At 38.1% G+C, this 117430-nt stretch overlaps 1 long non-coding RNA gene across 2 annotated transcripts; it reads right to left on the minus strand.

The window, feature by feature from the left end:
* Nucleotides 1–63364: 63364 nt before the first annotated feature.
* Nucleotides 63365–115935, minus strand: LOC136291249 (uncharacterized). 2 transcript variants are annotated; one of them, XR_010721465.1, is made up of 3 exons: nt 115824–115935; nt 64844–64915; nt 63365–64734 (listed from the first exon to the last, which is right to left on the minus strand). It is a non-coding gene; the product is annotated as an uncharacterized lncRNA (long non-coding RNA). The 2 variants fall into 2 exon arrangements; XR_010721464.1 differs by lacking the exons at nt 63365–64734; nt 64844–64915 and adding exons at nt 95265–95752; nt 96388–96503.
* Nucleotides 115936–117430: the final 1495 nt, after the last annotated feature.

The raw sequence follows: 117430 nt of genomic DNA on the forward strand, positions 1-117430 counted from the left end.
GGTTCAAATCTCAATTGCTTGATTTTCCAGTTCCCAAATCCAGAAGCTTCTCAACACTACCTGCAGAATAGATGTCCCTGCTGTGGTGCTGTGCAGCTCTCCAGTATGACTCTTCACACAGAGTAATGATTTACTGCTGCTACTGTCAGCAAAAGCAATACTAGTTGCAAACTGATAGTAACTGCATTAACACAAAATAACAAAGGTTGTAAATCCAGCCCTGAAGGTTTGGATTCAAACCCTACATAGCATTCTATGTGTCAAAATGGTTTACTGAAATAGTATGTACTTAATTATTTGAAATGTGCTTTATTTGATTGCTACATGATACACAAATTTGCAGAGTCCACTTCTGGCATTTGAGTTTCCTGACTTGGTTGTATATGTTTTTTCTGCCTACACATATAGATCCTATACTGTCTGTGAACTAAAAAAAACTACCTTGGGCTCAATCTGGATATGAGGTATATATTAATGTAAACCATTTTCATTTGGAAAAGTAGGTATTACAGGAATGTTACTTATTACCTCCTGCATGAACACAATAGATGTGCTTTCTCTTTCCTTTGCATATTACTCATTTGATTCCATTAGCCTCTTGTCAATACCCATATTCACAGCAGCTGCTTCTGTTCACTGAGCAGAAAGAAAAAGTATTTTTCTTTGAAGATGATGTGAACACTGCTCAATGAATCATTCAGCAAGTACTACTGCAGCTCAGTCATCCTACAGGCCATATTAGACTCAGGACCCTTGAATCTATAGCCAAAATAAGCCTTAGTATAGAATGTCTTCTGTAGTTAAGATAAGCAGTAGCTTGCAAAGTATTAAGGGAAAATCCTATACTCTGATCTGAGGTATATTATAATAGGATCTACTTAATATTCAATAGAGTGCTTTCAACACACTTTCATTTTAAATACAATTAATGTATTGCAATCTCACATTTATCTCTCTGGAGAGACTAAGAATATTTTCTCCATTGTACTGCAAATGGAAAAGAATCCTTCGGTGTCCTGACACATTCCTTTGGAGACTTTCAGTGCTTTAAATCAAAGCACCAAAACAAGAGTTTATTGTAGCAACCCAGAGGGAAGCATCATCTCCAATATCCTGATTCTCTGCAGCTGCTCATTCAGCATGGATGCAAGCTGGTTAATAACACTAACAAATGGGGACTTCCTTTGGAGGAAAGACTGTCTATATGTCTACACTGCATATTCTTTGCATGTAAGAGGTATTCAAAAAAATTTCGGAAAATTTATATCCAGATGCATACCTACTCATATATTCTCAAATTTCATTTGTTGACTTTTTCATTATGGGGAAAAAAAGATATGCAAGGTGAAAAAGGCCATCAAGTTGAAGAGTAAAGGGTTCAGAAAAGGTGATAACAGAAGTCTTAATTCAGTTCTGCTGTACATAGGGGTTATGGTATTGTTATCAATTATATGCACAGAATTTTTCAATTGGGCTCCTGTCTTATTTGCACTCAGGACAGAGCTCAGGGAGTGAGTTGTTATAACCACTTGGTTACTTTTACCCTTAATTTGCCTCTTGGCCTTATTACTTACACAACAATGTCTCCTATGCTGACTATAGAGTTGCTAATTTTCCCTGTTTTTTTCTATAGCATTCTCCCCCCATACCACCTCAGCTAGTCCAGTCAATTTTGTTACTGTCCCCATTTTTCAGACAAAGCAACCAAGGTATAGCAGAAGTGAAAAGTGAAGAATTTATATCCTAAAATGATAATACGATTTTATTTATCTGCTTATACAGCCTTTTTAAAAAACTTTGTATTTTGAAGCAAAACTCCACTAGACATCAGCTGTGGTTGTGAGAACCCAGCACTTTTATAGCACGGTAGAAAGGTTTGTAGAAAGTAAGATCTATAATAAGTGTCAACTTATAAAAATTTAAGAAACTTCCCCAAATTATTTTGTGGCAGATGCAGGAAAAGACTACAAGGGATAAGAATGGCATTAATTTGCTTTTTCCATGACATCATTCTCCTAATAAACCCTTCATTCTTTCACCACACACCTCATTTTGCAACAGTGAATGATACCATTTTTTATTCTATGTATTTAATGAGACTAGAGCCTTTTGGAGGAAAGAAGCATGTAATAAAATAGTTCATTATGGTGTTTATGCACATGAATACCGATTTAAGATTGCAGAGAATACCAACTGCAGTATTTCTAAACTTTTGGCTTTCTAAGTTTTACAACATTACCATTGGTTTAATGTATGAAATCACAGTAAAAGCGCCTAGGCTATTAATATAAATTTCTTTATGCAGAACAATACTTAGTAGTGAGAGCTCCAGATATAGTTTAGTACAAGCTTCTGCTACTTGAATTAATGATGCCACAGAGGTAGCAGGCCATTATTTCTCAGGAGACCAAGTGTGTTTAGAAGACAGACCTTTAAAGTAGATTTCATAACCCTTTACTAGTATTAGAGGATGCTAAAATTAAGAACTCTCCAGCATTTTTCAAATATCTCAGGTTTCAGGAGGAATATGCTCTAATTCATTGCTTCCTTCTGTACTTCTTAATCTTTCTTTCATACTTGGCATGATGCATGATATGTGCAAGGGGAAATTGCAGGAGAAGTTCTGATCAATCAGTGTAATCCTGTGACTGCACAGGATTGGGGCAGACTGAATTCATGCTAATTGCAGCTTGAGTAGTGCATCTTTCACAAAATTAAAAATATTAGATCTTCCTACAGAAAACAGAGTCACAGATTCTCTCAGCAGTACTACCTGTACTTAATCTACAAAAATTAAGAAATCCAGTGTAGGAAAACGAAGGCATGTTTTGATGTACCCAGACTTAGTTACTTTGGGATTTCATCAGATATCACGTTTGGTACCTTGCTTTTCATTCAAGTGATTTAATTCCGTTTCTGAAGTAGCACTACGTCTTAGATCTTGGAAGAAAACCTAGACAGCAATAACAAAGCACCTCACAGAATTCCTTTGAGAGAGAGAGAACAGGAGAAAGAAAACAAAAGGGAGTAAAGCTTGTCCATACTTCTGATAAAACATATCAGAATTAATTCAAAATTTCTGCAGTTTATTCACTGCTGTTCAGGATAGATTTATCAAGAGTATAGACATTCTTAACTCGTGAAAAAAAAAATTACTTTCCAGGTACATATCTATGCTGAATGAAGAATATGGACGGTGCCATATTTTAAGTCTGGTACTCAGAAAAACATATTAGATTATCACAACTTAACTGAAATCAGAACAAACAGGATATATGATGGACTGTTAGAACATAATTCAAATGCTTCTGTTCAGAAAAGCATAGAACTTGACACAATGAGAAGCATGCGTTTTCTAAAAACACCATACATCTCACACAGAAAACAATCTACCTCTACTTCCACATACATAAAACATCCATCTTAACAGCTGGAGAATGCTGCCAGGCAGTGATGTGGGCCATAAGGAGCTTAGCAGTTGCATTCCTTTCCTGCCTCTCCCCTGCAAATACTCTTGGACCCAGATAAGCAAAGGAAAACAGGCAGATTGTAAGACAAGCCATGGGGCAGTAAGTTATTTCTGATGTAGAAGTATGTCTTTAACAAATGGAAACTAGTGGTATGATACTTGATACAACTTTATTTTCCTTTCTAAGTTATGGAAGCATCCTAAGTAGGATTACAAAAAAAATCACAAGAATGTGATACTAGCCCTCATTCCAACTAACAGCAATGGGGAAATGACCCATTCTACTCAAAGGCACTGAGACACTCTGCCACGCATTACTATGTTCCCTGAAACCTGCAGTCTGCAGATATGTGTATTTTAGCTGGGGACACAATCCCAAACTCTGCAGGAGCACTGTCTCTTGCAGGGACAAAATATAGCCCACCAGGCCTCCTACTAAGGCAAAAGCTTCCCCCTTACTTAAAGTCATCTGGCTGCTCTGTGCAGGGGCCGTTACTGCTCCATACCAGTTTGCTTCCAGCACCTGCAGGAACTGGCTGAAGCAGGAAGGCGTGCCCTGCTGGGAGTGCCTGATCAGTACAAGCTGCTCCTGCCCCAGTGGCAGCGGCTCCCACAGCTCCTGTAGGTACTTTCAGAGCCACTGCCTGCCAGGGGACAGGGGTAGAATGAAGCTTTTCAGGATAGAAGAACATGGCCTGGTGTAAAGTCTCCCATGCCCCATTTCAGACACTACTTACAGCCAAGTTCAGCTGGCCCTGAATCTCACTCTCCCTCCAGATGGTGATTATTGCCCACACATTGGTCTCGAGCCATAAGGCAGCACGATCAAGGAAGGCCTGTAGCGAGATGTTCACAGTTGAAAAGAAGCAGAGCCAATCATTGCAGAAGGAGCAGACAGCTGAGAGAACAGCATGAAGCTGTGCTCCATGGTCTGAGCAGTGCTGCTTGTACAATTAAGCAGCTTCCAAAAAATCTGACCTCTGTTCAACCGACTGCAGAAAGCAGACAAAAAGTATCCTCCCCTGGAATAACTGCTCTGTTCTGCTACAACAATGCAGAAATTGGCTCTACCTTAGGGGTTGTTCCACCACTGAAACCTGTTCACCTTTACAAAGCACAGCAGAAGACTTCACAGTAGTTTTTACTCAAAATCTAACCCAACTGGAAACGTGCTTATTAATAGAATGACCCTCCATGGATAGCTATAATGCGTAAAAAGAACTGATCATGGTCAGACGCTGGACTGGCATGGACAAAGCTAAGGAGTAAGTGAAGCATTGTCACTGTTGCTAATATCCGTATGACAAGAAAGACAGGCAGAGATGCAGGTTTAAACACAGAGGTTTGTAAGTACTCCGATCACAGCCCAGAGGACTTCATCCATCTCCCACAAACACAATTTCCACTTCAACGCCTACCAGTTCCATTGTTCAGATGGAATACCATTGACATCATGATACCCTTCAAGACGCTTCTTATGAATCCATTTAATTTTTAACTAAGTGCAGGGCCAAAAACTTGAATTCAACCTATAACTAAATAGATGGGGCATTAAGAAATAAACTAATCCAGATTGGGGTTTTTTTTAAAGTTTGCATGATAGAAAAAGTGCACAGCATTTTGTGCTTAGTATATCTTCAGCCAAGCGCTGATCTCAAGTACTATGGATAACTTGCAGTGCCTGCTGCTTGCTCTGGATATAAAAACAAGTTATATTTTGTCCATCATTGCCATTTTACTCTACATTGCATCAAAACTGTAGCTTGTGGCATCGCAAAGAACCAGGAGAGAAGAGACAGATGATGGTGGCTGTGAAGGCTGACAGCAGGTGACAACTGAGAGAAAAGAACAGTGCTATGCTACATTACCAAGACATTAAATGCCATAAGAGATGAAGGTCCACCCAAATTAAAAACCAACCAAACAAACAAACAAAAACACAAACAAACCAAACCCCAAAACCCCCAAAGCATGAAAACCTAATGAAGGAGGAAAAAAAAAAACCCAAACAAAAACAAACAAACAAAAAAAGTGTGACAAATCAAAAAGACACTAAGAATGCCCCACCCCAAAAAATTCTAGCAAAACAGAAGTGGGTTAATTTCATATTTGAATTCCTAAATCAGAAGTAATTTTGTGTACTGATGAAGTGAGTACATTTATACTGTATGCACTCCATGCCTTTGATTATCAGGACATTTTTAACTACACACAGAATTTTAGACTATCATTTGCCTCTGTTTAAGCAATTAGGACTGGATTCCCATTTGTGGTCACAGTTTGTTCAGACCCAACTGTTACACAGGGGAAAAAAATTAAACTTCCTAGTATCTACATTTCCTATACTATACTACTTATGCCCTTTCCTCAGAGAAGAAGACAGAGCTGCTGATAAGCCCTGCCTTCCAGTGTCAGGTATATCTGAAGTTGTCTAGTGTTCTGTTTAAGGACTCCATCAGCTAACAGCCCCACACCACCTGCCATCAATCACCAGAAAACAGTTTACAAACAGGGATGGCTTAGACATTTTAAAAGTGACTAGAATATTTTCCAACCTTTAATATATTTTATGCCACAATTTATTCTAAGATTCTTGCTGTATTTTGTATCTAAAAAAGGACAAGCATCTCAAATAAAAAGTTCACTTACTCTAGGAAGCCCCTGGTGGGGCCATAAACTGAGTACTGACCACTGAATACACACCTCCTTATCCAATGCATTATGTTCAGTACGTGATACAGTATGATTCAACAGAAGCTTTTTTCACTGCAAGATGCAGTATCTGTTTCTATGGATTCAGATTCCAGTGTGTACAGACTTCATTTCAAAACACAGTTTGTGCTTTTCTGAATAAACAGGTTTGAATTAGGTCCGCAACTCAGCCTTTATAAATTTAACTGTAGCACATAATAGGATTATTTACTGCTTTTATAAAGTGACAAGTGTCTGCTACACAATATTTGGGGAATTATACAGTTTGAATGCCTTTGGTTAAAAGCCTGCCTCCAGCCTCCATATTTTTATAAGATCAAAGCTAATATTTCTCTGTTTATCCCCCATTCAGAAAGATGATGTCAAATCTCAGCCAGAGTGGTTTTTTGCATTCAGACTTTAACAGCCACTGATTATTGCCTATCACAGATAAAACTGCTGGAAGCTGTTTGGAAAAATCCTCATGTAGCTTTCATTTCCTGTATCTTCTTCAATATGCTATGATGGATGCAAAGGTAACTCCCAACCCAGAAGAGAGCTCAGGCCAAGGCTGCCCCGCAGCCTCCAATTATTCTGGCTGTGATGGAGACCCCCTCAAAAATTCATACACCAAAATTTTGCACTTGTTTCTGCAAGAATTCTCTGCAAGTACAAATCAAAGGTGTAAAGCAGGTTAAGTCTGATCCTACATTTGCCTCTAAGTTACTACCCTTTGCCCCTCATAGATTCTAGAAACACAGTACTCCTGTTGGCGGGACTAAGAAAGGATGGGGAGGAGGGCAGGTGATGGAAAGAAATACCTTTTTATCTCCATACTCCATGCAGAAGAGGCTTATCTTTTTTCCCTGTATAAGGAGAGGCGGTAGAGTTCCATGTCAGGTAAATTTTAGGCAAACAAATCTCCCATAAAGGGCAAAATGATTCCTTAGCCTGCTGAGACCAGATTCTCACAATCATGGGCAAGAGTGCTATAGATATCTTATTCACAACATCTGTTCCAGACATTACCATAAATCATATATTTCACACACACAAAAACACCCTCACAGAAATTTAATGCGCAAAAGGAACAGAGAAGAAGAGACTAAGGTCCATGAAATGGCACTGGATTATTTAGATAACACTTTCAGTAAATCTGAAAAGGCTCATGACTTGTATTTTTGCACCGCAAAAACCAAACCATACATCTAAAAAACCCAAACAACAACAAAAAAATCCACAAAAATCAAACAACAAACAGCTGCATCATTTTCAGAGCAAATTTCTTGCCAGGCCTAAATAAGGCAATGACAGTCTAAACAAAAACACACCAATCAGGTAATAATTCGGTGTAACAAGGAGCAGGCATATACCCTGATTTCAGCTCCTCTCTAGCCAAAATAATTCTAATTGACTCAGGGGACAACAGAAGACAAACAAGCCTCAGGACAGGCACCCGCTGCAACAGCCCTGTGCCTCACTGGGAAAGGGGCAGGAGAAATCCCTCCTGACCCACAGAAGAACATCAAGAACTCCTGGTCCCCTGATGCACAGGGATAATAAAACATAAATCCTCAAAATTATTGCAGTTATTCAGATTCCTTTCAAGAAAGATTACCCTTCGATCCAGGAAGAGAACTTGTCTTTTCCAAGTGAAAACAAACAAAGTCAGATAAGCTGGGACCCACAACAAATTTCTTGTGTCAGAAATGTTCTCTTCTAGTTATATGATTTATTACCATCAGATGATCAAGACTCATTTAAAATATTTGCCTTCACAGTACTGGGTGGAAGTGTTGGTTTGCTGGAGGGTAGGAAGACTCTGGAAATAGATCTGGAACGACTGGATCCATGCACCAAGGCCAACCGCATGAGGTTCAACAAGGTAAAGTGCCAGATCCTGCCCTTGGGTCACAACAACCCCAAGCGCTCTGGCGTGGCCAACAGGACCAGGGCAATGATTGTCTCTCTGTACTTGGCACTGGTGAGGCTGCACCTCAAACCCTGTGTCCAGTTCTGGACCCCTCACTGCAAGAAAGACATTGAGGGGCTGGAGCCTGTACAGAGGAGGGCAATGGAGCTGGTGAAGGGTCTGGAGCACTATTCTTTTGAGGAGCAGCTGAGGGATCTGGGGGTGTTTAGCCTTGAGAAAAGGCTCAGGAGTGACCTTATTGCTTTCTACAGCCACCTGAAAGGAGGCTGTAGCCAGGTCAAGGTCGGCCTCCTCTCCCAGGTAACCAGCAACAGGATGAGAGGAAGCAGCCTCAAGCTGCATCAGGAAGAATGTTGGACATTAGGAAGAATTCCTTCACTGAAAGAGTGGTCAGGCTTTGAAACAGGCTGCCCAAGGAAGTGGTGGAATCACCATGCCTGCAAGTGTTATAAAAGGTGCGTGGATGTGGCACTTAGGACAAAGTTTGTTGGTGCCAGGTTAATGGTTGGAGTAATGATCTTAGAGGTCTTTTCCAAACTTAAGGATTCTATTATTCAGAAGGCCACGTCTCAAGTGTCTCCAAGTTTTGCTTTTTCAATAGTTTGCAGGATTTTGTCCAGAATCATTAAAATATTTTTTATCATGTACTAGCAAATATTTTATCAAATGTCTTGGAACTTGAAACATGTCTCAACTCCATTTGCAAAGGTGCAGGGAAATAACAAAATGGACTACTAAAAGTTAGACAAATTAATTTCTTTTCTAGGCTTTGGTGGTAAAATAACCCTGAGATTACCAAGTCTTCCGATGAAACTGTCATTACAGCTCCCTACGCACATAAAATATTCTCTGTAAAAAACCCCCAAGTTTCTAAAAATTGGTTACGTACTTGCAGACAGAACAAAAAGTAAAAATGTCATTTCATATAGTCATTTTAGCACAGAATATGGTGTATTGATTTTTAATGTCTTGAAATATGCAAAGTAAATGGATTTTTTCCTAACTATACATCACAGACATGCAAGATATATAACAGCTGTACAAATCAATTAAATGTCAGCTAAGATCTGATCTGTGTGCAGTAAAGTTTGTGACAAATATTAAAATAATGGTACTCCTGCCTTTATATGTTGCATTAGGCAGATATGTAGAATATCTGTTTTGGTATAATTTAATGTACAGTATCAAAATGTGAAAAATTAGCTACAATAATGCTGCTGCTGAAAACATGAGCCTTTACTTTCCCTGCCTGCTTGATCCCACCACCTCCTTATCACTGGCAACAGTTTGTTTATTTAGGCATGCCAGCATCTAGATTCAAAAACCGAACTGACAAAAAAAAGACCAGTTCAGAAGGGGGAAAAGATAAAATAAATCCAACCCAAATCAATAACAAATCCATTAGGTTTTGATGAAATGAGCTCCCTGACCCTAGGTACTATCACTAGGACAGGTAGGAGAGCAAAAGATCACCACCCCACAGCACCCATGTGAACTTGGAATACCTTAAACAGATCAAAGAAGTCATGCTTACTCTGGTGTTTGGAATGAAAATGTTTATTGGCATAAGCTGGACAATTTACAACACCGTTACAGAATTCAACTCCCCCACCAATTTGTCCAGCCAATAATATGTAACGTGTTTGATGAAACTTTTACAAGGAAGAAGAAAAAGTTATATTAATAGCAGGGTCTTGCATTAAGTTCCTTTTTTCACTAGTATCAGGTTCAGCGTCTTAAGAAAAAACACTACATTCATCGCTCGGGGTAGTAGAGGATGCAATTAGTCTTATTTTTGGATTATTATAGTAAAGTATTTAAGAAAACAGAAAAGATACTCTATGAAATCATGCCCATTAATCCAATCTCTTGTAAGATGTTCTATATGTTTTGCACTTGCATATCTCACTCTTGCTAAAAGCATGGTAGCTGAGAATACATACTAGTCAGCATTAAACAGCTAGGTACTTTTAAATGTTAACTGTATGTGGTAGCGTAAAATTACAAATGGTCAAAGAACCTGTGTTTTGGCCAGAAGGAAGAAAAATTATACAAATGTTAATAAGAGATTTTTTAAGGTCATACTTGTAAAGTGATCCCAGTGCAAAGAAAACGCAGTTAATATTCTCACCTAATGCCCCATTCCCTCATCTCCCTGCTACTTCAGTTGTGTAGACCTTGGCCAATTTTTGAACCTAACTATTTGTGAAGCTTTTTGTGGGCTCTTTTCTCTCCTCATATTGCTTTTTAAAGGAAACAAAAGATACTTAAATTAACCTCTGTTGCAATTGCATCTGAGTCACTCAAATTACACCGGGGATTGATTTGCCCGTGTCTAACCATGCTCTGAACAGAGATCACTGGTCTGCTCAGATAAACTTTTGCAGAGTTGCTTTGTGTTTGAGTTTTTTAGGTGAAACAGCACGTGCATTTAGGTGTCAAGGTCCGCAGGCAGCTGGAACCATCTAAATGTAAGGTAGATCTAATTGGTTTAGGAATAGGACACTCATAGTCTTCAAATGCAGAACTCCCTCGGCTACAGAAATCAGAGCTCATTCACCAAGGGAAACACAAGACCTTTCCTTTAAAAAAGCTCTTCTGCAGTGACATTATATCATGGGTTGGCATCAACTTCCCTGAGGTAAACAATCAGAAATATTTCAGAACCTCAAATAACTAAGCAAACAGGAAGCAAGCAATGATCCAAGTATGCCAACTGTGAAAATACAAGAGACAGATGGAGATCAGAGCTTTTCAGGTGGAGATCTGTCTACAGAAACATTAGGAAGACCTGGAGTTCATAAACACGGAACCAGAACCCAGAAAGGAAGGATAAAGTAATAAAAAGTGGATATAATGCACACAAGATTTAGTTCTGTTTGTTTGAAACACAGATTTTAACTTGTAAATTGTATTGACGTGCAAGAAACAGCACTCTCTATTAAAAAACCCACCAAGGTGAATTATGTTAGTATTGCTGGCATTTAGCACAGTGAAGAAATGAGCAGTGATTCCCACAAGTGCTGGAACATAGAAGAATTCCAAGCCTTAGGGTTGATGTGTTAAGTCTTTTCAATGCTTAGTGACAGTAATATACGTAAGTTGCATAGTCATATCCATTAGGATACAAATACAAATGAGGATAGAAATTAATTAACTGATCTGAAAATGTTTTTTCGAGGTAGCAAACAAGCACAGTTGGATCCAGGAACCAAAGCCTGAAATTGCACACAGAAAGATGAAAGGTGATGTCCAAGAAGAACATATCATACAAGAAAGTTAAAAGAGGAGAAAAAAAAAAAAAAAAAAAAAGGAAAAATCCCCTGCCTAGACAGTGTGGTGGTAAATTACATGTCTCACCATGCTTCCCATAGTCCCATATTCATAAAGTTTCTTTTGCAATCTCACTACAACCCCTTTCAATATATGTCCTTTCAAAATTAATTTCTTTAAAAAGACTTACGCATGAACTGTTCTTGTTAAACTGTTTAACACTCCAATTAAAACAGTATGAATAAAAGAACATTTTGTAACTCAAGGTGACTGAAATCCCAAATGACTGCGTGATCTTAACTTCTAGTTCTTGCCTTTTTTAAATTTTTTTTTAATAGTTCTTCTTTCTTTTCTGCAATCCCTTCTTGTTCTCATCTTAATTTAAAACCCAGTCTGTCAACCATCTGTATGATATCAATTGTCAGTAGGGTACTACTTGGTACAAATCAGTGTCAGATGAAACCCTTAAAGAAAAAAGTGTCTGTTTTGAAAAGAGCTCTACATGCACACAGCCAGGTAAGTGAAAAGCATACAGTGCTAAAAAGAGGCACCTAGGAGTATTTTTTGGACATTATCTGATTATCAGCTTTAAATCAAGAAATTCTTCCTTTCTGACTGTATGTTGTAACAAATCTTAATCAGCACTCCCAATCCCTTAATCCAGTGGACTGCATCACTTGCAGAATAACTTTAATAGAAAGGACATATAATTCAATCATAAGATAAATAAATTAGGACCTTTCACAATAGTGTGTGTGTGTGTGTGTGTGAAATAAATCCAGTGAGGATGTGTTGGGGCCAAAACTATTCTCTCATTCTCGAAAAGAAAAACATAATAAATGTTTACCTGAATTAATAAATTATCTACTCAGTCCCTCAGGTCCTTCCAGAGAATCTCCTGATAGAAGACACTGTAAAGACTGAAGGGAATTTCATACAGAAGCAGTACATCACCAGAATGACCTTTCTAGAATATTAATAAGATTAAACAAAAAAGCCACCAATAAAATAAATCCAGATCCATATATACACTGTTACAATTACAAAACAGTTTCATGCTTATAGCAGGAATTCATCACAATTTTCTTTCTCTAATAAATTAATAATTGGAAGGCAGAAATGGCATTTAACTTATTTCCACATTTCAGCATGGCATGCTACCTATACCTGAGACTGGCACCTCTATTTTCCTCCTCTTAGCTGTAAAAACTGTTTCTTCTTCCCTTTTCTGACCAATATTGCCATCCCATGACCACCCCCTTACTGTCCACAAATGCCTTCTTTCACCTGACTTTAGAACTCCACGTGTCCTTTGTGCTCTCTAATCCCCGATTCCCATGCAGCATCTCCACCTACAGGAAGTGCAGCCTCTTCTTGTTCATTGGGTTAATCTTCTCTCTTCCTGCCCTTTTCACTACTAGACTCCCACCCCATGATAGGAACTTCTAGTTAGGCCATAACTCCTGGTCAGCTGTCACAAGTCAGAGACCAGTTAAGCAGCTTAACCCTCTAGAAAACAACCCAGAGCTGTGTCAGATGGCAGGGCTTGGTCTGCTGTAAAAAATACTGGTAATGTCTAGGAAGGCTTCACTTCGAATCACTAGGCTTGCCAGGCCCTAAGCTCCTCCCTGAAAGACAATGATTCATCTTCAACCTTTGGAGGTGCGGAGGAAGAAATCTCAGCAGCTACAGTCCCAATGCTCCATTTGCAAGGCTAATTTTGGAAACAAAATGAAAAGGAGGGAAATTCATGTGATTTTACAAAAACTAGATTAATTCTCAGTTTAACAGTTTGCAAAATGGCCTTCCTGGACTCCAAAGCCTGGCTCTGCACCAAACCATAGTGTAATGAATACCAGAGGCTTAAAGTAAAAAAAAGTAAAACAAAGGCAAAAGGACTTAAGCTCTGTGTAAAAATATTAACAGGTTTTAAAATTAGCATGTACACGAACACTATGAAAATCTAAAATGAGAATAAGAAATTACTTCCTAACCTTTGCTCTGTCTGGGTCTTTTGTTCCTACTTTTCTGAAAGGTGGAGTCCATGCTATTGGTGACATTTTTCTGTGGGAAGGAAGAGAGAGATTATTATCATCACGAAGAAATGCAATTGCCATGCCAGAACAGGTATAGCAGAATATTAATCATGCTAAAAGATACAGCTCCCTGCATCTAGACAGACCATTACTGAAAACAGTGACTTAATCTTAAAATGGCAAGAAAACATTTCAAATGCATGGGTTTGATACTGATAAGTTAAACTGTCTTGCTACCAAAAAGTGTGAGCAACACAAGTGAAACATGCCTGCATATGGAATTCGTCCTGCCAGTGGCTTACCTGAGCCACGGGTCTCCTCCCCTGCGACTGTATACCTTCCACATACTATGGAAACAAGTCAGGTTTTGCATCAGTCATACAATTTGACTTAGTTGAAACTAGGAGTTCATATAAACAGTAAGTACCTTAAGGTGACATATTTAATATCAGAAAGCTGGATTTTTGTCATCTCACTGTTTCCTTTACTGTTCCTCCATTAACAGAGAAGTCAGTTGTCATTTAAGGCTCCTTAAAAGAACATGAATGAATACTGAAATGTTATTGCCTTCTGCCTGTTCCTAGAATTAACAGCAAAACATAGCAGCCACCGATTGCCCAGTAGATCAGCAAGATTTGCTGAAGGGTCAGAAAGGTAACAGGAATTTCAGTCAAAGGCTAGACAAACTATCTCCTTCAAACTATCAAATGTCCTTCACAAGTAAACACATTACTGCACTTAGAATTTTCCTTCTGGGAAGACAAGCAGAAAGATAACAAACCACATATGTCAGATATTATGCACATCACTTGGCATCCTCTGGAAAGCATTCAGAGAAACTATGGTGATGAGTAAGGTATAAATGCCTACATAAACTTTTTAAAAAATTGTGAAGAAAGTAGTAGCAAAACCTTGCTTCAAGGGAGCTTTCTTGTGGTTTATTTCCAGAAAGGTTTATTCCAGAACAGAAACAAAAAAGGATAAAACCAAATTAGGTTTAAATGAAAATAGCATTTTCTATGAAGGAAAGATGGTTTTTTCTGATTCTCCTGGACCTAGTCACGTCCCTCTTTAATAAAGAGCAATTTCTGATAGAATTGCCTGTATTAATCCCTAAGCTGCTGAAGGAGATGCTTTACTCTCGACTCTTTGCAGAGCTGTATAGGAATGATGAGACAATGATTGTTTGCAGAAAATGAAGTCCATATACAGCAAGGAACTGTTTGGAACCAAGAAAGCTTTCCACAACATGAATATATGCATGGGTATGACAGCTTGAGACAGTAACATCAACCTAAACTAATCTAGCATGTGAAAAAAGCCCCAGCTTTGTTTGGGTTTCTTTAAAAGCATCTTTAGACTTCCCTAGAGAAGGGCTCTGCCTACAAGAGATGACCATGCATGATATGCAACTACTGGAATTCATGGAAAGCAGTTAAGTAAATTCATATGCTATTTAATATAGATATAAATGAGGAAAAAACAGAGAGAAAACACCATAATGTTCGTAAAGTCACACTAGTATGAAAGGTTCCACTCCCAATAAAACATCAAATCTATCAGAAATAAATTACTTTATTGGTGACTCTAAATCGAGTGCAAGTGAAATTGTTACACTGACCTCAAAAGTCCTTAAATTATATCCTAGTGAAGGTACAGTAAGTTATTTTGCCTCTGCAGTTAACTGTGAGGGTAAATTTCACATAAGTTTTGAAGACAGCTTTTCAAATCATAAGTAGATCGAGGAATAACTATCAATACATCTACCTTAACTCAAAAGAAGTCCCAAAACACCAGGACATTCAGTAGAAGTTTGATTACATCTGTTTTGTAGGGATTTGAAGATAAACTGTAATTAAGAGATAGTAGGGTTTCCAGAAGATCCTAGTAGATGAGGCTTTGAAATTTTAACCAGGAGGGAATTAACAGATGAAACAAAATAAAAATTATACTAGCAAACAAATAATCAGCCATCAAGCAAGATTCTCCCTGCAGATTGTCTCGTTAAAACAGGTCAAACAACCAACAACAGTAACAAAAAACCCGACCCCCCCAAACCAAAAAACCAAACCCCAAACAAACAAACAAAAAACAACAAGTAGAAGTCTGCAACGGTTCCAGAGATGAAACAGTTCCAGAGATGAATTCAGAGATGATTTTCCTCAGCTGAAATGTTTTATACAGAATTATGTATACACCCAATGGAATGTACTGGGAACTGTCTCTGAGGAAACATATCATTCAAAGCCTCTCAAACTGAAAAACACAAACAGGAGTACCGAGGCAGAGGACATCCCAGAATCTGTACAGGAAAATTAAAGGTCCCATGAAAGATTCACAGACACTGGCCCAGCCAGCTTCTCCCACACCAGAGACAGCAAGGTCAGAATGGAGCGAGGCATTATCCAAAGTAAAGAGTGGCAGCTGCTCCTCAGAAACAACTGGATCCTGCTCAAGCAGGTTATCAAAAAAGAAACTCAGAGACCTGCATCAGTTCATGATTGGACCTGAGGTCAGGGACAACAGTGCAAGGTATTATATCAGTGCAAGGTATTATACTTCATCCATTACACCTCGCTCCTGCATCAGGGGTTAGCCTCAAGCTAGTATAACAGTAAACTGATCCTGCTTACTTTTAGACAAGTAATAGCTGTATCTGGCCATGCCAAAAGGACATACAGTTTTCCAAAACTAGGGAACATGACCTAGCAGAATGGTAAAAACTGTTCCTTGATTATGACTATGAAACAGTAAGTCAAAGTGGCTCTCATAAACAGCTCTGTGCTATAAAAAGAAATTGGGGTGCTAATGTGAGTCAAATAGAGGCATAATTTTCATTTCTTGTCTTTTTAGTCATCTCTCCCAACTTTAAAATTGTGTGGAGCTTCCTAAATAAACATTATTATTTTCTCTCATCTACCATCGGAAATGCAAAGCAAAGGACACCAACTGATCATAATCATCTTATTGGCAAGGTGAACCCATAATCAGGATTCTGGTCTAAGTAGAATCTAGTGTCTTAGAAAGCTCTTCCCAGAAATCCCTGCGAACATAGTAGTAAATCTAAACACTGCAGAGAAAAAGGTACTCACTAAAGATCTTTGAGGAAACACTGGCAGGAAGTCTGATAATGACAGCTGTCATCTTTGCGGATGAGAGCCAAGGAAGTGCCCCAGGTGTCTGAAAAGCTGTCTGGACCACTGGGCTCAAGGGCTGTTGGCCAACAGTTCAAAGTCCTTCCGGTAATAGAAGTGCCATTCCTCATAAGTCACTTCTGGGGCTGCCATTGCTTCCCATCTGCAGAAACAACCTGATCAACAGCACAAAAGGACCTGCCCTGAGGAGCTCTCAGGTGACACCGACTTGGAGGGAACTGGTGGCTGCTGGAAGGCCCCAGCCCTGCAGAGGGACTCCTGGCACCGGTCCCTCCCTGTCACTGGGAAGGCCCTGCCGGCTGCAGGGGTCACCTGCCGGGAAGCCCAGGCCGCTCAGGGCACAGCTGGGGCTGCAGGCCAGGGGCAGCCCTGCAGGGACGGGGCTGGGGCCCGGCAGGAGACAGGGAGAACAGACAGGAGTGGATCCTTGCTGTGCTGGAGGCCAGCCACATCCTGAGCACGAGTGTGGCTGCCAGGCCCAGACAGGGATGGTGGCCCTGGGCTCAGTAGCTTGTGAGGCTTCATCTGGAGCTCTGTGTGTCCACATCTGGGACCTCCTGGAACAAGATCAATCTTGACAGCCTGGAGAAAATCCAGAGCAGGGCCCAAGGGTGGTGCAGCATAGGGAAAGTGCAGGCAAGGGAAATGGAATTTTTCCCTTCAAATACCTGCCAGGAGCCACAGAGAAGACAGACTCTTCTCGGAGGTGCAGAGAGGAAAAGGACAGGAGCCAACAAGTTGGAGCAAGGGTAGAGCAGTCTGGGAATTGGGGAAAAAAGTGTTTCCCAAAGAGGGTGGATAAGCCCCGAGTCAGAATGTTGCAACCGAGGCTGCAGAAAATCCATCTCTGGAGCCCCTCAAGACTTCATGGGAGAAGGGCCTGTGCCATTTTGAGGTAGCCCTGCTTTGAGCAGGGGGCTGCGCAGAGACTTTCAGAGGTTCCTACCGATCTGCATTGGCTTGGTTGGTTTGCCTGTAAAGAGGGTGAGCACATGTGGGGGCGGGGTTGACAGGGAACATTTTTTCTCTGAATGAGAGGTGCCGGCCTGTGACAGATGCAGGTACAGGCATGTACTGGTTTGAAAGCAAAACAAGTGAGAGGCTCCAAGTCAGAAATATAATTTAATCGGAAGAAAAGAAAAAAAAAAAGGTAAAATAAAATAAATGCAATAGTACTAAAGACCACTGACAGAGTCGGAATGCAACCTGAGCAGAGTGATGGAAGCAGTCCAGATGAGGTGGTCTTCCTGAAGCAGTGATCCTGTAGAAAGGTCTGGTAGCTCTCGTCATCTGGGAATCCAGTAGGTAAGTGCTGCTTGTACTGTCCCAAATCCCAGATTATATCCAGGTGAGAATGCTTGGCTCCTCCCCCTGGGCGGAGCATCTCACAATGGGATGATGAGTCATGCAGGGGGTCCTTGATGGCCCATTAAACAGAGATAGCTCCCGGAGGGGGTTATCTGTGAGTCATGGGCAAGGCATTTGATGGGCCATTAGCAGAAGATAGCCCTGAGGGAGGGGGTCCGGGAAGAGCACTGCCCCACCTGGATTCAACAGTTCATGAACATGGTGATAGGATACTTTGTGCACATCCTACACTACAACCCAGGACAAGGCATAAACAAATGGATCCACGTGACAGAGGAGGTCTGTAAGCTCTGCCAGCAGTGCAAATATCTGCTATGTCCAAGAATCTGGACACCTCTCTTTATCTCTTGATGTTTTCTAAGGGAACTTCCTTCCCATTTCCAAGACGCTTCTCCTCCCAAGGCCATTTGCATAAGAGACTAATTATAATCAGGGTTGTTCAAGCAGCAAAGATGTGGGTAAGGGAAAACCTGTTTGATCATCAAAATTGCTCACTTTGGAGATGAGGAATTTAGATGATTATACATACAGATGGGTATGCATACACACAGGTGTTATTTTATTTTGCTTTTTAACATTTACTGTTATCATAAGGTGTTTCCACACATCCTTTTCAGGCTTCTGTGTTTAGCATAATTATTCGCAGAGTGGTCCTATGACTAGACACTTTCGGAGGCCCCTCGCAATGCAAGATTTTCCCCAGTTCCATCTGATGTTAATCTTGCGGATGCTTATAAACGCAAGAGAAAAAACCTCTTCAGTTGTAACTGGGCAGTGACATAATTGCCAGGGACAAGATCCTAAACCTGTTGATAGCAGAGATAAGGTCTCAGATAGAATGAAGAAAAGGAAACCTTATCACAGTATCAATCTTCCAGGACCTTCCAGCAGAAATTTTAGAGTAGTAAAGATGAATGGGCAAGTCCTTAGCTTTTGCTTCTTGCTGATAACCAAAATAGGATCCAATAGACAGTTTTTTTCAAATCCCAGAAATCACAAGAACACATGAAATACTAAAACATTTACACTGGCAAGACCAGAAGATTAAACAAGCCCCAGTTACTTCAACAGTATAACATTTTACAAGAACATACAGAGTTTTTCCCTGTATAGCCTCAATTGACAAGGGCTGACTTTGGAAAATTTCCCTGAATCCTTCTAATCCCGCATATAATTCTCATCCCTTTGAGAAAATGAACATGGATACAATTAGACTGTTCAAGAACAATTTAGCAGAATATCAGACTCGGTACAATAATAAATAGCTTTTCCCATTTCACCAAGGCCCTATCCTTACATCTCATAAATACCAAGATAACAGCTGACAGAATCAATTTTTCCAGTTTGCAGTATCCAAGAAGAAAGCCAGACAATGACGGGGCAAGTTTCACAACAAAACCCAGGCATGAACTTTATCGTTTACATGGATCAAGTTGCTGAAAGCTATAGTTTACCATTTCAAACAAATGACCTGGTCCAATGATTAAGCCAGACTTGACAGCAGATGCTGAAAAAACCCATCATCCATCTCACAGAACCTTAGACCAGCAGTTGCTTGGGGATTGCAACAGTGGGGATTGCTACCAAAATCCACATGCTTCTCCCTGGTCACATTTCTCTGCAACCACCAAGACAGGCATCTTAAACACAGTAAATTCCAGTTATTACGAGCTGTCCTCGACACTGCACCATGTCTGAGATTTAATATAAAAGACATGGTGAGGCTGGCCCAAGAGAGCCTGCTAGGAGCCAGCCTGATTAGTAGAAACAATACAACACAGAGGCCTAATTGAGGCTTGAAGCACTGCTGTTCTTTCATTCAGCAAAACTGTTTTCAAATGTAATAGCTGAATAACTGGGTTAAGTGCATTGCCTTTGTTATGAACCTGACAAGAGGAACCAGCTGGAAACTGAGATGGAGCTGAAGCTCTTTATCATCACAAGTGAAAAAATCTGGATACCATAGGAGACAAACTGTCACAACAACAGAGGGACTAAGAAGATCAGATAGTAAAAATGTTTGCAGGTGTCTTTTGGCTACAATCCAGAAGATTCAATCTGATTCAGCATGGAAACTAAAGTAAATCCACAAACTTACCTGCAACTCTATGCAGTGGGTACATTAGAAACTAAGGATTATCACTGAAAAAGAGGGGAAAAGCAATATTAGTAAGAAGATACAAATGGAAAATATTAAAGCTCCCTCATACTGAAGTGGAATGGATCAACCCTGAATGTACATACATACTGGGGCACAAGAGGCTGGAGAGCAGCATTGCAGAAAAGGAGCTGGAGGTCCTGGCTGACAGCAAACTGATTATGAGTCACTGAGTCCTGGCAGCCAGGAGGGCCAACCCTGTCCTGGGGACATCAGGCACAGCTAGGGAAGGGAGGGGATTGTCCTGCTCTGCTCTGCACTGGGGTGGCCTCACTTTGAGTGTTGGGGGCAGTTCTGGGTGCCACAACAAAAAAGCCCCATTAAGTTGTTAGAGAGTGTCCAGAGGAGGGCAACAAGGGTGGTGAAGAGCTGTGTGAGAAGACTGAGGTCACTTGGTGTGTTCAGGCTGGAGCGCAGACCTCATTCCAGTTACAACTTCCTCGCATGAGGAAGAGGAGGGGCAGGCACTGATCTCTTCTTTGTAGTGACCAGTAATAGGATCCAAGGGAATGGCCTGAAGCTGTGTCAGGGGCAGTTTAGGTTTGATATTAGGACAATGTTTTTCACCCACATGGTGGCTGGGCACTGGAACAGGCTCCCCAGGGAAGTGGTCACAGCACCAAAGCTGACAGAGTTCAAGAAGTTTTTGGACAACACTCTCAGGCACATGGTGTGACTAGGGGTGGTCCTGTGCAGAGCCAGGAGCTGGATTCCATGATCCTGATGGTTCCCTTCCAAACTCAGGATATTCTGTGATTTGGAGATTCTGCATATATGCACACCAGGTGACAGTTCAGTTCCTTTTCTATGACATATGTTGAAAAGGGCTGAGGGAAAGTTTAATACATAAGTAAATCAGTTTCTATCATGTGTATTGACAGACTGGTTGAAGTGATTCCAGGACTCCAGAAATTTTAAGGATTTTATCATTCTCAAGGCCTAAGCAAGTTAAATAGGAAACCATCTGAGCTTCAACCACTTTTAAGAGGATTAATACACCTTTATCCTCAGAGTCTGTATGTTGCTCTATACTAAGACAACGTCAAAATTTACAGTTAATTCATGTTCAGTTTTGAGTTCCGTGATATGAACATACACACCTCCAATACCAACAAACCATAATAAACATGTTAAGTTTAGGACTCCTCTCAGGTGGAAAAAAAAAGTCATATCTGAGAACAACATAAAGCAGAATTAATGGCAAAATAGCACTTTTGCTATTTTGAACAAAGCTGCTGTCTTTAATAAATCTTATAACTTTACAGAGAGTTACACTGATTTATGATTTTTTCAAATAGTGCCTGGAAATGAAGACAGATATTTTATTAATTTTTCCTACAGGAAACTGTGTGTGGTCTGTATTGCAGTTACAATTTTAAGTCAGCACTGCAAAACAGACTACTACATGTCCATATGAATCAGCAATGAAGCCAATCATCGATGCAAGAGCTAAAATTTGAGAAACAGCATCAAAACTGAAGAGAGACTCCAACATTCTCAGTGGATGCTGTCAAAATACACAATAGTTGCCCAGCTGTGTTCTTTCTCTACAGGTTGAGTACATAAAGACAATGCAAAAATTATATACAAAGGCCTTTCTTAAGTTGATCAGCTCATTCCATGAGAAGAAAGATCAGTAGAAAACAGCACAAGCTAATACGCACAGGAATAAGTTCAGGTGCCCAGAATTCAGACAAGGAAAATAAGTCATGCCCACAAAAGGACAAAAAGTGATTTGTACTTTGAAAAAAGCCCCAACAACACAGAAGCACAGAAGATTTTTTTTTTTAAATCCTTTGCAGAAGTCCCTGCAACTGGAATATTCTAACACTTGTGCTGAAACATATGAAAACAGAGACTCTTAAAAAAAAAATCACGCTGAAAAAGAACATGCAATCAGAACTAGAGACTTAAGTTTGAAGGTATTTTCCAAGCACTTTACAAACCAGCACACTCTCCCTTCATGTCACTAATCTACAGCCTCTTTGCTGTGATAATCAGCAACTGAAGACTCCATAACTCTATCAGTCTAAGAGGCCAAGCAGGCACAGTTAAGGTGAACACCACCATATTGCCTGGTGCAACACCTACAGTACACAAACTCTTCTCCATCAGATCTTTCACAAGTTCTCTCTGAGTTTACATTACTGAAACATGATTGACACAGCAAGTGTGTGCTTTGGTATAATTTAATTTCAGGTTTCTCTGTTCAACACAACTATGGCAGAGGGGCATTTTGTGGAAAGGTGAACAGAGAAAAGTCCATTTGTATCAAATGTTTATGAAGTTTATCTCCTTAGTTCAGGTGTCTCTATGAAACACCAACTCATTGAAGCATAAAATACCAAATACCTCCCCTTTAAAACTCATTTCTTGAATTAACACCATTCCATTACACGAGAGCATGATCTGCTACTCTTGGAGTTACCAGTCTTACATATCTTACTGTGCCTCACTCATTAAAATCAGGCAGATGGTTGGGGTTTTTTTCAGAGTTCATGCCATCCACTTGTGCACCTCAATTTTTTGCCATAAGCAGAAGAAATAAGAATACTGAACTATGCAGAACTGTTTGTAAATTGAAGATACACCTATTTACCAACTACCTTTGTTACATTTGCCAGGCATCTAGCAATGTTACAGGAGAATACATTGCAGACTAAGCTAATACATTGCAGACTAAGTGCATTGGAAAAGAACAACAAAGAAAAATCCACAAGTGACATCTATCATCTAGGTATGATTTCTCTCTGTGTAAAGCTAACAGAATCATAAGCTACTACTGACACAGAGCCAGCTGAAAATGAACAGCAGTAAGAGACATAATGCAGATAAATGTCCCTTTTTTGCGCTTAAAAAAGTTCCATAGGCTCTTTCTCCTAAATCTTTCATTAATTACACTGTCTAGTAGAATCCAGCATTTTTTGCAGAGGCTAAATTTTTCCTGTCGCACATTGAGCCAGATTTCCCCTTCTCCAGACCCATCAGCTTAAAGAGAAAGTGGCTATTCTGTGAACGACTATGGAATCTACATTCAGAAACATGCTCTGGGCAGTAAACAAAATTACCATGGGCTACAAGTTTTACCTATACTTAAACACACAGGAATTAGTTCAAACTTCTCAGCACTCAAATTCACAATTTTATGCAGCAGTACACTGATTACAGTTACTGTTACTATCTCCCTCTAGAGCTACATTTGTTGCTATTTTAAGGTCTAGTTGTATGATTACATCTTCTGACCCAATAAAACCATCGTCACCCAGTTCTTTCAGGTATACACACTACAGAAAGGTACAGTAAGTACAGCTAGGCATCCTTTGTATAATTATTGAGGATTTTTGGCATGGTAGTTTAGATAGAGTTTCTAAGAGAGCCACAATACCATTAGGAGGAAATATTCTCCCACCATCAAATTTGTTTTTAAATGAAGACAAGTGCAATACCATGGACACATGCATGTTCATATGCAGAGCCTTGCTCAATTGTAGGAAAAAAGTGATGACAACTTTTGCAAGCAGAGGTGGCTAATTGTGATTTGACCTGGGGATACTAAACACACAGTTATAAACAGACTTTGCTGAGGTGAATGTCACTATTGCAGTGGCACAGAACTGACTTTGTGCTCACTGGAGCAGCGGTTCTTCAGGGAAGGGAACAGTGAATTCTGGGGAGCCAATTTGTTAAACATTGCTGAAGGAACACGGCAGAGATGTGGGTGTTCAGTGCTCTGATTTAACAGTCATTTGAAATGAGTATGAATAGAGAGCAGTACAAATCAGCAGGCTGTGCCTCAACTGAGGAATTAATCAGTGTGTCGTGATTTCTGGGAAGTAGCACTTAATTCAGTGGACAGAGAACTGCCCCAAAACAAAAGGACATAAGAGGAAGGGAAGGGAGTACCTCTGCGGACTAATGCCTGTCTTGCCGGTCACGGAGGAAAATTAATGTTATTTTTATTCCTTTAAAAGTATTTCAAGCAATTATGTCCCATTTACTTTGGTGCCAAACAGTGCTTGCTAGAGTCAGGTCTGCTCTACTGCAAACAGCAGCACTCTTCAGCCTTCAAGTTTCAAGGTCACGCAGTATTAAACTTGCAAACGCATTGGCACAAAGAAGGTAATAGATGTTGTCAACAATACTGACATATCTTCCTGAAATAATCCATGTTTTAATTTTCATATTCATTAGAAAATTCAAATGATTTTTAAATATGTCATGACACAAAACAGAGGCTATAAACCTACACGTTTCTCAGTTAGGGAAAAGTTATTCTTTTCTGTGAGCTACTTAGAAATCTGATAACAACTAAAATAAGTACTGTCATTTGACAGAAAAAGGAATCCAAGACAGACAAATGAAAAAAATCTTCTACCTTAAATAGACAGAAGATATGCTTGAACTGCACAGTGTTCTGGGACCTGCACACTATGCACACACCCCTCTGTCTTAGAGGGTCCAGAGCACGAAGTCCAGTATGGTGCATCAGAACATCAGCCAGTTCAACATAGTCTTTTTCAAGTAGTCATGGTTTAAACACATATGTGCGTAGATTTTTTAATGTAAATGTTTTAATATGCATTCAATACTTCCTTCTTCTGTACTTTCCATGACCCTTTTGGTACAAGTAAATCTAACTAAACTCATCTTCATTTTTTTGACATTGTGCGTTCAGAGACTGTATGAACTCAAATCAATGATTAACAATTGTTGTTGAAGTGAAACAAATAAATTTCAATAATTATAACTCACAGAATTCATTTTTTCCTGTCTCTTTTCAGTGCAGTTGATAAAGTTTTGCTTCTGTTTTCATTTTAAAATAAAATGTTTTGATTATATACATTTGGGGTTTTACCCTTTATAAAGTGAATTGTAGCTATCTAGAAATCACTGCATCTTGAACTTGGAAAAACGCAAACCCAAATTCAGTATCCCATTGCTCTTCAGAACCATTAAAATTTATTTCAGTTTTGATTTGGATGTTCAATATATTAAATTAGCACTTTGTTCCACAGGAATAGAGGTCACTGGACAGAGGGAAACTTCTTTGGCTTACACAACTTGTTGGATACCTGAAGCATTTCAAAAGATTTCCTTGCCCAGTAGGTCGAGAATAAAATGTTACTTCTTATAAATATGTACATTTAACCTTAAAGTATCATGGATGAGAAGTGTATGCAACAGTAAAAGAAGGAAAAACAGTTTCCCACTTTTAATCTGGACAAGACAAAATCCCGCTTGGTCTCCAGAAAGTGAAGTTATCAGATTTTTACTTACAGTGCGCTCTCAGGGACTTCTGTATCCCAGAACTCACTACTAGGCTGTAGTTTGGGGAAAGGATTCCTCCAGAAAATCCAAAAGGATGGAGTGAAAAAGGCAGAAAAATTGTAACCAAATAGAAAACACTGAATATTACAAGAAGCATTACAAATACATACAACTGGGTTTGTGTTTTTATTAGATTATGGCTGCCACGTTGTCTGCTTCACTCAGTTCCTTTTTTATCCTCTCTCACTGCAGTTTTGGCTCTTTTCCTATCTACTCCCCAAACTAAGGCTAAATGCCAGTGATATTTGATAGCTGAATTGCAGTTCCTAAGGGCAGTCTGGATACAAATTCAGATCCAAAGTTCAACCCAAAATAATGAAAATTTTCCAGAAATCTCACAGAAATAACTGGTTATTTCAGTGTCTTTCCTTTCTAACACCACTCTTTTAATTTTTTTTTTTTTTGTAGATTCATTCATGTTTACCGCTACTCCACTATTAACATCATCTTCTATTGAAGTCCCACACAACCTGGGTTCCTCACAGAAAAGCATCAGTCAGTATTTTCCATACAACATGTGTGTGGTAAGCAAAATGAACATTACTCTGAGATTTTAGGGACATACAGAAAGGTCATAAAGATAAGGATATTCATAAACATTATACATAGGAGAAAAACAAGCCAAGATTTCTCACCATTTAGTTATAAAGTTGAAACCTACACTCATATTCTAAAACCTGGAGTGTTTACAGTCCTTGAGAATCTGACTACAAACACTGTTCTTCCAAATCTGATAGACAAAGGATAGTACAAAGGGCTGAGAAAGGGAAACAGAATCATTCCTAAGAAAGATCTACCCCTGGCAGGAAAAAACGTTAGGAGTTTTCCTGCAGTAGCTTCAGGCATTTTTGCTATGTGCACGTTTTCTTTGTTTCATCTGTTCTAGGAGGATGATGCACCATACGAGCAATGCCAATGTTTTGTTTGCCCAATACTGGGTCAAACAGATGTGCCTGCATGGAATTTTTATTGAAAATCTCATGTAACTAAAATGTTTGCATGGCAGCACAAAGATACAAGGCTGAGTATAGAGACACACTACAGTTTATTCTGCCTTACAAACCAACCACAACAAGCGGATGAAGGAAGGATTGTCATATAAGAATGTTATTCTCTGTTAATAAAGTAACTGTCCAAAGCTACATTTCAAAATTATTAAACAAATAGTTTAGTAAGTATTACAGTCTTACAAACTCAGAAAATTACCTAGTTTATCCTAATAGACAAGCTTACTTTTTAACTATTAAAAAATAATAGAAAAAAATAAGACAGCAATTGGATCAAATAAATTGATCATTCAGTAGTTAGTAAAGGACTGAAGAACAGTTTGTGTAAATTGCCATTTTGAGCCTGGGCAAGACAATTCAACTATTTGGGTTCAGATGTTGATTGCCCTTCAAATAAATCCTTAAGGAATTTTCCCCATCTTTAAATTTTCAGGTCCCATTTCTCAACTATTTCACCTCTCTCATTACTACTTTTTCTATATAAAAGTATTAAAGCCCATAATAACAGAACAAACCTTGGCAGACTCATTCTTTATCACTGCATTTTAGGTGATATCATCATTTGATGGCTGTTTTCTATTAATACCTTTAACTCACGCACACAGCATCTCCCCTGATTTCAACTCACTCAAATTACTGAACTTTAAAATCAGGACTGCGATCTGGGACAGTCTGGTTTTAACAGAAAAACCATCACTTCTTCTTGAATAAAGACATTGCATAACATAAAGAGTTAGATTGCTCTTGATATCTGTTGGAAACAGAATCCAGTACAGAGTCCATGACTGAGTTCTGCACGGAACTAATTTCTAAAAATGGGTAAGTTCCAGCCTAAAAATGGTATAAACATGATGGCTAGCCATAACATTCTTGCTAAACTTTCCTTAAGGAAAAATATAAGATTTACGAACAAGCGTGGACACAGAAAAACCTAAATGAAACTTCCAAATTGAACTGTGCACTGATTTTCATTTTGATGAGGACTGAAAATATCAACCTTACCTCTCACTAAGATGTCAGTCACTATTTTGTTAACAACATAGATGCTCTGCAGAGCCCAGATTACAGTAAATGATATTAAACCAAGCTCCCATTTTTTTTCAGTGGGTTACTGGTTTAAGCAGAGAGACCGAGAACTGCAAAATGTGGCAAGAAGAGGATTCCTATTTGTGAATATTCCTGTAAAAGTTTTGATAGCATTCAAAAAGCATGAAAAAAAAATCTCATGCTTTATGTCTGAGTCAGCTCATGTTATTAGGTTAGTAGTTTTGTATGGGAATCCTGAATGGTCCCTTTGTGCACGTTGGGATTGCTTCTTTCATGTTGTACATAGGGTGCCTTTGAGGAATGCCTCATTCACTTGAAAACACAGTTCTAGAAACAATGTTTTGTCTACTTCTCTGCCCTTGTCATGTTGCTTTAGAAGTAGAGGAGGAGAGCTGATTCAGATAGGGATAGCTTCCTAATACATTCACTTTTGATTAAAGACAATATTATTCCATTTTATGCGGTAGGCAAAAAATTCTGCTCTATTAACAGTCTATGGCACCCTAATGAAATCTGGCAGAACACAGAAGGAAAACTGGGTCCCTCCTGAGTTCTCTGAAGGAGCTGGAGTCAAACAGAGGGAAACCACGGGTAAGATGTTAAGTGGAAGCACTCAGACACAAACCTGACCACAACGACAAATGAAAAGCTTATTCTATGGGGTAAAAGTTTTCTGTTGTAAATAATAATATGACACTTTCAGTAGAGGCTTATTAAACATTTTTTCTGCAACATTTGTGAGTCATATTCCTTTCTCTATTACTATAAACATAGTGTCACCAGTTAGTTTTGCCTAAGTAGCCCCCACTGGCTTGTTTAAACTGGAGCATTCCTTTTTGAAGACTCATTTCTTTTTTAGTTACTTTGCATGCAGTGCAAAACAGTGCATGCTCTACTAAAACAGAGCTGCACAGGAGGAGGCCAACTGCATAATAATTCTTGAAGAGACTGACAATAGCTGGAATTAAATTATGCATTCATTTTTCTTATGTGTTTCAATCTGATTTGTCTTAATAGCATGTTTGCAACACGTTAATTATCAGGACTTGACACTGTACGGTTGGCATTTAGTAGAAGAGTGATTTGACTAGGAAAGTGAAATCCAAATAACTTATATGCACACAAATGCTTGGTAAAAAAATAGATTTGCAATTAAGCAATCTTTACCTCATTACCTACTAACTCAGCATTTCTAAAAATGACCATCATAAACCACCATGTCTCAGATATCCTTTCATTTGTCTAGTGGTCCTACAAAATCATTAGAGACTGCACAAAAATCTACCCATTACATAAAAGCCAAATGAATAGTTTAACACAAAAAATCCACAGAGAAACCTCCAAGCTGACCTTAGACCTGTTACGGTGTGGTGTGAGAGTCCTGTCATTGGCCTGTCAGTGGGAGAGTGACCCCACACCAAAAGGAGCACCAGCATTCCTCTGAAGTCAGTGAAGCTGTATCTCTCATAGCAGCTCTGAATTTGGCTCACTTAGGTACAGAATACACCAAGGAGGGGACAGGAGGAAATCTCAAGTGCTGAAAGTAACATATTCATGCATTCCTCGAGTAATCAGAAATTAGACTAAAATGTTATTTAAAAAAAGAAGTGAGAAAGAACTTGCTGACATCAATTTGTCTTTGAAATATCTTTAAGTAGTATAAAAGGCTTCCCATGATACTTCTGTGAATTGTCTCTCTCACCCAGATCCCAGGTGTCAACTAGCCTCAGTTTCAAATATATTCCAAATGAAACACTTTGCACATCCTCCCTGAATGTGTTCTTTTTGGGGGTGGGTGTGCTGGACAGTTTGGCAAAAAGCATTTGCTGTAATTAGACAAACACTTCAGGAGAAACAGCTGAACAGATTTTCACTGAACTGCTGTACCTAGTTAGATTTGTGCTTCTACTAATAACAACCTCTACCAGTTTCAACCCTAAAGATCTGAGATGCAAAAGACAGCATGAATAATTCAGTGAGCATGGGGTCCTGAGCCCACCTTTCCTTTCATAATGAGGGAAGTAATGCACCTCAGGTATAAAGTTTTACTCTAACAGGGCTTAATCTTTCTTTCTCTTTCAGTGCTCTGTTACTAAGTGCTGTGTAGGTGTGAAAAGCTGTATTACCATGTAATTTTGTTGGGATCAGACTTCCAATTACCTGCTTTGCTTCATGTTCATTTACACAGAATGATCAAAATCTGTTTTATTTTCTAACAATAGCAAATTTTGCTATAATTACTTTAAAATGGAAATTTAAGGAATAGTGCCCTGGTTAATTCACACATGGCACCTATGCACACAAGAATAAAATACCATATTATTTATTACCTTTCTCATAATGAAGTTTGTAATAAACAACTGAAAAACTAATTTGTTTTTTGACAATGGCAAACCTTTGAATAGAGAAAATCACAGAGTCGAACACAGAGTGCAGTCCTGTGTGGTAAGTGGTCTCCATAGCAACCAATAGATTTTATGCTAAGTCTGGCCTTTAAAAACATTTCACGTTTACCACCGAGAAAAAGATGGCCTTGATTTAAAAATGATACAACAAGTATCTTGAATGTGCATGCTTTCTTTTCTCTCTCGCAAATAAAATTAGCAGACGTCCCTTTAACACCGAATCCTCTGAGAGCTGCGTGTCATCATTGACGTATGTGTGGGCCTCCTTTAGGCTTGGAAATTTTTTTTCCTTGCATATCATTGCAAGACTTGAAGCCCTTTCCCCCCCATTTACCCCTCCTTGTTTTTCTCTATCCAGAACAAAAATAGAACATCAAGTTCTTATCTCAGTCAGTGATCATGGTGACAGTGAAAATATTATTGCATGCTTATCTATAGCAGTTTCAATCTTACAAGCTTATAATAACTTGCAATAATGGAAGAAGTAGTAACTATAGCTGCAATGCCTGCTACAGCCTAATTTACTTTCACTCCACATTCAAGTGACTGAGGCCCCTAAAAGGAAATGTATTTTTAATAAAGAAAGATTCCAACTTAAGGATGTGTGTATGTAATTATTGACAATGATATGCTATAAAGAGTTGTATGATTATAATCATTAGCACTTAATGAGAATTTTGTTTGCAACACAATTTTGAGTAACAGGACATGAGGGTAGACGTAGAGAATTATAACTAAATTTATCATTATCTTTTCAATTCTTATAACCTGACAATATAGGGTAAATTACTTTAACATTTAATCCAAAGCAGAACTTGCATGCTCAGGTTATTCCTCTTGGCATGGGTGTGGGATGCCTGCTTTTCATTGATTAGGAATGCAGTCTTGAGAGCTTTGGATGAGTAGGAGGGGAAGATACAGAGATTATTTGTTGCTATTCCCGTAAAGGTAATTTCAACATGCATTCAGTCATCATCGTGACAGTAATAGCACTTCATACATAGCCTTTCACATCATGGAATGTTTGGTCTCTGTGTTCCATTCCATCACAAATGCAGTAAAAGCATCACTCCTACCACACTGACTGCTTTCTCCACAATTTCCTTTGTGCAGAGTACACTTTCTTTTCATTCTAACTTTAGAAAGGTCCTGTGTTGAGCCTCAGTGAAGAAGGCATCAAAGAGTCAAGTCCTGTTTGCCATGAAATAAGACAATATAACATAATTTATTACCCATTTTTTTTTTCTTTCCACTATGTGTTATTAGACTTAGGTTTCTCTAAAGATGATCATCAATGCAACAACAAAATATTAGAGCCTCCATGGTGAAGGAAACAGGCAACAAAACAGAAGCTAAAAGCTTCTGTATGAAGAAGCATGATTCCCAGTACATCTCTAGAGAAGACGACAGAGGTTCGCCCCCTGTAGAAAATAAATATGCTACAAATCTAGTGAAGATACAGACAGCACAGCCACAAGGCCAGAGAATTCTCAGGTACCAGAGTAGGGAAAGGCAGGGTAAAAACTGCCTGTCATTCCTTTTATTTCTTGCATCAGGATACACTAAGCACATTGAGGGGAATAATTAATCACAATAACAATGTGTGACAGTATGCCAATGAAATCTTGCTTACAGTGAATGCTGTAGCATTGGTGTATCCTCACCACTGCCGCCACCCGCTCCTCCCATGCTCTTTTCTTCTACACAGATGGAGAAACACCGTGCCAGAGTTATGATTAGCATAGGGTTGGAGTTATCAGAAACAACTGAGCAGTTCCTAACAGACCACTTTTCTTAGAACATAAATCAGAAAGACATGTACTGCAACTTCATTGCAAAAGGGTGAAAAATGCAAGCAGAATGTTCCAAGGGAGGGTCCTACCTGTCAAATGCTTCCCTTGGCTCCTGATGTGCAGACAGACCTCCACAGAGCTAGTAAGAACCTGAGGTCTGCATTCCAGACCAAGCAGCACTCCAATTTCCCTGGGAGTTGAGCTTTTGAAGTATGCCTCCATGCCCTGCTTTGAAGGGAAAAAGTGAGTATTAATACTATGGGATGCAGCAGTATCTCCAACAACCTTACAGGGATACCACTGCAAAAAAGACGTCTTATGCAAAACATAGGATAAAGATGATGGTATTGTATTAGTATGCCTCCTACCCAGAATCTCCTTCCTTCACATACTCCCAGAATCTAATTAATTTCAATTCTTACTCTCCTATCATCATATGTACTTTTAGCAACTCTGTTTTGATTATACAGACCTTTCACTTTGCCTAGTTCTCTAAGAGAAAAAGTTTCACATAGCCAATTCTAAAATGGAAGAGAATTGATGTGTTCTGAATTAAATATCTGCTCTTGTTTTGTATTATTTAGAGAGACATACATACCTAGAGAAGTGTTCCCCTAACGTAGGAGTTTCTAATATTGACTCATAGATATTCTAGTGAATAAGCCTGAAGGTCTGTGTTTGGGGAAAATGAAAAAGGTAAAACACCTAAAACTCTCATAAGGCAGATTCAACAGCCTTTTTTTCTTGTTTCTGACTGGAGATACAGCAATGAGGTCTTTTTTCAAGCATGGCAGCATACTGATCATATTTGAAAGTGGCAACTTGTCATTAAATACCTGTCAAATATTCCAGCTTCCACAGTTAATTACAATATAATATTCACTGCCTTGAGAGAAAAATATGCCAACATAAATTTGAAATGGGGCATGAGAGGGAGCAAGACAGTAGGCACAGCCACTAACCATCAAAGCCTATACACTATGTAGTCAGACTAAAGGTCCACCAGCTGCTGTCCCGGATAAAAGTAGTCACTGAGAACTATTTTGATAGATATTACAAAAACTTGTAAATGGACCCAACTTAGAAGATCTATTTTATTATGCCACTGCCTCTTCCACACAGAGAATATGTGGTTTTTCTAATAAAAACAGTTGATTGTTTTACATAATGAAATATCCTAGACCGTATTAACTTTTACATATTAACTGTTTTAATGTAGATGTGTCAGGAACCTGAAAATAAAGCTTAGTGATAGCTCTAGGATTAAGCTCTTCTCACTTAGTTAGCATTGCTAACTTTGATTATAAATTGCTTTTAAAGAGCAAAGTTTATACTGTAAGTCCTCCCAATGCCTCCTACTAACTGACATCAACAAGGCATCTGGGACAAGTGTATGCAAGTAATTCATCTTAATAATCTGTCAGCAAAGCTGTCCTAATAGGATGTGTCTTTCATTTTGATTAAAATGACCCTCTGAAATGTGGTCCTCATAGAAAGTTGACAAGCAGAGGCAAATTCTGAACAGTCTGGCACTTCTAATTTTATCTCTGGAAAATGAAAGTGCTGTTAAATACTCTTACATAACTACTCCCTCTGTTTGGCTGTCTTTGCTTAGCTTCCACATGAAGAACTTGTCTATACCCCTTTGATGATCAATAATAAATAGTCCTCTTTGGTTCCTGTGACATTCTTTTATTTTTTATTTTCTACCTCCATGGCATGATTTCTAGTATTGCTTGGGAGTGCCAGTAATTCAAGACAGTAGTTAAATGAACTACATGTTTTCTTAAACACACAGCCATGCTTTGAAAACACTTCTCATACCATCTGGAAGGCTTTAATCTTGAGATTTTTTTAGTGTATGAGCTGATGGGGTACATCATGTTGTCCCAATACGCATACACATTAAACTCTCTAACATTAGATTTTTATTGTGCTGCCATGCCATGGTGTTTCCTTAGGAATCTCATTTGTCCTATATCCTAGGACCAATCATTGTGAACTGGTAACAATTTCAGATCTAACAATTACTGTAAGGATGTAAGACCACAGATTCCATATTGAAGTTGTCAACACAGAGTTTTTCATGAGCTTTTTCATTAGACCATAGTATGTTTCATTTTATGATTTCTGCCACACATAAAATGCAATTTCAGTGTCACTATTCTAGGTCAAATTGCATGTACGTTAGAAAACATGGATAGTACCTTTAAAAGCTAGTTTTAGGTATCAGGTAGAACAAAAGTTGCGTCAAGAATAGAGCCCTGACTTGGAAAGGCAGTCGGGGAAAGAAAATGTTGCTGGTAGATTGTCAGTAGGAAGACAATCGCTGAGTAAATAGTAACACCAGCTGAAAACTCCATTAAAAAATGCACCCATTTTTTGCTTTTCAGCTACCTCTCACAAATTGTTAGGAAACACAGGTTCTACCACTTCAGCTAGCTCAAATGGAGAGAAAAAAAAAAAAAAAAGAACAAGATACAAGAGTATTTTTGAGAGGTTTATGCAAATTTCTTCCTCCACAGTTTTGGAAGGGCTAGTTGGTAATTTCATTCATGCTCTACTTAAAATAATGGGAGAGTTTGGGCTTGTTCCAAGACAACATGACATAATGTATAACATATGTTTCGTCTTGAACATACACATGCTGTATTCCCTTTTTACTTTTCTAATCCCATACCTATATCCTGTCAGCATCAGCCTTAAAAATAAAAATGGTGAGATAAAACATTATTGCACAAATTCTGATTTACTGTCTTTGTACATGAAGACTAATGATTAATAAGGCTTTGAATAATAATTCAATACCAGGAACGTGGAAATATGGGACAGAAAAAGAGAAGAAATATGAAAGTTCAGGTAGCAGTTTTACTACTGTTTACCTTCCTAGATAGATCAGCTAAAGAAAGCTTGAAACATTTTTTCTCCCCCTTTCTGTGCTAAAACTTGAGTTGTTCTCTCTAATGTGCAAGACAATTCCTTTACCATCATTTCATCTTTGGGTCACCTGGAGATAAAGAGTACATATGTATCAAACACAAAATGTTCCAGATTCCCCAACTTCGGGTTGGGTAATGACGTGTGAGTCCCAGAATCAGGCTTTGTACACCTCAGTCTTGTACTACAATAACAATATGTTAGCACTCTTCCACAGCATAGCTTCTCCTGGTAAAGGACTGGGATATTGGACTGTAGTTCAACATAACCGCGCAGCATAATGGGATTTTTGTCAGAAAGCAAAGGACTCCTTCTATCTCCTCACATTGCAGCCTCCCCTCTGCCCCTTCCTTTTGGCAAGCCTTTCAGGATCTGAGCTGAAACATGCCAGAGGGGTGGAGCGTGTGTGTGTGTTTGGAGGGGGGCCAGTTCTAAGGACAAACACGGATTTTCAGTTAAGTCAGAGATCTACCAATTAAAGGAAAAAAGCTGGGAATACACAGCCAACGTGAAAGGAAAAGCAGGGACCACAACCTGTTGTAGGAACATGCACAAAACTGCACCAAAGGCATAATGAGCAAAAGAATGGAGCAGAAGAAGGCACAAAACTTCCTTTTAATAAAGACAGCAGTCTGATATTAAGCTGGATTTTCATACCTGTTTCACATCTTCCAATTCTGAATGAGTGCTAGGATCAGATGTTTGGATGAATACCTAGAGTATTCAATGGAATGTTCTACCCCTGCATGGACTCCACTTCTTTTGTCTGTCCTAGGATATCAAAACCCACCCGGAACACAGTTTCTTGTCATAAATCACACACGGATGCTTGAAGCAGTGAACCAACACTGTTCTTACTCTCTGCAAGAGGAAGAGAAGGCTTGCATAACCTACAGAGCCAAAGGGGAAACCTGCCAGCCTGCCCTGAACAGGACTCCCAAGCATCAGATGCACAATCTCTGCAAGTTTCTTCACCTGGCAGAAGCAGAAAAAAAAGTAAAAATGCTACTTCTACTGACACTTCCCCTATCCACAGAAATTAATTGTGTTTGTAGTATGTAACTGCCATAAACTGACATCAATGTTCCTGTTCTTCAGAGAAAAAGACAGGCTGAAGAAAGAAATAGATCGCTGAAGGAGCAAGGGAGAAGCCAAGCATGTCCTGCTCCAAAAGGGAATTAAAAAAACCAATTAAAAATTAAAAAAGGAGCCACAGATTCCACCTTCACAGATAAACCATAAATGCTTGTTGTCACAATCACTCCACAAAAGTAAAAAATTTATGAGGGAACAGGCAAAGCAGCAGAATTTATGCTCTCTGAAGTACCCAGTCCTCCAAGTATCTTGCCAGTAAGTTAAGCAGAACTGTGTGAAATTGTACACTCCAGGTGATATTCAGCAACACTGCAGAATTTTTCAATTTAATTTCATCAAATGTCTTAAGGGGAAAAAGGCACCTTAAAAAAATCATAGAAGCTCAACTGTTTGAACAACATTTTCTAAATATATATTTAATTATTATTCTGTTGACTTATTTTGAATTTTTCTTTCATTTATACTAAAGAAGACCTCCAAATATTAAAAAGCAATCGAATAATAAAGAAAACAATTTACTAAAAGCTCATTTAAGCCCCTATATAAGCAAGATAGATTTCAAAATTCAAAGAGATTCAATATTTGACATCATTCCAGCTCCAGAACTAACAGGCTGACACAACTTCTTTCTTTCTTTCTACCACAGAAAATCTAGAAACATTAATCCTTAAGCACATCCTAAGGAGGTGCTTAGTCCCCAGCCCCAAAAGCACAGAAACAAGCTGTCCTTTACACTTGAGAGGCTGAATACTAGCAGAAATATTGGCCCTAAGAGCATAGCATGTGAGGGGAGAGACAATTCATGTTTACTTCAGAACAAAGCATGTAAAGAGGAAAGGAAAATCTTTTCATCAAATAGAATGAGCCACACTGGAACTCAGAAATCAGTTTTCTGGTTTTGGCTCTACCTTCATGCACTCTGGGAATATCGGCAAGTTCTTCGAATTTCTGTCTGCTTTGATTTACTCCCATTAAAAAAAAAATATGATCATTCCTTTACAAAACAATTCAAGATGTAGAGATGAAAAACTCTGTAACAGATATTAGAAGATTTTCTGCATTTTGCCTAAGATCCGGAGTCTTAAAACCTTCTTTAATTCACAGTTCAGTGAATTATCCTGAAACATAAAAGTCTTTGGATAAAAACATTTGCATTTAGATACATTTAACCTTACATTAAAACCAAAAGATGAATAATCCTTTAATGCTCCTGTCATATTTATTAGCTCTGCTCAAGGTGAGCAAAAGCTCTTGGGAATAGCGGTACCAGACATTCTTTCCCTTCCCCCATTCACTATTTTTTCCCTTCTTTAACTGCAGGAGTTCCGTTCTAGCATTGTTTTTTCATCCTAGATTTTTCCCTCCTGGCACAAAAATCAGAATGCAGCAAAGACATAAGGGATGACAGATAAAAGAAATAAGACTTACACTAAATTAACTGTATACAGAATGAAAGAAATACATTCTGCTGTTCAGAGACACATTCTGACCAATTCTATCATTAATCTCTACATCATTTAAATCCTAAGATTCTCTCCCAAAGCTCAGCCTAATTATTGTTTCTATTTGTCTTCTCAGAATCATTTAGGTTGGAAAGAAGCTCTTGAGAGCATCTAGTCCAACCCACTGCTCAAGCAGGATTACCTAAACAGGTTGCTCAGGGAGGTGCCCAGCCAAGTTTTGAGTATCAGAAAGGTCAGAGACCCCACAATTCCTCTGGACAACCTATTCCAATGTTGGACTACATGTACAATGAAAAGTGTTTTCTTGTGTCCATTGTCACTTGTTCACTGTATCACTGGGTGCTACTGAGAAGTTTGACTCCCTCATCTGTATCCCCTCCCACAGAGGCATTTATATAGGTCCATGAGATCCCCCCAAGCCTTCTGTTCCACAGGCTAAACAGTCCTGACTTATTCAGGCTCTCCTCAAAGCAGATATTCTCCAGTCACTTAAGCATCTTCACTGTTCTTGCTCTACTCGCTCCTGGAAGTCTGTATCTTTCTTGTATGGGCAAGCCCAGAACTGGACACAGCACTCCAGCTCTGTAGAAGGGAAGCATCACCACCCTTGGCTTGCTGATACAGCAAGGGAGAAGCAAGGGAGCTTCCTAACACAGCCCAGGATTCTCTTGGTTTTCTTTGCCCCAAGGGTGCACTTCTGGCTGTCACTCCACCATCTGTCAGGACCCCAAGGTCCACTCCACTGCAGAGCTGCTTTTCAGCCAGTCAGCCACCTGCATGTACTCATGCCTAAGGCTTTTCCTTCTCAGGTGTAGGACTTGGCACTTCCCTTTGCTGATCCCAGCCCTTTTCACCAGCCTGCTGAGGCTCCTCTGAATGACAGCACCATCATCTGGTGTATCAACCACTCCTCCCAATTTTGTATAACCTCCTAATTTGGAAAGGGTGCCAATTTTTTCTATCATCCAGGTTCTAAAAAAGATGTTAAACAGCGTGGACCTCTATACTGTATCATAAAAGTCATTGAGAAACAATCTGTAGAGAATACATAGACAAACAGGTTAACTTTATTTCCTTTCACAGGCCTCAGAGTATATTCTATGGAAAAGAGTCTGCTTGCTCCATAATATTTACCTGAATCCTTGCAAAGCTTTATGCGTGTCAGTACAACAGGAGGGAAGGAAACACAGAGTAAAAGAAACAATTATGAGATTATACTACACTGACTTATTGGTGGGCAACAGCTCTACATAAAAAAAAAAGAAGTAGAAGTACTGAGGTAAAACATTATGAAGAGAATAAGAACAGGAAACAAAATGAGCAAAAAAATGTGGAAGATGGAAGAATGAGCATGTCACCAGCATGAGAAAGGAACAAGGACAACTTGCCATCAGCACAGACTGTCTTCTCTGGCTGTGATCTGCTAAGGTCTTACAGCTCACTTTCCAAAATATGATTGTTACAGCTATTTCTTTCTTTTATAGCTCAATGATGACAGCTACAGAGTACTGCTAAGACAATATCTACACCAAAAAGCCCTCAAAATACTCTTCATTCCTTCTCATTTTTCCCTTCTGTTTTGACTATTAGAGATGTGCTCAGAGTTTCACAGCATGAATGCCATTGGTAAAGTGGGATCCCATTCCTGATTGCAGAGAACATAAAATCTTCAACTGAAAGTTTTTCATCAGCTACAGTGTACTAACACCCATTATAACTAATTTTTTTTCTTCATGTCAGTACTGCAATCAGGGATAAAATAGCCCATAGTTTTACTGCTTTTATTGCTAACCGAGCCAGTAGTCTGAGGCATTAACTCCTGTCACATCAGTCCGTTGGCCTCTAATCTATTGCCAGAAATGACTAATAATTGAATGATTAACACTATCTACTAAGATGTTAATTGAACACTGACCACCTTCAGCTGCTTATCATTTTTCCCAAACTCCTTCCCACCATCTACCCTGGCTGAAGGTACATCCTACTAAGATCTGTTGGCATAGTTGTACCTTGAGTTGCTTCCTAACAAGGCTGTTCCAGAATTATTTGGGTTAGTTTGGATACACTCTAAATTAGTTTTCCTATTTTGAATAATTTTTCCTGAAAAACACAATAGAACATTAACCTGTTCAGTCATGGAAACTGATCAGACAGGACTGAATCCTATTAACCTGTCCTGAATTCAGTAAGAGCATTAGGTCTAACTGCAGTCTCACTAGCAGCAGAAACCTTCTACGTTACTTCAACCTTGCCATCTTCTAGACAAAATGAAAAAAGAACTTGTCTAGCAGTATTTTTGTATGATGGATAGTGGGCATTTAACTTCTGCATTCCTCTTAAAAACTCCTCCTCTGTATAATGAGCCTAACCTCAGCATCTGAATTGCCTACCCAGACTTAGTACAAGTACTCACCATAACATATCTGTTTTAGCAGTAACCTGATTTCACCTTTAAACTTAAGATGGAGAGAGCAACTGGTGGCATACTGGGTGTACTTACATAGCAACGTCTTTATCTCAAAACCTTGAGAATTTTCATCCTGCTGCTGAGAATGGGGACAGAGAGCATTTAGGTGGGCAGCTGCCTAAGGCCAACCTGGCACTGTACCAGAGTGGCATGGAAAACACTAAGATGATGATACCAGAATTTGCAATTCATACCAACAAAACAAAACACTGGCCATAGAGCTTAACCTTGACTACATGCATTCCAAAGTATTAAGGAGTAAAACCAACATTTTTCATTACAGCTGCAGATCTATTGTTTCACATGGCAGAATTCAGAGCTTGCTCTTTGGTGGCCACATTTGTTTGGATAGTATCATGAACCCCATCTCATTGGAAGCACTTCTGAAAATTCATGTTTGATGGGAATTTATTTCCGTAAAAAAACTTAAGGGTCACTCCTGTTCTGGTCAAAGAAGCCAAAAAAACTTAAATTTGGCAACATTACTAAGACCTACTCTGAGGCATGAAACCCTTTACAGCAAGAAATTCATATATATATATAGATACATATTTTAAATATAGATATATATTTAAACATTTCTTGCTGCAATGGTAAGCACAAAGAAAACAAAACGTGAGGTTTACCTGTTACATAATAAATATGTGTTCTGCTCTCAGTTATATGGCTTTAAAATCAAGTTAATCCGATGGACTAGCAAAGTTTCCCTGGCATGTACTGGTACAGGAGGGATGGAGGGGAAGAACAAAAAGAAATGCAGAGATGGCCAAACAATCCAAACAATCCGAACAATGCCAACTCTGTCCTCCCTGCACAGAATAAGATTAAGAAACATAATTTTTATGTCACCTGCCATTAACTACACAAATTTTGTTAGGCCATTTTGCTAGTACAGAGTTCACTGCCATTTAGACATGCTAAATGGAAGACATTGAAGGCCCTTTATTTTTTTGGATACAGCCTTGCCAGCTGTATTATATGAAAGAAATCCTTTCAAGAATATTCCAGAATGAGATATTCCAAGTTTGCCAGTCCCAAGTTTACATATTATTTTTTCCATTTGAATGTCAAGAGGAAAGCAAGACACACACAAAACACACCAAATGAAAATAACCCTGACACAAACCCAAAACTCAAATCCAAATCTAAAATATTGTCATAAAACCCCAAGTCCAAGGTTACTATCCCCTCTCATGTCCTTTTCAAGGGAATGAAGCATCTTTGACAGCTTTACTGTTGCTTCCATTAAATTTAATGTAGCTACATGTTTTGAGTTGCATCAAACTGATTTCAAGAGGGATGACATCAGGATTTCTTTTCACGTTTTGAATGCCCACGTAGCCATCTCTTTCAAGCACTCTAACAAAAAAGAGACTTTCAGAAGAGAGACCTCAGTCTTATGCTTAGAAAAGAGTTTGAGATTCACCCAGTATTCTGTGGCACAGCATTCTGTTTTACATCTGGGATGTAGAATATTGGAAGGATGCAAACACATCTAGAAGATCTTATAAGTAATCTCCTCTCCTGAGCAAAAAATGTGGTTTTCATGGTATTCTTCCACCCTGGAACGTTTACCTTTTACAGGTGTTAAAATGCAGGAAAATGAAAGGTGTCTCCCTTTCTTTGTCACACATAATCAAAATAATCTATTCCTTCCCTCTGTTCCCCAAAGCCCCAAAATGAATAAGAAAAGAAGTCTTATAATAGGAAAGAGCAGGATATACTGAAGAGAATGAAGAGTTGCAGTCAGAGGGTTGCAGCTGCTGAGCACAGACTCCACTGCACACATATCACTGGTAGGTCTTATACTCCTCTACTCACTAAGCAATTCCAGCATCACACAGGAGGCACGGAGTCTGTTGCCTCTACAGTGGCAGTCCTAGCAAATGCCTCGTGTCATAAAATTACCTTTGCTGGTACAGAAAATGATATCCCATTCTGAATATACTTTCAGGGGCTTCTAGGTGCATTATATCACAAAATATACTAAATGTCTTTGCTTACTGACAGACCTACACTCTTAGCTTAGAATTTGAAAGTCATACTAAAAGCATGTTAATTGTAATAATAAAGTGCTTTAAGTAGGGGCAAGCTGTCACCTGGAAACCTGTCTGCATTCAGTAGTAACCCTAGTGAGCCACATAAATATTCAGCTGATCATCATGATACAGGACACTGAACACACCCCATAAAAGCCCTAGTGAACAGCCATGAAAATTTTACATTTACTTCTACACACTCTCTAAATACTGCTGAGACTTACCCTACCATTTAATGAACTCAGCACCTGAAGAATTTACTGTGCTACAGGGAATGGTATCTACACAAACACATGATCATGTCAATCAGCACCCTAACATATGCCAGACCACAAAATTCCAGTATTGTAATAATTAGTTCATTGGTATTAAAATAATTATTTCATTTGATCATACCAACTAACAGTTTCTAAAGTTGTTGATAACATTAATTAGCAAAAAAAAATAGAGACTTCCTATTTCAGGTGACACTGCAAAAGGTGAAGTAAAGAGATTTCCTTTTCTTAGTTTAAATCTAAGAAACAAAATTGTTTACTTTTTTAACAGTAACTTTTGAGATAGTAGCATTTTCTAGGCAATAGTAACATTTTTATGGTGATGGATAAACACATACAAGATTGATTTACTAAGATATTTGGTAACATGGAAATTGAATGAATCTGTTACAACTGATCTTTCACCTTCCCATATATTTAGCCATCAAATCCATTTGTAACCTGATGAAATATTATCCAAACATCGAATGCTGCTTTGGTGGATGTTTTGGCTAAATAGCTGAGGATACTGTAGCACAGAATCGTATCATATATCCTGTTTACTACAGCCCAAAGACAAAATTACAGGTTCTGGCATTTCAGTTATCTGGTATTCCTGTGCTCAGGAATTTTCCCATGGCTGTTTCTAATACAGAGAGGTTCAAAAGACAGCCTTTAGCAAGTTGGCCATACATTACTCTGGACTTGCCTACAACTTTGCACAAGAACTTAGAGGTAACTCCATGACCAAATTTTGGCCAAATTCTGAGGAGTCTGATCACATTAATTTACTAGATGCCTGATATAACAGTAGAACCCTCACAATTGGGTAATTACCTGACAACTTTGAGAAAATTAATCTTTGAGACCAAAGATTCTTGTTCTTCTATCACTTGCCTGATAAGTTATTCTTCAAATCCTTGCAAACTTATACGCAAAAACGTTAAGCATTCTGCTGGAAGTTACACATTATAGCAAGAGGAAAAAGCATGTTCTGAGACGTTTCAGACAGGTTAGTACCAACTCTCCTTCATAACACAGTGAAATAAAGAATTAGCCTTAGCAGTGGAAGAAGAGAGAATTTCTATAATAGTTTTCTGCTTCATGTGCTTTTATCATGGATCAGCTGCGGTCTGTGATCTTTCAGAAATATTTCACACATGCTGTGTGGGTATTAATATTGAGGCCAACAATAGCGATATGCAAACTGGGTGCATACTTCACCCTGTGTGTCAAGCCAATCTAGAACAGGCAACGTCAGCAAAACAGCAGTTTCATGAGATTTAAATTGTCTACATTCTATAATTGCACATACAGTTACTTAATTCTAAAATAAAGTCTTACACAAAAGAAACCAAGCCTTAGCTGTGAATGTAACATACATTTATTCTGAAAACTAACAATGTCATATTTTGAATCATAATTTCGAAAGGCAGGGCTGAACTCATCTGTACGTGTTAGAATTCATCAATATCAGGAACTTGCAATATTTACACTTTCAAATCAGAAATGGAAAGAAAATCAGAAATAGTCAGACATGTAAAGATACAGCAGCCATACCGTTGCCCACAAAGTAACTATGAATGCAGCACCTATTCAATTCAAGCCTTAGTTATACCAAATGATATAATAAATTGCTTTGTTCCTGACAAAAGCATCAGGCTGAAAGACCTATGATGAACCAAGCCCCTTATGTGGCTTGTCACTTTGCACGGTAGGAGTTTGAAGTTCTGGTACATTGCAGCTTCCAAAGCACTTGTGCATTTTGCATAGGCGACAAAGCAAGGAACACTGTAAAAATCTGGACTCTTTTTAGTCAGTTATACTCTCATACTGCTATAAAACTCAGTTAGCAAACAAAGAATCAAATATGCTACATATTGCACAAAGCTTTCATGTTTAAGAATTGCAATCTCTAAGACAAGAAGCAGATGATCAGGGAATTGTAAGATCAGTAAGACACCAGTTTAATAACCACTGCTCTTGGTTCTGTGAGAAAATGTTACCTCTTTTTTTTTACAGGTATCCTGACAGAGCACTTAAGACAGGGTTTGAAATATGATTATAAGGTAGTTTTATGGATAATTATATGAAGTACCTTCTAATCATGAGAAACACTCAGAGATAGCAGAAAGGTGCTTGTGTAGAAATGAATGAGTGACAAGGCAGACCAGCAGCACCAGAAAACAGGTGCCTCAAAACCCAAATTAAATACACTAGACAGAGAAGTGGACAGCCCTGAAGGTCTTGAAAACAACAACTTTTGGGAACAATCTAGAAAATTATTCTCTAAGTTGGCTCTACCAAGAAAGTAAAGTGTTATTTTTCAGGGAATTACTCCTTCAGCTGTACAAATTCCATGAGTATCACATAGCTTTTTCTTCCCACACATCTCTCTTCTTTAAGAGGCTTAGAAAAGAGAGATAGCAATGAGTCACTCACTTTCTTTACTGGACTCAAATTTTTATGATTTAAAGGAGAGATAAATTGAAGAAGGCAAAAAGTAAAGAATTCTCTCCTGCCTCTAATGACAGCAGTTAGGACTTTGGAACAGTTTAGGTTGCTGCAGCCTCCAAAATACACTTCCACAATCAGCTGGTTTGACAAGATATGGGATTAAAAAAAAAAAAAAAAAAAAAAAAAAAAAAAAAAAAAAAGAGAGAGAGAGAGAGAGAGAGAGAGAGAAAGCAAGAGAACTCTGAAGTTCTGTAGTGGCTAAAAGCATAGACAACAACAAAAATCATCACTTTCACACCTGTAGCACATCTTTGCAACAAAACCAACACATCATGGCCTCATACTCAACTGTGTTTAATTGTAAGGATGCAAAGACCTCCTTATAAAACAATTGTAATAAGATTTCACCTATTAATATCTTACCCATATTCCAACTAAGTTAGTCTAAGCCTACAGTGGGACAGTATCTAACACAACAAACCTTCCAATATACCAAGTAACTGCACTTCAGTAAACAACTAGCTTAGATATGTCTTCGGAAAAGTTTGGGACTGGGTTTTTGTGGCTTTAAAGATTTTGGGGTATTTTGGCTGCTTTTTTTGCTTGGGTTTTGTACGTATGTTTGTTTATTGGTTGTTGGGGGTTTTCCATAATTTTAAATTTATTGAAATTATTATTTTATTTCATTGCTATTGCTGGTTTTATATTTTTTTTCTTCAAGAAGAGTCGAACTGCTGCAAGACTCAAGGTACCAAGAGCAGACACAGGATGAACAGGAAGCAGGCATGAAATATATCTGCAAACACACAAATGCAAACAATATATCTGCAAACACACCATGGGGGATGGCAGTGTGTGCCCTCTTCCCATGAAACAATGTCTGAGTGACAACATTTGAAAGTTAAAACCCCTACCATTAATGCTCTGCATCCGACACCTGCAAAGAGATGCATTGCTGAGATTACCTCTGAGGTTTCCTCTCAATAATTACACCAAATATTTAAGAACTTTCAAAGGATTGGCAGAAATCATCTATTTTATCTGGTTTTTTTTTTCTCTAGAAAGCTTATTTTACTACCCTTAGAAAATAGTCAAGCAGCAATGACTCCAGATGGGAATAACAGTAATTCACACACTTTTTTGTTTGTCAGTAGAACATTCTTCATATTAATGCCAAAAGATTTCAGGACAAAATATATATTTCCAAGGAATTAATTATCCCTCAAGTATACAGAATGAATTAAGAGGTACCACAAGTTTCAGTACTGCCGGCCTGGTGAAAACCAGTGGCCACAATATTCTCCCTTGCTTATCAGCTCTCGAGGAAGCCCCCAACAGCAGTACTCTTCTTATGTATTAATGGCTTCTTGTTTTCCACTGTTCCTTAATGTGACTAATGTGAAAGCACCTATGCTGCAGTCTTAATTGCTTTGCTTCAAAGCTAAGAACAGATCTGGAAGCTTACTGTTCCTAAAATTTTGCCAGAATTTCCTTGGCACAGATGGGCAGGACAAGACATGACTGATCGATCATTGTTATTGTGAAATAGGAAAAGACGAATTTAATTTTAAAATGTATTATAAACTTCCTTTCTCCACACTGCAGTTCCAAACTCTTGAGTCACTTAATTGCTATATCTATGTGTGCATCTGTAAGTATTATTTGCATTTTGCTTCAAACATCCCAAAAGGAGAAGGACTAAAACAACTCTCAAAAAACCAAAACCAATTAAACAAAAGCACCCCACCAAAATAGTTTGAAACATAAAAGGTTTAAATAAATGTGCAATTATTAACCCACAAACAAATGTGTATTGTTCTGCTGTCCTGATCAGCAGCAATTTTCTAAGTGTAACAACAACACTCAGAAGTGAAAAGACCAAAACAGAAAAATGTCTTATTTTTAAGACTATTAATGGAATTAATTACCTTCCAGGGTCCATAGCTAGTTAAAATTCTCACTAAATGTTTCAAGAATAAACCCAAACACCTGAGAAAGCATTAAACCACTCCCTGAAACAGCCTCCTTCCCTTAACACTGTTTACGAAGAGTGGGATAGGTGAATAACATCCACTGCACCTCTTATTATATAGGTAATTCCTAAGCCATAGGCATTTTTAGGCTGACATTCACATTTCCCTGTTTCTATATTGAAGATATGCTTCTATGAATAACATAATTTTAATTTAATGGAGAATCTAAATTCACCTTCTATCTTTGCTGGAAGTGATTATCTCCAAACACACGTAATAGGCCAGAACTAAACACAGAGAGATTGACTTACACTTTGTTGACACCTTTTCTTCTATCACTCGAGATGAAGATAAATGCATGTTCATCTTTGGCTGGTTCTTTGAACAGTTTTTTGCCACTTCTGCACTGTTCTGAAATGCACCCTATGAGACTCAAATTTCTTCACTGTCTCCATTTTCAAGTCTCAACAGATAGGTGTTTAGGGATTACTGAATTATTACAAAACCACTTTGTCCAGATTATTAGAAACATTCCAGATTCTTTGTAATTTTTTTTTTTTGTAACTTGTAACTCTTGGTATCCAGCCCCTGGAATTTCCTTTTTTGCAGCAGAAGATTACTGTTGGCAAGAGTCACCTAGGATTGTGCTTGTAATGTATTTTCCTTTTTACAACCAGTGTGGGAAACCACACCAAGTATGTATCTACATATTACACTCATCTAAATTCCATCCAGATCACACTGAGCACTTGTTTCTGGGAAGCAAAACAATGTGGGTGACTCCAAATACCTGACTGCATTTAGATAGTGCATTTCCCACAGTATTAAGAGATACAAACTCCCTCAAGATAGATTAAAAAGCCAAGCTTTTTATCTTGCTGTACATTTTATCCACTGCATTCACAAAAGGCAGCATTGCCATTGGGCACTTTCTCCAAAGACTGGCCACTGAAACTGTTGAGGGATGCAAATAAATAGTACACCTTGAATCTACAGCTGTACCAATGAGTTAAGAACATGACACTACCATAGCATCCTCACATCAAAGAGATAGTAATATGCATGCAAAGGTAACCCTGAGGCTACACTAACAAGACAACATCATGAGAAATGGCAGAAACAAACAGGATATAACAAACAAATAGGGGTACCAGCTCATGGGAATTGTTAACCCTGGCAGAAATTACCTGGGCAATGATATCTGAAATACCAAAGGTGTCAAATCCGTAAAAATCAGGACCAATGGAAAAAGAGTAAATATTTACTTTGGAGGAGACAAAAGTGGTAGGGAGAGAATTAGCAAGTGGAAGAGGGGGAAGATGACTAAGAGAGCAAAATCATCCAGTCATAATTGACCACAGTACCTGACAAGCAGTCATGTGCTTGATCACCGCAGTTTGCACAGGTCAATAAAATCACTGCTTCCATCAAGCCCGCCTCTGATTTACTTGCAGGCTCGAGAAAACACACCTATTTTCCTTGGCATCAATGAGGGAATTCTTGGAGCACTCTACCTAACATGAGTATAGAAATACCCTACCTTCTCCTCTCTTACAGGGAATATTTGCAAATGAGTTACCATATGGTAAACAACTTGACAAATCTAGGTCAAATTCACCATGTTACAACAATTTGAAACCATATTTTTAGCAAATCTAGTGCTTAGCAAAATAAAATTAACTACTCTACATACAGTAGTCCTCTATAATTCTCAGTGCATAAAGCCTTCTACAGAAAATATGTAAGCTTTGTTACATAGGAACTTTTGGAAAGCTCTTTTTATAAAAAGAATTATCCATTATAAAGATAAATTTTATACATTATAAGGATATAAGGATTACATTTCATAAAAAGAGTTGCTTATGATGAGGAAACAGATTACCAATTATATGCTTAGCAGCAGACCTGTCACAGACAACAGCAAGGGTCTCAAAATATTGACACTGAATCCATCTCAAAAGGAAGTATTTTCTATAGGATAAGAACTCAGAAAAACCCAGGATTCAAAGCTAAATGTGACTATGACATTCTAAACATCTCAGACTCACAAAAAGCAGGTTTTTAAATCTCAACTCACTCTTCCTCATGACCTTTTCAGCTTCCTTGGCTGGAGAAAACCTTTAGACTGAATGATTAGATCTTCAGGGATTCTAGATCTTTCCGATTTTAGATAACTATAATTCTTCCAGTTTCTACGAGGAAGGTAATTTCCAGTTCAATGCACACATTAGGAACTTTAAAGCTTACATGAACCTAAGTCAACACAATCAGCAGAAGGACCATGCACAGCCTTTTATGTCGCCTTCCTGTACAGCTGCCTCTTTTCTGGCCCACACATTCAGGGAGCAGGACATGGAAGCTGTCCTAAAGTAATGTAAACAATTTAGGATTTTTGTCAAGTTTTTAAATCTCCATCAACTGCCAGATCTCATCCATTCCATAGCCCCACGAATATTTGTTTATGCATGGAGAAGGGGCTCATGTTCTTCAGCACCAGTTTATGTCAACTTGTAAAGTCTGAGAAGCCAAGAATCAAGAGTTGCCCCAAAAACCCAAACAAAAATCCCTCTCTAAAAAAAAGTACAACACCCCCAAACCCACACCTCCCTCAAAAAACAACAACAAAACAAGAACAACACAATCCCTCCCCCGAAACCTCAAACAAGACAAACAACAAAAAAATCACACAACCAAAAAACCCCACACAACTAAATCCCTTAAAAACTAGTTATTCTCAAGAGATTTGAGACCTACTTGTGCAAATTAAAGAGTTTTGCACTAGTTTGAACTGCTTAGCCTGCATTCTTTAAGTCTTTTGGGTGTGAATTCACAAGAACTCAGCAGTAGCAAGTTTGCCACTTTGTATTGAATTAGTTGAATTTACTCCACTTTAAGGCTGAAATAACCATAGCTAGGACAAACAGATTTCTTGCCTACCTTAAAGGTTTGCAGCAGTATAGCTCTTACCAATGGCTTCATATCAGTACAGCTACACCAAATAACAAACCCAAGTAACCTCATGTTCAAGATATACACCTAAACTTCAACTGAAATCTGTTTTCTCTGTTGATCAAAGGCTTTTCAGGCATTCCTACTTATATCACATCTAAAAATCTTTAAACCTGATTTTTCAAAGGTTTGACACTAAGAGTTTCACAGGGAAAAGGTGAAGAGACTTCAGAAGAGAAGACCAATTCTTGGGCCAATTTTTTTTCCACAGAGAATTAAGTTACACCTCAAGCATAAAAGACTCATTTAGGAACACTTTTTAATAACCCTATATCTAAAATTAAAAAAAAAAAATCCAGATGTGGTTACAAAATCAAATCAGAGGCTAATAATCTTCTCATCAAAGAGAAGGAAATTTTTATAATTCTATTTCTTATAAACTTAACCATACCAGTGTGCAAAACTGAATACTCATAGAAAAAAATCATTGGCACAGCAGAATAAAATCCTCAAATACTTTTATATTCTCTGCCATATTTTGGATAATATCAGATGGAAAGGCCATAAATAGTAGATTTCAGTTTATATCTATTTGTTCCAAAACCCACCGATGATTTTTTTATTCTGACTTAGCACAGAGGAACTGAAGGTCATTCCATTGAGTTTGTATCAGGAAATACTGAGAGCATGTACAAGAATCTCTTGTAACACTTCTCTCTGGAAAAAGTGTTTTCTTATTTGATCAATGTGTCATAATAGTGGGGGGGGAAGAAAAAAAGAGTAAAGTTTAATTCAGTTTGCACAGTCATATCCAGAAATCTCTTTCCAAATGTGTTGGTTAAAGTTCTCAGACCCATACAGGCTTTGTGCAGTTCAACTCTTGCCATAAATCACAGCAGAACTGTGACCATTCTCACCTATATACAGCTATATGTGCAGGTTGAACATGCTACATGAAACATTAGCTTTTTTCCCTATTTCAGTTGCTAGGCATCATCCACAGGAACATTGATGGAAAAAGGAAATCCTTGGTCTTCAGATCCAGCGGTTTTGTGGCTTCTTTCTCAGAGAAAAAGAGGTCTGTCTCTTCTGAACAGAAATAATGGTAACATTGCTCAGAGAAAGGAGAAGGCAACAGAGCAGAACTTAACATGAAAAGGACAATTACTCAACAGTGTCAAAGGAGGAAGGTGAAAAGTCCCAATCAAATCCTGAGGGAGGAGTCGGGACAGTCAATCTTATGCATCTTCATACTCACAATCCTTTTGCTGATCCCTGCACATTCAGAAGAGCAGCCTCTCTCACCACTGTGCAAAGCACAAAAACTCAGCCATTTTCATCATGCCCAACCTATATTACTACATCAACAGAAGTTCACATTTTATGACTCCTTAAGGTAACATTAAAAATACACAAATCTCTAAAATAAAATACCCCTTCTCTACTACCCACTACACTACAATTGTGAAACAAAGCTTATTCAAATGAATTTTTGCAATAAATCAACTTCACAGAAACAGATGCTATTTCATACACAGTGAAAAGGTTTCTTAATAGTACCCTTTAGTAAGGCATCACCTCTTCTAAATCAGCAATAGCACTGTACATTGGTGCAATATCTAGCTTTTGGTCGAAAATGGTTATTAAACCTCTATTTTCAAACAAATACAATTTTTAACTGGCCTTTAGAATTTATTCCTAAGCACTAACCTACAGAAATAAAACTCTCTCCCACACAAGGCAAACACTGCAGCCTCTTTACTGGTGCTAATAGATGCTTTACTGAAGAATGTCAGCCATGACTCAGACTCACTTCTTCCAAATTGGAGATCATAAGTTTGGGCATTTTTGAAGCCCTGCAGTCATTTAGGTATGTATTTTCTACATACACACACATTCCTTTTTTTCCCCTGTGTTCTGAAGTGGAAAGATGATCTCTCATCATCAGCAGCTTTCAGATGGAGCTGGGCCTTACAAAATGAGATCAACTAGCACAAAGAAGGAAAAAACAAGAAAAAGAAGAAAGAGCTGGCAGAAGACAAAACTACAAGCTGGTTTTGTAGCAGCATTTTTTCTGTGACTAATACTTAAACACTGTTTGAGTATAAAAAGGACAGTAACAACCTGCAAGAAGCACAGTACCAGTAAACTCAGAGACATCACTGTTCCTAGTGGGAGCCTCACAGCCAGCTCCAGCCTTCTCAGCAAGAAACTGCTAGATTCCTCACACTGAGTTGAAAGGAATTTTCATATTCTAAAAGACCTAATTATGGTAATCAAAATATAGTGATTATATAGCCTTTAAACAGCAAACACACACCTGCACACAGAAGAATGGGTTACAGGTATACAGAAATGAGAGAGCATCAGGATGAGTGCCAGCTACCCCTCTCCGGTCAGAACCTTAAACATGGAAAGACACTTTAAGAACCTGCCTAAGAAAAGAACAAGAACCCACCTTCAATCCCAGCGCCCAAGCTGAGATAAGACAACCAGTAATTTTAACTACTTGCTTGACATAAATTGCATAAAAGTCAGCTAATTAGATCTAACCAAAATTTGGACATCCTGCAGGTGCAGAAATAGAGAAGGGCCATTTTCCACAGGTTCAGAGTGCTGCCACTGCAGGGAGGCTGAGCTCAGCTCAGCTGACAGCGTTGCTCAGTGCTGCTACAGAGATCTTTTTTATTGGAGAAATTTAGGACAACGCTTAGAGTCATGTCAGGTCTCTTTATTAAGGTCCTCGCAGAGATTTGCTTGACACAATATATTTTTCCAGATCAAAGTATTCTATATGTATGTTAGGCAAAGTAGAGAGCATGCTGTACTTCCCTCTCTTCTCTCAGAGTTTGAAACAAAGCATTAAGAACCAAGGTACGAGCCATTTATCTGTCAAATAAAGATCAAGGATGATTAAGAGCCTCTGGCAAATAAAGATCAAGGATCGTTAAGGGCCTCTGACAAAGCTGATGGTGCAGTGTGTCCCCATCCAGCTTTAAAAAGTATTGATACAGAGGCCCTTGCTGCTATTATAAACTGGCATTTTTTGGAATTTTGAAGTCATTCCCTTCAAGATCCATGAAGTTCAGTACCTGTTCTTCGTGCCCATGCTAACTTTTTCTTTTTCTTTTCTTTGATCTCATGTAATATATAAATTAGTGTCTGTAATGGCTGATGAGTAGTAAGGTGACATTAATAACCGTATTGCTACTCTGAAATGTTGCGTTCTTTTTATTAAAAGAAAAACAAGCAAAAAGCCACCAAAAAACCCTGAATAAAAGAATTCACACTTCTGCCTGCCTCCTTACATTTACAAGCTGATCCAAACTCAAATTCATACTTAGAAGGTGTTTAAGAAATGACGAATCCAGCTCTGTGGCTATGGGTAAGTAAAAGTGATCGTAAACAGTCAGTCAAAGGGAAACAAACATAAAGCCCATCAACTTCAATTTTTATTGAACACTTGGATTACACTAGAAGATAAACACTACAGAAATGTCTCTGGAGACTGCAGTTTGGGGATCCCTCATTATAGCTAGCCTGGGATGCTTTAACAGATGACAATTAGACTGATTAGAAGTTACCCAGTTGAACACTTTGGCTGTCAGAAAATGTGATCAGTGAAAAGTGAAATAGGTTGTAACTGACACTTTATTCTAAGAGAAAAATATCAAAACAAACAGGGAACAGGGTTTTGTTTCCGACATCTTTAAAAGATAGATCTCTTAGGGGATGCTTGTGGGAATTCTAGGATTCACTGCTGCTTAAGAGCTGTAGCTGTGGTCCACTGAGGAGGATGGAAGCACAAGAACTTCCAATCCTTATAAGACACCAAGAAGTGCACCTCAGATTTAAGATTCCAATACTTCAAGGCACATATTCAAGTGAAACAAAAAAATAAAAATCCATCAGTATTCAGACCTTTTCTCTGAGATATCTTACTTCTTACTTACTTACTTCTACTGAATCATATGGAGTGCAATTCCAGCCAAATCTAATTTCCTTATACAGAGTCAAGCACAAAACCCAGGACATCTCCATATAACTACATTTAGACAATTCTTCATTCCTATAGAAGAAACTCTCCTTCATTTGAAAGCATTATAGTCACTGCTGCTTAACAAAAAGATAAAGAACCATCCAGTTAACAAGTCTTTTTCAAAGTCATGAGCAGCAGTGCTCCTCAGCACAGCAAAGTACTGGTTACTCCATGCCAGAGGAGGAGAAAATTTAATTCCTTTAATTAATTCCATTAAAACTGATTGCAGTGTTTACTGCTATTATTACCAAAATATCTGCCATTGCCTCTCACTTCAGACATTTCTTCTTGTTTAGCACCTCTCATAGGAACCGTGCTCTTGAACGTTGCCATCCACCAAGGCTTCTGTTTTGGAAATCTGTCATAGGCATGACCATACATTGGCAAGAAACTTGGGCACCTGAACAACAATTATCTTTGTATTTCACCCAATGAACCTTGTTCAAAATTCCCAAAAAGCCACTGAATGACAGACTGAATATAGTGAGAATTGTAGATGAGGTACTCTCATCCAAATAGGAGTTTGCACACAAATAAAGGGCAGAACTGTGAGAAAATCAAGTAGTAGATTCTGCTTTACACAGATGCAATCTTCACTGGTTCAGCTAGTGATGGTCTGAATTAGCACCTCAAATATATATATTATGGACTGACTCTGTATTTGTTTGAATTCCTTTTTCCTCTGCTTTTAATTGTTTTGGGGTTGGTTTTTTTTCATCTGTTCCACTCCTTGTTTTCTTTTTATCTCTAGTCTCAAGTAGTACTCACTGGAAGAATCACTGAACACACATGGGAACCTACTTTTAAAAACATTGCTCTGCAAAATCTGCAATGACGGTGTTTTTTATGGACACAGGTATGGAAATTAAAACTTGGCAAGAATTATAGAACACCAAAGTACATTGGAGTAGACCACGTGAATCATAATTCAAATAATTCAAATTGTAACATATTCTGCACTAGTATGAAAACTAAATTACAGAACAGATAAAGGTCTTGCAACTGTGGAAAGAAATAGAAGTAAATGGACATTTCACATTTCATTCATTCATTCTCAAAGAGAATAAAGCTGTTTTCATGATGTGGATTGTTCTTCAGAGATTTTCAAGGTAAATACATTTATATCAAACAAGTGAAAACAGTAAAAATGAAAAGCTTTAAATTAATTTTTGTTAATAGTACCCTCTCAGGCTTTGTGTACCCTAATTTACCTTAGTTAAAGCCAATAGCATAATGTTCAGAAATGCCTGCGGGGAGAACGTGAGGGTTTTTTCACTTTTTGTTTGGGTTTTTGTTTTTTTTTTAATGTGGCATTTTGTGCCACAACTACAAAGCTTTTTAGGTACCTAAAAATATAATCATCCATTTGAAAAGGAAAGGGGAAAGGGGAAAGGGGAAAGGGGAAAAAGGGAAAAAAGAAAAAAAAAGAAAAAAGAAAAAAGAAAAAAGAAAAAAGAAAAAAGAAAAAAGAAAAAAGAAAAAAGAAAAAAGAAAAAAGAAAAAAGAAAAAAGAAAAAAGAAAAAAGAAAAAAGAAAAAAGAAAAAAGAAAAAAGAAAAAAAGAAAAAAAGAAAAAAGAAAAAAGAAAAAAGAAAAAGAAAAAAAGAAAAAAAGAAAAAAGATCTGTGGATTTCCAATTCCTATCCTAAAACCCCCAAATGCTACTTTTCCTAAACTGTTTGAAATAAAACTAACTGGCAGGAATCTTTTCATTTAAAATTTTGTATTTTTTAGAGAACAGACAGCAAACCACCTTTGTTGGGGCTGTTGAGGCAGCTATACTGTAGAGGAAAGCAGACATTAAAGTGGAAATACAGACAGAAGATACCACAGTGGTTTCTATTTGCTCTAGATTGCTCCTTACACTGCATGCAAGTTTCTTTACATTGCCTTTCAGAGATGCTCTCTTCCTCCATGTTTTCTGCACCCTTTTTAAGTGACTTAAGCAACTCCTTCCAAATTCTACTTCCTGTACCAAATGTCTAAAAATTAGGCCCTGCAGAACATGATTCAGAAACTCTTATTCAAGCAATCCATATTTTGTTAAAACGCCCTTTTAAGTGGCAGCAGAGAAGCTACATTTAGAAAGATGGAGCGGAAGAGAAGAAAGCTCTTTAATAATAAAGCAGACAGTATATGCCAACATTTTGTACATTAGAAGTGACAATACATCTTTCTTCACCTAAAAAAGAACAAAGTCAATGATTTAGCTCTTCATCCAGAGGCAAAAATGATTAAAAAAAAAAATCTGGACACTGCTTAAGTGAAGCAACATTTCACATAGAGAGCATATATATTTATAATGACTCAGTCACGTCTCACAAAGGGCATGTACACAACTAACAGTGCCAAGCAATGATAAATTTCTACAATTCCTTTGGTAATTCAACAAAATGAAACAAAACCACCTTAAGACAGCTAAAATACTCTCTCAAAAAACATTGAAGGTTCATGTTACACATCTGAGATGCCATTTTGTGGAATCAAATAACACCTAGGCCTCAGAGGCTAACTGAAACTTGGGAATAAGTGCAGATGCATTCTAAGATTTAAAAGGTTTTAAAGTAATTTAGAAAATCACAAGTGCTTGTATGTATTACTGTTGCAGTGTCCAAACTGAGCTTGAGAGGAAGTGAATCACAGTCTTTTTCTAACATGTTCAGAAGCCTCTCAAAACACCAGCAGTATCCATAAAACTCAAAAGATATTAACTCCTCTTAGAAAATGGAGCTATACAACTACAGTAAAATCCATCTCCTAATCAGATAATCTAGTTATTGCTACAATGACTCCATTCATCCCAAGACATGAAATAACACTGAACAGAAAGCTTTGTTTCTTTAATTTGCTTCCTGCCTGCAGGCTGAGGTCCTGCACACACATACACAGAGTACCAGTGACCTCTCTTGAGCCAAGGCTCGTGGGCTGCTTTCTGGTGACAGGCCATAAGACAGCAGTTCTGTAGCGTTCAGGTTGCTCTATGTTGAATGTAACAGTAAAAGAGGATGTTTCTGGTTAGTGCAAATTTAATAAACTAATAGTATTCTGCTTCTGTAAAATTTAGACGCATATAAATAACAAACCATTACAGTGACAACCACCAAATTTCTCTGTCTATAGAAAACTGGCAGTTCATAAATATTAAAGTATGCTGTTAGCAACAAAGTACAACATATAGCTGTTATTTTTCCTAAAGATAGGGAAACAGTAACCATTGCTGAAAAAATTCATTATTTATAGACCTTTGAATTTTAAAGCCTCATGTCTGCACTACAATTTTTTCATTAAAATTCAAAAAAGTATCTGTTTGTTATCCCTTTGATGAATGTGCTGAAGGCATGGAAACAAGTAACTATTGCTGACAGATTTCCCAATGATATAATGGTATTTGCCACTTAATCATCAATACAGTGTTTTAAATGAGCCTTAATGTTGCCAAATAACTATCATGTAGGTTCATTAAAGCTAAAACACAGAAATGCTGTCACAATTGGAGATTGCAATCATGCATCAATAATTTGCATCAGAGAAGTGTTACAGGGGAGAAACACACTGCAAGGCAAACTTCCCTTAGGGCTTACTACAGGGAATTTCTAAGGTATTCAGAGTTAGGAAGGATAACAAACAAATTTTCTACCTAGACAAAACATGCCTTGGAAGTATTATGATGGCTCCCAGAGCCCTTCAGCTAATTTGAATGAATTCTGTTGTCAGAATATTTTCCTTTTCAAATTCAGTGGGTACTACCCGCCTTAATTCTTCCTCAAAATAATTTCCTTCTTGTAATGCTATCAGTCGGAAAGATCCTGACAGTAAAACATGAACGGACTAATAAAAAAATTACCCAAAGTAGTTGAACTAGCTTATACAGAAAAACCAAACTGGAAAACTAAATATATTTTCCATATACTATCTTCCATTGCTATAATGATTTTGGATGTTTTAGCAGACTCTGGTCATATTGGAGACTTCTTCTATTCAAACTGTAGGTGATTCTCGTATGAGTTTTTAAAATAGGAAGTCACGAGGAAGAATTTCTTTTACCGCAGTTTGTTAAAACAAGAATTTTCCATCTTATCTCAAAAATGACCTCTCCATCAAACCCCAAGTAAAGTTTTCTTGAGAGATTTAATGATGATATAGAGATCAGGACTAATTACAAGATTCTGAAAGACATATTTTAGAAGTTTCATTAGTAGATAAGTCACACTAGGACTACTCCATGAGGCTTAAACAATGCTTCAAGTTGAAGCTCTGGATCCAGCACTGCTAGCCATGGGCTATGGTTACAGCCACAACAGCCAAACAGTCCAAGCCTGCCCAACAACCAGCAGATCCCACAGACAGTTTGCTGTCTCTTGAATGAACTAGCAAGGTACCACTCAAACGTTCTCTGAGGTTCAAGTCTCAGAACAGAAGTTGCTCATAATCCCTCCTGTGTGGAAAGCAGAATCTGGACACAGGGTGAACCGAGGAGACTGCTTAGTTTCTGGTCACATGTGGCATCCAGAAATCACTCCCACTACAAAGAATGTGTACGGGTCCTATGACTTCCACTGTAGTAACAAAACTCTTTTTTCCCCACAGATACCAGGTGAAGGCTGCAGAGGAAGGGAGCTCTTTCAGGCAAAGTAATGGGGAAAATTCTCTCCACCCACAATCAGGACGAACACAGACGAATGGCCTACTGTTCCTAACAGTTACTCTCCCATATTTTCACCAAGTGGTTTTTTTTCCATTTGTTTTGTTTCAGTAAGAGTATCAGTTATGTTCAGCTAATAAGGAAAATCAATTTGCTTCTAGCAAACAAATATGACAGCAACAAAGGTGAAAATTCTCATTAATCTCTCAACACACAGTTGAGACTTGGAAAATACAGCTTATACAGTCCTTTTTGTCAAATATGTGAAGTGTGCGCATCTTCAGAAGTGCTTAGAATATTCTTTTCAAAATATCAAATCTTGTCAAAACTTGCACAACTTCAGATTTTACAGTAACCTTGAATCCTAGTCTGGGCTGTCAAAATTTTTTTAACTCAGTTCTGAGAGGATCTATGTTATGTTAAAAACATAAGCTGTTGTTTTTGATTTTTAGGAGTAGGATTTGGGGTGTTGGTTTGTTTTCTTTTTTTGGGTGGGGGGTAAAGGTGAGGGAGGTTTGTTTGCTTTTGTTTGTTTGTTTTAATAAAGCTAGAGTTCAACTCCACATTCTATATATATGATTCTAAAAAAAAGTTTTTTTAAAAAAAATCTATAAATTATTCAAAAATGCCAAAGAATTCATAACAGGAATCTAGAAGCAAAATCAGCAACTCGTGATATATTCAAATGCTGCATTTTGGGGAATTTCCTGTATGAAATTTCTGAAGTATTGGATTATGTGAACCTATCACAATGTATGTTGTCTATGTCCAGATGTACTGTATGCATAGCTAGAGAGAAGGACCGAAGAACTATAGACAATGTAGTTCTTCCACATCATCCTCTTTCAAGTTACGTCCTCAGATTCACAGAGGCCTCGGCAGACCACTTTGAGGGCACACATTTCTTTATTTTTCTGAAGGAAGAGGTGTAAGGCCTCTGTGTAAGCATTTTTTATGCTAAAGACAACTGGTGAAGTTCTTTAACTTCTTCAAAGGAGACGAAGAAGGATGAAGGAGATGTTTTTCAATAGCAAGCATGGAAAATTCTGTCAGAATATGGATTTGTGTTGAACTGCAGCCAATATAAGGAAGATTTACTTGTACAAAAGGCAACTCTTAGCTACTACGAAAAAGCGTGGTGCCAGTTGTAGTATACATACCTCCAAAACAGAACAGAGCACATTATCATTTAAATATCTCAAAGGAATTTCCATAATCAAAAGCAAGAATAATAAACTGCAGAGTACACTCAGGAGACTGCAGTTACTTAATGAAAGCAAGAAAAGCCTCTGAATTACACTGCAAGACCAAGCTGACAGCCTCAAAACCCCTGAGGAAAAAAAAATGGTGCAACATAAGCATTTCTCCACTTTCATTGGTGAGAAATATTCAAGATATTGAGTCATATCAATAGCCTGCATTATAAGAAGTAAACATCATTTTAGCAACAGATTGTTACTTTTGTATGGATTTATCCATTCCTGCTATTCAGAGCAGCAGCTGATTAACTCATAGGTCTCTTTCCCCTAAATCAGATGCAAAGACAAAAACACGAGAACTGCAATTTTTTTTTCTTCTTGTCTTTTTCCTTCTCAGCTCTATGTCACCTTCCTTTAAAACCTCAAAATAAATTGCAGTACACTATATACTGCACAACATATTTGCATCACAAGTGTTTAACCACTCACAAGCTGAAACAGCATATACCGTACAAGGTTTACTTCACCCCACCCTTATTTCTTGCAGAGGTATGCTTGAGTGAAGTTTCTAAGTCTTGTTCCTTAGTTTTGCAAAGTTCAAGAAGATTCAGAACAAGAATATTTGTCCCGAAGACATCTCTGATTTATCTCTTTTGAAATTTCTGCCAAATAATTGGCTGTTTTCTCAACCTCTGCATGTCAACTAAAACCACCAACCCCCCCCCCCCCCCCCCCCCCCCATAATCTGAGTCTTGCAATTCCTTACTGAATCCCACAATACATTGTTGTAAGATAAGACCTATTAACCTCTGAAGCCACAGATCAGGTAACATCAGCAAAGAGTCAAGCAGCAAGATGTCCTACAATATTTAGGTGGAAACTGAAGCTGACAACTATCCCTAGCTGAAGAAGGCACACTCAGAGTAGTTAAGACCTAGATCATGTTTGCATAGGGACACAAGGAGCCTCCCTTCTTGGAGATACTCAACACTACTGAACAAAGCCCTTAGCAACCTGATCTAGCCTTTGCATTGGCTCTGTACTGACCAGGAGGTTTGTCCATTCGACCTCCAGAGGTACTTCCTAATCTGAATATTTTTAAGATACATTTAATGGATGTTCACACATTGAGGAAATTTAAGTGCAAACCTGAATGGTGCTGGATGACTCGCGTTGCATTCACACACTCACTAGTTCTATTCCCTGTCAAGATTTTGTGCATTAAGAACCTTGCCAGGTACTCCATAGTTGACAGCTCTCAAGAGACCACAATGTACAAAAAATATTTTTGTGATTTTAGAAAAGCTACAGCAGAACCTATAGCTACATCTAACAGTGATTATATGAATATCACTAATATCTTAACGCTGCAGAGTCAGAACAACTTAGAATGCTTATTGTCAACCCTGATTTCAGAGAAGGACCTTCACTGCCTACAGGAAAATCTGCATTTATGTACCCATGCAAAATTAGCATTCAGAAGACACCTGAGGCTCTCCTAGCTATTTCCTAGCTAACTATCTTTTCTTGATTCATCATGTTGTTGTAGCAGTGCTTTCCGGACTGTGGACAATATCTGGTCTGGGCAAGCTGCAGATTTTTTGCTTTTCTCAAGGCCAAGCCTGAATTCTGCACCATAATCTCAAAATACTATATGGCATAAAAGAAACATAGTTTGAAAATCATCCCTAAGGAGGGAAGACATCAATAACTTTAGATTAATATTTTATTCATATTCATTTTGTGTAAATTCATGTCAGTTAATGATGCCGAGTTGGTCTAAATCAGATGAGGAGAATCTGGTCCTGAGAGTCTCACTTTCAGAATGTAACGCACCAAGTATTTCTCAGAGCAGGACTCCATTTTGCTAATGTTTGTTTATTCTGTTACCACCGTGCTTAGCAAACTATTTTCATGTACAATACATTTAGTGTTATTGCTTGTTAAGGTGTATGTATATGGAGCTGTAAGAGAGCTCAGAGTTTGCTAAAACTTATTAGGCATGTTGTGCAATTTTATCATGGATCTCTCACACAGCAGCCAGGCTGCAGTCTGTAAGCTTGATTCAAAGAAGGGAATAACTGCATAACATTAAAATATTGTAGAATTCTGGATAGGTGCTGAGAAACTTCAGCTCCACAGTGTTATGGCCTTAGGAAAACACCCCTGATAGATTTATTCCTGTCTCTGATTACATCTTTCTCCTCTAACGATCTGTCCTAAATGATTTTTCAAGGTTGGCTCTCTCACAAGAGGCCCTTTCAAAGGCCACACCTTTCCCAAGTCCTCTAATTGCAAAACCTGCTAGACAAAGGTCCATCAACATGGAGGCACTTTGATTCCATACCACTTCGGATGTCCCTCTCCCCGTGGCATACACATATACTTCACTTACTCTCCTAGTAACTTCCATAGTCAGTGACTACTTTGGGAAGCACAGTCTCCCTTTCACCTCCAGGGCAAGAAGCTAAAGAATATCTTGCTTTTTCTAGGCATTTACCAGCATGTAATGAATGATGTATCCATAACCCCTAATCTGTCAGACTCATACAGAATTCCGAACTCAGAAAGCAGCCCATGTTGTAAAGTGAGGGAGGAGGGCATGAAAGGCACTAGCTTCTCACTCTTCCCAAATGTAAGGGAAGATCAAACAGTCTACTGGAATTTAGAACGCTCTTAAAAAAGGAAAATGCTACCCATGTACCCTAAGCCCCTTTTGGCAGGTTCTTACATCAGCTATTTGTGCTGTTTCTTCTTGCATAATTCTTCCATCACTATTAATATTTTAAGGTCTACTAAGACTATTATAATGAAAAAAGAAGATTCATCTTATAATTTAAGACATATAAGTTGCTATGTTTTTGGAAACCAAATAGAATTCATTAGAGACATACATTAACCACTAGTTTCTGATCTTTCTGCGATTACCTCTTCTTCAGAAACCATAATGAGGGTTTTAATAAAAATTGGTTCCTATATGCTAAAGCATTGACACTTGTGAAATGGAAATCAGCTTATCCAAAAGAAGATGAATAGAGTGTAGGACAGCATGAATTACCTTTGGTAGAAAAAGCCTCTTGCATAAACATCAGGCAACTAAGATGCCTGATATGGCATCTGCTATCATTTTTTATGAATGGACTTATTCTGTTTGTTTCATTTTCTTTTCCTCAGTTTCTTTTATAGCATGGAGCACAATCCAGTAGGAAAATGACATACATGCTGCAGGTTTCTGAAATTCCTTCAGCTTTTCTTCAGCTTAAAGCAAACAAGGATTAATGGTCCAGCACATCTTCATGCTCATTTGCATTCTTCCAAGATAAATCCCATGTATATTTTCAGAATTGTGCCAATCATTGTGGAACACCAGGAAGTTAAAAATACAAGAGAAGCTGGAATGAAAAACCTAATGCCAGGTTTCTCTTAAGTCCGAATATATGTTCAAATTTTTTAAATCATCGTACCTTTCCAATTGATCAAAATAAATTCATGGCAATTCCAAATCGTTAGATAGTCAATGATTGAGGGGACAGTCTCATGTTCGTGTCATTGTTGCGCAATTCTACACCATTATTAAAAACTTGTGAAGAAATCAAAACTGAATCCATGAATGCAGCACATTTAAACACACATGTGACGAGTGTTTCACACAGAAAACTGCATATTGCCTAAGTCCTTGTGATTTGAAGGTAGTTTACAGTCTGCTGTGGAGCACAAAGAACTAGTGAGTACATTGTCTATTTAGGGTTCAAAGCTATGTGTGTTTAGAAACATAATTTTCAAAGTCACATTGCTTTATGACTCTTCATATGCCTAAAGACTAATTAACTGTGACAAGCTGACCATTAGGGAAAAGCATTCATACACAAGATGACAGATGTTTTAACACAAATATAATGCCAATTTAGTAATATATTAAAAAAAAAAAAGATATGACAGGTTTAAGTTTCAATTCATTGGAGATGTTTCAGACTGCAGTAATCATTTCAAACTGATGAACCCTGCTAAACTAGGAACACAGTATTTCTTACCTAAACAGTAATTCCACTCTCAAAATCAAGTGATTTAATAAGAAGCTTTTACTTCTGTACACTGCAACCTATTCCCTTTCCCAATTCAGCCTTGCCTGAACGAAGGTTTTACTGCTATTTCTTTCATTTACCTTGAAAAATGAGAGACAATAGGAAAGTAAAACATAGGATTTAATTTCAAACATTTTTTCAACCAGTCACATACAATAATTCCCAACTTTATAATCCTTAATTCTAATGCTCCACAATATCAATTGTATATTTCCATTTCAGAAATAAAAACTGGAACATTTGAGGGGAGAAAAACCAAGCAAACTACACCAAATATTTCCCTTTCCTTTGTATCCTTCACACCAAGGAGATGAAGGTTTCCCATAGTATTCATCTATCCTGTTTTACACTTCAACATTAGGGAAGTTTTGCAAATTTGAGTTATTCCAAACTGAGGACTATTCTGGAAGCATGAGAGCTGTTGGGACAGCCTAGTGAGCATGTTTTTAAGATACCCCTTACCTGACTGTCACAACTTGGCATCTGAACTACCACAAGCCCAGCTCATGCCATAAATCCCAGTAGCTTTCTAAGGAAGTATTACAGCATCCAACATCTACTGTAAGAAAGCCATAGCTCCGTATTTTCTTTAAATGCGGCAGGTAAGCTCATGCCCAGAAACTACAGGCATGACTGCAAAAATGTCATGAGTAGCCTAGGTAGCATTACACTTTTGTAAAGATGCACAAGGAGAAGTATTTCATGGCTACTGCTTTTTGTGTGCAGCACATTCTCTTCCCCACATTTGATTTGGAGGGGGATTTTTTGTGGATTGAGATTTGTTTTGTTATTTAAATTTTTTTTTTTTTAAGATTAAATGCTTTTGTGGCCAACTAAATGGCAGTTTTCCAACAGGACAGACTGCCCACACCTTTTGCCTGGGCAAGGAAAACAAAATATAACAATCAAGTTTCCGTTGTTGAACCTCACGAATAAATGCCCAGCACTCGTCCGTTACCATGCCTCAGAACATAATCTGAATCTAACAAAGTTAAATTCCAGATTAGCATTTACCCATCCAGATTAGTATTCAATCATCTCAAGCCTTGGACATACAAGCATTTTATAAGATTTCCGGAAACAAGATTGTACCACAAAAATCAAATTTTGTAAAGGTCCCCTTCTTGCAACTGTTCAGACTTGACAAAAGCTCCTAACACCCCTACAAGTGCAAAAAGAAGAGCTTGGGTTGCCACAGCATTTCTCTTACAGCCCCTGATATATATACAGCCCCATATTAGATATAGATTAAATTTCAATACAACCTAATGGTTTGCCAGTTTTTGTACATTTGTTTATTTTTAACAAACACCTCTGAGATGCAATCCCAGCACCATCTCCTTTATGGGTCAAAGCACAGAGCAGGAGAGAACACCTTGCGCTGTGTGAAGACTCTCACAGTGGAATGTATTCTTGTAGACCACTGGTGGTCAAAAAGGGTAATTCTTCAAGTTGTTTTCTTGCATTGAGATTACTCTAAGGCAAAAGGGAAGGAAATTAGTTCTCTGAATTGCTCTACCCCAAATGCACATTTTGTTCAATGCAGTAGCTCCTGCTTTTTTTCCCCCATTAAGGCTAGACTCACCCCTAAAACATGCATGTCCACAGGCATATTACTCAAAGTCCAGTATATTTGTTCAGGCCTTTAAGCCTGTATCTGAAAGACAGAAAAAAAGTTAAAGGACTCAGCTTAGCCGGTATGAATTTAACCTGTGGTACTTCCCACTGCCATTTTAATCCTTCTGAAAAACGTTATATATTTCAGGATGTGGAAAAGTCAACTGTATTAACATCAATGTGTAGTAAGTAATAATACTACTGCCATCTATGATTTTGTTAGCTCATTAAATATACGTTCCTTTTCTGGAATACGGCATCCATGTAATAAGCAGGGACTATCTAAGTACTGCACAACAGAAAGTATCAACCATATTATACAGCAATAATAACAGTAACAACTGCTTACAGAGGCTTAAACGATTTTTTAAAGCCTGTTTACACTGTGTAGTTTCTAAACAGTGGAAAACTGAGGTAACTTGACAACTTCCATACACTGCAGTGGTGCTGAGATTCTGAACTTCTCTTGGAGGGAGAAAGACATGGAGAAGCAGAGTACAAAAAGAACAGAAGCAGGGTATAAGAGCAACTCCCCTGGAATATTCGTTATAAATAAGAGTTAGCCATGGGATTTCTCTGAGTAGTTTTTTTTCTCCAGATCGTCATATTTAATAGCACTCAATGGACAGTCCTTCCCAAAATTCTCTCAACTTTTTTGAGCCATTCTAGAGCTTTTCTGAACATTAAAAAATCATCTGACAATTGATGAAATCTAAAAATGAAACCAGTCATACTGTAAAAAAAGGCAAACAGAACCCACTTCCTTTTGTTTGTCTTAAGTGCTCAAATCAACAATTTTCTAATTTGTGTGCCATAGAAAATAGTGAGTGATCTTTCCATGGCAAGTTTTTATCTTCTAATTTTACAGGTCTTTGTGATATTTTCCAAGGCTGACTCTCTTCTAGCAGGAGCATCTTTAGTCTCTGCTCATGTAAAAACAATTCCATATGCCTCTTCATCTATTCCTGTTCTACTGCATGTTTTTCAGAGTTAAGCATAGTTAAGTACACTTTTACTTCATCCCATTTCCAGATCATTCATAAATATGTTAAATGGCAAACCCTCAGACTCAAAATGCTAGAAGGAAGATTCTTAGTTACCTCTCTCCATTGTGAAGGCTGACTATTTTTAACTCAGCTTCATTTTCTGTCAAGTAAATATTCATCCACAGGAAGACCTTTCCACTTATTTCATCAAGCTTAATTTCTTCAAGAGTTGTTTATGAGGGCTCTTTTCAGAAGACCTTTGAAGAACCTCAGCATACTACACTAAGCAGAGCACACACATTCAATGCTCATTGACAATTCTAAAACTCTAGGGAAAAAAAAATCTAGTTGATTAGTGAGTTATAATTTTTCTTCAAGGTGTGCATGGGATGAAGCAAATTCCTCTTATAAGCAAATTTAAGCCATGTTTATAAAACAAAATTTAATTTATTTTCTACTAATATGACCAGAGGAGAAGTCAGGTCTTCTGGGGAGTTTTTTTGCTTCAAGTCCTTAAAAATTTGCATAAATTTTCAATTCCATATTCTGAGGCCACTTTAAGTAATAGATTTCATCTCGTCACTCACTAATTTCATGACTGAGAGATCTCTTAAAACTCATTATTGGATTGTGTCCACCCTTGAGATTTTTAAATATTAATTTTACCTTTTCTTAATTTCTAAAATTGCCTATTACTGTGAAAATCTCTCTCAATGACAGTTCAGCAGGAGTAGTTCCTCAGACCTGCCCTCATGCAGGCAAAAATTCCAGTGTGAGAACATGTCTATACTGCCCTAACAATGGAAGTGAATTGTAATGCTCCTCAACTTGACTACAGACGCTAGAATGTGAATGTGATCATGCTCTTTCTGGGAATAAAACAGACTGCACCTCTACATCCTATTCCTTATTGGGTTGCAGTTTGTTCTCTTCGATCCAAACGCCAGACCATTTGAATTTTCAGTAGGATGTTTTTGTATATACAGGTTTGGATGGGTTTGGGTTCTTTAGGGAAAGCTGATGTTTGGGGTTTTGGTTGGCTTTTTTGGGGAGTTTTGTTTTGGTTTGAGGAGGAGGGGTTTGTATGTTTGGTTTTTGGGGTTTTTTTCTCTTTTAGATAGCATATTGTATACACATAATGCAAGCAACATGACAAGAATAATATAACCACATCTCCTGACCTCAGTGTCAGGTGTATAGTTTCAGAACAAGATTGCAATAGCAGAAGCTCCAGTACCATTTCTCTAAATTTTCATTGGTATAATTAAGGCCAAAGTTTAGGAACACCAAAATAAAGTAAATTTTTAAAAGCAAACTCAGAACAAACAACCAAAACCAAACACATACAATGAATTCCAAACTTTACATAATATGATCGATCTATCTGCGTAGTAAGATGATAGTTCTGGCCCTTTGATTTTAAAAGTATAATCCAACTTGGCCTTGAACATTTTGAGGGTTGGAACATCCATAAATCATCTGGGCAACTTGTGCCAATGTCCAACCATTCTCACAGTGCAGAATTTTTTCCTGATATCTTTTCTTCCTTTATCTGAGGTTTATATGTATATTCATTTTTTCAGAGCATACATCCCAAGATGATGACCCTTCAGCTACAATTTATTCTATTCTGCACAGAATTAAGGGTAAAGAGGAAAGAAGGTCCCGCATAAAACCTAATTCTTGAATGCCCAATACAAACAAAAGTTGTAAACCCAACAGTGGTTTCAGGTGTTCTCCCACCTGAGACCAGAACTTTGGCTGTGACAAAACCACAGAAAGATCTATGACATATATGAGGCACTTTCTTCTTCCTCTAATCTTTGTTAGCATTTCTTCCAATGCAAGAGTGCTGTGCCCTCAGAGCATAATTATTTCAATACTCCTTTTAAATCACTGCAGTTGTACATCTTTTACTACACCTAGCTCCACAAAAACACTCAGCTGCTACCTTTGCATAGACTGCATTAGGAGCAAAATTCTTTGGTAGTGACTTTATTAAGGAACATCCAAAATTAATGTCAGCATTCAAAGAGGCAGTTCTGTAAATTTCTGAATCACTGCATTTAAAAACTGCATCCTTGTTCCTGTTTCTTACCCATTACAGTTTATATTTTCTAATTCTACCAATTACATGTACTTAAAAATATTGTATTTTAAAATACAATTGTTTAAATTCAATTGCATCAGCAGTTTAATGATCTCTCAAAAATCTGGAGTCAGAGGTAACCATGTTTAGGTATTTTTCAGACAAACTGGGAAAGGATTAATTAAATTTCCAGCATTCTGATTTGCTTGTTTTGAACCCAGATAAACTTTTGTTCTTTTCAGTTGTCTTGCCTTCGAGCACTCACAAATGGAAAGAGATCAACATCATTAGCATTCTTTGCACCTCAACCATATATTGACACACTTTCCTTACTGTGTGTACAGAATTTTTCTGTACGTCTTGAGGACTATACAGAGTACATGATATTTCTGCAAGAGCTTTATGAAGGTAAAAGAATAAAGAGGAGTGAACATGACTTTTATCATTGCACAGCATCTTAGGCTTTTTTTTTGTCTTAAATTTTATTACAAAAATTGGTAATAGCCCAGATCCACATCCTATTGTGACAAAAGCAATTGCCATGAATATCAATAGGAATTCACTGTTTAATTTTGTTTAAGAATATTTTATGGAAAATCCTTGCTTATAAACATCCTTTAAAATTGTTCCTTACATATTAAAGCTCAAGTTTGGATCAGATTTTATCTTTTTGTTTATTTATTTATTAGAAACTACCTAACTTATGTGGCTTTTCTAGTTTGGAATATTTGGAACCTCTAGTCAACTCAGTACCCCAAGATCATTTTGCTGCACTAGCTCTAAATGTTTTACACTGACCACTACATTTATTTTAAGGTCACAGCAATAGGACAGACAGAAAGAAAGGAGAAATTTATGGCTCCTCCCTACTACTCTTTAGTTAAGAAATGTAGCTTATTCTGCTTTTCCAGAGTTGCTTGTCTCTCATCCTCAGGGGGCAACTTCTTGCTTTCCTCAGAAACTAAAACCAATCCTCAAGACTACAAAACTGTTCGATGCCCGTTCCTTCTCAGGACTTTTTCCTCTGTATGTGCAATAGAGAGAAGCTCTTCCCCCCTTTCTCTGACAAGGCAGGCATCAATAGGCAATTCTGAACAATTCTTCATATTGTATAGCTAAGCTTTTTAGCAAGAGGAAAGGCATAGGCATCTTACAAAATAAAATCTATAAGGTTAGTGTCTCACTGACTTGGTTTAAAACTGCATAGTGACAAAGGCTCTCACTTCAGAACTTTTTTTACAATAGTGTATACATGTATACAAATACAGACAAGACAGAAATAAATAATGCTCTAAAAATAGTGAACTAGAATATTTTGAAAAATAAACTACCTGCAGGGTGTGCTCTGAGTATCCAAGCACTTCATCATGATGTAAACACAAGGTTAGCTGAAATAAAGACAATGGTCCTCAGCGGTTTTCCCTGTAGACCAATAATTTGTCAGCACAAATGACATTACTGTTCAGAGGATGCAGAGGTTGATATTCATCATTCTCCAATGGGCAAAGAAGACAAGGTTAATTCTTGGAATCTGGTCCTCCATGTAAGAACACCATGCTCCCTCCACAATATACTGCCTTCACCAGTGGAGTTTATGACCACGTTTGTCATCTGTTTCTGAGCCTGAGACTTTTAATCTTGAAGCTAAAAGAACCCCCTCTGCCTGCAATATCTGTGGCACATATATTCCCATGCTATAAAAACCAAAATTTACTGCTAAACTTACTCCAGTGTCTGTGAGGATAAACTCTGCTTGGAAGTGGCTGGCTCCATGGACTTGTTGGCTGTCTCCATGAACCTGTTGGAGCAAGTCCAGAGGAGAGCCACGAAGGTGATCAGAGAGCTGGAACACCTCTCCTGTGAAGGCACACTGAAATTGTTCAGCACGAAGAAGAGAAGGCCCCAGGGAGACCTTATGGCAACCTTTCAGTTCCTAAAGACGGCCCACAAGAAAGCCAGAGAGGGACTTTTTATAAGGCCTTGTAGGACTAGGACAAGGGGAGTGGATTTACACTGAGAGAGGGTAGGTTTAGATTAAACAGTGGGAAGAAATTCTTCATGGTGAGGATGGTGAGGCACTGGAACAGGCTCTCCAGAGGAATGCCTGGAGATGCCCCATCCTTGGAAGTGTTCAAGGCCAGGCTGGATTGGACTTTGAGCAAACCCAAAGTACAGTGAAAGGCTCCCTGCCAATGGTGGGGGTTGTTTGAACCAGAAGGTTTTTAAGGTCCCTTCCAGCCCAAACTATTTTTATATAATTCTATGACATAATAAAGGAACCAGTGGATGGAGTTAAGAAGGCCATCTGCAAAATAACTGAATCTGAGCATTCAGTCTGAAGCCTCCCCATCACTAGAAAGACTGCCAAGCACAGCTAATATACTAATGTGGCAGGTTAGTCCATAAAATATCATTTCTTATCCAATATTTATAGCATTTAGTATTCACCCTGTCAGTGCTGTACAACTTTTATGTGGTCATTAGAGACAAAAAGTGAAAGCTACATCACAAGCAAAGCAGGATGACTTTCAGGACCACAAAAGGAGTCAGTGTTTCAGAAGATGCATACAGGACCTATTTTTCTGTTTCATCCGAGAATTCTTAAGAATATTACTATTAAGGTTCAGCATATTCCCCAAGGAGTGTCAGCAAAATGAGGATCTCTCCCCTCCTTCACCCTTTACATCAAGAAAAGCCTGACAGACAAAATTCACACAAGAATTCTGCCAGTCAGGTGCTAAAAAATCTCTCCTGAATCTCAGTACGACATGACAAAGAAGTCACTCGAGGTCACAAACTGGAATGCCTTTTCTAACTGATCAGGAGTGAGAAGGGGCTAAAAGGCAAAATACTATTGTGCCAAGTCAGGATGCTTTGTATTTACTCTGAGCTCTTCAAGTATACTTGTGGCTACAGACAGTTAAACTAAAGTGTATTTTCCATTGCTGATAGTGCCCTTTTCCAGTGCTGTTCAAATCCTTGAAGTTTTCACAGTTTGGCTAATCCTATTTCTTTTTAAATCACATTAAGCCCTTCCATGCATCTTATGAATAGTGAAAAGAACGAACACACACCTTGCAAAGACAGCAGAGTAAGTCTCTCAAATGAGGAGAAATGAGCTGGCTAAAATTCAAAACTACATTTACCTTCAATACCAGCAGTGAAAGGCATGGTTAAAGGATTGGGCAGTCTCCAAAACACTTTCCAACTCCATTACTACAGCTCTTGGTTATGCTAGGTCCCATCAACTGCTTAAGCAAGAGACTTTACACAACACCATTTTTCCAGTGTTTTGACTTCAGACACAATAATTCCTTTACCAGCCAGAAAATAAACTCTTCAAATGCCATTGCTGCTGAAAACTAAAAAGAAAAAAAATTAGAAAACACAGAACACTTGTGGGTGTGCTAACAGGCTTCAACTGAAGACAGTTTTGCCCTGCCATACTATTCCAAAGCCATACACTGCTACAACCAGACTAACTCTTTTTTTCTTACATCTAAGCAAGGTTTTGTGAACTGTGAACAGCAAATACCCTGGAGTTTAAAAGCCACTACTGAGACAGAATTTAGTTGAGATGCTGAAAGATAGCTATAATCCATTCCCAAATTTCTAAACTCTGAAATCTACCACTTTTTTTGTTGCTTTTGCTAGAGAAAATAACACCTGTTGTAACTGACATAAGTGACTGAACCCTGTTCGACCTTTCCTGCATGCAGACATAACCTCCTCAAGAGTCTGATGCTTCACCTGCTGGAAAATGCTGGGTTTCTGTACATATAACTTGACTGCATATCCCAATATGCTATTAGCTTTTCAAATACCACAGAAAACTAATTTTTCTGGAGATTATTTTCCCCCCCAGACCATAAACTTCGTTCTGAGTCACTTAATGGACATGTTTCTCACAGCTCTATTCAAACCAAAGTAATTTTTGTACATTTCAAGATAACAAACTACTTCTTTTTATACCACAAATCATCTCAGAAAAGTTTAGTATGATATTCTGGGACAGGTCTCTACTATTATCTCTTATAACAGTAGAACTCTAGCTTTACTGTGTAGTGCTCTGTCTGCTAAATTCCAATGATAATCAGATGCTCTGTCATTAACACTGCACCGACCAATGCAAAACAACGTGTTTTTTTTAATAATTGCTTGTACTAAAAAATCCCACCTACAGTCTGTTCTTTTTGGGTTTGTGTGCTTATATATTTAGGTTGTCTGTTCTAATTATTGCATAGGAAGACATATTAGTTGAGCAAACCGCATTAGAAACCACATTTCAAGTTTGCCATAATTGTACTTCTTCCATTTTTAGAAATTCCTATTCTCAGAATTACAGGGAAAAAAACCCTAGGAATTGTAACATGGATAGTAGTTCTCTATGGGCCAGACTCCTCCTAGACCTAAATAAATCTGCAAAAAAAAGTACATAAAATTATGTACAGTACTAAAGAAATTAAATCTGCAGAAAGCCTGAACTGAATTATCTAAGCTTATCCATATACATTCAATTAAAGATTTAAGACATTCAGTACCTTGCATAAGACATTCCATCTTTATCCTGAAGGGTCAGACATCTATTTGTAAACTGAAACTAAATGTCTCATGGTGAGAAATCCTAGTTAAGTGTACATTCTACAAACAAACTGCTATGTAAGCGAAGTCCAGTTATACCTGGAATAAACAATTTAGTCTAGCTAGAATGAAGACCAGAAAAGATGACCACAAATGAACATATATAGGGGGCGGATGGGATTCAGACAGCATACACCAAAGCAAGCAATTTTATAATTTACACACATGATCAATGGAACAGAGATGAAATAGAAATTGGTTTGTTGAATAATGACCTTCATCGTCAGCATGTCTGAAAAACAACCATGATTTCAGAGATGCCAAGAAGGGACTGACTATATGGAGTGTGATTTATAAACAACAGTCATAGAATAGGTTTAGTTTGCCTGGACATTATTTGTTTAGAATTTATAGGACAAGAGTTTTTTCCCCTCTAAGAAAAGGCGCAGACAAAATAAATATGTAAATAAACTAATGTGTTAATTAATGATCACATTTATTGTCCATTTATTGTCTGATACTCAGCGTTGGGCTCTCCTATAGATAATACAAAACTTTTGTTCATTCTGAGTTTAGGCTGTACGGTTACATTTTCTTCTCTTTTGCCAAGTTCTACTATTTTAAAAGACTCCTGCAATGAGAGAAAGCCCTAAAGCAAAGACTGAGGTATCATCTGTATTTTAAGACTGAGTTATCATCTGTACTCAAGATAATATTATCTATATTTTTAATTTAAGTATTTTAAGTATACAGCATGCTATGCATTTCAGTTTTACTTCCTTATTAAATTGCTGGTCTAGAATACTGTGAGGCAAATCATAATTTTTAAAAAATCAGAAATAAGGCATTTATTTGAAGCAGAAATCTGTGCAGAAGAAAGATGACAAGAGCTAGGCCACATGTTTTTCTCTGAGCCAGGTAGAGTTATACTACTGTCTTGAAAAAATTTAGACACTGAAAATACATCCTAAGAAAAAGGAAGGGTAACGGCAACTACCCCAAGAGTCCCTTTGGGTTTCTCCTTCCCCCATATTTCTAAGGATTAAAAGAAAGATTGAGGCAAAGAAAGTCAAGGTATATTAATAATAATCAGAAATAGGGGTTAAATAGTAACAGTAAAAAAAAAAAAGTAACTCTCAAGTTAAAAAAAAACCCTAAATAAAAAGTAAATTAAAAGTAAAAAAAAAAAAATCATCATGATTTTCTTTTGAAAAAGTTTCAGTCATTCTAATCAGCTATAAGTCTCTGACCACCAAAGAAGGGTGTAAAACTGTGGGCCATTTTCCTTAGTACAAAAGGCCCAACTGGAGGGCTACTCTCTCTGCCTAAATTCAGCCAGAGAGGGATTGCATCATTTCACCTAGAGATGAGATGGCACCATGTCACCTGATGGCTGTGCTTAAGAGAAGGTGAAAAGGCAAGGGCTCTGCCACTGTGACCACGACCCATGGCAGCCTGCTGGTTCAACCTAGAGCACACTAGAGTCCACTCTGGAAACTGAACAGAGACACTACAGGTCAGATATGCACTGTAATGAGCTCATAAATATAAAACCAGCTAAAATAACATTCCCAAATTGCCTAGATTTTGAGCTTCTTCCTCATTTTAGGACTTTCAGCAAGTGTCCCAAGTCACAGTGGTGAAAATGAGCAAAACCAATACTACTCTACATCAACACGAAATCCAGAGGTGGAATGAAAGGGGAAAAGAAAATAAGGAAAGAAAAAGAACAACCCAGGAAGAAAGCAATTTGTTCTAGAGATCGAATGCACTGCCAATCAAATCTAAGAGCTCTTCAATCTGAAAATTACTCCATCTAATGACATAAAAAATGCAAAATTCATTTAATTTTTTTACAAGTTATTATGAACAAAATGATATCTATTTTTTTTACTTTGAAATATATGTAGTAGCTTAAGAATGTCCCATGCATGAAACAATAAAAAAACTGAGAATTAAATTTTGAAGTGCAAAAAGCCCCATTCATTTATTTGAAAAAGTTTCTCCATTAAGGCTTAATTTTTTGCAAGTATTTTATGATATTGACAGGCAGGCATAATTCCACCATGAATATATGGTATACACTATGTCTAGGTGTCACCTTATTCAGCTCCATTTCAACAGCAGCAGCATTGCAAACCTTATCTCACCTACACAAACCAAGTCTGACACCCCTTCAGTTGCCTACAAAAGCACATTTATTACCACAGAGTAAGCGAGAGATTTAAACCACATCTGGCAAAAGACACTTACAATGCTTCTCCGATTTAGAGTAGCAGATGGCAATAGCATAGATGAAAACACATTTGGCAGGACAAAGAGTCATCTGTCCAGCTATTGAAGTCCCACCATAATTGGCTAGCAAAATTCAGTTTGATTGTGTGAAATGAAATCAAAACAACCAATGCTTGGGAATAGTTTGACTGCTAGACTTACTGATTATATGATAGCAATTCTGACTGTCTAAAATTCTCCATAGTATCCTATAAATCCTTCTTTCCTTCAAGGTACTGGTTTTCTTTTCACTTTAAAAGTGATAGGCTTGGATATACATTCTTGTCATTTTATTTCCATTGCAGCAACCTCTAAAGGCCCCATTTTACAAGACCAACATTTTTCTACATTGGCACCGTGCTTATAATAAGCTTCATTGTGCAATTATTTCTATAATAATTGAAAATTATTACAGAATAATAATTTCTATAAATTATTATTTATAGAATAAATTGTTTATAGAATAAAAATCTGCTTCCTGTGCTGTCGTGATGCCTGAGGCAGCTATAATATGCAAAATTTCTTCTAAGGGATTCAAAGAGCCATGAAAACAATGGAAGAGTTTTCCTACTGGACAGTATAGCATGATCAAACAAGCTGTAGAGGTGTGCAGCTTGTTGCATACTGTCTTTGAGTTAGCTGTACTTATTTCCATGTAAAAAATCACTATTTCTTCAACAGAAGCTGTCACTTAAAATTCAAAATTACCTTGTTTGCACTCTAACCCATTTTCTCTATATTAAAGGGGATGTGCAGTTGTCAGTGAGATTATGTGAAGTTCCATCAATACAAAGTGTGCAGAAGTTATAAGTATAGTATTTCAAATCTACATAAAACCAAACACAAACCTTCTGAAATAGCAGTGTTATTTAGAGGCAAGTTTGCCCCAAGAATCTCCTCCTTCACAGCACCTCTTACTGTGAATGCCTGTTGTCTCCCCTCTCTTCCCTGTCCCTGCAAATAACTTCCTCAGCTCCCCCTTAATCTCTTTCTCTGCTTCAGTAGTTTACCTTCTCTCTGGATTGCTTGAAGATGAAGGTCTTATAATACAGCACTTACATGAAGTATTCTTAAGCACAGCTCTCCTTTAATAAACAGCAATAAAGCTCTCATTAAATAAATGAAAAATCTTTTTCATTGTAACAGAAACAGGCTCGAGTCCAAGCTCATTCCTGAAATGCAAAGTATGACAAGAAATTATAAACTCTCAGATATTAACACAAATATGAACTTAAAAAATATGGATTATACGTCCAATCGGGACAAGAATACCACTGAAGGATTTACTTTTATAGCTATTACATGACTAATACTGCACAGCCAGGCTACACTGCTGATATTCCCTGTCAACATCTTCCTGGGCGTGCTTCACGAAGAAAGAACATGAAAACATTTGGCAATGCCGTTATGATTATAGCATGTCTCAGTTTTCCTACTTGTTTTGGTATAACTTTTAAGACAATGACTGAGTCAAAATTCTTATATTAAAATTAGGATAAACACTTGTTTATGAAAACGTGCATGTCTTGTTTGATGTGATACGCAATCTGTCCTCAGAAACAGAATGAAACTCTCCCACTCATAAAAGCATACCTTGGCAGTGAATGAAACACTCCCCCCTTCCCCCACACACACAAGTGGACATCAACTTTCAAAGTCAGGAACACTCTTTGCACCAAGGATCAAAGGAACCATGTGAACAGAAAAGCAGGAGATGGAATGAAAAAAATTCTTCATGGATTTCAGCGAGGAATGTGAGTGTTCCATCACCATATTTCTGAAAGCACTTTACTTGGGCACTCAGAACAAACCACTTTGACCCTCTATAATTCAGAACACTAATTGTTGGTTTGGTTCTCAAAACACACTTTGTCCAGCTTGAACTCATCACTAGCTGTGTGACATCACTTAAAAGGTAGTCGGCACACACCTGCCACTGATATCTACATTATGGGAAATGGAGACAAGCAAGGGAGCTGGCCTACAGACCCAGTCCCGCAGCCAGGGCAGCTAGCAGTAACAGTGTCCCTAAGAAGTTGTGCCAACATTGCCTTCGAGAAATATTTGGAAAGTGAAAAGGCAGAAAATCCTCAGCAGATATCTGGAACTCCTGGGTGGTTATGTAATTGCAAAATCTGAATCAGAGACCAAATCAAGAGGGCCTGAAGGTTCTAGCCACATATGCTTAACCTGATTTATCAGGTTTCCAAATCGTATCCTTCTACTGTTTTACCTTACACTGCAGAATCTCAAAGTACATAGCTGGTTTAAAACACAGACAAAGAATCAAACTACTAATCCACTGTTTATTTCTGCCTTCCAAAAACTGAAAAATAACTGAATTGAATGGTCTAAAAACCTCCATGATTTACTTGCTGGACAGTTTATTATTTCATATAGATGTCTTTTCTGGTTTGTTCAGAGCGCATAAAACATGCATAAGCCCTTAGTGTCTATATGCACTCATTAGATAACATAATACCAATCAGCCTTCTCATAAGCAACTAGAAACCTAGCTGGATTTCCAGGGTGAACACCCAATACTGCTAAATGAGAAATCAATACAGCTCAATAGCGTATTTTGCAAGACAAGTGCTGCTTTTACTCCTGACCCCATGCATGTAGCTTAACACAAAGATACCCTACCCGAGCAGAGAATGTTTCACCTACAGTCACAGCAGAGAACATGCTGTACAAGCAGGCTAAAATGTCAACTCAGTCAGATATTTGATTGCATGTACTTGATAGAAAGACAGAGTTTAATTTCCCTGCAGCAAACAAGATATTCTTGAGAAACTTGAAGATGCACTTGAGTATCAGTTAGCAAGAAATACTGTAGCTTATATAAAATAAACCACAGTGCAACAATTTAAAACAGGAACGTTCATAATTTTAAAGCCAAAATCAGTATTGTACATAGTAGTTGTTGAAGAAACATTCCTGGAAGATAGTAGAGCCAGAAATAGAAGTATACCCATTATATATAAGGTCTGCATTGATCAAAGATTGTTTCTGCACAAAAGGGTTTGTCAGATAGAAGATAATTCCAATGGTGTAAAGCTACTGATTTTAATCTATCTTTAGAAAAGATTCTTTTTTTCTTTAGTCTATACTATCAATGCGATGTTCTGCTCTTGAGATTCAGTGAGCAATGTACCAGGGAACCCATAAAACACACCCACATGGCCCGTCCAGTCCGTGATGCAAGGCTTTCTCACTGTTTCCACAGCTCCAGCATTGGCAGCTACCTCTTGCTATGCTGTGCTGACTAAGAGCATCTCAGGCTGCAGGAAAGAGGAAAACACTCATCTCACTACTGACTCCACAGCATGTAGTTTAGGAGGTTTTTTCTGCCTTTACAGAGGACAGTGCAAAGGGGAGAGACTGGTTTTATTATGCGCTATAGTCTCTTAAAAATTACTAGACTGTTACAAAATAAAAGGCCTTTAGAAATATCTTCTATTTGTGGTTTGTCTAAAGTTATTTTTAATGTCTCCTCCTCATGCACAGCTTGTGTAACAAATACAGTACTGGAGCCCTTACAGTTACAGCCTGAGTAAAGCAATTTTTGACCCTTGTTGCAACCATCTTGACCAAATCTCAATGGAGATGACAGCACATGTATTTCTATGAAGAGTGTATGTTCCTTCACAGTTTTTTTTTTTCCCAAAAATCTTAACTACAGCCTCTCTGGCCTAATATAATACATGTCTGTGTCCCAGTTTAATAGTAACATGCGTGTGCCAAACCCATATAAATTCTGCACTCAGCAATAAAGTTTTGTATCCTCAGCCATTATCTCCAGTCAGTCAGGCAACACCAACACTGCCACTCCCCTGCCTTTCATTGCTCATGGTGTGACCTCTTACTTCTCCCCTTGCATTCTGCCCCACATGGGCTCATAGTTTTCACACAGTCATCTTACTTTTCTAAGTCTGCCAAAATGCAGTTTCAAGGGGTCTTACACTCGGGATTTTCATGGGCGAAACTTCATCAACATTTCTTCCTTTTTTAGAGTTTACTGTTGCATATCTAGAAGAAAAGTCTGGGAAAAAATGAAGACTATGAGACAGACCTGCTTTTAACCCAGTAAGTATGGGGAGAGAAAAACTCAAGCTTTTAGACTTGTTTAAGTGCCCCTGCTGTAGTACAATGGAAGTTCTGGAAACTTCAGAGAAGAAGAACGGTCAAAAAACAGTGCAGGTTTTCTTAAGTTGCTTGGATGAAGGACTTCTCTCTCCCAGTGGGCAGACAGGTAGAGCATAGGGGTGTCCTGCAACCTCAGGTCCCCACAAAAATAGTAACTTGAAGGATATAATCACTTTAATAACCTGGGACACCTCACCAAGCTTTCTTAGAAAGCAAGAAGATAGGTAGCCAACTCAGCAAATTAGGATCTAAAATGACAAAGACTGATTAACTCACTTGCTCAATAAAGCTTTAATAGGCACGAGTTTAAGAGCAGCTAAGCTTTCTATGATAAACCACAAGGGTATATATCCCAAGAAGGGTCAATTTCATCCCAAAATCACTATCAGATTAACCCAAGTAGGCTTTTTTCCCTGATGATTTTTTATTCCTGAGGCCACACACTTCCTCAAAGATCTAACACCGAGCACTTCATTCAGAGAGATGTATGCAGGCATGCAAACAGTACAAGTGCTGCTCTACACTGAAGAACTAGGCTTTGCTATTCCAAATTCAGACTCCTACTTATGCAGGGTCACAAACGAAGGCTCTGTAGTTTATCACCAGGCAATGTACAGAATTCAGTGTCTAATGCCTTCAACACTTCAAAAAATGTATAACAAGGCAGAAAAAGAAAAGAAAGGATTGAGGGTCATCTTCAGTCACAAAACATGTGCTAAAAAGATCTGGAAAATGTTCTTGAATAACTCAGAAAATTGTGTCCAGTCTCTAGAACTGTTCTGTTCTGACATAGATTTGAGTGAAATTTTTATCTGCTAGTGGTCTTGAGATGAAATTTAATTTGGAAAATATTTAGGGACTTGAGGTGAGGGGTTTTTTTGAGGTGGGCTTGCTCTTGCCTTTTTCTTTTCTTTTTTTTCCCCTAATAGAAAACGTCTGTATTTAATACAGAATACTCAAAGCAAATAAATACATTAATTATATATAATAAAACCCTATCTACATATGAAATAATCATGTATCTTCAAACTTCACTGATTTATTTTCCATATTTTTTGAAAGCTACTTGAATGTGACTGTAGGGCAAATAACAATGAAAAGCTGGCTGGAAGGAAATGCTTTCACTGTCTTACTTAGCATCACAGTCAAGAAATAGCTACACTGGCATCCTTGCCAACTAGGTTCATATGTCAACTGCTACTCAGATTATTTGCAGGCAACAGTCCGAAGAAGCTTTTCAAGTGAGGAATGCAAATCAGTGGATCCTTATTCCTCGTTTCAAAAATACTTAGGAGTACTGTATGAAGTATCAAACAAAATAAAATTTGGGAAATACCACTGCTGTGTGGGCCTGGAGCAACGTAGCACCTAGATTTAACAGACGGATTTCTTGAAAGGATTTTATCTGAAAACCATACACAAAAATCCTATTAAAAATATACATGAAGAACAAAAACTACAAGATTTATGTCTCAGCTTCAGCTCCCCTTCACAGCTCCAGCTCACATAGGTAGCTCTGTTCATGGTTAAAAAACAAACGTGCAGGTTCCACTTTTTGGACCTGTTCACAAAAAAAGTATTTAGATCTATGTAAAACTCTTCCACAAAGATCATTTGAGAGAGAGGACACTAATTTAAAACCAAACCAAGCTCATGTGTGGCCAGCTCTGACAAAGAGCAGGGCAAACCTGAACCTGCTTTTACTTTACATCTGTCCCAGAGGATGGCAGAGAAAGGATCAGAAGAAATGCTGTGCCAGCTCCCCCAGTCTCAGTTCACTGCTTTCCTCCTGCCTTTTACAGGATCAAAAAGATGCTATTTCAGATTTGACAAAAAGATATGTATATCCTTCTTTTGATCTCTTTGGATTCTAACTTTCAGTTCCTGTCCTCCCACACACACCATTTCTGCATGGTGAAACCACGCCAATACCACTCAGAAGACTTTTGCACTCCTACAGACCAGAAGCTAGACATGCGTTTCATAAAGGTTAAAATACTGACGCTGAACTGATCTTAGCAGTAGCAAAACAAATACAGTATTCCACACCAGATTTACTAAAATTTTTGAGAAGAAATGAAACCCAGTTCCATCCCACCAGGGAAAATAAGAATGAGTGTTCTGGGACAAAACCCAGCAAGGGCACTCTTCTAAATTAATGGTGTTATGGTACAACATATTAGAAGAGCAGAAAGAAACCTAAATACTCAACACAATGGAAACACATGCAAAATATTCCAACTGAATTTGTCTCAGTATTTAAAGATCAAAGATAAAATTATTTCAGACAGGATGCTTCTTTTCCAGACAACATGCTTAAAACTAAAAAAAAAGCCTGTTTTAATTAAGATTTTGGCACTGGCTTTTGAACATCACAAGTTTGTTAATTTTATGTAAAGCAAAATAAAATTATATTCTCAATGGACTTCAGCAAATTAAATGAAAATATTTCCCGCAGCTAACTTGAAAAGGGATATCATTAAAGCACTGAATTCAATCTTATCTGTAGCTACCACTTAAACTTCTAGTCACGACATACTCATTCAAAACAAAATAGCAGATTGTAATGTGGGCTGATATCTGAAGGCATTTCGTAAGCATACTCATGCTGAAGTCTAAATTTTACATGATCACTAGAGAGATTACCTTTGAACTACTTACAAAAATGTTTAAATGCCTTTGTTCTGTCTCTGAATTAGCATGTGGCATTGGAAAATTCAGTATTATTTCTTACCATTTACTTCCCTTGACTAGTTAGCTAAAATAATATGCAACACAAAAGCAGAGATCATTTTCCCTTCAAATAGGAGTGGTATTAGAGGCAGAAAAAAGATCATTCAGTTATTCAATTTACATAGCTTTCAAATTTACTGTCCAAAAATCCCAGGTTAGGGACATAAAGAATAGATGTAATTGTCATTTGCTGCATTAGTATTATGATTTTCCTGTTTGTACCGGGTAACGCTGATACTTTAATATGTTGTTAAATGAAAAAATTGCTTTGACACTTGTCACTGTGTCTTAAGCTAGAAAATTAGTGTGGTTCTTAATCAGAACAGACAAAAGTACTGTACTGTTTGATGAAAATTACAATTTCTAACTGGCTCTGTGTAAACCATTCTCACCTAATGCCAAGTCCTTAATGATAAGTGCTGCTAGGAAACACTACTGGGCAGCTCTGTGCATGCAGTCAGTTAATTATGACTTCAGTGGAGAACAGTTCATGAGATTATGTACAGTTACAACACAATTAACTTGTTTATCATTTCTTACATACCTGCAATGTTTGCCTATGTGTGGAGCACAGATTGTTTGCATATAATTTTAACCTTTCTTCAGAGGGGTCCAAATCTATAAGGGTTTGTATGCATTTTCTTTTTAATAGGAAAACAGACTAAATCACAGTGTTTACAACCAAGCTTTGTCTCTGTCACTTGGTTTTATGATGCCATATATAAAAATTAGCTAGATCTGTGCTTACTATAGCCACCTGCTGAAACTTCAACACCAAAATAAGATCTATAATTGGATAATACAAAAACAGAAGCTCTGAAATTACAGCACAGGCCTAAAATTTGCATCAGGGGTAGTGAAATTCTGCAGCAGTGTTTATATGTGGCTGTCAGTAGTTGTACACCCACAGAATCTACTATTAGCAGTTAAAAAAGGCCAAGAAATAAATCCCTTGCACACAACCTTCTACTTTTACCAGGTTTAATTGTCTGTCCTTGCAGGAGCTTTTCCCTGTTCCCTCCACTGCCCTGAAAGGAGAGTATGGACCCCATGCTGTACAGGAGAAATGTATGCCATCTTCTCCATACCATGTTTAGGAATCTAGATAAAGGGGAGATAAGAACATTTAATTCTGCAAGGCTTCCTCAAAATACAGGTGAAAAACCCTCTTCCAGCATGACAACAACATTTTTAGCTAATTTATTTTGAAATAGACCCCACTTATATTTACTAGCATGTCACATACTTCTGCAATGTTTAAAATCCATATACAAGACACAGCTAGAGAAATGCATTTCATTTTTTAATCTCCCACTGAGTATAAACCCCGGAAAAGCTCCTTGTACAGAAATATTGGCAGAAGTGAAGGACAGAGTTTTAGGACTTTAGCCACTGCATTACTTAAATTCAATGAAATTTTGACTCAACAATACTAGTGGTTAGAATAATAACAATTACTTTGATTGGCAGTCACTAGCTGCTACAACACATAGGAGTTCTAAATCCATTGGAGAAGAATAAAATAAAATACTTCTACTATCAAGTCATGGCATGGTATGGCTCTGGCATATCATGGCATACTACATTTGATATCAGAGACATGTCCGAAGCTCAATCATGTTCTAGGTCATATAGACCCTCCTCCATGTGGCCTCAAAACTATGAGAGCAAATCTCAAAATCCTCCAACATATACTGGGGATCTGGTCCAAGGTCTCAGAACAAACTTCATCCCCAGTGCTGATGGTAAGCAGAGAATCCAGACTGAAACATCTACAAAATACTCTGCTGACCACATAGAGTTCTGGTATGACACAGAAGAGAAGGACAAATCTACTGCAGGCTCTTTCAAATTTAAAGCCCTAGTGGAAAACACTGTGTATAGATGTTTGTACAGCCTCTCCTTCTGACAGTTTTCTCTGGAAGCAGAGAAATTAGTCAGAGCTGTAAAAAGGGCAAGGTAGAACTGATACGATTATTAAGAATGTTCTCCTTTCTGCCTGTCCAGATAAAGTGGTGTTGACTGGGGAGCTGCTTACATCATTTCCACAAGAACTGAGAATAGCTTTGTCTCACAGAAAATATGGAATGCTCTGGTGTTCTGGCTTCTCTCTCTCTGGCCTCCAAGAGAAGCAATTGCCCATAGCTGCCTACGCAAGTTACAATAGTGTAAGGACCATACAAAACCAAAGAAAACCAGTTAAGCTGAGGGACGACTGTGAAACTAAAGTTAGTAGACAGAGGCAGGAAAAGAAAATTACAACCTCAGAATCTAAGCAAAGCTGCAAGCTGCATATGGCAAGGACACAAGAATGCGTGTCCTATCAGTTAGTTACACAGTCCAGAGAGGGCTCCTATAAGCATCAAAAGCACATCACAGCATCAATCTGACAGCCAATGGCAATAGCTAACTTAGGAGAAGCCAGGGGTTCAAAAATGGAACAAGTTTCATTTTATATCGTTAGCACATGTATCAGCTTAAGCACCAAGCCAGTCAATGCTGTGCCTGTGAATGCAGAGGACTGACAATCCTATTATTGACAGGTACCTGTGAGTCTCTCTGAATGCTGTGGTACTAAACATCACTGACCTCGGGAGTTGTAACACTGCAGGTGTGCTTCAGCACAGGCAAATGCTATTAGGAGGTGCACCAGGCCTGCTTGGGGCCCAGATAAGAGACCATTTATTTATTACATCCCATTTCTGAACAACCTGATCTTCTGCTTCATGGACCTGTTTTCTGAATGCTGCAATATTTCCCTCACACCTCAAGCTGACCAGATAGAGAAAAGTCAGCTCCATCAAGCTCACTAAACTACCATTTTGGTTTTTCTTCACTTAGTAGCATTTAGGCATCTCAAAAATCTTCAGTCATGGTAGCTTTTATATCATTTATATGGAAGCTTAAGCCTCTAATCTATTTCCTCACCTTTGCATCAGTCAGATGGCACAGCAACTGTCACTTACTAACACTTATAAAAAGTACATTTTAAGCTATAGTAACTGAATGAATAATTTACAAGTCCTAATATCTTAGCAGTAGCAATGCAACTTTAAAAATTACTATTTTTTCATTTCTAGAGAAACCGAAGTGTTATCATGGCAAATTAAAATTGTATATTAGCTTAGAGATTTATTACATTGTATCTTTATTCTTTCTCTCATTTTGGACCTTATTGGACCCCTTCTATGTGTTCAGAGGGACAATTAGCACTGATCAGTGTGCACAGCTTATTAAGGATGGTAAATTTGCTAACAGCACATTTTCCACTGCATGCATTCACATCTTTAGCCTACCTCTTCTTTCGCTGCTTCCATCCTCCAAACTCACAAAAGAGTACTCTCATTCCCTACCACTGTGCCCATCATGACATTTGTGCCTCCCTGCATCCTCTTACTCATCCTTCCCATCTCTCAGTGGAACATCTTTTCAGTTGTCCATTTAACCCATGGTCCTGTCCCTGAGAATGACCATTTTCTATTTAGAAAACACAAGAAAGACTACCACTGCCTGCAACTCATTCCTCTAATGTTCTTTCAATATCAGAAAGGGTTGCATAAGAGATGCTAAAGGATACATCCCTGCCTAACCCTTTGGTATCCATTTATAGACCTGTTGTATGTTATTTAATCTAATCTCTTGCAAATCTGCTGAAATTGTCTGCTTCTGGAACAGGCTGAAAGGAGCTTGTACAAGTTCACGGCCTGCTGTGTAAAATACCAGGGCTTCATATGGTGCCAACATCCTGCCCTCTGTCTTATAATGACCCCATTTTGCTGGTTCTTTTGGCTGCCACACATTCAGCCGGCAATTTCAGCAATCTCTCAACTGACTCTGAGATATTCCTTCTGTGTTGCAATTGCTTTTTCTGAGCTGGTATTGTGTGAGAATGGTTTGGGTGACTTACTTAGATCCATTAGATCACTTTAATCTGCCCTGAAGCTTGATCTGCCTTCCTCCCCCACTGCCCCTCCCTCCACCCCAGCACTTCCTGAGATCCTGCTGGAATTCCTCACCCTTAGCACACCACATTTGACTTCTGAAACTTAGTGACTAGACTCTTGGAGACTCCAATGTTTGTCTCCTCTGATTCACTGACAGTGATTCCAGAAGATCCCTCTCTTGCCTTTTTTCAACCCAGGAAGTGATGACTACTATCACACTCAGATGCCTTAGCAACTAATGTTTCTTCGATTGTTGAGAAACCTTCACCTGAGTCTTTGCTGTTCTTTCAACCCTGGAAGAGCAAAGTGGAAAGACACTATAGAATTTTTTCTCCCCTTGTCCATCATGATTCTCAGGTTTCCTTGAGCAAGTGAAGCACAGAGCAGCAACACAACCAACCTGTTGCTTCCAAAGTGAGATTGAAACAGTGAGATTAACAAAGACAGAAAACCGACTACTCAGATACCTGCCCCTCCCTGCACACAGGGAAAGATGTCTCTTAACAATTAATACATTGTTAAGAGACATCTTTCCCCATGCTTCCCCAATAGTGACTTTGATCATTGGATCTATTTCAGGCCAAGCAAATAAGACAGGTAGACAAATTGAAACATTTACTTCCACCATAACTTAAACTTCTTCTATTATAAAACTTTCACAGAATCACTAGGTTGGAAGAGACCTTCAAGATTGAGTCCAACCCAGCGCTAATACCTCAACTAAACCATGACACCAAGTGCCACATCCAGTCTTTCTTTAAACACATCCAGGGATGGTGACTCCACCACCTCCCCAGGCAGACAATTCCAATACTTTATCACTCTTTCTGTAAAAAACCTTTTCCTAATATCCAACCTATATTTCCCTTGACACAGTTTAAGACTGTGTCCTCTCATTCTGCCAGTTCCTGCCTGGAGAAAGAGACCAAGCCCTCCCACCTGACTACAACCACTTTTCAGGAAGTTAAAGACAGTGATACGGACCTCTGAGTCTCCCCTTCTCCAGGCTAAACAACCCCAGCTCTCTCAGTCATTCCTTGTGTTCCAAGCCCCTCACCAGCCTCGCTGCCTCCTCTGGATGCACTCAAGCATCTCAACATCCTTCCTAAACTGAGGGCCCAGACCTGGACACAGCACTAGAGGTGTGGCCTCACCAGTGCCGAGTACAGGGGAAGAATGACCTCCCTGCTTCTGCTGGACACACTATTCCTGACGCAGGCCAGGATGCCTTGGCCTTTTGGCCACCAGGGCACATAGCTGGCTCATGTTTAGCTGCTGTCACCAGCACCCCCAGGTCTCTTTCTGCCTGGGCACTGTCCAGCCACACCATCCCTGGCCTATAACATTGCAGGGGGTTATTGTGGCCAAAATGCAGGACTCAGCACTTGAACTTATTAAACGTCATCCTATTGGATTCCACTCATCCATCCAACTGTTCCAGGTCTCTCTGCAGAGCCATCCTACCCTTCCAGCAAATCGACACATGTTCCTAGCTTAGTGTCATCTGCAAATCTACTAATGAAAGACTCAATACCCTCATCCATGTCATCAATAAAAATATTGAACAGAACTGGCCCCAGCACAGACCTCTGAGGAACACTACTAGTGACTGACTTGCATTAGTCCTCACCAAAAATACTCCTAAGATCAGGCAATACTACATCTGGATATCAACCCCACCTTGTGAGGGCACATGTAGTAATCATACAGAGTTCAAGGAGTCCTGACAAAAAAACTGGCTTCTTACAGGAAGAAACATTTTGAAAGTCATGCCATGTAGACACAGCCCTGCATTGCACACAATGGAACTGAACACTGTAGGGCCTTGTGGAGAAAAAAACCCATAGAACCAGGGTGAGAAAGAAGCAATTAGGCTAGCACTTACTGCAAACTAGGAGGAGGAAATTTGTTAACTTGGAAGAGCAAGAAACATGTGGGTGTTTTTCCTCATAGTCCTGCACCTATACAGTGAAATCGTACTTGATTCTTCTAAGAGGAACGAGCATGTCATCCGGACACACATATTTCTTTATTAAACAAATTCCTCTATAAAAGACCAAGACCTTTCCTTTAAGATCAGAGAGAATCATGCTATGCCCATGTCATTCTTTGACCTTTGGTAAAATAAAGCTACAGGTACAATATCCACTGAATGTATCCAAATAATCTCAGCAGTGTTGTTAGAGAGATGATGAAATGGATGAATTCTTTGTAAAAGTAATGCCTGAAGAAAGTAAAAAAGAATGAAGAACAGTGTAAACACTGAAATGAAACACTTAATGAAATTGTGGCAGAGCCTTCAGGAGAGTGCTTATTTTCTTCAGTGGTGTCTCTTATCAGCAGCTTCATCTGTTTGCTGAGTTTGTTTGACTGTTAGCCTCAATTGGGATGTGCACTTGCTGCTTGACTGGCTTGATGACCTCAGCTACAATAGCTACGGGCAGCAAAGGTCAGGAGTTTAAAATGCCTTGTTCTCTTCCTAAAATGCCATCTTCAACTTGCCTAGAGCCAGGGGTTCATATACATACAGCACATAATTACATTTTAAAGGGTTATGGTTGAGAGACAAGGAAATGTGTGCATTCAAAAGGGGAGGGAATTATTCCTGTGAAACAGGAATAATGTGCTTTCAGTTCCCACTGGGAAACAATAAAAACATCACCTCTGTATCATGCAGAGACAGATGCTGAGAATCTTGCAAACTAGGTCTTCTTTAGCCCACCAGATATTAAAGCATGTAATGTCCCCAGCTCACCTCATTTTGTACAGCCATTACAGCACCTGAATCTGCCCATCACACCACTGCTACAGCAATTTCATTTCCTTTAACTCTTTTTTCCCCCTAATGACTATAATAAGGCTCATTTGGTTGAGTAGAGGTTTGTACTCAAGCAGTTAAATGAAATTTAAGATTGCAACAAAACCTACAATGCATCAGAGCTGGCATTCTTAACAAACACTGTTTAATGGGAACATTATTATTTATGGGGAAATGGTTCTGAAAATAAATCCCTATGCATGTTTAATGTCTTCTTTCCTTTATTTTTATTCTATGCAGCAGGAAAGATTTAGAAAAAGAACACAACCCAAAACAATGAAAAATAACTTAATGCCCAGGAATGACTAACTATATGCAAAATTGCTTTAAAAAACAAAAATCAGTTCAAGAGTTCTTCAATCTACTATATATCAATAGATAAAACATGAGAAAAATGTTCATTCAGAAGAACCTTAAATTGAATTTCAATCTCATAAGGGCCATTTGTCTTCTTGATGACTTATATCCAGGAGTGAGGAAAACACAATGTAAATTCTCTTCATCACAATCCCTTTTTCATTTCTTATTTGCTGATGTATATCACATTATTGAATTATAGAAAATGAGGAGAAGAATTGGTGAGTGCTTCACCCTGCAAACTTTCATTATTTTTTTTTAAATTGGCATATTTGAATATGCTCATGTTTCAAATAAAGTTGAAGTATTTCTTTAATTAAGCCATTTTAGCTCTTAAAGTTAACAGAAAGTCACTCGTAAAGCCCAATCTAGCCTGTGTTTTCTTTCTTTGTTCCATAAGTCCACAGTTATGTGCCTACAGGTCACCCCAGAAACTACAAATTGCACTTCTGTAGAAGAAAACAAATGTGGACGGGTATCGAATACCACACTGCTTTTAAGAGAATGTGCACATCTGGATCACGAGCCATAATCCCTAGTTTTCCCATACATAAGTATTTCCTTGTATTTCAGTATGCAGTGGAACTGTGGAGTGTGAGCTCCTTGAATTTGGGGCTGGAATAGCTCCTTTGGCTGTCAATCAATTCACATACACATAGATAATCAAAAGGAACCCACCGTGGCTAAGAGGCTGTGTTATCAGGGGTGCCTGGCACTTCCACTGCACATTTCTGCTTCCTATTTACATGAGAAAAAGGGGACTCGCTTGGATATCCCATTTCCTGTCTAAAAAACTATCCTCTTGAAACAAACAACTGGTAAGAACAGCCACCTTTTCTGTTGTTCAGGCTGATAGTGTCATTACACGAAAAATTGCTATATACCCAGCATGATCCTTGTGGATCCCTTCCAGCTAAGGATATTCTATGACTCTATGATTCCAACTTGTGAGGTATCTTTAGTTAATTTAACCTGCAAAACTGCCAACTGCAGTTAGATCCATCACAAAATTAATTCTCAAATCAATAATGAGCCATAGATAAAACTACACATTAATCAATATGAACGTTAACCTACTTGACATTTATATGCCTTAAACAGATAGTTGGCATGTGTCTTTTCTGTGAATATTGACAAGTCAAAGGGAAAGCATTGTTAACAAGATTTTATGGTTAATGCTATGATAGATTATTTTGACTGATAAATCAAGTTCTGGACATGAGATATTTATTTTTCTATTACTTTCTACTACATCCTACGATATGTTACATCTCTCTGCCTCAGTGTCCCCGGAAGGGAAATATCTACTCACCTCACAAAGCGCTGTGAAACTGAATCAATTTATAAGCCTCACGTAATCTAGAGAGTATCGATACAAGTGGAAGATATTCAGCACTTCTTAATAATGCTAGTGCCTTGCAGGATCACACCTGTGCAGCTCCTTGAAGATCAGATACATAGTGTTTAAATGGAATCCATCTGAAGGCAAAGTTTCCCTCCAAAACTTAGAAGGGAAGTGTTACATATACTTATTAATATTAGTCAAATCATCATGTCACTGGTTTACATAATTGTAATCACAGTAAAATCTCCAGATTTTTAAATGATTCTAAAATTAGAGTTAGACTGAATAATGAAGAGTAATACAGTCAGATTTCAAAGGATTTGGACAATTTTGGTAATAAGGCCAGCAGATGGCAAATGCAGCTGAGTGTAGAGAAATGTAAAACAATTGGTCTGGGAACATGTGCTAAGAGGCACCGTCATGTAAGAAAAAGCATTATTTTGGGGGGAAAAAACAAACCAGAGAAAAAGGGAAAGAAGCTGTGAGAATGGTGTGGTTTAGCCGCACCCAGGAACTAAGTACCATGTAGTCACTTGCCCACTCCACACCTCACCCACCCTGGGAGGAGGGGCAATGGTGCTGGAGTGTGTCCAAAGGCAAGGAAGCTGGTCAAGAGGCTAAATCACATGAGGAGCAGCTGAAGGACCTGGGGGTGTTTAGCTTGGAGAAAAGAAGGTTAAAGGACGGACCTTACTGGTCTCTACAGCTACATGAAAGGAGGTTGTAGCAAATGGGGGCCAGAGACAAGAGACAGGGCAAGAGGAGAGGGCCTCAAGTTGCAGCAGATTGGGAAAAATTCCTTCTGTGAAGGGTGGTCAGGCACTGCAGTACGTTGCCCAGGGAAGTGGTGGAAACACCATCCCTGGAAGTGCTCAGAACATGCATAGATGTGGTACTACGAACCTTGTTTAGCAATCAAGATGCCCGTATTTGTTAGGTTTAAGAACTGAACTTGGTGATCTTAGAGGTCTTTTCCAATCTTAACAGCTTTATGATTCTAAAATGGATGAATTTAGATCAGATATGAGGATTTTATTTTTTTTTTTACAAGGGTGGTGAAACACTGGAACAGGTTGCTGAGATGGATGGGGATCCCTTGAAACATCCAAATTAAGGTTGGACAGAGCTCTGAGCAACCTGCTGTTACTGAAAATGTCCCTGGGCATTGCAAGGGCATTGGACTAGGTGATCTTTACAGGTCACTTAAAATCCAAACTATTCTATGAATAATAATAATAATGAAAAGAAAAACCAAACAAAACCAAACCAAAACCCCAACCCAAACCCCACATACCCTCAAAAAACCTAAAAACTGAGAGGAAAAAGCCCCACAAGTGATACACAATACAATTGCTCACCACCTGCTGACCAATGGCCAGCTCATTCCCAGCAGTAATTGAACCCTGTCAGCCAACTCCTCCCAGATTATGGGCGTGACATTTAACAGTATGGAATAACCCTTTGGCCAGCCTGGGTCAGATGTCCTGACCATGCTATCCAGCCACTTCCTCATTAGCCCAGCGTGGGAAATGGAAAAGTCTTTGTCTTAGGATAAGCACTATTCAGCAACAACCAAAACATCAGCTTGTCGTGAGCATTATTCTCATACTGAATCCAAAACACAGCACTGCTTCAGCTAACAAGAAGTTGTTAATTTTATCCCAGCCAAAACCAAGACATCAATATATTAGCTAATTAAAAAAAGTGTTAAAAGGATTTGGTAAAAGGAATTTATTAGAAACTACAAGGTATAATGCATGTGAACCATTTTTTACAATCAAGGGATTCAGTCAGGATTTTATTTAATTAGGGAACAGAACCAACTAGTGTGAAAGTGCAAGTATAAGCAGAAGCATTCAACACCTAACAGGACATATTTGGCATCACATAGTATTAAATCTAAAGTCAGTAAAGTTCTTTGAAGATCAAGTGCACTAGGATATAACTAAGACCTTTTGAAGTGAAAAACCACAAACAAAAACAAGCCAAGATGAAATGAGAAACACTAACGTACCTGATTAATATTCAATATCCTGATAAAGAAATAACTTAGGAGTGTGCCTGGATATGACACCAAGAATGCAGGGTCTTCGTCTAAACTAGACAGCCAAGGACTCTAAACACTGTCCTAGCGATTGTATTATCAGTTGTTCAGAGTGAGCTTCCCAATTCTGTTCTAAAGCAGAGGTCCCTTTTCTTAATATAAATTTCATTTAAAAGGTTGTAAATTCAATTTATTCATAAAACATGGAAAATTTACACCCAGTTTCTCTAGTTATAAACATCATGGATCACAGCAGCACAAAAATAAATAACCTAGGAATAAAACCTTGGTTACAAGCACTGTCTCGTCCTAAAATGACAGAGTATGATAGCAACAGAAAGCAGTCAGTTCTGGGTTGCAGCAATGTAAAAGTATTGCAAAGTTGCCAGATGGTCCTCTTAAAAATGGATATAATACAAATGTGAAGACAAAATGGTATGGATATATGAAAAAAATCCCTATTTTGTCACAACTTTGGCCTTTTGCTTGTTATTTATTCACACATTAAAAGGTAAAAAATACATAATTAAAAGAAAAGCCAAACTTGTTTGTGCCATCAGGCATATTCACAGGTCCACAGAACTGGAGCAGTATTCAAGTCAAAAATCAGAATTTATAGAACAGGAAACTAAAGAGAAGAACAGAAGAAAGGCTGTAAAAAGCAGACAGGTGGGATTAAAATCTCAATAAGTATTAAAACCCCACATTTCTAATCCCAAAATATCATTATTTCTTGTAATAAAATGGCAAAATTCATCCCTTACACCATTAGTTTCCTTCTCATCTGAACCTGCTAACTTTATTTTGTGCTGGCACTATCATATCAAAGTGCTTTGAGTGCTTTTCTCTGATTGCACTGGCAGAGTTATATGAACCATTACCTATCATTACTTTTATTTCAAACCTGTCAGTTCCTCCTCTTTGTAGCCAACAAGCTGTAAGAAGGGGAAAAAATGCAGTCTCTGTCAGGGAATAAAACCACACACACAAAAATGAGCTGAAAGGAGCACCTGAACAAAGGAGAAGGGAGGGTGACGAAAGAGAGAGATAAGGGATTGATAAATCTGCTCACCCTCTCTTCAAGGACATTCTACTCTCCTGCCATTAGAAATTAATAAATAAATAAAGCCATAACACTAACACACAATGCATGCTAGATGTGGCTTTTGCCCATGACTCTTCTTTATTCAGCCACACCATGTACTTAAAAATACCTCAAACATTCCATAAATATTATGCAAATAAAAATAACATCGATACCACCTCCTCATGCATGGAAAAACACACACAAATTGAGCTTGAGTACATGAGAGAAGATGTGCTTCCCTCAAAGCTGCATGAATCTTAGGAGGTGCTTTTCAGCAAATCCTTTATTTGCGAGCCACACAACGAGTGATGAGCAATTAGTGTTAATTAAACAGCCCCCCTAACTATAGTGCTGCCAGGGACAAGTTAATGACCTCAAAATGCACTTGGATTTGAAACTCCTATCCCTCCGGGTGCATGGCAGGCTGCCTTACCTCTGTAAAACTGTGGCATGCTCCAGCTGCTACCACACATGTATGGAATGTCATTCCCATTTGCAGTAACATGCACCATTCGCCAGACACTGAAGTAGCCATTACAGAAGGGCACTGCAGACACAGCTCCGAGACTGAAACATGCCCGTATGTTCTGATTTGTCTGCTTGAAACACCCAGGGAAGCCACACGCGATGGCAAAGGGACAGCATACTGACAGGCAGACCACCACGAAGGCAGCTGACTTAATGCAGCAGAAACACATTCCAGAAGCTTATTTATCGCACTCAATGCCCCAGGTTAGTACCACACCTGCCTCTTAACATCTCAAAAATAAATCAGGAATTTTTTTTAAAAAATTAAAATCTTAAGTAAAAAGAATCAAATCTACCACCACCACCCCTTCCCTCACATAGTTCATGTTACTCTCCTCATGTAGCACCATGGAATCAACACCAGAAACTAAGGTGTCCTCCTCCCTCCCAGAAAGTAGGAGACAAAGGAATACAAAAGATCTCCAGGAATATATAGTGGAAGTCACTGAAAATTAACAGAGGAAATAATGTAATGAAGTCAGAAACAGACAGCTAAACTCATAACTGCTTCTAATTTGGGCATTATCTACAGACTAGACTGAAAACATTCATCATAGGTATTTAATCAAACTGAATTAACTGTCAATAAAGGTTGAAGCTTAGTAGGGTGTTTGACAACTTTTATCTCCAAAGCAGAAGATGGAAGCATGTGGAGTATGTGCTAAAGAATGAAGCCAGAGCATCTGCCATGGCAAGCACGCTATTGGGCAACTGGAAGAATCCAAAGAGCTGGCTCAAGGAATCCATCAAAGAAATGAACAGGCAGAAAACTCATGGGACTTAACATGAAAGGATGTGCAGTGGCACAACACACAGGGACTGCTGAGCCCAGCTGGTACCCCAGAAGTCATATGATGGCACAGCAAAGGTTCACATTTCTCATCTTGTTCAGAAAAATACACCCATGCTCTATAGCTAATACATATGCTCCTCCTGGGCTGTGATTTACCTCAAGAAAACAAAACCTAATCTGTATGCAGACAGTAGTAATATTTTTCCTCATGGTTGTTTTTATCTTGTAGGATCTCTTCTTTCCCTCTATCTGCCTCAAATGACAGAGTTCAGTTAAAACACAAGAGTTCAATCAGTTTAGACTTGTGATTTTGGTGGGGTTAGGGACAGTAAGATATTTCCACCGCTTTTCCAAGATTTAGCTAATGGTAGAGTCAAGAATGTTAAGGTGTTGGAAGCTTTTTGTCACTGTGATAGAGAGGATGACAAAGAAAAGCTGTTCCAGAAGCACATATGGCACAAGAAAAAATTCTGAAGAATAAAGTAGTAGCTTAAAGCAAAGAAAAGTTATGATAATGGCAGTATAAATTTCTTGCAGCTAATATGCAGCTTGTCACAGCCCCTAAAAATCACAAGTTAGTAAGTATGAAAACTAGAATTTAATAATGACATTGTGTATTCCAGCCAAAACAGAATTCTGTTTTGAATTTTATTTTTATTTCAATACAAGAATAATGTCCACTGAAGGATACAGACTGCGTACAAAAGACCCAGGTAAGTTCAGGTACTTTCATTTAAAAAGGAAAAGAAAGAATTTTCATGCTTGGATCCAAAAGCAATCAGTGAGAGAGAAAGAAAAAAACACCCTCATTCAGTGGAACAAAGGAAAAGACCATGGAGAAAAAAAAAGAGAATTGCAAATTGCACTGCATTGAAAACATTGTAATTTGTTCACATTAAGCTTTGATACATGTGAAATTCCAAATACAGCTAAAGCAAAACACTGCACAGTACAGAAAAAATGAAATCTTTAATTTGCACAAAGATCCAAATGTAACAAACGTATCAAGCTATTGTCTGCTGCATTACCTACAGTCAGAATATATCAAGTCTTCTTATTATTTCCATTATTTCATTTGAATTACAATTGCACCCATTGTCCAGGGGATAATTTCCAGAGATTCTATCAGTGCTTCAGAGGATTCAGAATCTAAAATAGCAAGCAGCATACACAAGAGAAATGGGAAAATATTAAAGCATATAAAGCAAGTTTCAGCTTCTTCTACCAGCAATATACCCAAACAAAAAGGTAACACCTATCTGGTACAAAACTCACATTATTGCAAGTTTGGTTAAAATCTATCACGTATTCATAAGTGCCCCCCTTAAAAGAACTGCATATGGAGGAAACAAGAACTGACTCAAATTTTCTATGCTTCCAATAAGGCACTACTGAGTGGCTCTGAGCTCCCACTATGCACAGCCATGAAATCAAGGCATGTGACATATCTAACATTCTGAGCTTTCACAAGAGCATGAGAAGACAACAACTAAGGAATGTGCTTTCTAGAAGTGCTCCGTCTCGTAGTGTTTCACTGAGTGGCACATCTAACACACACTTGCACCTTCTCACACAGGCTGCAAAAGGGGATAATGCTGACTGACACACCACAACCACAATCATTAGCTGTTTCTTATTTGGGCTCATATACAGAAACAGAGATGTTAAAGTGCTGCCCTGCAAATAAAAGACAAAGCCCAAAATGCAATAGGTACAAGTGAACTGTATTTCTTTCAGTGGGAGTCATTGGAAAATTAATCTCCAAGTTTTTTCAGCAATCTGACCTGTTTGAAGACAGTGCTGTAGCAAAGTTCCTAATGGGACCAGGGAGCCCAAGTTGTGCACATGATGCTTCTCTGCTACATGGCATCTATTCAGCCATGAATTTCCTGCTGGAAAACTAAGAGAGAAAAAACAGTCACGTGAACTTCTCTTCTGCAGCCTCTGTCCTCTAGGAGGTTTGCAAACACAGTTTACAAAGTGGCAGCTTATGGATGGAAAAGAAAGCTGTAGTCATAAACAGTGTCCCTTACAGCTACGGTTACCATGGTGCACGTGCAACCGAGGTCATTCTCTTAAGCACTGTATGAACAAAGATGAAGAAAGAAATATTAGTCCACTATCACAACCTGAATAAGAGACAGCAGACAGTAAAAGAGTAAGCCACAAGAAACCAGTGGAATAGCAGTGGTCTTGGCATAACCCAGCTGCTTATGTGGTAATAGCTTTTGCAGGCACAAGAAATAAAGAAATAAAGAAATTTTTTAGAAAGATTTTGGGGGAGAGTTTACAGGCAGTTCTGCACCTGTTTATGAAATCACGGAATGATAGCACTAAAAAAAAAATGTAAAGACTTAAATGCTTTATGGAGATTAGCAACTGAAGGCAGAAATAAATGTTTTAATAATGCAGGAGATGAGATAAGTAGGAAAGAATAAAGAACCTTGAAAACAAAAGACAAAAATCCTACATTTAAAGTGACAGGTTTGGTGGAGCTAGCTGATAAAGTCACAGAAAGAAGTGACAGAGGTCAAACTGAGAGCTAAGGAAATTCTCTTTAGAGCAGCGATTATCACTGACAGAAGTGGAACAAACCTGCATTGGCAAAGCTAGAAGTGTTGTTGGCATAATCAAGGAATACAAGAGAAAGCTATAAGAATGGCAGGGAAGACAAAAGGCTCTGTTTCGGCTACATTGAGCTTCAAGTGGCGAACATACAGGCCCAAGCAAAGAGCAGACAGCGCAAGACTTCAGTTCCATTATGGAAGTTCCAGAACCTGAATGATGACAAGACACAAAAGAAAAGTGTGTGCATTTCTATTCTAAAAATTCCAAAAGACTGAGGACTAATAAGAGGGAAGCTTTTGGAGATTATGGATATGAATTATGATAGTTTTCAGAGGAGGACAAAACGAGGATTCGGGAAGTACAAGACAAGAATTCAATGCATTCTACCTAAGAGCCATGACAACACATTTAAAGAAAATATCAGGTTTTGATCCTTTTTAATTCTCAGTCTGTGTGAGCCTCACTATTACTCTGCATGCTTGTGTGTGCATGCATTAAAAAACAGAGAGAAAGCAGAATTTCAACTAACAGACTTCTAACTCTTGACTGAAAAAAGGAACCTAGCAAACACAGGGAAGGCAAAAGAATTTTAACAAACCAGACCACAGACAATGTAACCTGCTTGTCAATATTGAAACTGTTTTCTGAATAGATTAGTAAAAGAAATTATTTTTTGAAGAAGTAAGAAGTCTCAAGTGTCACTTGCCAGATTCCTACATCCTGTATCTCTTATGCAGGCTATAACGAATCACAGTAAGGCTTTGCATGAAAGGACATGGGGCGTCCATCACCTCGGGGCAATGTATTTCCATGTTTTACCACTGTAAAAACCAGCTTCATTATATCTAATCTAAAATGACCATATTTTAGAATCACGGGCAGTTTTTTGAGAGTTTTGCATCACAAATCCTTTAGAATGTAGCAATTGACAATGTAAGAGCTGCTGGAGATTCCGATATCTCCATAACAGCCTATGACTTAGAGAAGCAGGATTTTATTTCAAGTCCACACAGTCAGACAGAACCTGAAGCCCTGAGGCAGCTGAGCCAGCCAATCTGATAACAACACTGGTATTATAATTTATGAAAATTTATTGTGATCAGGCCCCTGATAAAACACCTGTTTTAAAAATGTACTATGCTGATCCTTAAAAAAAGTAAGGAGTAGAATCCAAAGAACAATCTCACCTCAAGTCCTGGAAATCATGGAGTGATTCATCATTCACTTCAGATTTCCAAAGAAACACACTCCCCAAGAAGGTAAACAGGAAAATCAGCACTAAATTATTAAGCTTAAGCCATACTTAGCTAACTTACAGACTAACTACCTGGAGAGAGTGGCAAAAATAATCTCTCTAGAGTTTAGTGAAGTTTTTGGAAACTGAACAAGTATGGGCTGGAAGAACAGACTCCTAGGTAGGCCGAAAATGGGCAGGACAGCAGAGCACCAACTGCTCAAAGGCTGGCAGTCAAAAGTGAGAAACGTTTGCCAGTGGTTGATACCGAGATCTGTATTGTTTAATAACAGCTGGGCAATAACAATGAGCATCCAGAATAGTGCAAAGTTTTGCACCTGGGGCAGAGTAAACCCATGCTGAGAAGCTGATGGAAAAGTTTCAGCTCAGTAGAAAAGCATCTGTGAAATACAGCAGATGCCACCCTGAACACACACTACAAATGCTCACTCATAATGACCAAGGCAAACTGAATACTTGACTGTATCAGAAGCATGGCCAGCAAAACAATGGGAGTTATTACCCTCCTCTGTATGGTGTTGGCAAAGCACCAGGAATCTGTGCCCATTTACAGGTAGATATGGAGAATTTGAGAACATCCAGAGGAGGATCACCCAGATGGTCATGGCCTTAGAGAAGATGATTCCGAAGAATCGATTGAGGGAGCTGGGCTTCTGTAGTTCAGTGAACAGGCTATGGATTGTTATCAGAAATACAATGCTGATGGAGTCAAATTCTTCTTGACAGTAGCAGATGAAGTAACAAACTGTCTTGACCACAATCGGCAGCTTTGGAGATTATTCCAGCTGGACATGAGGAAAAGGACATTACAAATTTGTGTCCTAGAGCTGCTAAATTTATGCTAGAGGATCAACAAATTTCCACTCAACCACCTTGTACCTAAAATGCAGACACTAATGCCACCAACCTTTTTTGTTAACACTGAGCTTCTATGTATTAGATTCAATAGGCCAAACATCTCTAACACCTTCTAAAAAAGGCATTACAGCAAAAGTTCAACCTGCATAAGGCCTCCAAACCCTATACTGACTTCTTCTGAATTTTTTATTTTTTTTTGTGCAGGGGATGACAGGAAAAAGGACTAGAGATTGAAATAGGGAGCATGTCACCTTTTCCACATCTATAATATCCTGTGAAGTTTCCACAAAAAGGTATTTGCAGGCCTGAGCTGTCACTGCATAACATTTCAAAGCCACAATCTTCTTTCTGTGATTCCCTTCTAGCCCAGATCTGTAAGTTTCCCAGAGAAGGAAAACCCAAGGCCCTCTATTTGTAGCTACACACTATGCCAGCAGTCAAACTGTCAATATCTAAACTCTCATGTAAACAGGTACATATTTTAATTCTTTCTCCCACAGGCATAATAAGTATTATTAAGACTAGGGCAGACAGCAGATTTTTAAAAGGCTTTAGTTATATCAATAGTAAGTTTGAATGGTTTTTTAGTCTGCTGTAGTAAGGCAGTAAAATATAATAGCCTCTTAACTGACACATTGTTATCAGCCTTATTATGGCTTTCTTCATGCCTGTCAGTGGATTATTGTAATTTTTTTAGTCATGGGTCTAATCAAAGTAGAAGTCTGAGCTACTGACAGCTCAGGAGAGATATAACTGCTTACATAATACTGTCATGAAATTCTAACGCAGGCAGAAACTTCAGCATCTCTCCAGTCCAACTCTCCTCCTAGTTAAACAATGCAACTGTTAGAACTACAGGTTCCTTTTTATGCCAAAGGAACAAAGAAAATTCAATGGTTTCCCCCAAATTACTTTAGTGTCCATAACGAGAAACATCATTTTTTTTGGCAGCTGGTGTGATGCAGTCTAGAGATGGCTTTGTGATCAGGATTGTAAACTCATCTTAATATCTACCTATCCAAAACAGCTCTTCTGTCTATTTCTGAAGAGCTGGTAAAGTTAAACCATTACCCTACATGGAGAAAATTAGTTTTTAAGACTGAAACACCACCTTCTCATTCAAGCAAGCAAGGTGAACTTCTTAATTTTTTTCTTCAAAGAACTAAGGCAGAGCTTGGTGCAAGCATTATACAGTGGCTTAGAAGGGGAACAGCCAGGACTGTATCCATGTGCAGAGTGTGCAGCATGTCTGAGCAGGTGCTGGATTTTATTGTGTGGGGATTTGTGTTCCTCAAGCTTTGTGGGTTTCCACTAAAATAGATACAAGTACACAGAAGATCCCAACATTAAAAACCGTACAAAGCATAAACCTTTTGCTTTCTAAAAAACAGTATTTCCAGACCAATTTGTACTGAACTTGAGGGCCACAGATTGAAAGTTGAATTGATCCACAGATTTAGAGTGTATACAAAACACCGCATGAAGGCAGTTCACAACGTCTCTCCAATAGAAGTAAAAAAGTAGAAGAGCTTTCACTTTCCTCAGGTGTACCTCACCAACTGCAGCAATGGTCAGTGAGCCGCTGTATCCATCACTGCAATCACTAACATACTTCAAATTGGCTATTGAAGAACAAGATTATACTAGTGCTTGAACCACAGCTGATGGGAGCTTAAAGTACTAACCACCAATCCAAAAAAAAGAAAAGAAAAAAACACCAACAAACAGCAAAACAAAACACACAAAAAACCCCCAACCAACCACAACACCCACAAAACACTAGATAGCAGACTGGTGGCACATATCTCACCAGCATTCTTCACCACTGACATTACAAGAGAAAACATGAACAAAGAAAACAGCAATCCAGGAAAGTAACACCTGCTTCTGCTGTGGAAAACAAGAACAACAAATTCTTGAAGTTAGTAGGAGTGTTGCCACATCCTGGTTTTCATTTGTTTGCCCTTTGCATATAAAGCCAGGTTGTTAGTGTCCTGAAGCTTGATCTGATGGTGAGTGACATTCCTCCAATGAAACAATTTCTTGCTTTCCTCATGAATATGTTGGATGTTGCAACACTCTCAGGCACAGGAGCCATGCACTATGGAGGTGTCTATGAAAGAACCTATTCACAAGATGTAGCAATTCCTGAACATGACAGAATGGGTCTGAAAAGAGAACTCGAATACATCTGAGTATATCCAAGTCTTCTCTTTCTCCTTCAACCATTTTTTATTTTGCTTGACTTACAGAGAGCTTAAAAAAAGACAAAACTAAAAACAAGCCTGGGCAAGCGAGCTAAAGATTTGATCTTCACATAAAATAATACAGGCAGGTACTGAAGTGCTACCCAATACTACATTTCTGTTATCCACACTGGTACAAATCATGCCCAAAGAACATCTTTATAAAGAAATGCAAAACACTTCAAAAACAATATGGATTTTTTTATTGTGTGCAAGCTGAGAAGAGTTTTATTTTTCAAAATCTTTTTAAATTCCTGACTACTTCAGTGGTCACAGTATTATCAGTCAAGTATAATAAGAACTCCACAGAGCTTCATGACTCATAGTATTGGATACAAAGCTGACTGATGTCAAGGTGAAATATTATCTTCTCATTGACTTTAAAGGGTTTTGACTCAGGCCTATAGCAAAAGACATGAAGTGAAGCAATGCAAGAACACTTGAAATAAGATAAAACACATCTTAAGATTAAAGACAAATTATTTTATGATATAGAATCTCCAGCACTTACTGCTTATCCCTGTAGGATTTAATGCTATTTTCTATAGTTTCTATTCTGCAATGAACTAAGGTTATCAGCAATAAAGATTTCTGTAAGACAGTTCACCCTGCTTTTGGAAATCCTTAACCTTTTCCACCAGATTTTGTTATAGACTTCAATCTCACCCACCCTTTTTAACAGCACACTAATTTCAGAAACTACCGAAACAAGCTTTAGCATAAACAAGTCAAAGTGTAACTTGAGGGCAGGAAGCAGTGGAATCCAAAATATTAAAAAAAAAAAAAAGGGATACAGGGTTGGCTTTTGTGGCTGAATGAAAGCTCTCGCAAGTAGTACGATGGGGTTCAAATTATATAGGTGAAAAAATATCTTCTATTAAAATCCTTCTTTTTATAGGTCTCAGTGTTTACTGTCAGAATTTACTGGGGGAAGGGGAGAGAATAAAGTTCTTCAGTGACTATGTTCTAACTGACCAGCACTCACTACCCAACATGAATTCTAACTAGTGTTAATGAAGCATCTTAAAAGTAGCTTTCAATGGGTTGGTGATAGGCTCTGGGCAAATAATACATGAGCATTTTAATTTTTTTTTTTTTTTAATGCATTCCTTGTGAATTAGAAAACCTATCCAAACTGGAAGAAACTTTTTCAAATCTCATATCAATACTCATCTTCTGTTAATTGCTATAAAATTCCACCTCATTAACATATGACAGAAATACTCTTGTAACTAATACTACACGTTAGTTAGTGCCCAGCAATAATAACTGAGCTATCAATAGAAGCAAGAACTGCTTTTCTAAGTGAAAGCCACAGCAAATGTTGAAACTGAAAACTACTGAGATCTGGGTTTATCAGAGATAGTATAGTCATGTGCCACACTCTAAAACACTAATTGCAAGTTCTGCTCTGACCACACCATGCCCCTATCTTCTAATCACACTTTCCAGTCTGGCACTTCAGTGCATATAAAATAATGCACTGAAGTACAACAGGATGCCAGCTCGACTGCCAAGTCCTGCCACTGCACAGCAACTTGGTAAAATTAACATTTTTAGTTTGCTCTCCCCATATGGTAATCTCTGTCTTTCCAGGGACAGGCTTCCCATGGGCGCACATGATAATTTAAGGTGCTGGAAGGTTTAGCTGACAGCAAAACACACTTCTCACTACCATAGCAAGGACAACTACTGACTGCAAAAGTCACTCCAAACCATGACCTTTAAAGATAAGTGGCCAAATGCTAACAACTCCTCCAAATTCCCTGGAATAGAATTTATTTCCCCCTCTACTCTGCTACCACCCTTTAAGGTTCTGTTTTTAAAAATGGCACAGAGTAGGCAATATAATTTATGCTGATACAGGCCCAATAATGGAGCGACAGCTAGCAGAAGGAGCTGAGAGGAGAAAGGTATACAAATTAAATATGGATTACTTGACATCAACTTTCACTAATATATTCAGGGGACTCAAGACTTACTCCTAAGGGATTGAGGCTGGGGGGGGGGAGGGTGGTGGTTTGTTTTGGGGGGTTTAGTGGAGAGGGCTGTTATTTGTGTCTGATTACTCTATTGTTGGTTTTTTTGAGTTAAGATTCAGTAACACAGAGCAGTCAGCTTTGAAGGTCACTAGATAAGGACATGACACTAGTGTTTTTCTTCTTGCTGTTTTCCCTTTACGGTGCACCTAAAATAACAACATCATCATATGCTACTTAGTGGAATTGAATCAATTATATCAGATGCTATGTTGTGCTCAAATACATGAAGCCAAATAATGAGCATTTGGCTTATTGTTCATCCTTTTCAGGAAATTTGGTCTTGTGGGAAATTGACAACCAAAACAAACCACCATGCTATAGCCTGTGGGGAGTGCTTCTGTTCCAAAAAATATGATAAATACCATTGTCTTTCATTGTGGAGGTATCCCCCACTAACACAGGCTACTGCTGATGGCAGGCAAGCACAGAATGAGCCACCTGTATGCCACACAACAGATTTCTGAACAATACCACTTTTAGAGAGCCAGAAGTATCAGGCCACAGATGGTGCTTTAAAAATCATTACTAGGGCAATTTGTTGCATCTCACCTCAATCTTTATTTTTGCAATTATGCAATAATATATGCAAATCTGTCACTGAAATTTACAACAGCTATAGTTCTTTTTCACAAAATCCACGGGATCACAATCCTAATAATAAAAGATTAATAATCCACATCATTGTCTCTTGAGCTTGAAACACCTCCTCAGATCAGAGATCAGCAGGACAGTGCAAGTCAATATGTCAGACATCTTGGTCCCTATGGAGGGCTCAAAATAACATCTTTTATTTATGAAGTATGCTGGTGGAAACACCCAAGTTACTGAGAGAGGAGAAAGTGCTTTAGGTTTTGGACAGTTCCTAGATTCCTGGGACAACTTCAGGCTTTTCTCTTCAGTTTTGCTGTTTGCTTGTGGTGCTGTTTTTTGGTTTGTTGGGTTTTTTTTTAATTCCCTGCTTAGAGGATTTAAAAACTTGCTGCTACTCTTTTTATAGTCAAGCCTCTGAACAAAATCTATGTATGCTATGATCTGAGAGGAGGTCATATACTTTCCATCAAATCAACCAAGGTTGCACTGTAATGGTTTCTCAAGCACTTTGGGCACAGGAGACCTTACAATCTATTTATCATCTGCTGTTCAAGTGCCCCAACCAGGTGGGCTACAAAAACTTGGGTTCATTACAAACCTCTTGGCTAATAATTTTCATCCCTCTCTTGTTTTCCATAAAAGAATTTATTCTCTCTAAAGCCAGCTCTTTAAATTCACACATTTTCTAACACTCAAATCTACACTTGTATTTCAATCCTGTAGGAGAACATTCTGAAAATGAAACGGCAGAAAAAAAAATGAGTTGAAAAGGTCATCACATCCCTAAAATTCTATTTGCTTCTGAAATTCTAACAGACAGTTTTGGACCTGACAGGACAAACCATGTTGCAGATGCTCCGGGAAATTTTGCAGTCACCACTGCAGCCTGTGAACCTGTTGCAAGCTCACACAGATTTTCAAAACAAGTCTATTCAACTATTTCAGAGTATGGGGGGGGAAAAACAAAAAACACACTACTCAAAAGAGAAATCCTAATGTGCTACGGAAAGGTCTGTTCGATTTAAATACCAGGAAAATTCTCTAGAGAATGCTGACTCGCTTTTTTTTTTTTAAATTGCTATCATTAAAATTATATCTGTGTTGCAAGTGTTTCTCTCATACAGAAATCAATAGAATCTGCCTTCTCTCATGGAGAACAATTAGTCCATTCAGAAAACCTACATAACTTCTAATAGCGATTTGAAAGTGTTTATACCACAGGTTTATATGCTTAGGCAGGAATAATTAACTGCTCAAAGCACACAGTGGAGGACATCTTGCTAAGTATCACTTCTGTTGGAAGAATCTGGTAGTTACATTGGATCACAAATATTAATTTAATATTTTTTCTTTGTTTTAGTATCATAAAATAAAAAGCATAGATGTTTATGCCATTCATAGCCACAAATATAAGCTGAAAGGCAAGTGAAGTATCTCTATTCAGCATGAGTTAAGCCAGAATTCCCATCAAGGTATGACATTTCAAGAAAAATCCAGGCTACATGGAGAGAGTTCAGAGAAGAACAGAGATCAGGAACCAAAAAAATAACAGATATGAAGAAAGACAGACACAGGACTATTTAGCTTGAAGAGATCAATGGAAATGTACTAATGAGAGTCTTACTGGATTATACAGGACTGCTACAAAGAGGAAAGGTAAGCAGAAGAATTTGTTCTGCCTGCCCAGTATGAACAGGACAACAAGAAGTTGTCTTAACCACAGAGAAAAAAAAAAAAAACAAAGAAAAAAAATAGTTTGTGCTAAACAAAATTTTGCAATAGTGAAGGACCAAAAAAATTAGGAAATACCTACTACCAGTGGCCCTTGAGAACAGGTTAGACAAACACCTCAGGAACACCATCAGGGTACAGGCCCAGACACAGATGACTCCACGGAATTCAACAGTATCTCCTGATCTTCTACATACTCTTTTTCCTATTCAAAGTGTTTTGCAGAATGCAGCTGTTATGCATTTTAGCCTATCTCCATTTTTTTGGCCTAGGGTAGTCTAAGTGTTCATTAACTCACTAAAAGCTGTAGCAAGGATAACCACTAGGTCTGAGGACTAAAAAACCTTGCCGAGTTTTAGCTGCAATAAAGTCTATTGGATTAAAAAAAAATATAGAAAGTACCTGAATTTGGGAGGGAGAAAAAGTAATACAAAAAATAAAGTAATAACTTAGGAAGTACAATCCACTATGAGATTTCTTGAGGGCTAGTAAAGGCCTGAGAATATTCTTGCTAAGCCAAAGGTATGCATACTGTGGCTGAGAAGCAATACATCCAACTTGTCAACTTTTGCAGTATACTGTATTTTATTTCTCTTTCAGAAAGTTTGAAAACTATGTAAATTCTAGAAAGACGTATACAGCACCTGACACATGCACTTACTTAATCGCACTTAGGGACTGAAATAAAGGAAGTTAAGAAAGAGAAATTTCCAAAGTGACAAAGCAAGAACATAACAGTATTTGTATGCCCTACCATTCTCTGGGTTCATTTGTGAAATAAATCACTACATTAAAGACAATCTGACTCCCTTCTTAAAGCGTTTAAGGATTTGCTCATCCCTTACACAGGATTTGGCAGCTCCAGCATTTATTCATGGAAGGAAGAGGTGGCAGAGAAGCAGGAATTAAGGAAAAGGTTTATCAATGGATAGCACAGTTGAAATAATAAGTATGGGGGCAGATGGTGCAAATACTTTGGTAATAAATAATAATTATTTGAAGCATTGCACACAGGCAAGAAGTCTCTGGGGGTCTCCATAAAAAAAGCTCTTGCACCACTGCACTGATTGACCTCTTACTTCAATTATGTTATCTACCTTTCAGTAAGAACTAAAAAGCAACAGGATTCCTACAGGCTCCAGTAGGATGAATGGTACAAAGTTTCAGGCAACTATGCACAACAAACCTGGCAAGTGAATCAATATTACAGCTAGACTGCTACTCATGCTTATTTTATGTTAAATCTTGCTACATTTTAAGCATAGTTTTGTTTAATGTTTCAAGATACATGTGTCCACTTGATTTAATAGTTTGCAGGAGTGTGAAATCTTATGGGACTCTGTGCAGTCAAGGAATTATCCAGGGTAGAAAAGACAGAAGGTTTGATCCAAAATTTTTTTTCTTCCATTTTTGAGATAAATTGTGGAATGAGGTAACAATTCTAGTCCAATACTATTATCAGCATATGAAACTTCATCCACTTTTGTGAAGGACAGGGTCAAATAACACATTCATAAAGACTAGTAATTTACACTTCAGTCTCACCAATTGAAAGGATGAGTGTGAGGCATAGAATACGGGAATAGCTTAATTCTACTGCTGAAGCAAATACAGAAGCAGCACAAGGGGAATCCTAGAGAGGATGGCAAAACCACGACTGTATCTCAGCCAGCCCTGCAGCACATTAGCACAAACCCACCCTCTGCCATGGCCTGTGCCAATACAGCAAAGCACAGATGTGCCTCCTTCCCTGCTGCAGGGGAGGTGGTGTCTACACCTGGCACACTGGTGGAGAACAGGGCTGATACAACAAAAGTTACCTCCCCAGGAGCTGGCAGCAGAGGTGAGAATGTTTCTGTTACCTACCAGAGACTCATTTGGTGACTGTATTCAGATTGGGTCAGACCATGGATCTGACTATTTTTTTCTCTTGCACGAAAAGGGAAGAAGAGACAGGGCACTCATTTCCCCTCTCATGGGAAATTTTCCTAAAGACATATAGTCAGCAGAGAAAATGCGGTTTATTGAAACGCGTATAAATATATTTTCTCTCCATTTCCATTCCAGCCTAGTTGAATGGGTTGTTAGTCACTGTTTGGCTAACCCTGACTTATGCCAATATGTAAATTAGACTCCATCCCTTACTTTAATTCCCTGGAGTGGTATTTTTCCTGTATTTAAATCATTTTACTACTTATTACTTGAACAATTAATCCAGACCTGGGTATTTGCCTATGCTAATAAAAATACAACAATGAAATGATGATTTCTAGTGCTAGCACAGTGACATGAGATAAGAAGTACAATGAGAGTTCTAAGGTTTACTAATGATGTACTTATGAAACATATGGACGAACTGTGAAACTGAAGGTTAAAACATCTTTGAATTTTGACCAAAATTGAAATATGCAAAAATCAAATCAAAACTAAATATGCAACATGCAATACACAATTACTGTAGTACACCAGTAGTAATTGCTGAGGCAAGTCAGTAGTCCAAGCAGGATCACCCCAAGCCATAGGACATCAGGCACTGCATTCACCACTTTACTTCCAGGCAACAGAGCAGATGCAGTCTATTCATAAAATCCTCTACCCAGTAAACAAACTTTCTGGACTGAATCCCAGCCTTGACTACATTCACCTAGCTTCAACCACACCACAGTTCTGTTTACTGCCACTGATTACAGGAAGAAAACATTCAGCCACATCCACACTTCACTAGCACAAAGAACTGTTGAGAAGCAGCATCAGTTCTGCTTCTGCAATAGGACTTAACCAGTTTTGCTGAAGTCCAGTATTATCAACATGCAAAGAAAGAACAATAATACTTTACTTCTTCAGTCAAACCATACCACGTCTTCAGCATTCTCACACCAACTTTGTGACAATCTGCTTATAACTACAATATCTGAATGGCCTTTCCTAGCTGGAAAATCCTCACAGATTTAGTGCTTTTCTGAAAGCTCCACTCCAGGCCCTCAATATATTTCTTTTTCATTGTTAATGCTACTGAAATCAAGGCCACTGGAAACAATGTGAGCCTGAACCCAGACCTAGTGTAACTGTGCTGGAAAAAAAAAAGGTAGAAACAATTACATAACATCTGTGTGGAAGATTTATATTACTATTATCCTCTAGATAATTCCACAGTGTGATATGAAAGTCAATATATAAAGTGATTTTCAGCTCTTACAAAATTAATCTCAGAGAAATAGCCCAATATTGAACAGGTTTTTTGTTTGTTTGGTTGGTGGGGTTTTTTTGTTGGTGTTTTTTTGTTGTTGTTTGTTTTTTGTTTGTTTTGTTCTTGTTAAATAAGCAGGTAGATTAATAGCATTAGGAAAGCCTTGTTTAGGAAACCTAAGTCAACAGTATTAAAAAGCCATGTGCTGGATAGACAAAGTCAGAGGTGACAGCATTTCTTGGCATCCTGAACCATTTGGTAAGTTATAGTGGAGGGTCTTCTCCAGAGTGCAGAGTTTTTGAGAAAGCGAAGCTACACAGAGTGTGGGAAAAAGAATTGCTGCTGCTTACAGACTGCACTGTTGGGTGAAGACTGGCGATGGAAATCTGTTGGGCTCACCCATCCATCCTAAAAGTCCAAGTAATATTAAGAGCTTTCAATTTCCTATCCCAATATGTACTTTTCTGGCCTAGCTTGGCCTGGCCTCCACCTCATTAGTGGCTTCCAGCCATTGGAAGGGAAAGCGAAACTTTTTTCATGTTCAACCAGGTGTCAATGTGAGAGGTGTAGAATAGATATGTAATTAATCCAAATATGTGTGGGATGAAACAGCCTGATATCTAGACCTCTGTGTGAAACCCATTTCATGATCCATTTATGGCTGAAGTGTCAATATAGACAAAGGAACTGAAAGAACTCAGAAGTACTCAAATCTGTGTGGGAGTATCCATGTGAACTTCAGCCAAGGGAGGTTGTGCGGATGTGTGTGCACGTATCGCTCGATCAATATTCTTAGTTTGGGTCAGCAGACTGTCCCAAGAATGGGTGGAAGGGGCAGGAAGTCCAGTGCAATTATTCCAGGTTTTTATCATTACTGGGATGATCATGTTTCTCTCTACCCTCCCTCAGATGGATTTAGAATAGCAACCTACAGGTTTCTGTGTAGCAGCAAAGAACTATAAAGGTTCAGCTGTGTTCTAGTACTACTGGAAACATCTCTGTGCAAATGAAAAACAGGATGAATGGCAGAGAAGAAACACTGTCTGCCACCACCACCATACAACTTGTTGAATTTGCCTCACTAATACCAGGGCAGATTGTGTAAATTACCTGCCTAGTAAATTTGGTCCTTCAAGTTTACAGTTTGGTATAAACTCTAGCTTGATTAATCATGTAACAGCTCCCTAATCCTGCTCTGTTCACTCAGAGGATAAGCATTAGATACTCATTTTTTAAGGTTCTTTTTTTACAACCTTCTAGAGGCCCAAGTCCATCTTTAATGCACTTTATTAGTTCATTCCTAAAATCCAAACATCTGACTGATTGAAGCAGGTTACAGATGCCCTTGAACCCTCTGAATAATCACAGTATGCTCCTGACTTGGTTTATTTCCACTTCTATCGAAGAGCATTAAATCAACAGCTTCCATTATCAACTGAAAATACTTTGTGCCATCCTGGGATCTCAAAGATTCAATTCTCTATACTCTCATCATACTTACTTTTTAATATTCATAAGAGCTAGTTCAGTATCTTGTAATTCTCAGCTACCTTTTGATATTTGGTATTTCACAGTAAAGTCCCAGCTTTGAGACTTTAGCTGGTGGGAGTTTGGTAGCTTCACGGGAAATCACACCTCTAAATTTGACTCTGTATTGTGAATTGAAGCAAGTTTAAAGAAAAACTAAGACTATAAATCTTAACAGGTTTGGAAAAATATAACCCAAGTAATTAAAAAAAAGTTACTACTACTTAAAGAGAAAAAAAAATATAGCCCTACACACCCCTCTTGATTTAAAGTCAGTCTTGTGATGCGATTTGGGGGGTTCAAACTCTCAACACTAAGAACTGCCCTTTCAGTGAATTCACATCCCACGAACTTGGATCCATATTTAAATGCACAATAGAAATTCAAGCCTGAACAGCTAAGTGAATACAGCCACACTGTGAAGAGATAAGCTATGAATGAATAGCTTAATTGGACACTTGCAAAATTAACTTGTCAAAAGTAATTACTCTATACATGATCCAACTGGAAATGCTTTATATCATCCACAAGTTGAAAGAATATTTTTGCTGTTCCTTGGCCTTTAAAAGATACATTTACAATATCCTGATTATTTACTAAGGTGCTATCATGCATTTGCAAACCTTTCAAGCATTCTGGTAAAAAGAGACAACAAATTCATTTTTGTTCAGTTCTGAAGACATTAGCAGATACACTAGCGATATTTTTTATTAAAATTCTCATTCTTTCTTCTCCTTATGTTAGAGTAAAATCATCCTGGCTAGAGGTATATGTTCGTTTTCTGTGTGTAACAATAAAAATTGATTTAAAATTAAACAGATGGAGACTGGGAAAGACCAAGTAAACATAATCACAAGTAAGACACACAAGCAAGTGTTCATACTTCAAAAGACTGTAAGGAAAAAAAAAAAAACACAAAACCAGACATGTTTTGAAAAAGAGTCCAAGAGGAAGTAAAAATCTCTCCCTCTCAGGACCTAAAAGAAACAGCAAGCTTTGCATAACCCATATAGAAGTAAATAAAATGCTTCCTGAACTAGACAGTTCCCATCTATACCACTAGACAGGAAATCATAATTGCAAAAATAGAACGTGTTGATACACAGATATATTTCTTTCAGCCATGCATAAGGCAGCTGCATATCTATTCAAAGTAAGGTGTCATTGAATTCCCACCTCAGTAACACAGGAAGCCGTAATCCCAAGTGTGCCTTTGAGGCCAGGTACATCATGCAACCTTCAGATACATTTGCTACTACAGGCCTGGCCCAGCAGAAAGATTCTCCTTTACACGCAGTAAAAACACAAGAACTGTCTTGAGGTTTCAGCAAAGAACCCCTTGTCCTACAGATTCTACCCTGATGAAAAAGGCTTCCTATGCCATCACTCATGCACTGTCTTATTCTACAAAATGACAGAACAGAGATCAAAAGCATTGTCAGAACAAAAGGCAGCAATGTATTCTTATGCCATTGTCACTACTTTTGGCCACTACTGTGAGCATCAGCAGAAAGAATATACTTCTAACGAGAAAGCTATACTAACATACTATAAATGCTAACATCTAGAAATGAAAGACATATGGCGAAGCTGGAAAGGTTGGTCTCTAAAGACCCTTTGGCAAAGTTGTTATTGCAATTATCTAACACATGCTACCTCGTTTGGGTTTGCTTAAGCAATGGTTTGGGGAGTCAAACCCAAACTCTTACTCAAATCCCCCAGAGTTCTGTTTGAAAAAGTCCTGTAGAAGCAGCCCTTTGACACAGTCTAAGGATCCTGTGCTGCTGTGAATTCCCTGCACATGCTGCTATCCTGGACAAAGCAAGGAGGAAATAAAAACTTCAAAGATCATCCAATGTATTAAAACTTAATGAGGCATTGCCCCAATATGTGCAAAGCACACAACATCTCTTATATTCTGGCTTTGGACTGCAATTTACTAATCATGTACTGAAGCTGAAGCACCTTAGTCCCAAAGCAGTTACTGACTGATAGGTTAATAGAAGTTCATACAGAGAGAATTTCACTTCCATAATGGAAGAATTTAATCTAATCTGAGATGATGAAATCACTTGCTGGAGCATTTCAGTCCCAAAGTAGTTACTGATTGACCATTTAATAAAAGTTTCTATAGAGAAAATTTCACTTCCACAATGGAAGAATCTAATCTCGTCTAATCTGAGGTGATGTATAAAAACAACAACAAGCCCCCAAAAACCCACAAACAAACAAAAACCCCTAAACCCAAACAAACAAACAAAAACAACAAAAAGCAACACCCACACAAAAAACCCTCAACCCCCCCAAACAAACCAAACCAACCTAACCTTACATACAGGAAAAACTTCACATAAAATCAAAAGATATCAAGCCCCAACCTCTTACTCCCCAAAAACCACTTGAACAACAAAACCAAGCCACATACCAGCACTTAATTATTTCCCTTACCTTTAAAATAATATTAAAATAGGTATTCAACTATCAATATATTTTATACACTGGCACAGGGCTTTTAAATGTGTGTTGTCCACAAGACTGCACAATTATTCATACTTTTTTCAAAGAATAAGTTGGAAAACAAACTGTGATATAATACGTACAAAACACTAAGAGTCTTCAATGGGCCAAGTTATCCCATGAGCAAGGAATAACTCAGGTCAATTTCAACTGAAGGGACAACTCCCAGGTGAAGTTCACAATGAAATAAAAAGTCTCTGCTTGGTTATCAGCCTATTTCACATCAGCTGTGGTTACTGGTGGGTAGCAGTTCACACCAGTCAGCATGAACTGATGGCACCACAGAAAGCCCAAGGACAGAATAAATGACTCAAGAGGAAACCCTTAACTGAAATTTTTTGGCAGTACTTTCCATTAGGACACTAGATAAACAAGTAAAAAACCAGAAAAGATGTTTGTACTGCTTTTGTGTGTTCTGGCCTGTTTTATGCCCAAAGGCTCTCACTTCTCCAGGTTGTCACAATCTGTCTCCAGTTGCAAGCTCTCAGTTAATGCCCGTGACTAGCACACTATCTTTACCTGGTCCATGGAGAAATCATAATCTGCATGCAAAAGCAATGAGTCTGCAGGAGAGGAAAAAAACAAAAAAAACAAACCAAAAAAAACCGTAAAAACCCCCAAACCAACCCAAAACTGCAACAAATTGTGAGATGGATGTTTAATTTCAAGGGTGCTGCCATTCTCTTTGCATTCTGAGGATATTTATATTTTTTATTTCACTGTAAGAAAAGTTACCAAGCACACAGGTATGGCATAAATAGAGTGCAGAGGGGAAAAAAAGTCAGACACATCATAAACATTCTTGTCACTTATTACTGAAAAGCAGAACATAAACCAGATTTTGCTTTGAATGCCACAGGCACGGTGTGAAGATGAAGACAGCAGTGCAACCATGCAATTAAAGAAAGAAAAATTTATGTGCCAGAGTGAAAACATTATATCCAGCAGGACAAAGGTTTCATTATATGTTCTTCAAGCCCACCTAGGTTATACATAACACAATGTGTACGTATATACAAAGGCAAGGAACATACAAAAAGTTTTGAAAATAACTAGCTAACTCCTAAATCAATCATAAATAACTAAAACAGAAGTCTGAGCTCCTACACAGGGAAAAGACAGGGCTATCTCCCTTACGGATCTGCAACTTCATTCAAAGCTTTTGAACATTTATCTGCAGTATTTTCCTTCATTTACATTTCTGCTATGCTTTTAATGAAGTAATAAATCACAAAGTTCCATCTGGACAACAGTTTTAGTTCGCATTCTTATTGCTTTAGACAATTAAAATCTATCCTTAGTGTTAAGAACAATAAAGGCAGCCCTTAGAAGCATCGAGCTAAGTCGTGGAATAAATTTTTAAATTTTCCTTTTCAAAATGGCTTCAACTTACTAGTAATCTCATGTTTTAAAGAAATCCCTCTCTTATAAGCAGAAGCTTGACAGAATTTAACATTTCTGACTATCTTTAGATTGGTTTTGATTAAAAAAATAATTTTAGATTAAGCTAATGACATTATTATAACCAACTTACTCCCAGCATTACATTGCTTGACAACTCCTTCAAAATATCCCTTCACTTTATTCATGACAGACAAGTCAATAATAATTGACGACTTTGTTGATTCCTAATACCATCTCTTAGTCAGGGAAAACACGTTGATGAGTATTCCCAATTTGATTGTTCAGCTAAAAATCTTTCTTCCTTAACAAATTTAGCATAGATCTTTGTGTCTATTTTTTCCTAGTTTGTGCTGTCAGCTGGAATCTTATAACTGAGAATACGAAAGTTCTTGTTTGAGTATCAGTTATGTGAAACTAGATGCTGCTGAAATATTAGATCCATAACTTTTATTTATATATATAAAGTTATAGCCTGCAACAAGAGTTACAGCTCTTAATTTAGGACATAACAGGCCTCAGGCACAACAGCTCTTTGGAAATTTCAGTTGAAAATTATAAGCAGAAGAAGAACACTACACAAAAATGCAATGCAAATGAAACACAAGAATAAATTAGTCTCACTTCTACATGCTTTTCCCTCTATTCTTCCTTGTTCTAAATGGACCAAAGTAAAAAAAAAAAAAAAAAAAAAAAAAAAAAAAAAGCTAAAAAGACATTTTAAAGGTTTTCTTGCAGATACCAATACAATTAGAGAGAACATACAAGTAAAATTTAGATCAGCGGAAATATTATCAATCACTTCCTTCTGCATAATCATCACAGACAGTCTACACAATAAGTTTATTCGACTTTACTATAGATGACTTAGCCTAGCCTCTGCTGTTTCCAAATGCAGTTTCCATTGCTTGAAAAATATACTATAAAAGCAAACCCCTATAACATATTCCTTATAGACTGAACTATATCTAAGTATAAACCTGACATAGTTCCAGAATTACAACTTAAACCTTTACAAAACATTGTGCACTATAGCAAGTCCAAATCTAATGGAGTCATCGCCCTGTAGGTAAATCATGCTGATTTTCAACTAAAAGAAACCAATCCCTAGGCAACTACAAATCACACTAAAGGTAGCATAGGCTCATAACGTAGATTTTCCAACAACTTAATCAAAATGCAATACCAAGACAGCAGTGATATGCTAGGAAATCCTCTTATGCCCATAATAGTGGAACTTCACACTGGAAAAATAAGGATTTAATTTATTAAACAATAAGATTAGGGTGGTACTCACCCTCAGACAATGTTAGTGGCACTACACTTCCTCAGACACTGCCTCTGCCAAATAGGTTTAGGATTTACACAGACCTCAGCTAAAACAAAGCCAGTAACTACTTCCCTTCCAGCTCAGGATCCCAAAACAAAGGGCTGTACTGTGCACCTAAATGAGAGTTTTCAGGATTGCCAGCACCTGATTCAAATCACAGGTGTAGCCAATGCTCAGTGCAGCACTCCCAGGCAAGACACACCAGGTGAAACCAGTTCAGAAAGGAGGTAATACACAGGTTCCTCATGGCTACTGATTCTCTTCAACAATACAGCCTCTGAGGAACAGTGAATTCATCTTCTACACCAGCAACTATAAGTAATTTACATGTTTTCATTACTGTTTATAGAATTGCTTCTGCATACGTATTTCTTGTGGTGTTTTATTTCCTACCCAAGTCTGGCCCTGATCTTTCAACTTGTGAGTTGTAACAGCTTTGGTAAATGAAACAAAATGGCACTACATCCCAGTTAGGAAATTGGAGGCACTTTGATACAAGAACCCTCAAACCATGAGGCTGTTCATGTTACCCAACCTATCACTGCATACATGCATACACACATGGTCAGCAGATCATACAAGGCAACTCTATCAGGTCTCTAAATACTCTTTCCTGTGGTCAATAGAAATATCCTTTCCCAGCCCTCAAGATCAAGGACACATTTTAGTATTTGCCATGTCCCGTTACTGGTAGACAGACAAGTTGAATCCAAGGTCCAGAGTGAAACAGTTCATTGTCACTATTAGCCCAAAGTTGCAGGAAAAAAAGAAAATCTCTCTCTTTATATGCACAGAGGGAAAAAAAAAATAAAGGCTTTCAAGGTATACAGGTGACCTTAGGGGCCTAAAAGTTTGAAAACATCCCTTACCATAGTTTGCTTCCAAAATTAGCAATCTGCTTTATTATTCTTCCCTGTAGGCCAGTGTCTGATTTTCTGATAGACTATGGATCTACTCTTCCAAAAGTCACAATTTCTGCTTCAATATCTAGCAGAGATTCCTGTCTGTTCGTTATTTCACGTGCTGAAATAAGACACTGTAGGCAACCTGTGAAGTATCTAACAAACACCCCAGTCTGAATCTCCCATTCCCTGCTATACCAAAAGGAGACCTCACAGTCCACTAAAGGAGTAAGTATGTGTGCTAAGTATGACTTGCAAGAAAACAGATTTTAGAACTCAGACCCTAGAAACTAAATTTCAGAGGGATCTTCTTTCAAATAAATGGGATAGACTGCTTGTTCACGGCTTAAATGATATGCTGTTGGGTTTTTGTTCTCTACAAAATTCTAATTCTGTCTCAGACTTTGGTTAAATTCCTACTGTAACAAGAGACTCAGAGCAAACTGTCCCCTGGATGTACCTACACTAAGACATGAGTCTACATAGTACTAAATTATCATAGCACAAACCTTTATGCAGTGCAACTTTCCTATTCCAAGCCACAGCATGATCTATAAACACACTGCAGTCAGGAACAAATATGTAGCCTTTCCCACCTCAAAGTAAGCTGCTGGGAAAGGCAATTATTCCCTGTGATTGACCAGCTTCCTTTATGTGGATGTGTGAGTTTTC

This window comes from Chamaea fasciata, unplaced genomic scaffold (assembly GCF_029207755.1).
Source record: "Chamaea fasciata isolate MVZ Bird 193981 ecotype frontalis unplaced genomic scaffold, bChaFas1.0.hap1 SCAF_6, whole genome shotgun sequence".
Classification (NCBI taxonomy): Eukaryota; Metazoa; Chordata; class Aves; order Passeriformes; family Sylviidae; genus Chamaea; species Chamaea fasciata.